This window comes from Lycorma delicatula, chromosome 4, assembly GCF_047948215.1.
Source record: "Lycorma delicatula isolate Av1 chromosome 4, ASM4794821v1, whole genome shotgun sequence".
NCBI lineage: Eukaryota > Metazoa > Arthropoda > Insecta > Hemiptera > Fulgoridae > Lycorma > Lycorma delicatula.
The window spans coordinates 156,871,691-156,991,207 of record NC_134458.1 but is presented as its reverse complement, the minus strand read 5'-3'; the positions used below and the strand labels follow the sequence as shown (position 1 = coordinate 156,991,207).

Below are 119,517 nucleotides of genomic sequence, written 5' to 3'. Positions count from 1 at the left end.
AAACATTGGGCTTTGAAATGTTATGTTACAAGAGGTTATTGAAAATTAGTTGGGTTGATAAAATACAGAATTAAGATAGACCAGTAGAAGAAGATAGGTTTGTGGCAAAATTATTTAGAAACAAACTAGTTTTTTATCACATATTACAACATCACATTTAAGTAATTTGTTGATAAGAGATCTCCAAGAGAGAGATTTCCTTCACAAAAATTGTGAAGGAAATCAAAGATTAGAATTTGAAAAATCGGTATCAGAGAGAATATAGGATGTGGTAATTATGTTCAAGTTAAAAGGTTAGTATAGAACAAAACAAAGTGAAGAATAGCTGTATACCAGTCAGATGACTGATGATTTAAAAAAAGAATCATACAATACTATAGAAACATTTAGCTGTAGTTATACATATTATCTTTGTGAGTGTGAATATTATTTAGAAAACTTTATTACAAACTGTTGATAGTAGATTATGAATTTGATGTATCTAGTGTTACAAATATTTTTATCAACAGAGAATTTAATATGTATTTTTTCTTTTTATGCTGCCATTGCTGCTGGTGTATGCAAATATAGAGGAAAATCGTAAGCTTTATCTATTCTCTATCTATTACTTGTACATTATTATGTGCTTCTTTAATTTTCTGTAGTAATCTTCATTTATTTATGTACTTATTTTAAAATTATTTTATGTTTTTTTTTTTAAAACCTCTGTAGTTGGACACCTAAATCCATCCAATCTTAGTTAAAAATTTTAGGAAGTTATATTATTTCTTGAAAAGGAATTTTACAAAAAAAAAAGAAAATATATATATATATATATATATAAATATTCATAAGAATAAAAAAAACGCTAATAGAGTGTTATCAAATCATGAGATTTTTATTGTGTAGTTTTCTCATGATCTTTGTTGATTTACAGTATAGTTTTCTCTCTGATTTCATGATGTATTTTTCAAAAATAATTTTACTTTTGAGTTTACTGTGTATTCATATTTATCATTATCAATTGTTTTATTTTAAATTAAATATGCTATAATTTACATTCCATTTGTTATCTCTTGAATACTGTGTACACCATAAAATATCTTAGCCTGTTAGAGTAAACAAGGTCAGTGAAATGTTACTCAGAGGAAGATAATGGTGAATTAAATTATAAAATAGCATAATATAATATACCAGAAGTCAAAAAAATTTGTTATTTTTCACAGTAAAGTTACAAAAGACATCCAGTAATATTTAAAGCAGATCATCTCAATAAAGGAGAGCCTTCATGCAAAAACATTTATACTAGTAAATGAGTTTAAAAAGTTAAAAATAAATTTTATTTATTTATTACTAAATTCCTTTAAGCATTTACATATACAAAAAGGACCTACAGGGGGCATAAATACTTGTACATCAGTGGTCCTATAATTAATATATATATATATTTTTTTTTTTTTTTTTTTGAAAATTCAAATAATTCATTAACATATTGACCACTGTGTTAATAAAATTTATTATTGTATGAAATATAAACCACCAAAACACAGTAATTAGATAGTTAAACTTACCATACTAATTTACAAGAATCGATTTTTGCAAGATCCCACATCTTTAATTTTTAATGAATACTATAATTACATTATACATAATTCTTTTAAAAGTTTGTTAAGTATTAATTTTAAAGTTAATGTTAATTATAATAATATTAATATAATATTAATTATGTTAACATTAATTTTAAAGTTTGTTAATTAATTTGTTCTCTGTTTTAAAAATTTTGAATATTATGGACACATGCAAATTTTGCTGTCCAGTACTGGAATGATGTAATCTATAAAACGAATTTTCCTTCATTCTGTTGTCAGTTATTAAAATAAAATTTAATAAATCAAGTTTTGAATACAAAATAATACCTAAATAAATGATTATAAATATAAAAAGCTCTAAAAATTATACACCTATAAGAAAAACAAAATAATTATGCGAAAAATTCAGAATAAAACAAGAAATTGAACAAGCCTATTAAAAGATAGGTAATTATTAATAATAAATTATATATATATAAATATATATATATATATATATATTACATTTAGAAATACATAAAGAATTAGGATTTAAAGTTTACATGTATATAAGAGATTTAATTGATAATGAAAAAGATCAAAGACAAAGAAAAATTAAATAAAACTTTTTATTTGTGAATGAATTGAGGAATTATAATAACAATATGTGCAATGATAAACACAGTTTATATGATAAGAATTTTAACAAATCTAGTTCTCGTTACAATAATTATAAAAAACAAAAAACCAGAATCAAATAACAATTTTAAAAGTTTTCTTAATATATCTTTTGATAACAAAGAAAAATTAATTATTACAAATTCTTTCAAATTTAATTTAAATGGTGATAAGTACAATATAATCAAGGACATTACAATTGATACCGAATGTAATATTAATTAACTATATAATTTAGAAAAGAATCAAATAAATATAATTAGTCATAATATAAAAAAAACTTTGTTAATATACTAAAATATGTACTAAATAATTTTTTAATATACATAATAAACAAATGATTACAAAGTATTAGGTTATCAAATTAAAAAATAAATTTCATGACAATGATCTATTATTATTAAAATCAGACAAAACTAATTCACTGTTATTACACATTATTACATAGTCAAATACAAACAGTTTATGAATAACATTGAAGGAAATAATTTAATAAAAAAAAACAACTAACAAACAAATATCTGAGCATTGTAAAAAAATTAATATCTAAATAAAAACCAATATTTAAATTATGATAAATTAACTACCGTTCAAGATTATATGCCTATATACAATCACCCCCCAAAACTCACTGGCATACCAAAATTACATAAAATAAATAATCCTATAAGACCTTTAGTAAATTTTAAAATAGCATCTTCATATTTAATAGCAAAATAACAGCTAAAATACCTAGAATAAAAATGAATCTTACCCATAAACATAACATGAAAAATGGTAAATTTTGATATCAATATGTACCCCAATATACAAATTGACAAGACAATAGAAATAATAAAAAATAGATAAAATGAAACCCCAGAATACACCAATGCATTAATCACTATTATAAGAAATATTTATCTTAAAAATTACTATGAGTATAAAAATAATTGTTATTTACAAACAGAAGGCTTACCAACATACCTATATCTATTAGCTATATATATATATATTTTACCTATATCTGCTATTAGGTCTGAAATATTTATACATGAATTTGAAATAATATAGTTCATTGCATATTAAATACACACCAAATATTATTGTGGATAAGATGTGTAGATAATATTTTAGTCATATATTATCCAACTATAAATGATGAACATTAAATCATTTGATATAAACTTAATAATTACAATTAGAATTTAAAATTGTTCATACTGTTACTTTCAACAGTAAAATACCTTGTTTAGATATTGAAATTTAAATAAACATAAACAATATAATAGAAACATCACTTTATAGAAAATCTACAACAAATAATATTACGATGTAAATTCTAACCAGCCATAGTCACAAAAGATTAATGCATATAAAACATGATATTTAGAGCTATTCATTATACAAAAAACAATAAAAATAAACTCAAAAAAGAAATATTCAAAATAAAACAAACAGCAATATTTAATGGTTTTAATGATGAAATTGTATAAAAAATAGAATAAAAAAATAACAAGGTAATTATACTAAAATACAACAAAAAAATAACACAACGATTAATAATAATTTATACCTAAAATAAACAATTATACAGATAAAATAATAGGAAAAATTATTAACATATATGATAAAAATAACTATAAAAAAGCATATAAACCAAATAATCAGATTACAGAATATTTGAAAAAATAACAATAAAAATAATTGAGAGGAATATATAAAATTAAGTGCAACAAATATAAAATATTTTTATTGATAAAACCAGTAGATGGTTTAAAAAAATTTTACATTAACACAGCTTACAAGAACAAAAGATTTCTAAAGATTTTTAAAAACTTTGCTTTATACTTTTTTGGTCATTCATTAATAAAATTATTATCATACATTGCATGAGTTTAATTAGTAGGTTAATTTGGATTTAAAACCCTGCATAACCATTTTGAAGATTTTGCAATTTTTTACACCCACAACCTTAATTTACTCCCGTACAGGGGGATGTTTGCAAAAGTAATAGTAGAATATTGTATTGTCACCCGACCTTAGTAACTGCAAAATTTCATCAATAGGCAGTGTCAGCGAGTTTTTAAATTATCACACCTGCACCCTTAATTTACACCCATACGGGGATGTTCGCATAAGTAATGCTTGAATATTGTATTGTCACCCGACCTTAGTAACTGTGCAAAATTTCATCAATTGGCAATGTCAGGAAGTATGTTAAATTAAGGATGCAAGATTTGAGGACAAACATGAAAAAAATTGAAAATTGAAAAAAAATTGTGAGTTAAAATAAAGCAAATAAAAAAATAGGTATATCTAATGTAGCTGACCATTTTCTAGAATACAAACGTAGTATTAATGATTGCAAAAATGATTTTGATAATTTAGAAGTATGTAATAATGATAAAAAAATGAATATACCCAAAAAATATTACATTTATAAATATAATCAAAAATATAAAATGATGAACCACCAGATCACATACGAATGGTGATTACTTAAAAACATAATAATATTACAATTTAATAGTTTGGAATAATGACAACAGATCAAAGGAAAATACTATATTTTAAAGATTAAATCATTCCAGTATTGGACAGCAAAATTTGCATATGCGTTCATAATACTATTCAAAATTTTTAAACTAAGAACAATCTAAATAATTAATTTTTGAAAGAATTATTTATAATGTAATTATAGAATTCAATACCAACTGAAGATATGTGTTCTCGTGAAAATTGATTCTTGGAAATTAATATGGTAAGTTTAACTTATCCAATGTTTCAGTGGTGTGTCTAATGTATCTATGGTAATGTAATGTATCTATCTAAGGTATCTAATGTTTTGTGTTTTGGTGGTTTGTATGCCATGTAATATATATAATTAAAATATATATTTATATATTATAGCTGGTAAAATTGATTCTTGGAAATTAATATGGTAAGTTTAACTTATCCAATGTTTCAGTGGTGTGTCTAATGTATCTATGGTAATGTAATGTATCTATCTAAGGTATCTAATGTTTTGTGTTTTGGTGGTTTGTATGCCATGTAATATATATAATTAAAATATATATTTATATATTATAGCTGGTAATTTGGTAATATTATTATTTTTAAACTGTTCCAGCGGAAACTATCCCAAAACCGAACACAAATCAACTATTTGGTGGTAAGTTTTTATTGCTTTTATTTATACATTAATATCATTTATAAAATTTTAATAAATATACTTATATGATTATATTCTGGGTAGTACAAATTTCTCAGTTAACTGCATCTTGTTATGACATGGTTGTTTTGCAACACCTATAATGGTCAAGAAGCTGCTTACTGCCTTGAAAATAAAATATATAAATTTTATATAAAACGGAGTTTCCATTTGGTTGAATGTATGTTGTTCTTTACATCATATTTTATACTCAGCAGTCATTAGTTTTAAGAAATGTTTAATTTGACACTGGCAAATATTCTCTGCTGTAAAAAACAATCTAGAACTTACATACTTAATGCAGTATACTATAGTGAAAAAAAAGAAAGACCTAGCCAAGTATCAAACCCTGAACATTTTACTACATTATTTCAAAGAATTCATCACTACATAATGGTAATGAATAATATTAATATAGCATAACAACCAATCTGTTTGGTTTGGACACAGGTGACCAGGGTTGGTATATTTACCTGATGATGCACATTGACTACCTTCCTATCATGTAAAAAATGTAGCACAGTATTATCCTGTTAATCCACACTAGATAGTACCCAATGAATGTGTGTCTGCTTGTTGAAATCGCTGCATGTGTGAAGTATAAAGTGCAAAAACTTATCAGAAATTGTTTTTAATTGTATTAATAAATTCAGACCGTACTTACAATAAGACAAATAGGCCTCCAAATTAGGGAATGAGCCCTGCCATTATATCACTCGCTGATGTATTTAAAATACCTTGATCCTGATTCAGTTCAGATAATACAAATGTTTAGATAAATGGGATGTAAATAAATGAGGTTTTACTTTTTTTACCCCTATGCCGAGGCATAATTGAGCTTTTGTGTAGGAGGAGGGGAATCTTACATAAGACATCCAGCAGCTCGTACTGTTGAATGTGCTACCTCTCCTTGACCACAACCCACTGGAACTACCTTTAGGCGTTACTTCAAGGGGATGCAGGCATCCTGACACCCTTTCACTCACCACTTCATTCTTCTTCTAATTTAACAGTCAAGTTCAACTACACAGCAACCCCACATATACATAAGAATACCATTTTTTTTTACACAAAAGCACTTATTCAGCCATTCTTCTTCTCATCCACACTTACTATCTTACTGCCATCTCCAGTCAGTGAAACTATATATTTCTATTCAGAGTCCTGCTTGCCTCATCAGTCATGGATGACCCACCAGGACCTCCATGCCTCAGTATGCAGGCTGTTCTGGCTCCCTATTGACCATCGCATTTCCTTTTCTTCTCAGCCGATCCATTACAGTCTTCACAAATCCCAAGTCAAAAGTCCAGTTTGCCTTGGACACCAGGATACACTTGCCAACACTTTCAGGAATGAGTCGCTTATTACTGTGATGATTCCTAAGCGTGGCCCTTTCTTCCTGATATTTGGGACAGAAGAAGAAAACGTGAAAAGCATCCTCTACATCCTGACACCTGGGATACCATGGGGAATAATCGTTTCTATATTTATGTAAGTACGCTTTAAATCCCCCATACCCCGTCAAAAAATGCCTAAATTAATAGTCCACCTCACCATACACGCGACTAAGCCACGGCTTCAGTTTCAGAATTTATTTATATTCACCTTCCATCTGAAGCCCAACACACGTTCCATACAACACTAGACCTTTTTGCTTCTGCCGCAGGATTCTGTCTGAAATCATATTTTTTGCTCAGCTCCCTTGCCAGAAGATCGATTGGAAGGAGCCCAGCCACAAAAAACGCTACCAAACATGACATCGTCCTGTAAGCACAAGCAACGTGAATGGCTTATCTCCTGAGCACTGACATCATCCGATTGTTCCTGGACTTGACATTAAGGAACTGTGCCCAACCTGGTGCTCCATACAACAGGACAAATCGAACAACTACAGCATAAAGCGTTTTTCTGGCTGCTCTAGGGCCACTTACATTTGGCATAAGCCTGGCCAATGCCGTACCCAGGACAGTTCCGCAATCATATGTCCTCTCAACATAATGCTCAAAAGCGCATCTTGCTGAAGCCGTACTGGTTATCTGAAAGACCACACCACTGTCAACAGCTGCACGTAATCTCCCGAGAAGCAGCTTCTCATAGAGCTTACCTGCCAGCAGAAAGTAGGTCTATTAGTGTCCGGACGACTTCAGTCCATCGCAGGATTCAGAATAAGGTCAAGCCTCTGCCGCTTCCATCTTGCAGGGAATACGCCTTGCCTAAGGCACGTATTATACAATTCCAAGAACACCTCAGCGTCGTTCATGACCAACTTCTTATTATATCTGGCACATTATAGCCATGGGCTTTAAAATTAGACAGGCTGCCAACTACATCCACCAACTCCTTGGCCGTGAACCCCAGACAGTCGTGAACACGATTGTGAACATTGCCAGGACTACCAACAGCAAAGAGCTCATTCACATTCGACAACATTGGCAGAGAAACTACCACATGGCTTGCAAAGTCATTTGAATATCATTCTGTATAAACAACTAAGGATCGCCTTCCACCTCCTCAGGTATCTTCTGCCAGCATCTGCCCTTGCTATTTTTGAAGGCATTCTTGAACTGACCTCTGGCCACCTTGTACCGAATCTCGTAGGTAAGCCTAGAGTTCATAGAATCACTCCACTGCTCCTCTAAGATGCTTAGGATCTTAACCTTTAAAGATGTTTGTCGTTCCACCAGTACACCGGGGTGGTATGAGGACATGAAAAACGCTTGTGCATGGCGGTCTCAACTACTCGAGCCAAGACCCGCCGTACCTTTTTGTCCGACATCTCATCGACTCGAGCATTCCCAATAGTCCATCTGGACTAGCAACCCTGGATTCAGCGTTTTTTTCATTGCTATTTTTGAGCTGAAGGTCGAGTGTGTACCTTCCCCAGTTTCACAATCTTGTTGTCTGAGAACTGTTAGAACGGTTTTGCGCCCTTATTGTTAGGCGATTCATAATCCTTTTCACGGGATTCAGAGATTTTAACGGCAGGATTTGTTCGAGCACCCGCCTCATCGCGGCGAAAAGAGTGGCAACGACTCCTGGTCGCAAATCCCTGTTACGAGTAAAGGGACCTTTACCCTTAGTCCTGCCGCGCTCTTTTAGAGTGGGGGACTGTAATCTGTAACTGTTTGTTGATCTTTGATGTCACACATTTGATCCAGTAGCGGTGAAGAGGTGCAAAGAGTGACAGGAGAATACAGAAGGTGTCCAGCTGCCCGTGGCTCGCTGCGGGTAGTCGTCACGCTTGTGGGCTTATGCCCAATATCTGTGATAGAAGGAATACAGCGAGCATTCTATTCGTATACTGTTAGGTCAGGGCATCTCCGACCATGACAGATGTTAGTGAGGTAGATAGGAAGCCTAGCCGAAGGAGGGGACAGGGGCTTTTTTCTTCAACCTCCTCGAACACTGGTTCCGACAACGATAGTTCGAAAGTAGATAAAGAGATGACCTCCCTGGAGGGCATGAACCCACTTATTGAAGAAGTTTTACAAGCCGGGGTCAGGCCTGGCAGTTCTGCTCCATTGGCCCGTGATATTTTGGCGGAACTGGGTGGCTTGTCTTCCTACGTATTTAGTTAACCCCAAATGTACTAGTGCAGCTACCATGGAGAGATTATTGCCTCGGCTCGAATTCTTCCGAGTGGCTTTCACAGCTATCGTCGAGGACTTCGAAAAGCTTGCCCCGAAGCCTAAAGAAATAACCGTAGCTCAGAAACTGGCCCCGGCCCCGATGCAATCGCGTAGGTATGCTGAGGTTGCATTTGTTAATAGGGCGGAGGGCTCAACTGTGTCCAGCAGCCAGCTGAAAAAAGACCTCCAGGTTGCCCTTCGGGGAGACCGGAAAGGCCTTAAAATCAGGAACATTAGAGAGACCGGCAAGGGATTAGTTGTGGTAGCAGATGACACAGAGACCTTTCAGGCAATTAGTGATTCCACGGCGGTTAAGCGATTGAATGTGAAAATAGACCCGAAGAGAACGCGTAGGCCCCGTATTATAGTCTATGATATTGATCGTGACCTGACCACATTAGGGTAGAACACTGATTTGGATGAAGCCGCCTTCCGGTGGGACTGCAGGTTGGTCTTTAAAACGGATAGGCGTGATACCCAGAAATGTCACGGAGTCTTTGAGGTAGGTTCTGGTCTCTTTCAAAAATGTACGTCCGCAAGCAGACTATTGATTTAGGGTCCTGCCGACTAAAAGAGTATGTGGATGTCCAAAGATGTTTCAAGTGCTGCAGATATGGTCAAAGGGCTAAATTTTGTAAGTTTGCCTTGGTGTGTGCCCATTGTGGCGAGGAGGGCCACAAACATGATGATTGTTCGCATAGGTCCGAGGCTCCGGCCTGTGCTAACTGTAAGAGGTTGCACAAGAATCATGAGCACCCAGTTGTTAGTAAGTAGTATGGCCGTTGCGCTGTACTTTAATTCCTTAGATGGTTAGGTTCGGTCAACTAAATGCCCAGGGTGCTTATGTAGTCCATGTTGAATTAGGTGATATTGTAGAGAGACGGAGCCTCGATGTTGTCCTTCTGCATTACCCATATGTAATTAAGGGTGATCTGCCAGGCTATCACAGTTGGAAAAGTTTTGTGTAGGGCATACCTGTATGTCTGCTATTCTGTGCAGGAAGTCGCTTGATAGTTTCTTTATACGGCAGGTTTCTGACGTGCATCATGTTGTGGTCAGACTTGTCATTCACGGACAGAACCTTACAGTTGTTAGTTCATATTTCCAATACAGGGATCTCACTGAGCGAAATGGGATAGGATCCTTCGTATTGTGGGTAATGGTCCGATGTTAATGCGAAGTCGCTTTTCTGGCACAGTGGGATCACTGATCATGGCAGTGGCCTAATTGACAGTTTCATCGCGCAGCACAATTTTAAAGTCTTTAATGTTGCAGACCAGTTGGCCACTTACGTCGGTACAGTTAACGGACGACAGGCCTTTTCAGGTACAAATATTGACATCACCATTGGTAGGGCATCCCTGGCAGGGTCCTTGACTGGTCTGTGGTCGACGATTGTTCTAGCGATCATCGGTTGATACTATTCGAAATAGTGGATGAGCTGCGCGATGGCCATGAGGGTGTCCCCTCATGGACACAGGAACAGGAAAGTGTCTTTCCTGTTCACCGGGTGCGCTTCCTGCATAGGAAGGCGGACTGGCCGAAATTCTCCTCTTTGTTGGAGTCCAGACTGGAGATTTCTTCTCGACACCTTGACAGCCTGTCATTAGATGTCCTGGCAGAAAATTTCACTTTTTGGTGGTGGCACTGGCTGAAGCCATCATTTCTCATTCCTAGAGGCACTGGCCGAGAACATATCTAGTGGTGGTCTCGGAATCTGACAGCAGTGAAGCTGTCTGTGAACCGACTCAGAAGGGCTGCGCAACGAGAGGGTGATCCCGATCGGCGTGCGGCCCTAACTGCAGATTACCGCAGAGTGACTAAATACTTTCATAGGATTAGGTCCTCCAAGCGTAATTCCTGGCGCTCCTTCGTTCAGGAGCAAGGGAATAGAGACCCTTGACGCATTGTGTATAGAGCCCTTGGACATAAGCGCAGGAAAGATGTCCTCCTGTTAGCTTTGTCAACCCGTGAGGGTGTGGTAATTGATAAGGATCAATTATCCTTAATATTTTGCTGAATGATATGTTCCCAGATGACACATGGTGGGTGAGGTTTCATACCTCACCCACACGGGAACCCATCAGGTTGGTCTAGTGGTGAACGCATCTTCCCAAATCAGCTAATTTGGAAGTCGAGTGTTCCAGCGTTCAAGTCTAATAAAGTCAGTTATTTTTACACGGATTTGAATACTAGATCGTGGATACCGGTGTTCTTTGGTGGTTGGATTTTAATTAACCACACATCTCAGGAATAGTCAAACTGAGACTGTACAAGACTACACTTCATTTACACTCATACATATCATCCTCATTTATCCTCTGAAATATTATCTGAAAGGTAATTACCAGAGGCTAAACAGGAAAAGAAAGGCGTGTCTGGCGGGAAGTCGCCTGATTTTCGAGACCGATATTCTGAGATCACTGAGGCGGAGTTGCGCCAGGTTATCTGTATCATGGCATGGCACAAGGACCCCGAATATGATTGTATCATAGTGGAGCTGCTCGTCCGAGCACTTCCAGTGGTACTTAGTCCTCTAACTAGAATATATAATAGGTTGCTCTTCGCCGGCGTGTTGGAAGCGTGGAAACTTGGTGTTGTTCAAAGGTGACGACAAAGATCCCACTGTTAGTTCTTCTTACCATCCACTAATGCTTTTGCCCGTGATTGGCAACGTTTTTTTAGAAAGTCTTATATTTGCATATTGTTAGTGTTATATTTGCATATATTTCCTAATGTTAGATTGGCCACTGATCATTTGCTAATGGACAACCAGTATGGTTTCCGACCGGGCAAGAGCACTGAGGATGCACTGAAGGTGATGGATATAGCTTCCTCCAGGTCATGTAACTATGTATTAGAGATTTTTCTGGACATATCCGGTGCTTTTAACAACTTATGGTGGCCCTCTGCCCTGTTTCAGATGCAGAAGCATAAGTGTATATGAACTAGACGTGCTCTCATGTTATTTCAGCCATGGGACCGTTTCCCTGCGTGATGGCGGCTCGGAGGTTCGTAGGACCTAACTAAAGGATGCCCTCAGGACAGTGTTCTGAGTTCCTTTCTTTGGATCATAGAATTCTATTCATTGTTGCGTATAAGGTTGCCATGTGGTTGTCGTGTCATTGCTTATGCTGATGACGCGTTGCTACTGATTGAAGGGGATTCGCTTAACGAGGTAGAATTCCGAGCTGCTCATGCTTGTGAGACACTCCGGCTGTGGAGTCTCCAAAATAAGATGATTTTCAGTCCAGAGAAAATCACAATCATGTTGCTTAAGGGCCGTTTGGCTGCTTCCAGACGAATCCGGTTTCAGATGGCTGGTCTCCCCATTCAAAAATACCTGGATGTTATCCTTGATGAGAATTTTCGGTTCAAGGAACATCTACAGTATGTAGCAAAAAAGGCCGCTGGTGCTTTTTATGGAATCCGTAGAGTCATTCATCCCGCATGGGGGTTGAATTACCATACCATGCGTATCCTTTACAAAGGTATCAGCGAAGCTATTATGCTGTATGCTGCGCCTGTCTGGGCTCACCGCATGGCTTTTAGGTATTGCGCGAACATTTTGCTGTGGGTCCAGTGACTCCTCTTGCTGGCTGTTATAGGTGGTTACAGAACATGTTATAGCCAGAGTCAAACCAATAGATATCTTGGCTAATGAGCGTAAGGAATGCTACATTTCCAGGGTAAATAACCTATTGATGTCAGAACGAAAGCAGGAGATTGAAGACAGGGACCTTGATGGAACCGGGTGGGGGTGCGGGGTTTGTCCCCGGCTCCTGCGCAGACCGGAATGAGGGTACGTTCCCCTTGTTAGGTAACCTAAACTGGTCTACTTATTTGGGTGCAGGTCTGAATTTCTATGTTGTGTAAAACACAATTTTGATTGGTATGGGTGTAGCACTGATTTAACTTTAAACTCATTCATTTTCTGAGGCATTCACAGTCACGAACGGTGTTGTGAAATCTGTACTAGGCGCGGGGTCCGCGGTTTCGATTAGTTAGTTTGAGGGAATCATGTTAGGATGTGAAGATTTCCGTTTGAGGCCTACGTGAAGGCGAAATTTGTTATGTATTTACTGATGCAAATGTCTGCCGAGGCATTTACATCAGTGGCATCTTGACTGGGGCCTAGCTGATGACTGTGAGATGTAATCAGTTAGAGGGTCTAAAGACGACCTCCGGTAAAGCCCTTCAGGGCTTGGCACGGAGGGGGTGGTGTGGTGACCAGTAATGTCACAAGGTGGGTGTCTTTCCCCTATGGGGTTGGGACCAACCCTGTGCTGGCATAATCCTATTCATCGAAGATATTAGAAGAGGGATGGCCCGCAACACAGCCTGATGATCACTGTGCATGAACCATCCCACACATACACACACACACACACACACCAGTCAAATCTCTACCGTACCACTGAATTGTTCACAAACATGAGATTGACAATCGAGCTGCCACTGCCCCTCCTAAATGTAAACTCAGAACCTTGGTTCAGAAGTACTAGTCCCAGCACAGCCTTCACATCTTGCATGATACTGCTCCTGTCATGGGTAATTGGAGAACCCCAATCCACAGACCAGGCGTTGAAATATTCCGCCACCACTGAAGGATGCTGAGTCACAGTATCAGGATTTTAAAACTGAAGTCATGACCAAATAGCTGCTTTCCCCATCTGATCAGAAACCCACTTCGAAGAGCGTAGGTCATAATGGAACTCCAATAAAACAGCGACATCACAGGCTAGCTCACCTGCATTCTGGACTAACAGGTCCTGGACCGGGGCATTGTGGTTCAGATTGAGCTGTGTAACCTTCATGCTGATGTCATACCTGCCCCTCCAGTAATACCTCCCTTCTTCCTCAAGCATTGGCCCTCCTCGTGGCTTTCCAAACACTTGCTAGACACACTTTCAAGTGATGTGACTTGTGTCCAACATCTATAGCACCTGAGCTCCAAGCACTGGTCATCCACCCCGCAAGCCACCCAGCTGAGTTTAATTTATACAGCCTTATTCAGCACACATGCACGTGCCTCAGAAATGAGATTATACTGTACTTCGGAAAAATGCACTTGTTACCATTTAAAATCTGAATTCAAGAATCTTTTATGTAATTGTACTAAAGAATGTTAACTAAATTATTATAAGTATGTTCACATAATATTATATTAAAATATAATGTGAATATATCTCCAAAAAGAAATTTTCAACTTATATCTTGATAAAAACTATATTTTAAATATCTTTTAAAAGTACAGATTGACTTATTACATTACATTGAAAATGAAATTTGATAGGATTTTAAAAGTATACATTTATTGATTATAACAAAAATATTTTCCATATTAACATATGGGTCGATCATTTTTTAAATGTCAAATTTTTAATACTTACCACTCCAAGCACTCTACGATTTTGAAAATTCATAGATACACTAACAAAGCTCTATCAATTCTCCCTATCTTGAGCCAACCCAACCCAGTCATAGCCCCTGAAACTGACTCCACCAGATGAAACCTAATATTATTTTTACTATGACATCTGGTTCTAATCAAGGTCTCATTCCATCGGGTTTCCTAACTAAAAACATTGCAGCTATGCTTTCATTTCCCATTCATGTGACTTGCCCCAACCAAAAATTTTAATTCTAACTACATCCAGATTTAGCTACATAGATTAATATAAAATATACAGCTCAAAGTTGTAACACTTCCAACTGTGTTTTATTGACTACTATGTCAGTTGCAGGACCGAATATTTTATTCTCAAAAACTCTATATTTCCTTTCATCCACTAAACAACCACATCTCACAAACATACAAGACGTCTGATAAAAGTATGCTTTATCTATCCTGATTTTTATCAATTTTGATAGTAATTGAGAGCTCAATAACTTAATAGCGAAATAAAACATGTTTCCTGAATGTAGTCTTTTTTGAGTTTCCTTAGCAATTTCATTACAGTTTATTAAAATCATTGCTGGATATTTAAGTTTATCAACTCTTGAAAAACCTCCCATGCATGTAAAGACTAACCCATTATTTGAGCATGTGTCAAATTATTTGCCAAGAAAAATTAAATCATTTATTTTTTATGTATGTGGCTTACAATGTAGATAAACCAGTGCATTATATTAATCATAATTATACTAAAATTTTTATTATAGTGATATATTTATTTTGTATGTAATTTTTAAAAGTCACATACAAGGTATCACTGGAAAGTTTTAAGACAGGTGCCACCACAGGTCAATAGGAGGGGGTGGGTAGGTTTGCTTGCGGGTGTGGAATGGGATGCTTGTTTTTCCTTGAAACCTCCAGAAATGATCATCGCAATATCTTTGTTCAGTAAAAATCTTACTGAACGTAAAATGATTTTAAACCATTTTACGTGATTTTCGTTCATAAATACGTGAAGACGTATTTTCAGTTCTCAGTGGATCACTGATTTCATAAAATGGCTGCTAAAACAGAATGAGTTTATATCAACTTTTGTTTGAAAATCGGGAAATCAGCTTTAGAGATCTATGAACTCATAAAAACAACTGAACCGGTCAAATGTTATCTGGTTCAACAGATTCAAAGATGGCTGCGAATCAGTCAAAGATGATCACCACTCTGGCCAGCTTTTTGCTTCATATACCAATGAAAACATTATGAAGGTTCATGATTTAGCACGGTCTAACTGTAAACTTACAATTAGGAAAATGGCTGAACTGAATTTAAGTTTCTACACAGTTCAGTCAATTTTAACTGAAGAGATGAACATGTGTCAAGTGTCTGCGAGATTCATTACGGAAATTATTGTCAGACAGTAGAAACCACAATAACTTGAAAGGTCTCAAGAACTGATTAATTGGGCCGAAACTTGCTCAGATTTGTTAAATAGTGTAATCACATTCAACGAATCATGGGCTTATGAGTAAACAAAGGCACAATCATCACAGTGGAAGGGTCCAAATTAACAACGACAGAAAAAAGTGCAACTAACTTGGTCGAATGTGAAGATAATGTTGGTGGTTTTCATTGATTCTACAGGTATCGTGCATCGCTCATCGCAAATTTGCTCCTACGCAGCAAAGTCACCCAGGAATATTATAAAAGTGTCTTCAACGTTTGTGCAAAATGTGTAGAAGAAAAGGTCTGCAATGTAGTGAGACAAGAATTGGGTCCTTCACCACGATAACGCACCGGCTCATTGTGTGCATTCTCAATCGTGAGATTTTGGTTAAATTCCAAATTCCTGTGCTTCTGTAACCACCATATTGCTCTGATTTAGCCCTTGCTGACTGCTACCTGTTTCCTAGATAGAAATTTTCACAGAAAGGGAACCAATTTGACTCAATTGAAGACATCCAGGCAAAGAGTGTTCTTACCTCCCTTAAGAAAGAAATTTTCCAGGAATGCTTCCAAAAGTGGAAATACCATCAGAGTCAGTGTGTTCAATTGGAAGGGGACAACTAGAAGGGGATCTATCACAGTAGCCTCTAAGTTCTCTCTTCTTCTTTTTCCTGTTTTAGCCTCTGGTATCTACCGTTCAGATAATACTTATGAGGATGATATGTATGACTGTAAATGAAGTGTAGTCTTGTACAGTCTCAGTTTGACCATTCCTGAGATGTGTGGTTAATTGAAACCCAACCACCAAAGAACACTGGTATCCACGATCTAGTATTCAAATCCGTGTAAAAATAACTGACTTTATTAGGACTTGAATGCTGGAACACTCGACTTCCAAATTAGCTGATTTGGGAAGATGCGTTCACCACTAGACCAACCCGATGGGTTCCCGTGTGGGTGAGGTATGAAACCTCACCCACCATGTGTCATCCGGGAGCATATCATTCAGCAAAATATTAAGGATAATTGATCCTTATTAAAAAATGATCTTTCTAAAGTATACAGACAGCACTTTTTTCTTTTGTTAATGTATGTATGAATATTATTTTTTTAACTGAAGATGTATAATCATTATCATACACTTATGAAACATATCAAAATTGCCTGTATTTCAGTTCAATTAGTGACTCATTAGTTTTAACATCTATCTGGTGTTACTGCACGAGTGTAATTTATAAAGTAATGATCTATATTGTTGAATTGTCCTCCTACTGTATGTAAACTGTGAATTTTAAATTGCTATATGTAAATCATTGTGGTATGAATGGCTCTAATCAGGGTTGCTTTCCCTTGGAGTAATAATTTTCATTGTACTAGCTAGTCTTTGTAGTGAACAGAGAATGTCATTTGAATGGCATCTGCATTTCAGTGGGTTTGTCATGTTGATATACAGCAATATGTTTGACTTAGTGAAGAAAACACCACCACTTTATTTATCACCTCCTTACAGCAATTTGTAAGCCTAGCATCCTGTGCCAGGCTTGCAAATTGGTATTCATGGAATTAGGTTTGCCATTTATAGCAGTGACCATCTCATGTCAATCACCTACTACCATTACAGTTTTGACACTGCCAGTAAAATTACTTCCAGTGTAGTTCAGTGAATGTTTTATATTATAATTCAGTTTGATACAAACCCTACATATCATATTATATTCATTACAATTAAACAGATGCATTGGCATATCAATTTAATATTTTAAATGTTTGTTTAGTTTTGTAAAATATTTCTATTTGAAGCTTGTGTAATAACATCCACATAAATTCGTATATTACATATTTATATGTATTATCACAAGAATTTTAATTTGATAAATATTTTTTATGTAGTTTTATCATATTTATGAAATACTTAATATTTTCTTATGCATTTATTTATATTTATCCACATATGATTTTGTTTAATTTAACAATTGGCCCTGGCTTGGAAAACAAATAATTGAATTGTATTTATTACAGTTATATTTAAATGCTGTGTTATTTTACTTGCAGTAACTGTTAGTTTGATAATTATGAGTTCAATGTATTATTGTTATTGTTAACTTTTCATTCATTCTGTATCTTCCCATTTTGTTTATTTCTTGTCCCTTGTTAAAATACATTTATAGATGCATGTCCAAGTTCATAAAATAAAATAATTACAGTTCTAAGGATCATCAAGGGTATTCTTCTGAAAGCCTTGAACCTGGTGTTGGATGGTTTTTGATTTTTGGAGGAAACATATTTCTAAAATATTAAAAAATTAACTATATTATGTTTTTTAAACAGGAAAAGTTGTAAAAAATCTCAATTTTGATCTTGTTATTTCTCAATGTTAAGCGTCTTTTCTAGCAAAATATGCTTAACGTGGAAGCTAGCTTAGACAAAGGTAGAATCCTTTACAACTTAACCTGTTTAAAAAGAGTTCTGTAATCAGTTTTTAAAAGTTAACAATTTTTAATATATTGTACCACAGGATATTAGAATTCAAAAGTACTATAAAAATTGAAGAACATTTTATGGAATATATCTTTAAGCTTGTCATTACTAATTTAAGCTATAATGTGCTGTTCCTATCCTTTGCAGAGACATCCTGATCTAATGAGGAATTTTAAACAGATAGAGCATTTGGAAGCTATCCATTGGTAGAGGTGTTTTTGCTCTCTGTAGTTCCACTGCATTATTCTTTCTCACTGTACCTCCATTTTCTTATCCTTGTTTATTTCTTTCCAATTTGTGATACTGCAGGTGTATTGTAGAGCTGGGTGGTCAGATCATTGATGGAAGATATTGAGATCTATGGAACAGGTTTATCCTTCTCCCGTGTTTTGGTAACTGTGACGTGGTACTGTATAGGGAACAGTTTCCATTTTAGTATTTATTATGGCTGAAGTTACTATCGGTTCAAAATCCACCTCTTCTTATAGAAATAGACCTGATCCTAATCAATTACAACACAATATATAAAAATTGAAGACTGCTTCTTATTAATACTGATTTATTTATAATTTTTATTTTATTCTAACAATATTATGTTTATAGCTAGTTATTTTATGATTACTTTTTAAGTATTTAATATGCTTGTATTTTTCAGTTGCAATTCACAATGCTTCGCCATTTATTGGATTTGGTTTTCTTGATAATTTCTTCATGATTATTTGTGTAAGTAATAAATTAGTGTAAAAGTATGATAAATTACATTATTAATCTTTATTAATTTATTTAATTTGTGCTCGTAAACCAGTAAATATTTTCATAATAAAAAAATTGTTTAGAATCAATTCAAAAAAGAATATTTAATGCTTTGAATGTTTAATGTTTTTGTTTATTGCATTCTGGAGAGGGAAATTAAAAAAAATCATTTCCTACCCCAAGTTGTTTAAAATTGTAAGTGCTTTCATTTTTATTCCGTTAATCTGTTTCTTTTTTATAAAAAAAATCACTCCAATTTAGAAAATTCCAAGACATCTTTTCATAAGTTTGGGAACTCTCTTTGCTGCTGACATTGTATGTTAAAACACATACCTTCAAGAAGGTTGAAAGTATTAAACATTTGTTTCTTATTTCCATGTATTTTATAAAAAAAAAAAGTTTAGATACCATTAAATGTAAATATAAGTAGGCTAATATAAAAAAGAGGTCTATGTAATACTCTAATGAACACATAAAAATGAACACTCTAAAGAACACATAAAATTATTTATTATAGAATATTATAAAATATTTTTTTAAATAAAAATTTTTCAATTAGGTATGGAATTTCAGAGGTTGTTTGGATTCAAAAATTTTCAAGTTGCCATGAGTTCATTTAATTAACTAATTTTAAAAAAAGGGTTTTTTTTTATTAAACTTCAGTGTAATTATCTTTTTCTGCCAAAACTTAATTCCATAACTAAATGCACCAATTTTTTATATTCTTTTTCATTTTGTAAAAAAAGTTTCCTTTGATCATTCTGTGAAAAAAGTCTCTTCATATAACTTAACTAGATTTATTTTTTAACAAAAAATTTGCATGGTCATGTAAACAATTTGAAGGTAATTTTATTTTTTTGCCTTAATCTTAAAGAAGTATTGGATTGTGATAATATAATAATATATAGTCCAAAATCACTAGTATTCCTAAAATTGAAGATTCCCCAAGGCCTGCAGTGATTTAACTTTGACTTCCCCTATGGTATAAAAACACTTCCCATTGTTTTTTTTTTCTTTCACGAAACTAAGAAAATGTCACATAGAGAAAGAACAGGTAATTAGGGCATATGAGGATCAATAGTCATCTTAGTTTATGATAACTGTTCTATGCAGATAGCAGAATAGACAAGGTGTTACCATTATGTAGAAACCAATCACCATTCCCACATTACTTTGTGTTTTCATCTCGAACAATCTTCTCAACACATACAGGTGGAAATGCCAATTTACTCTCTGTCCAAGAAGAACAAATTCTGTAACAATCCCATTCACATCAAAAAAGCAAAACAACATTGTTTTTATATTTGATTGAGTTTGCCATAGTTTTTTTGGTCTCTGTAGATTTGATAATTTCCAAATTGTTGTTTCTTTTCTGAGTCATAATCTTATTACAAACTCTCATCAGCTGTCACAACTTCAGAAAGGGAATGCAAACAATTTTAAAATTTGCCCTTCAAATCATGAGACACATTAACACGACTGATTTTATGATCTATCAGTAGCCGAGGTACAAATTTTGCAGCAAAGCATTTTATGTTCAAATCATCTATTAAAATCTATTACCAAGAACTCAGACACAAGTCAATTCAGAAATTTCTTCAGTAGTCCAACGTCTTCATAAATTGCATTGCAAATTTTTTCAAAATGTTTGTCATTCCCCTCATTTGATAAATGAAAACCACTCATAGATGTGTTTTATTTAATGCTTCTTTAAAAGCATTCTGCTGTGTCACTATTGATACAGCAGCCATCTTCCATAAGAGGAAACAAAATATATTACAGACTCTCTACTCTTTACATCTATCACAGAACATATTTAAAAAGCACCAAGAAAAACTGACATGGAATGCCTTACAAACAGTACAGATCAATGCCAAACTCAGAATACTCTAAGCTTGATACACCTTACAGTAGAATTCACAACTATGTCTATACTGCATGCCACATACAGATGCCAGTTATTTTTTGGTACTCCCTCATATAAGGTAAAAATTAATACATATTCTCAGTCTTGACATCCTCAGTTCTCACTTTGTGATAGCCAAGATAAACCATTATTTGTTTTTTTTTTATATCAGATCAATGTAAAAAGTACAATGTAATATTATTTTACTTTTTAATGTATTTTTTAAAGTTGATTCTAAAAAGATATATTTTATTGTTGTTAACAATGCAAATCAATAGCAATTGTAACTTGTCAAAAGGTGTAAAATACTTTAGCCTCTGGAGCAAAATATTCAAAGTATAAATAATAATAAATAATTTTTATTTGGAATAGATTACAAATATTTTGGAAAAAATGAAATGACAATAATATGAAAAAGTATTGTATTAAAATTCAATCACACAGTTTCCTAGATCAAGGATCATCATTTGTTATTAGCTATTAAACAGTCGGTTACTATGGATTAATGGACTTAGTCTGCAATAGTACAGTTTGGATCTCTTAGAATTTATTACATCTTTCCTGGAAAATCTCTTGGAAAATTAGAAGCTGTAAAGTTAGGGCAAAGTACCAAAATAGTGAGTTACTATAAATAAATCAATTTTAGGAGGAAAACAACATAAATATTTTTGAAGATAAATCTCCACACACACATACACTGGATAGTGCATATGGCTCTTGCAGAATTTTCTCATGAAGTGCATATAAGACACTCCTCCTTGTGAAAATCTTTGGAAAGAGATCAGTATGGATTGTGTTATAAGTTGAAGAGCTTATTTTTTATTTTTTTGTAAAATGTATAGTAATTTATTACTTCTAACAATTTTAAACATCTCATTTTTGTTTATTAAAAAACTTTTAATATTTAAAAACAATACTTTTTTATTTCATTTGTATCAAATTAAAATTCACTTACACCACCATAATTTTTTATTTGGAGAGATTTGTTTAATGCTCTTCAATTTCATTTGTAGTTTTAGTTATACAAAAAATTTCAGTCCATAAATTTTTTCTAATATTTCATAAAATTTTGTTTTAGTGAACAAGTGATGTTCCAGTTAATGGAAAATCAATAAAAGTATTTTAAATTATCCATAATGTTTTAATATAACATTATGGATGTAACATGTTTTAATATATATACCAAATAACGAGTTTCGGTGAATACTGACGCATGATGTATAAGATTTTGCTTCCCCTTTATTGTATGTTGATTCAACCTTTTTTGTTATTGCATAGTACAGGAAGTGAATCATGCTTGTTTCATATTTCTGAAATGAAAATAAGACTAAAACTTGGGTTTTTTTATTTTATTTCTTGTAATAAACTAATGAAATTTTTACTTCGACTTATAGGATTTTTCGAGTTAAACAAATTATATTTCTGTGTAACGTTATACAATACGGTCGGTCGGAAATTAGAACAAATTTTGAATTGTAGAAATTTTCGAGTTATAGGTAATCGAGTTACGGTAGTGTGACTATATATATATATATATATATATATTGTTGCCGAATGTTTCCGACAGGACATGCCACTTTAAAACCTTGTGGTAGCCGTGGAAAGGGCTGTTGAAGGTTTTTGGAGTGATGGGCCCTGAAAAGGACCGTTTGTGCGTTTTGTGAGGTTATTTCTTAATCATAAAATCAGTTGTTTATTAGAGGCATTTTATAAATAAATGAACTTATTTTTCACTCACGAAAATCATATTTAATTTATCATATAATTCTCCCTGTGTATTCTGTCAGTTGCTGGCAGCATGCTGCAGGTACAAGGCTATCCCAGAATTATCTTTCGATCAGTTGGTAAGAAAAGTTGTGTTCTATCATTTTTAATCTATCAAATATTCATCTTGATGAAAGGTAGTCTTTAGGGATGTAGGGGTTTAGTTGAAAATCTAGAACTATTCAAGTGAAGCCTTTGCTATGAGGTTAAGCATTGTCATGTAAAAAACAGTACTCTTCAACCATCAGTTGTTTTGAATTGATCATCAATCGCGTCTTCACCATTCCACAATAATCTGATATTATACTGGCTTCAAATTCCAAAATTTTGTCAGGGAAATTCACTTCTTCCAAAGCATTATGGCCTACACTTTCTGGTTTAATAATACCTGCTTGAGTTGCCTTCATCAGTCTTTCCAATCGCTGCATTCTTTCACTTGAAAAAAAATTAATTATGTCATACACCTTTATTAATTTGGAGCAACAGTAACAATTTTCATATTTAATTGACTGCTGCTTTATCAATGTTTGGCCATTTATTCTGCAGCAGTGTTTTGCTGCAGAATGAATAGTGATGGGTGTGCAATATTGATGGTAAATGTAAACATGTGCTGTGTTGGTTGCTTCAGCATAGGTTTATTTTCAGCAGCCAGTTAGTTTCAGAATAGCCTTCCCACTGTATATTCTGATTTAATCTGGTAAATGTGCAAAATAAGCTTTAATATTGTAATCAAAATTATCATAAACAGGTGAGCAGTCACAAAGTCTTGTCTAAAAGTTGAATCCATGTGAGCCGATATAACAAAAGGTTGTCTTAAAATTTATGAAATATGAATGAATTAATTTTGTTCAGCTCTGTGGAAGAAATCCAATTATCAATTTCTAGTAATTAATTACACACTCATAGAATTTAATTTTGTTCTTCCCAAAGGTATCCAAATTATCTAAAATGATATAAAATGTTTATGACTGTTTTAAAACTAATATATATATATATATATATTGATAATTATAAATATATTTTATTTTATTTATTTTAATAGGGTGATTATATAGAATTGTATGTTGGATCTGTTATCACCATATCTACAATGGCTGCAGCTGCACTTGGTAACACATTATCTGATATTCTTGGTATTGGATCTGCATTTTATGTTGAGCGTGCAGTCTCAAAAATTGGTTTTAGACCACCAAACTTATCACCGATACAACTCGATATGCCTTCTTCAAGAAGGGCAGCTAATTTGGTATGTGTTTTTAAATAATTAGAAAGAAAATATTTTTATTATTTTGTCATAAGATTTTCGTGTAAGTTGTTCACTGGTAGCCTGATTGAAGAATAAACAGAATATAAATTAGTAAAAATAAATTAAAATAACAATCAAGCAAAATGCACAGTGATGAAACAATACAAGAATGTTTAGTTTATCTATATTTATAAAGTAAAAGAACATTTGAATACACAATAAATTGTTTGACCTCAATAAGTATGAAGTAAAATATTTATTTAAAATATGGATGTGAATCAAAGAAGATGAAGTGGACAGTCACGTACAGAGTTTAGTTGGTATACTGTACTGTTAAAACTAACCTTTTGATTTCTGCTTTGGACTGATCTTAGCAAGACAGTATTAAATTTTGAGTTTTATTTTTTTATTTTATAAATTTAGTTCAAAAAGTTTTTTATATTGGTTTGTTACTTTTCTGTTATTTATTAATTTAATTTTTGGTTTTGCGTTTTATGTTTATTTTTACTATTTCATTTTAACACTTGATGGTGATTGTTTAGTAACCAAAATGTGCAAGTAATGTTGCTGTTTATTTAATTACAATTAGTTCCTGAGTAAATTCTCTTAGTTATCTTGCTCTTAAATTAATAAATATTTATATATATTTAAGGTTTATATTTATCTAGCCCAAATTACCAGATCTTAAACAAGTTAATTTACACCACTGACTGGAACCCAGTGTATGCAACTAGTGTATCATTGGTATTCCATAATTTAGAAAAATTGTAAGTGAGCATATCTAAATCATATAAACCAATTAATAATTGGGGAAATAAATGAAAGAAGCTTAAACCCCGTACAAATAATGTGCTTCTTGATAGTATTAATAAGAAAAATACTTTATATAAAAAACATTTTAAAAAATGTGTTAAGAATCAAAACGATATGGCACTGAAACAATCGTAGAGAGTATAAAAATGAACTGCAAAATAAAATTGATGATGCAAAAAATAAGCATTAAAAATTTGTATGGGAAAGTAAAATTTGTTGGCAAAGTGTAACCTGAAAAGTCAATGGAATCTTGTTAATGAAGTTCTGGGAAAGACTCAAAATGGAATGAGAAAATTTTTCTGAAAGATGAGAACAGTACTTTGTGGCTTGTCAAAAAGATGTTTCCAATATAGTTAATACTTATTTCTATAACATAGTTAATAACCTTAGGAATCAAAAAAGAACTAATGATAGAGCTGTATTTAATTCTTCTGATAGGCATGATGATGTTTTAAGAGACATTTATATCCAGAACTCACTTTTTTTACACCCAGTAACAAAACTTGAAATTAAATCCATTATACTTGCATTGCAAAGTCACAAAGCACCAGGCTATGTTAATTTTGTTCCTGTACTAATTAAGAACATATATGAAAGTATTTTAGCCTATAGTATTGGTTAATTTTAGCCTATCTTCTGGTGAATTTCCTGTTGATTTAAAGAAAGCAATTGTTCCACTTTTTAAAAAGGAAGGTAGACATAATCCTTTTAATTATCAACCTGTTTAAATTGCCTTGCTATCAATGTTTTCTGAAATAATTGAAAAATTAGTCTGAAAATCGGTTTGGTTTCTGTGAAAATATAAACACAGAAGCATTACTTAGTTTTACAGAGCAAATATATGATGGAATCAACAAAGAGAGTATTTTGCTGGACTATTCATTGACATGATGAAAGCCTTTGACACTGTAAACCACACAGTCCTACTATATAGACTGTATAACACAGGAGTAAGAGACATTGCACAATGGCTTATCTCTTTTCTGTCAGGCTACACCCAATGCACTAGAGTGAGTGAAGAAATTAGTGAAGAAGCTGTATTATGTGGCATCCCAGAGGGCTCTGTTCTGTCAGGCTCATTGTTTCTAGTATATACAAACAATCTATGCAATGGCAAATTTAAGGACAATGTTACATTTGCAGATGACATTGCCTTAAGTTACAAGGTAAGAATGATCAAAGAATTAACAAATAATATGCAAACTGATATTAAATTTCTGAAAATCTGATTTACTAATAATTTCATGATAATGAGCCTAATGATAATTTAAACAAAATATATACTTTTTAATGCTGATCATATGTCTTTACCATCTCCCCTGAAATACTTTAGTATAGCATGTCAAAATTTGAACTGTGATTGTCCTTCATTAGAATTGGTAAAAGAAATAAAATACCTCAGTATTCTAATTAATGCTATACCATCTCCCCTGAAATACTTTAGTATAGCATGTCAAAATTTGAACTGTGATTGTCCTTCATTAGAATTGGTAAAAGAAATAAAATATCTCAGTATTCTAATTAATGCTAATTTAAGTTGGAAAAGTCAAATCAGTTACATCAAGTTAAAAATGCTTGGTTACCTAAACATTTTTTATATGCTCAGAATTCTTATGCGATATTGATCTATTAAGAACTCTCTATTTTGAATGTATTAGTTCAGAATTTGAATATGGACTAGTTATTTGGGGAGGTACTTATTCAAGTTTAAAGGCTTTAATTACTCTACGAAAATCATTTATTCGAATTATAATGATTAAGCTTAGAATTGAGCACACAAGATCCTTATTTAGAATCCTTAGGATAGCACCATTTAGGAACATGTATATCTACAAAAGTATTTACAGGTGTTTTTTGACAGAAGTAGTAAAGAACACAGAAATGAAAGAGAAGAAACTCAGATATTAAGGAATGTGTTGGATAAATTTGTACCTAGACATAGATTAATAATTTATAAGAAATTTTACTCATATTTAGCTTCAAAATTTCTTAATCTTCTGCCTTAAAGTATTAAAAAAATGTCAATAGGACCAAGTTTTTGAAAATGGTCAGGGAATTCATATTTCACCAGGATGATGTTTCTTTTTTTCTTTCTGTGATACTATAGAGAGAGTCTAAGAACATAATTTTAAGATTGTGAAAATGGGTTTAACCTGTTGACCAGCTTCCAGCTCTTAACAACCTATTGGAAAATTCCCAAACAGGTTTAGACCTTGGGATGTCTTCTTATTAATTCTTAGAAAATATGTAACAAATAGTTTTCATTTTGAAATATACAATGGTTTTATATTATAATATTTAGTTGTGACTTAAAGTTGTCACATGAACGGAAAGAACTATTGGTTAATCCAATCTTTTGGAAGCAGTATCGAAAGTCTGTTGCCTTAGGGTATGGATTCTCATTAAAAAAAGATCAAATTTTTGTAATAGCTCTCCAACCTTTTGTAATGCTGGACCAATTTGTTGGAGTGTGTTGCAACAGGTGGTATTGTTTAACAGCAAGCTATGAAAACTCAACCCTGTTTGTTGTTGCATCATGGTGCAATTTTTAGGCAACAAACTACTACAGCTGGAGTAAGCATGTACAGTAACTTCTTATAAAATTGTTACAAAGTGAAGATAAGAAATCTTGAAGAGAACAACATGAGTGCATTGCTTGATTTGAACTTAGTAAAAATTTTACAGGAACATTTCAGTTGCTTAAGCAAGCATACAGGAAAGATTATATGAGCTGAATGCGTAGCAATGAATGGTTCACTTGTTTTAAAGAGACCAGAAAATATCCATGTTTCATGTTAACAAACGGTGGTTACATCAAAGCAGTTCAACCATGATTCATGAAGATTATCATTTAACTGTTTGAGAAATTGCTGAGAAGATCCATGCAAAATCAATCAAGAACTGCTTGACTCTACCAGTGTTGATAAAAATTTTCTGATAAACATAGTAACAGGTAATTACCCGTAGGTCTATGGCTATGATGTTGAATCCAAGTTGCAGACATTGCACGTTGCTGATGAAAACTGCATGAATTGTTAATATCTAATATCAGGGTGATGAGTTAATTTCTTTATCATTCCACATAGTCAAACTGTTACCAAGGAGATCTGTCTAGAAATTTTAAGACATTTGAGGAATGCTGCTATACCTAGGAAGAGGTTTGAGTTGTGGGAAAACCAGTTTGATGTTGCACAATGACAGCCAGCTTTTGCATCAATAATGTGAAAAAAAGAATTATTTGGAAAAACAACAGTTGATGACCGCTCAACCCTTCAACAATCAAACAAGCCTAACAACAGTCAATTGCTTACCACCCTACTTTTTACTTAAAAAGGAACAACATTAGTAGATCTATGAGGTAAATAATAAAATTTTATTAAAAAAATTGGTCTTTTTTTCAAAAACTTTCATGTAGTTTCCAGACCCACAGTTGATTACACATCATTCCTAGAAAAACTTTATGTGTTTATTCCTTCATATCTTCTCTTGTTTTATCTTTAATTATGAAAAAAAAAACATATTTTAACTTCCATGCAGAATGAGCTTTTCAAATGTGTGAGAGGTAAAAAGAAAATAAAAAATTTTATCAGTTAATCTTGATGAAAAATAAATGCAAAACCGATTTGTTCCATGTATTCAGTGCAAATGTCAACTGACATAAATCTTTTATCCCTACAATACCAGTATTTCTTCTTCTCATCCAAAAATTGCTAATGAATATGTTTAACAGTTTTAAAAACTACATCCTTTTCAAATATATTTGAATCAAAGTGAAAAGTAAATTGTAAAGAGTTGCAATATTCTGAAAAGTAATAATTTTATTCTTCATTGTAGCTGCAAGTGCAATAAACTTGTAGTACTCTAAATGCAGTTTTGCTAAATATTTTTTTTCAATTTAATTTGAAATTTTACTACATAATTTTATTTGATAAATAACATTTACTTATCTTGGGATGATTATCAAAGTGTGTACATGTATAAAATTATTGTCTTAAAACCAGTATTAAACAAAAACTTCTTTCCTTTCTGTAGTAGTTGATAAAACACTGAACACTTAATTTTAACAGCAATTTAAATTTTATTTATAATAATAGTAACTTACTTTGCTTATTACTAATAAATTCAATATCTGAATAATTTTTATGTGCAGTCTTTATTTATATATTTTTTTTTTATAATCTCTTACTTTGTATTAACATTCTTATTTACTCTTTTTCAAAATCATTGTGCAGAATGAATAAATAAGAACTAAAATAATATTCCTAAAATAAAAAATAGTATCCCATAAGAAAAAAAAACATCCGAAGCATGGCAACATGTAGGGCCAGGTAGGCAGCCTCCTTTCTAGGACATCCTGGCTTGCCTGCATGCAAGAGCAGGGAGGGAGTTTGGGTGCTTCTGATGATGGCATGGGGGACCCTTGCGGTATGAGAGGACGCGAGTAAGAGAAAGGGCATGCGCAATGTGTGCCTGGATCCTGGCAGGGGATAGGAATGGGGACATAGTCCTCCTGAGGAGGGACATCTTGGCTGTCCAGAACAGGGAGTCAGGGCGTCCTTGTAATCCAGGGTGACCTCGGTGGGTGGCCTCTGGTTTGGGCCAAGCTAGACGGGCCAGGATCTGCCACAACACCCCAAGGCAACCGAGTTATGTCTGACCGGCAGGGACCAGTTCCCTTGGGGATGTTTAAAAAGAGAAAAAAATATATATTATCCCTAACATTTTGAATTCTACTGAAAGCAAGCAAACATATTTCATTTAAAATTCATTTTTAAATTTCAAAGTTAATTAAATAAAATTTCCAAATATGCTTTTGTAGCAAAAATCTTTTTATTTAGAACTGTTTAAAAATTAACAATCAGTCTCACTTTAAAAAAGATAAAAATATGAATTAAGTTAACATTTTGAAACTTAATTTTTTAAACAACATAGAAAACAACAAAAACTAAGATATAATTTTGAATAAGTACAGATACTTACAGTACTTATTAAAGATATGATCCAGAGTAGATGGTTAACTATACTGCTCAGAGGCAGTCTTTCAGGTTGATCTCATTTCCTTATCTTTTATTCCTTCTTTCTTGTATAAGAACAATAGTATTGGGTCATCAGTTACTATGGTTTCATGTTCGGTTTTACATTGAGATCATCTGGTAGCCTATTTGTGCTGCCTCAATTGGCACTTATTCAGATTGCAGTCCTGTTTGCCTATGGGACTGTCCAAGGGCTTTGTTTGCTAGCTGGGGATTGCAAAAAAAGCAAAAGTAGTTACTGAGATGCCAACCAAGTTAAACCAGGCTTCTATTCCTATCCCTTATCTATTTAAAAATGTATAAGTATATGTAACTTTTTATCATTTTTTAATCGATGGTGGCCAAATATCAAACAGTGGAAAGTAAGTAATGTTGAAACAAGGAATAGATAATGTACAATGTAGTGAGAATTGATTTGTAATTGTTTAGACTGCCCATATTATAAGACTTAAAATTACAATTATTCTGTAAAATCAATTAAACATATTTATTTTTTTTAATTTTGTGAGAATTTTACTTGCAGATCCCTAAAATAAATAAATGCAAGATTTCTTTTTAATTTATGAATGATTTAATTTATTATTCTCCAGTGATTTTATAAAAATTAATGACAATTCCTGAAATATGTACAGAAATATAATGGTCAGCATAAAAATAGACTGATTAAAATTGTATTAAATGGTTTATTTGTAAAATGCAGCTTTAAAATTTTACAATTTTAATCATGAAGTGGAAGGTAATATCTCAAATGGAAACGAATTGTTTTTGTTTATAAGTATGCCACGAGCAATGGCTTGTGGATCCTTTGAGGTAATAAAAAATAGATTTTCTTGACAAAAAAACTAATATTAGTTGAGCTGTACCTTTTTTGGGTATTATAAAAGAATTCCATTTGTAGAATTTATCTACTTATGAATGTGTGAAATAATTCTTTTCTATTGCTCTTTATAATTTTCTTTAATAGATTTTTATAATTAGAACTGATCATTGTATCAATGTTTAGCCTGTTCATCCAGACATTCTGGTTATAGAATACTTGAAAAAAGGCAGGCCCATCGGGAAAATTTTATATGGTTTTTATTTCATTACACATGATTTTTTTAAAATGTTTTTGCCAGTTGTAACTAAGTAAAGTTCATGAATTTAGTGTACTAACAACAAGAATGTTTACAACAAAAGCTTCAAAATTGTGAACATTAAATTATGTACGTTAGCTGATTTATATCTTATGTTTATCATTTTTTTTACTTATTTGAGTAATTATATGTATATATTCCATTTTCATTCCTGTTTCATGGATAAAAGAAATCTGTTGGTTAAAAAAAATTTCAAAAATTTTGGTTAAAACTTAAAAACAATTTGATAACATTTGTTATATATTTATATTTTCTTTTTTATTCAGGGCCGTGTAATTGGAGTAACAATTGGGTGTTTATTAGGCATGTTCCCACTTCTATTTAAAAAAGAAAAGGAAGAAGAATCAGCAGCTAAAGCAGCAGCTGCAGTGGCAGCGATTGCAGAAGATGGATTGGCTAAAGAAATTTCCTCTGGTCAACAAGGAACTTCAATCAGTGTCATATAAAGGATTATGCCATGCCGAATGTCATTTTGGTAACTGATCATTTTATATCCAGTTGAAACCCTTTAGTTCCAGATTTTATTCTTGGAATGGATTTTTGCTAACATTTTGAGGTATTTAATCTTTTTAATAAGATTTTTTTTTGATGTCCTTTTTGGTTATCAAAGTCATAAGTAAACAATAAAGAATAAATTATTGAATAACTATTGTTTTATTATAAAATAACTTTTTGAAGAAGTAGTCTAGCAATAATCTCTTATACTGACATTAATAAATATTTTTAAGTTAATATGTTTTTATTTTTAAAACAGAAGCCATAAAATATTATTCAAAAGTAGCAAGAAAAATTACTGATATGGATTTCTTTCTTATTGTTAGTCTTCGTATATCATTATGAGAAAAAAAGAAACCCACAATGGTAAATATTTTTGATTTTTCTAAGGTGTACCAGACGATTCAAAAAGGATTTCACAACTTTAAAAACATATAAAAATGTATTGAGATAACTTACAGTTACTCTTATCATTATAGTACTTTCAGTTGAGGTCTCATTTTATAGAAAAACATATCAAGTTTGTCACCCAACATTCACTTTGGTTAGATATGATTTCTTAATGCGACATACATCCCACCTGAAGTTGATTTCATTCCAGACTGTAGTCAGCAAGTCGGCCATTATCTTTGAAGCTGCAACATTAATTCAAAGTCTTAGCTCAACAAGATCAGCAGGCAAAGGTGGTACATAAAGTCGGTATTTAATAAAACCCCACAAGAAAAAAATCTAGCAGGGTTAAATCTGGGGAGCGACGTGGCCATGCAAATACAGTTGGGCCTTTACGACCAATCCACTGACCTGGGAATCAAGTATCAAGAAAATCTCAAACTTCTAGGCAGTAGTGAGGTAGTATCCCATCTTCGTGATAGAAAAGGCATCCATTTTGATCGTCATCATTTAACTGAGGAATTAGAACATTTTGAAGCAAGTCCAGATACTATTTGCAGTTGCCTCCTGGAAGAACAATGGGCCATACAGTCTTTGTTTGCTTAGGGCACAAAAAACATTGATCTTAGAGCTATCATGCACTTACTTGTTTCATGAGGGTTTTCGCTACTGCATATTTGACAGTTAGGGGTTTTCACCCTACCATTGATGTGAATTGTTGACTTATCACTAAAAGTTACATTGTTTAAAAATGTATCATTATCATCAATTCTATCCATCATTTCCACACAAAACTGCAGCCGAGCAGCTTTTTCATCATCTGTAATGTATTAAACCACTGCTAGTTTCTATAGTTTCAAATGCAATTGTTTACTTAATACGCACCAAACAGTCGTTTGTGGAATGCTAGTCTCACGTGACATACATAGAGTTGATTTCTTCAGACTACATGCAAAGCTTTCTCTGAGTTGTTCCACAGCAGCTTTGTGGTCGTGTGGGCATCCTGGTGAGTTTGTATGTTTAACAGAACAACCTGCCTTAATGAAAGTGTTGTGCCAAGAGTAAATTGTATGCCTACTAGGAGCCTCCTTACTGTACCGTCTACGAAAATTACATTGAACTGAAGTTGCTGAGTGCAAATCATGAAGCCAAAATACACAGCGAGCATGTTCTACACCAGTAAATGTATCCATTTTTAACAACACTGGTGACAGCCCTGGTAGTCAAATTCAGTACAAATGAATATGCGAGTCAAAACTTGAAATGAAATGAGATCTCAGCCGAATCCATAAGTTGTCTAAATACATTTTTATACACTTTTAAAGTTGTGAAGTCCTTTTTGAATTGCCCGTTTATTTTTTATTTTTTGACAAATGAAAAATAAATAAATAGTTTTTTGTTAACTATTTTTATAAGAGTTTTTCTATTTGTAATGGCCCATTTAAAAAAAAAACCTTTTTTCCAGAGTGAAATATTTAACTTAATGTGCGTGCAGTCTTGCATTTTGCACTAGGCACTTAGCATTCGCATATTGGCTGATGGCTTTTAATCCCCTATGGGACATTATAATTAAGGAACCCCCTGTAACTGTATCTTATTCATTGTTGACATAGGGAAAAAAGTTTTTCTGATATTATCAATCCATTTGAATTTCTTTTATTCCTCCCTTGTTATACATTAAGAAATTTCTAAGTAGACCTGTAGAAGAATAACTGCTGCAGTTTTTGTGTGTACAATTGTACAGTATGCACAATTTTGATTATTTCTATATAACAACTGCAGTAACCCATTGACCAGAACCATTTTTAAAAAAATTTTTTAAACAAAATTGATTAATTTTCTTCAGAGATGTTTCTTAAGTGTAAAAATATCTTAAATTTTCTGGTGCAAGCCTCAAAATGAAAAAAAAAGATAAACTTAATTAGATTTATATGAGAATCACAAAATTTTCCTTCCTGCATGTCTTGTTTTGCATCTGATCATTTTATCATTCAATCCCAATGTAATACTCCAGAAATTTTAAAATTATATTTACAGAATACAAACATTCCATTATTAAATGGTCTTTCTATAAGTATAGCCAAATACTGTTGTATTTATTGTTAACAATTTTTAGCATCTTTGCTTCAATTTATTTAAACTATCTATAAAAATCTATTTGAACTACATTTATTTTTTTGTTTTTCATTTGTATTTTAAACAAATTATTATAGTTGTCACAAAAACAACCTGAGTATCACAAAATGAACAGTATAAAAAAGTCCATATGACATTGACAGTTATTGTTCCCCATATGGAAATTATTGTTTTTTCTATATGTATACATTTATTTATTTATTGCCACAAAATACACAGATTTTCAATTTAGAAATAAAAGACAATGTTGTTTTCTTAATTTTATAAAATTATTAAATATTATATAGAATAGGCCCTGCTAGAAAAGAAAAAAGCTTAAGCTTTAGCATGGAGTTGAAATATATATTTTTAGTTTAATTTAACATATTAAATAACTTAAAAATAACAAAGTTAAGTAACACAAAGATTCCATTATTAATTATTTTATAATCATGGGAACTATTAAATCTTATTGAATATTATGTAGTATGATAAATACTACCCAGTATGTTAGGATTAACTCAAAAATTATAATTTGAAATAAAATTTGTTTTTCACCCAGGTCAAAATTTGTGTGTTTTGGTTTTTTGTTGTTAATAAAGTTTTGTGGAATTTCATTTATTAAGAGATGGCATTGGTATATAAACTGACATTTACAAGAAGTTAGCTTTGTAAGTAACATTGATATTGTATGCATTCAAGACTGATGAACATAATTATATCATAAGGAGTGTTGCGCATAGCAAAGATGTATTTCTGTTTAAGTCAGTGATTCCTAAACTATGTGCCACCGCACCCCAGGAAGCCGTGGCCTCTTCACAGCGGTGCCATAAAATATTGTAAAAGCTTCATAATTAATTGAACCAAGACATTTATAATTATTAATTTAATATTAATAAAGTAAAAAAAAATAATGAAAAGTTTATATTTATTTTATTTCTTACTTATACGAGTAATCATACTTTTACTTAGGGTAGGGCATCATGGAAAAATTTTAATTGAAAAAGGGCGCCATGACTCAGAAAAGTTTGGGAATCACTGGTTTAACTACAGAATTGTGTTTATTCCATAAGTTTTTTTGTAGGGTTAGTAAATTTAATAATTATATTTGATCAAAAAGATAAAAAATTATTTTGTAGTGTTATGTACTAGAATATCATTTTTAAAAACTAAATTTAAAAAAGCTAAGTTTTTTTGGAACGCATGGACGTTATCCATCTAATTTTTCATTAAAAGTGAATAGATAAATATATATCAGAATTATAAATTCATTAATTTGCAGAAGTAAAAAAATCACATCATCTTAATGAAACACAAAAATATTAACTAACTTCTTTTTTTTTTAAATTAAGAGTGTAATTTTTTTTCTCTTTCCCTTCTAAATTTTGCATTCATGAACTAAATATGTATTTAAATTATTATATTTAGATAAAGTGAAAAATATGTCTTTGGCGTATCAAAGTGTTTTATAAAATATTATTATTGTAAATTTACATTTTAATATTTAAAATGTTATGTTTGTAAATCTCTTATAAAATATACATTTTTTATTTAGTTTTACTACTTTTATATGGGCCATTATAACAATTTTTGTTTTTTTACTTAAATTTATATACTGTTATGAATAAAATTTTACTTTTAATCATTATATATGGAATGTGTGTGTGTGTGTGTGTGTGTGTGTGTGTGTGTGTGTGTGTGTGTGTGTGTGTGTGTGTATGTGTGTGTGTGTGTGTGTGTGTGTGTGTGTGTGTGTGTGTGTGTGTGTGTGTGTGTGTGTGTGTGTGTGTGTGTGTGTGTGTGTGTGTGTGTGTGTGTGTGTGTGTGTGTGTGTGTGTGTGTGTGTGTGTGTGTGTGTGTGTGTGTGTGTGTGTGTGTGTGTGTGGTGGGTGTGGGTGTGGGTGTGGGTGTGTGTGTGTGTGTGTGTGTGTGTGTGTGTGTGTGTGTGTGTGTGTGTGTCTTAGGCAACACATATCTGAGTATGTGTATATGTATGGAAATATTTAGTTTTATTTAAGATTTTTGTTTTTCCTGATACTTAAGTTGTATGATTGTTTTCATAATTCCTAATGTGTTACCAAATTGCTCTATAAGATTAATCATTTTCAAGACTTCTGGTTATGATTGTATGTATATGTATTTTCATAGTGGTTATTATTTTTTGTTTTTAATACTGCTAAAAATTAAGTGTTGCACAAAGAAGTAAGTTTTTCCTAATAATAATCTCTTTTTGTTGTGCTGTATAACTTTTCTTATATTAACTAGTAATTTCCACTATTATTATTTTAAACATTGAGTTGTATTTTAATTATATGAAAATATATATAATTATTGTATTATTAATATTTAGTCATTTATTTTAATCTTTGGTTACAATTTACGTTATTGATAAATTAATTAAAATTTGTATGTTTATTATTAATTATTTATTATATTTGTAAATAATATTATTATTAATAGTAAATATTATTATAATGTATATTTAACATTAATAGTCAATAATGTACACTAATCATATAAATACTTTTTTCTTGTCTATTTAATAGTCATATTGTATATTGTTATTATTTATAATTTTTAGAAGGGTTTGTAATTCAACTTTGTTCAAGATGTAAAAGTGCCATTTAAAAAATGTTTCGTTACTTGAATCTTGTTATTAATATTTGAAAAATAAAAGATTTTTTGTGATTTGATAATTATTAACTTTAAAATTGTAACATATATTATTACATTAAATTTAGTAATTGTAATAAATGTATTATGTGCACTTGTATTATTCATATTCAAATTTATTAAAAAATTTTATACTGATGAATTTTAGAATAGTCATTTTTTTGTACATTTTATAATTTATATAAATAAATATATATTTTAGAAAAAAAAACACAATTTTCATAAATTTAGGCATTCCTCAATTTACATGGTTGATCCATTTTCAAAAATTCTAGTATTTATCAAATGTCAGTCAGTCAGTTTCCCTAACAACTTAACTGGATTGATAAAAGTCAATTTAAAGATTAGTAAGTGATTAGTAATTGTGTAATTTTCATGCCTCATTGAAAACCAATTACAACCTTTAAAACTGTAAACAGTGTTCACAGCAATGGTGATGTTGCCAAGATGATTCATCCTATTAAGAAGTTTATGAAGGACATGTTGCCTTCCTCGTAGTGTTAATTGCCTCTTATATCATGAAATATTTTTTTTTTATTTGTGTTAAAATTTATTTACAATTGTAAGTAAATAAAATACAGGAAGTGAATACACATCCCATCCCTGTTCCAGTATGGTGGATCTGGATGTTGGCAAAGCCTTACCAGTGCGCTCTGTCCATCTACAATCACTCCCTCTCTACTTCATCCGGATTACTACCTCTCTCCTTACATCATTTCTCAATCTTCCATGCCATCTTCCTCTTGGATATTTTCCTGTATCTTGCATCTCTTTTATTTGTCTTCAGTCATTCTCCTGAGGTACCTAAACCACTGTACTTGACTCCATCGCTCTCTCTTATGTTTTTCACTTCCAATTCCTACTTTAACTCTGCATTCCTTAATCTTTCTCTTCTTTTTATTCACATTATACCTCTAAAAATCTCATTCCCCCTGCCTGTAAACGCTGTAATCCTTTTCTGTCATTGTCTTAGTTTCAGTCTGCATATGTAATTATAGGGACATATATAATTTATACATTATTAACTTTTTCTTCCATGGTTCATTTTGATACCAAACCAAATATTTAGTAGCTTAGTAGAAGTTTCCTCTACTCTGCAATTGGCTGGTTATCTCACTTTTTATCCTCCTATCTTCTGTCCGACTAGAACCCAAATACTTAAATTTGTCAGTGACATTCAGCAGTGTTCCCTCCAGCATAATAGTTCTCTCTAGTTCTTTTTTCCTTGCCACTAACAGAATCTCACTTTTCTCTTTACCAACTTTTAGCCCATACATTTTTAACTTTCTGTCCATTCTTCCAAATATTTCTCATCTTTTGTTTGCCGATTCCCTATATCATCCACGAAAATTATTGTTCTAATGTTTTCATCCAATATCTTTTGAGCTCTTCTCATGATTCTTTCCATTACAGTATTAAACAGTGCAGGAGACAATACACTTCCTTGTTTTAATCCATTTTAATATCATACCAGAAGTATTCCTCTGAAGTTCTTACTCTACATTTGTGTAGTAGTACATTAAATCAATCATATTTTTATTTATGAGGTTTTAAAATGTTCACTGTAGACAGTGTTATGTCGCAAAACTATTCCAAATAAATCTGTTTTTATTTCTTATTCTCTTTATTTAAATCAGGTGATTTAAAAGACTGTTCAGTAATACCTATCCCCATTTTGTTTTTTGTTAATCACTTATGCAGTCTTTTTTCTTTTTGAATTACTTTTGTGTAGATTACTAGTAAAACACTTTTTAATTCTTTGAATCCTGAAACCATACGTAGTCTATAATATTGAACACCATATTTTATCGTTCATAAAAATTCATACATATTAGTATCACTTTAGAATTATTGGGCATGGTTTTGTGCCCCGTAAAAAAAAAGCACTATTCTAGTAAAGAACCCAGAAATTAATGATTGTTGTAATTATTGCAAAACTATGTTTACTATATTATATTGCAGTCATTTTCTTGTACTTAATCTCTTTCTTGTGTTATAAACAAAGAATGTTTTTTTATAAATAAATTTTGTATACTTTATGACTAGATAAGTGTTCAAATTTTTTTTTTTAATTATATTGATAAAATATTTTTTACAAGGCAGTTCAATAAGTTTGTAAGGTTAGTTGGATTGTATTTCATTACGAGCATAAAGAGCAGTAATTGCTTTTAATAATTTACTGTATTAGTTCACAAAGATTAAAATGGTTACATTGGTAAATTTTAGTTTCTGGAGGGTTGAATTACCATGAGCAATTTGGAGAAAAAATGGGAGGAATCAAAATTTGAAATTTAACGTAAATAATCGTGGAAATATAATTCAAAATGTTGTTTGAAAAGCAATTCTGTAAATAAAATTATTTACTTTTTTATTACTAAAATCATTAATTATGTTATTGAAAAGTAGTAAGCTCAAAGCGGGCTAAGACCTTCAAGAAAGGATGAATTTTTTCTTCTTGACATAGTGTATTTAACTAACTTAATGTAATTTTTTCTGGATATATTGAATTTAATAATATCACATTAACTATTCTATTAGTTTTAGTAAAAAAATATATTTAATTTATCAGATTTTGTGGATTTTAATTGATGGTTTTGATGTATTTTAACCTTGCAGTGTTTACGTTTTTGATACATGATGATATTCTAGGTTTCTCAGATGTCAATCTTTTTCCCAGTATTATTAAATGTCATTGTCATTTTGAGGATGATGACAAACTGAGTTGAACAGCACATTAAATTTTGCATAAAGTTTTGTGATATTCAACCTCAGTTTATATTTAAAACTCAACAAAAGTTTACCATCAGAGATTACACTAACAAAAAATTATACTATTTAAAAATAATGCCCAATTTTATGTTGAAAATGATCAATGCTAATTTTTCATTTTTCCAAGTTTGAAATTTAATCACATGATTAAGTTAAACAACTAACAAATTCTGATAATGAGATATTATATTACTGTATGATGCTGTTCACTGCGAAAGATATGTGTGGAAAACATGCTACTAGATATTTCATGCCAATCTATCATTCCTCATGTATAATCCTGAACTTATTAATTAATCATATGATTATCCATGTTTGCCTAGCCATATATTCTTCAAATATGTATTCCCAAAGTTGTTAATATCACTGAAAGGATCATAGTTTGAGAAGCAAGAGGACATTATACAGATTAATGCTGTTCTGAAAAAAGCTTCCAAAAATATTTTGAGCGATTACAAAAGAACAGCTAATTATCCTCAAATTACAAAGATCGTAGTTTAGATTAAATAAAAACTAAAACAGATTACATACAATATTATTGTTTATTTATTTAAAGACATTTTATAAAGGGATTATTGACTAAAATAAAAATGTTTTACTTTTTAAACAACCTTGTACAGCAATAACATATTTTATTCATTTAAATTTCACAGTCCAAGTATAGATGTAAACATAGTAAAATTTAGTGATAACTTTTTTATAGTGGTTTTTTACTGCTGCCTTTGTCACTTCTGCTATTGCATTCATATTTCGGTACAAGTGAATAATTAATTTTACTTAACTTTACATGCAGTGTAAAGTTTTAATTTTGTTGAGGTTGTGAATTTAATATTGTTACTGAATTGTGAATGATCACATAATTTTTAATGTTTTCTTTTTATCTATAACTAGAAATAGGCGGGCCTACAGGCCACCGTGAATGTGTTACGTGGTTTATGTTTCATTACACATGATTTTGTTTTTACCAGTTGTAAGTAAATAATGTTCATGGATGTAGTGTACTAACAACAAAAGCTTCAAAATCCTGAACATTTTTAGCTGTTTCTTGAGTGGTGATTTTTAACACAGCTCTAACCCCAATGTTTTATTTTATCCCCAAAACACAAGTATAATTCTAGATAAATTGTTCCTATCAAGAAGCATAAATAATTTGAATGAATAAATCATTTGTGCACTGCGTGCAGCCGCCCAGCACACCACCATTGGTCCACTCTGCGCCAATAGCAGCTAAAATAAAATTGTGAGCACATACAACAAATAAACCCACACACCATCCTTTTTTATAGAGTGTGATATCATCTCTCTAATATCATGTTTACATTATAATGTATTTATTTATAGGATTGGTGCTAGTTTTGCCGATTACTTAGACACTGATTAGTGGTTAGATCAGTGTTAATTAAAGTACATCTTTAATTCATATGTCCTATTTTACCTTATCCTGTTTTGAAATTTCAAGTGAATCATCTTATTTTTTATATTATAATATATATTAATACTTTATAAAAGTAATTTTTATTATTTGCATAAAGATCAGAGAATTCTCTTCTAAACCTTCAGAAGTTGTACTGTCTAATTTTATTTTAACTGTTTTTTTTGTATATTCTAACACTGCCATTTTAGCCTTTTTGGATTCTCTTTATCATTTTATATCTTAGGAACTTTAATGTTGATACTTGTGTCCATTCCAATCTCTTTCAGAGTTTTACATCTATTTACATCTCACTAAGTTTCCCAACAATGTACTGCATCATACAGAATCAAGCTAGTGCATTAGCTAACAGTGTTTGGTATTCTCACTTCACACTTTGTAAACTCTGATTAGCCATAATAATGTAAATTTGTAAAAGTTCACTGATTCCTTCATTCCAAATATACTTCTGCAATAGTTTTGGTCTTGCAAGATCTTTAATCGTTGGTTTTATGTCTGATATACTTCAGAAGGAACACTGTATTTACGTACCTATTTAAAACCTTCAGTGGCTTCTGATCTTTTGTCCCCGACAACTTTCAGGAAGTTGGAGGACATAAACAATGATATGGTTACTCTTTAGTAATAGATGTTTAGTAATAAATTAAAAATTTGCTATACTAATTAGGTTAAAACCTGTTGATTGTGTAAATCCTTTCAAAGATAAATAAAACCTATTGATTGTATACATCCTTTCAAAGAGAAATAAAAGGAGGTTTAAAAAACAAATACTTCTTTTATGCCCTTTTAATGGTAACATTTGCTAATTTCCATTTGATGTTTGTAATGATTTATGTAGATATATATTGTTAATGTAATTATACTATACCATACTTTAATAAGAATCTTAGCAGTTATAAAGCTGCTTTTATAAATTTATTGCTTTGTCATCAGTTCTTTATATCTGTATGTAATTGTTAAATATATATATTATTTATACGTAAATGCAAATTTTATTTTAAACTGTATATTAATAATTGGAGTCAAGTTAAATACGTAGCCTGATAACTGCATTTTTATACCAGCACTACATTTATCAAAATACCAGTAATCATAAAAAAATATTTTGATTAACTATAATTAGATATTTATTTTGAAACAGTTAATTAAGAAAAATAATCACTTTTTTTATAAATATTTGTAATTATTTTTTCTTCTAAGTAACTTGAATTGTGGTGTTTTTATAAATTCAATGAAATTTGGAGCTCCATATTTATCATAAACATTTTGTAATGTGTGCCGTCCCATAGTTAATTATTTAACTATTAGAAAACTATTGATAGCTGATAAAATACAACTTTGACTGTAAAATTATGTATAATAATTAAAACATGTTATTACACTATTTTATATAAAATGGATATTTAACACTGATTATTTCCAAACTTTTACATGTATTATTTAATTTATTAACCATATAAATAAAATTGTATTTCATTATTATTTTTATAATTATTTAGTTATCTATTAATATTTATTATTAATAAATAATCTTGTATAATAATAATGTTGAATTATTTTCATACATTGTAACGTTAAATTAAGAAGTTTGATAAAACTTGTTAAACTTTCAATATTTCAAATTATCTGGCAAATAATTAATAAGTGTGCAAAATCATGGATAAAAAAATATATAACTACCCTATCATTTCCCTATCAAAGAGACCATGCTAAAATTTTGATCAGAGTATACCACAAAATTGAAAGATTTTATTTTATATATATATATATATATATATATATATGTGTATGTAAATTTGTTCAACAATTATATATATTCCATATACAACCAATTTATTCAACCATCTATTTATATTATGGTTGAAGCACATATTAATACATAGAAATAATAAATACATGAAATCAGTACAGAAAATTACAATTTAGAAACATTAATGTACATTATTTGACCTCATTATTTATATACAATAAAAAAAGTAGAATATTAGTGGTTTTTTGTAGTGTTATTTACAAACTCATCAACAGAATGAAAATTGCTTAATTTTATTTGAAATATTTTTCTAAAATGATGTTTTAAATACATTAACAGTGGCTACAGAAGCATAATAAGGCTTTCTTTGACATTTAAAAGTATTAAGAGAGTTACAAAACTGCTTAGTTGTCTGGATATTCTATTATTTAAAAATAAATGATATTATTTTAAAGACTGCATAAATGTAAATACATGGATATGTTAAAATTTTTAATTTATTAAATATCAGTCTACATGATTCATATTTATAGACACCAAACAATGATCTGCATTCCAATTTTATATCTTGAAAACTCTTTTAAGGAGCCCCAAGAGGTGATATTATTTCAGGTTAGGATGTACATATACATAATAAATATTTAATAATGATGACAAGTTTAGAGTTTTATTAAGACACTTTAAATTAATACAGACAGTATTGTTTGATTTTGTTGCTGTGAATGTCATCTCAGTCCTACAAGGAAAGAAATTTATTATCCAAGTAGAAATCTTTGTAAGTGTTCACAGTATTTTTCTTTTAACTTAATCATACTGCATTTAATTTAAATTAATTTCTAATTAACTGAAATCTTATGGGTAGATTTTTAAATATATCAGTAATTTGTTGGAAATGGCAGCAGAACCATATTAAGGTTTGTTTTTCTCATGTGTTATTGAAGTATTTTGCTTTATCAAAAATAGTTTTTTTGAATATAGTTTGATAGAAATCAATGTTGTTTTAGGAATAAATTACTTTTTTTATGCAAAGGTTACAAGAATTTTTAATTTATTAGTTATTTGTCTACGGGATTCATATTTATGATTGGCAACTACAATTTATGGAATTCAACTGCCTATTTTTATATCTTGAAAACTCATTCTGACTTTTAAGACTGAAAATATATCATTTTATTTCAAAGTTTAGCATTTTAGTAAGATATATCAAAGCAAAATAGTATGGCTGGACATGCTGTTGCAAACTGAAAATGTTTTGATCATATTAGGTGTCAATAAAAACTGGACTACTGGATCAAATTTGAGCCTTGTAATTGAAAATAATCATCAACTCTCTACATATGATCAATACTGACCCAGAATTTAATATGTGGTGTAAAAAACTAAGGTTTCAATTTATTGTTTAATTTATTGCATAACAATAATCAACATTATTAAAGCAATGATGCTAATTAAACTGAAAAAGGAAGAGATTGTTGTATGGTTTAGTTGTTTATTTAAGGGATATGTATTTATGATTACTGAAAGTTTACTTTATAATTTCCTGTAAGCTTTATTACAAAATACAGTTTTTCTAGAGTTATCTGAAATATTATGTGTTTTGGCTTGTTCTAATCTATTGACAAACCAGATATTTATGTGATTCTGAGAAGAGTCTGCAGTATAATTTAAATATTATGAACCATTATTTACTCTTTAATTATATATATATTGTGTTTTAATCATGTAAAAATTATATATATATATATATATATATATATATATATATATATATCTTGACCTCTGCATTTATTACAATTACCTAAATTCATTAATACACCAACTTCTGATTGGTAGTTACTGAATATAGAACTATGTAACAGTTTACTAATAATAGAGCTATAATAAAGACATTAGTTTGTAGTTATATAAAATGTACAAGTGCTAAAATGTTTATATTTTTTGTACTTTAAAATTGTTTTTAAAACAAAACAATCGACCACTCGTTGACAGTTTTTGTATGATTGTGTTTCTTTTATTGCACTATAATTATTAGAATCCCTTTTGTTTTAAAAGAACAGTTATTTTGTTAAAATAATTTTGACTTGTAAATAACTTCTCATATACAATTTTATTTTGAAATTGAACTTGTAATGGTTAATATTCTTCATATTACACTGTTAATTATTAATGACAAACAGTCAGATTTACTCCAAACTAGTGTTTTTATGCTATAATGTTTTTAAAAATTGTTCTTAAAAATTACAAAGAACTGAAAAAGAATAAAATACAACCACATCAAAAGGATGCAACTACAACCCATATTAATTCATTCACACATAAAAAGTAATATGACAAAAATGACATTTCATTAATGTGCATAAACTAAGACTCAGAAAAAATTTCTTATATTTAAACAAATTGAATGATTCAGTACATTCATTAAAGTCATTCTTACATTTATATCATTTCATGATATTAAAGAATATCATTTTTAAAATAAGACATTTGGCACATTATTTATATCCCAGATATTTGTATTACTGAATAAAAATAACCACCAGTAATAACATCAACTCATAGTACAGTGAAAAATACTAGATACAATATCATAATGGTTGACATAAGACAAAATCCCTTGAAAAGTTTAAAAATAATTAGTTTGAAGTAAATTTGATTCACATTGTCAATTTTATCATTAAAAATTGTTTCTTATAATTTTCATCGCCGATTATGATGGACAATAACATCGCAAACCTTTCAATCATAAAATTTTGTTTTAATTAGTATTAATGCAGCATTAACATTTCTGCTGCTATTTAAGATGTTTCAGGAGAAAACATTGATTTTTTAATAGATTGCACCAAATATAATGAAATTTGAATTATTTAAACAAATATTATAATGTTTACTATTTTTAAAGTAACTTCACTTAGATGTACTTAGTTTTAATCACAATAGATAGAAATTAGCTAAAAACCTCTTATTGAAGAATTAAACAATATCAATATTGCCTTAAAAACATTGCTTTCATCTTAAAAAAATAATAATATTCTAATTTGCTAAGAAAAATACAAAATTAAATTATCGTTATATAGAATATTGAAAAATATATTATAATAAATTGCTAATATAGTATAAATAGTGTTGAACATTTAGCAAAGAAAGTCAGTAATATTGATTCTAATTAATCATATTAAGTAAAGTAAAAAAATATTTAATAAGTATACTCATAGATGCAGAATAAGAGTTGTTAGCACACAGCTATTAGAGAATTTTATGTACTGACATTTTAAGAGAATGTATTTAAAATTAATTTGATGTTCATAAAATATAAAAATGCAAGGGTCATTCATCATCAAATATAATATTGTAGGATACAATTATGAGCATTTTTTCCTTTGTCACTTGTTATTGATTTCATTGATGTTCCAAAGAGTTACGCTTCTAAAAAAGGCTATTAATTAAATTTTCATTTAAATATTCAAAAACATATTAATGTTGTTTTCTCTTATAGTAATGATATAGATTATAAAAAACAAGTACCTTCTTTGGTAAAGAGAATCAATCTATCAATGGTGGGACTTTTACTATTCTTTTTGCCTTGCTGACTCTCAGACAGTAAATTTGAATCTATAAAACAGCCAACAATAGACTGGAAAACACTTCACTTCTCACTTTACTTAATATACTTGTATGGAACTTATTATTATTGACCCTTATATTGGCTGTAATATTTTCTTGTTTGTCAGGTCATTTACAACCGTTTAATTTAAACCAGAAATGTATTTAAAATTGATTTTTACAGATTTTTTAAATTAATTATTTTAAGCTGTTTTCTTTAATAAATGTAAAAAAGCACAAGATTAATGTCAATTTTTTCCCAAATATAAATTTAGCTTAAAATCATTTAAAATTTCCAATTCTGATTATCTAACTAAATTTATTATTTTTATTTGGTTATTCAGCTGTTTAGTGCAACTCTTTAGTTTATGCCATTTTTTTTATTGTTTTTGCTTTATTCCTTTCCATTTTTACAAAAAATAATATTGATGGCCATTGCATTTTAGCTTGTAGTAATGATTATGAATTTCAAATAACTGGAAATTGCTATTAACTTTTTTTAAGTATATATAAATAAATACTATTCTTTTACATGTAGTCTAAGTAGACTTGAATAGAAATAAAAGAAATTATTACTGCACTAATTGTTATGCTGGTGTACACATTATATGTATGTTTAGTGAAAATAGAAAACTAATAATATACAATATATAAAATAAATCAATATAAAATATACCATTTAACTTATGTATTTTATATATGACATTTAGATTAGTTTAGTTATTCAGTTTATAGAGTATATACATAAGGATATATGTATTCTTTCCTATGCATTAAAATGAGCAAATAGAAATAGTTTTTCAGTTAATATGATCTTTTATTATATTTTTTTTATTTAAAAAAATGTATGATATTGAATTTACAGCTATTAAATATAAATGATTTATTAATCTGTTTTATATATATATATATATATATATATATATATATATATATATAATACTATGTTAAAATATTAAATTTATACTTGATAATATTTATGTTAATTATTTTGTATAAGTCATATACCATGTTTTGGAGTGGATATACATAGTTATTATTTTATTTCCTCTTTATATTACCTCATACATAAAGACTAAGTTTCATTTAAATGTGTAAAAAATCAAATCGTTAATTTTTATTATGGATAATCTCTTTATAATCTTACACTTGTACCTAGATAAAATGATAAAATAGTAACTTTTGAAAAATGCCACACATTAGTTTGGGACCATCAGTATACCAGTTAGTTTACTCTAAAAATTGCAAGTGAATAGCAGTGTTTTTGATGTAACAAAAGAATTTATGAATTTCTTATTGTATTTCACAAGAAATAATGGCAGTATTTAAAACCTGTGAGAATCTGTTGTAGTAAAAGAATCCATGGAAAAATGTATACATTGACATTTGAGGATAACTCTCGGCCATATTTGTATAACCTATTCCAGCCTAAGCTGTCTTGAGACTGTGACCACCACCCTTCTGCAACTGAAAAGATGAGTTACCAACGTAAGTTCTTAGAAAATTTAAATTAGTAAGGTTTAATTTATTATGATATTTAAGTTAACTAAAATATTTATAATTATTATTTAGTCTAAACCAAACACTCAGTATATACACCATTGTTATTGGTATGATATTAATTGAAAGAATTGCTGGTCATGGACTTTTGTTACCATGTGGGAAAAGTGAATTTGTTTCACATGCAATTTCTCTAGAATATATTAGTAAAGTTACTTTCCGTTAAAAATATTAATATAAAAAAATACTGAGAGCCATCTATAATAATTATTTATGATTTGAGTGGAAATTGTTTTCTCTGTAATCATGTAATATTACTTTATAACAACTGAACTTACAATTTATAATTATCTCAGTTTTGAAATTCTATATTGGAACTCCTCTAACAAGAATCTTTTTTACATATAATTAAATATTTTTACGTATTTTGTAGTTATATGTATATATTACTAAGTGTTAATTGGCCTACTGGTGACCTCACAAAAATTCTTTTTCATATTTTCTTCTTTTCTAAGGCTGTTCTGCCTTCTGCCATTTTTGCCATATGTTTGGATGTTAGTTTTTTTTCTTAGCTCCCTGGAATTCCTTCAATTCAGTTATTAATTTTTCCTGTACTTGCTTATATCTAGTACATTCGTTTCTGAGAGTCCCAAGTTCAGTTAAGTCTTCCTTGATTTCTTCTCTCCAGAGGTAGGGAAATGTTCTGTGGCATATAATTTTAAAGATTTTTTTGGTTAGTCTACTGTCGTCCATTCTTATAAAGTGTCCAAAAACATTAGCCTTCTTTTTCTAATTTCTATTTTTATTGATGTAATACATTGATAGATGTTTTCAATACTGATTTTTAAACCATTTTTCACCACATTTCTTGTTTCCCCCTAGAATCTTTCTTAGATTCTTTCTTTCTTTTCAAGTTCCTTGTTTTTGAAGTAAAGTGTTTCTGCTCCATTTTATACTTCTATTCTTGTCACTTTATTTTAGTGTCGTAGTTTTGTGTTTCTAGAGATGTACGTTTTGTTGTACAGTTTCTGTGCTAAGATTTGTACCCTTTTTAATTTACCTATTCAAAGTTTAATTGCTTCCTTCTCTATTCCATTGTCCATTATTGTACTTCCTAGGTAGAAGGCAATGGCAAACCATCCATAAAACCTGCCAGGAATATTCCAAGGAATTAGAGTCGCCAAGGGTTGAACACAACTGGCAAAATTAATTTTTTTATTTAAAATATTTTATTCTTTCTATATTTCCTGTGTTTATGTACAGTGTGTTACTTTCTTTATGTTGGTTGGGCATGAATTTAGTTTCCTCTTTAACATCTGTAGACCGAATTTAACTGCATGTTTTGCTAGGATTTCTATTTGTTTAATCCCATCTTTAATGTTTGTGGGTAGAAGAGCAATATCATCTGCAAAAGCTAATGCATATATTGTTAGTCCTTTAACTGAGCCACCAAAAGTAATTCCCTTGATTTTGTTTTGTTTGCATTCTCCCAATGTCTCTCATTATCTTTTTTAGAGTTATGGTAAAGAGAATCAGGGAGATTCTGTCACCTTGTCTCAAGCCTGTACGGATTTCAAACAGTTAGGAGAGCTCGTCTCAAAATTTTGCTCTAGATTTACTGTCTGCAAGTGTTTGTTTTAGGATTTTTCTAGTTTTCCTGTTAATTTCAAATTCTTCCAGAGTTTTGATTAAGCATGCTCTATCTTTTGAGTTATATACTTTTTTAAAGTCAGTAAATGTTACATGTGGTTGGGCATTTCATGTTCTGATTATATTTTAAGGTTAATAATTTGCTCTGAACAGCTTCTTCACTTCCTAAATCCTTGATATTTGCCTTATTTGAGTGTCAAGAATTGATTCTATCCTGTTTAGTAATATCTTGCACAAGACTTTGTACAGGACTGATAGTAAGGAAATTCCTCTGTAGTTATTCATATTTGATATGTCCCTTTTCTTATGAAAGGTGGTGTATTAGGGCCCTCTTCTAGTCTTTTGGGATGCTTTGTGTATTCCTAATTTCTTTCATAATTGCAAGGAGGTGTTTTGTTACTTTTTCTCACCTAATTTTAGAAGTTTAGATGTAATCCCGTCATCTCCAAATTTGTTGTTCTTGAGGATTTTAATGGCCTGTCGGACTTCTGTTGTTAGAGGATCTGACTCTGGTGGAATTATTTCTAAGTGTTTAATTTTGATTTTTGAAGGGTTTTTCTCAGTTAAGAAGTTCTTTGAAGTATTATGCTAAAATTGTGAAGTTCATCTAGTCATTCATGCCTAATTTTTCTGATTTGTTTCAGAAATTTAGACTTGAGGGTTCATATCCTGTAAATATGTCTTTTGAAAATTTGGTAATAATCGCTTGAGTTGTTTTTAATAAAATTCTCTTATATTTGCTGAAGGGATTGTTTTTCATATTGTCTCTTTTTGTTTTTGATTATGCTGAAAGATACTTTCCCCTCTTGTTGGAATTTCTGTAAGCTAGTTTGTGTTGGATTTGATTTGAACTTTGTTAGAGTATGTTTATTTTTCATTGCATTTGGCACTCCACCAGGTATTCGTATTTCTGATTTTTAGTTGGAAGAGATTCCTCTGTTGCTTTGATTATTCCAATAACAAAGACAATGCTGGCCTCCATGGCGTAAGTGGTAGCATCTCGGCCTTTCATTCAGGGGTCCCGGGTTTGAATCCTGGTCAGGCATGGCATTTTCACACGCTACAAAATATTCATCTTATCCTCTGAAGCAGTACCTAAGGGTGGTCCTGGAGGTTAAAAAAAAATCACAAAGACAAGTTTTATTATATATATATATATATATATATTAATAATTTTTTTTTTCTTAAAAAAAATGTAGTTTACAGTTTGATTGATGTTATTTCTCCACAATTTTCTGTTCTGTGCTAAACTTTTAACATCAGATTTACTACATCCTGCAACGCTCTATCCTCTACAAAATTAATTAAACCTTTATGTCTTAATAAATGACTGATTAACCAAATCATTTCTTTTCAAAATTTTGTCACAGATTTCTCTATCTACTATTTATCTCAAGAACTTTTCATTTCCAATTTTTTTGACAATCTTCTGTAATATCTCATTTGAAAAAACCTCTATTTTTTCCTTTTGCTCTTTCAATCAGTAATATGCAACACTCCATGCAGATATCTTTAAGATTTTCTTTCTAACACTTATATTTCATGCTTGCAGACTTCTTTTTTCCATTAAAGCTTATCTTGCTTGGGCCTTTCTGCATTTCATCTCTATCTTATTTTATCTATCCTTTTTAATTTTACTTCCCAAATAGCAAAGGTTCTGTAATTTCTAGTGTATTATGTTCACTTATCTTATTATTTACTTACCTCATTATCCTTTCTGTCATACTTTGTATTACTTATTTTAAAATTAAATTTCTTCCAAGTAATAACTCCATGTCATTTAATATTTCTTTCAGTTCTAGTATTACTTCATCTGTAGAAGAAGCTTATACAATTAAACACTATATACAGCTTAAATAAATACATGTACAATTTTAAAAAACAATGAATATATACTACATCTTTGTCTCACTCCTTTCTAAATTGATGTTTAACTTTCTTTATTTTTTATTATAATTTTTTCATGATTCTTTCCTTGCATTTTATATATATATATATATATATAAAAGAGATCTTTGTACCTAGGATCACAATTTACATTTCAACTTTTAAAATAACTATTTTATGAAATGAATATTTAGATGTCTCACCCCCCCCCCCCCCTCAACTATTCCATGCACTATGATATTTTAGGAAAGCTAGGATATATTAAGGATTTTACAAAAAAAAAAGTATTTTCTCTATTTATGACATTTGATCAGTAATACAAGACCATAGTATACCATTGATCACACCCTTGTGCACCTTGGATCACTTCGTGCACCTGGAATAATGAGAAAGAACATTGAAAAACAAATAATAAATTAAGTTATTTTGAAATACAAAATGTTTATTTATTATTTTATTCATTTTTTTACAAAATTCATAGGAAATATAACCCTGATTTCTTGTAGGATAAATGGACAAGTTAAAATTTGAATTTGTAATATTTTAAACAAACTTAATTAAAAATATTTTTAACTTAATTATAAATTAATTCTAAAAGGTAAGCTAAAATTATAATTACAAATGTATTTTAAAGTAATGAAGAATTAAACTTAAATCATTAAAGATTTCTTTTAACTTTTTTTATTTCACATTGAAGTTTGAGAAGTCAACTTGGATACAACTGCCCTTGAGGTCTTGTTGAACCACTCAACTGAACTGGTTTTGGTAGCTTAACCATACTGTCTTCTCCTATGACATCAAACTCTTCTGGTTCTTCTATAAACTTACTGATATTTCCAGTCCGTTTGTAGAATTGAAGCTGATATTCTACATCATATTGATCTTTAGAAATTATTCTTCCAATATAATGCTCTGGTAGCTTATTCTTTTTGCTAAATACTATCAAAACATGATCAACGTTTTCATAATTTTTCATTTCAATTCATCTCCTCTTGAACTTCTGATGCTTCTTGGTTTATTATGTTCATAAATTTTGTGACAGCATCTTCATTTTCAGTAGACAGACTCATTTCTTCACCCTCAGATTCACTATCAAAATTCAGTCTCTTAATGAGCTTACATCTTTTCTTATTATTTCTGTTGTGTTTTTTGTACACATCAGCACATTTTTGTGTTTTTTTCTTTTTCTTTCCAGATTTCATCTTTTTCAGGAGTGTCCATAGCAATTTTTGACCATCCTGCTTTTCTTCCTGTTTGTACATTCTTTCAGGCTGTAGCCTTAAGATAAGAATGAATTTCTTCTGGAGTGACTAGAAGTCTAATATTTAAATTAACTGACTCCAAATTTTCATTTTGTGAAAATGAAAATCCTGCTGATGTTGAGCCCCCCTGTGACAGTTTCCTCAAAAAAGCTAGGCCTATTTTCGTTCCTCTTTGAAGATGTTTCAACTGGAGATGAACTTTTATCAGTGTGGCATAAAACTTCCCTTAAAGAAAAGCAATCAGTCACATAAGATGGCAAAACGTCATCATCACTCAGCACTCATCTGTCGAGTGGGTATATTGCTGACTTTCTGAAGCGGCTGGTTTTGTTACTTGTGGTAAATGCTCAAGGAAGAGCCTGCCCAACAGTTTCTCCAATACTGTAAATATCAACTGTATTTCCAGGGTCGTTGATTAGCCAAGCTTCAACTCCCAGATTATAGTTTGCTTTGAAGGAGAAATAGAAAGATCAAGGGGTTAAAGCTTATGTGAGCAGTAGGGCAGAAAAGTCAAAATCACTACCTCTGCTTTAGATGCTAAATCCAAAGTTTCAAATGCAAGGTGAGACTCATGGTTGTCAGTTATTAACAACACAGGTTTGTCTTTTGTAGGTTTAGTATGTTTTATAAAGTGTTCCATAATCTTAAAATATCTCCTCATTTGACCAACCTGAAGAGTTAGCTCCACCAGTTGTACCTGAAGGAAACCCCTTCTACATGAGATCTTTGAGATTGACTATTGGAAATATTAACATTGGGGGGTATGTGATTCCCTATAGCATTGATGCTTGTGAATTATGTTACCAGCTGTGCCATGCTCCCAACCTGTTTTGCACCCTTACGTGCAAAGTTTTTTTATGGGTTTTAGACTTGATATTCCAGTTTCATCTTGATTCCATATACTTTCTGGAGAGAATGAACCAAAACGTTTATGGACATCTTCTAAATTGTCAAAAAATTTCCCTACATTGGTTTTATTGAAACTAGTAGAGCGAGACACAATAGTTTTTTCGGGGTTTTTTATTGCTAGGGCTTCAGAATGTCGTTTTCAGAGATTAACTCATCCACTCTTCACCAGAAAGCTTATGTTCATTTCAGTTAAACGAATTATTTTTTCTTGTTTGCAACAGAAAACTTAAAAGCTAATTCACGTACCTGTTGTTTTGTCTTACCATCTTGCATTTTAGCAATATTCGTAATATATTCCTCTAATTTAATTTCTTCTTTTCCAGTAAATACTTTCCTAACATTGTACTTTGTATTGTATGTGAAGTTTTCTTCATCAGATGTTTTGAAAGCATTGAGATTTCGTACAAGAGTAGCAAATTTTACATTAAACACTTTGCAGGCCTGTCTTATTGAAATCCGTTTGTCAGGGAATGCAGTCACAGCTTCAACGGCTTTTTTCATCGACTCTGGATCAGTGGGAATTCTTTTATTCCCTGATTTACTTTGCAGCATTGCAAAAAAAAACAAAATAAAACATCATGTATCTATGATCAGTGATCATAGGTCAACATCATGGTACATGATATTTTAATCCAAAGTACTTGATGGTGCATTTTTACAAACAAAATAACCTGTGCTTTCTAAGTTAGGTACAATGATGAAATATAGTATATCATATTACTCACCAACAAACAATGTTTCAGATGAACTATGATTAAAACACTCCATACATTAATATACTAGTTAGAAAATATTTTATAAAACTAAAATGTGTTACTTTTCAAAGTCAAAAACTTATTTTGCAACTCTCTTGAAAATATAAACAACAAATTGATTCTCAACAGGCTTGCACTGTATAAAGATGATCAAACATTCAATTAGTGTCACTTTTGTTACATAGGTAGCACCACCTGTTGAGAAACCTAAGGTTGATCCAAGGTACAACAATCTCCCCCTATATAATAAAATCATTCAAAAGTTTATATTATTGTTCATTTATATGAATTAAATATAAGTAATGCATATTTAGGATCCCTGCGACAATTGCCCAGTTGTTGTCAATTAGGTAGTTAATTTTATTGTTTGTCTGAAAAAAAATGATTACGCACTAAAAAAATTGTAGTGGAACATGGATAACATACTGTGAACAGTTTTTATTCTGGATTCTATAACTATTTTATAAATATTAACTACACTGGAAACCCAGAAATTTACAAATTAAGTAACATATTCTTTCTGGATCGACAGAAGTCCAAATTAACCAGAAGTTACAATATTTTATTTTGTAACTCCTGTTTTCTTTTTAATGGACTATTTAAAAAGATATACTTGAGAGTTCTTTTGCAAAATGAACATAGAATCGGTAGAAATTATCCTGGAATAGTTTACATAGATCTGACCTGAAAAAATTGTTATCTTCAAATCCATAAATGGGTTCTTAAAAGACTACCCCTGTGCCTTGTTAATGATCATTTCAAAACGTAACTTCTCTAGAATCAAGGAGCATCTGTACTAAAAGTAAATGAAAGACATAAGAAAGCTGTGAAATTTTTGTGTTTACACAACCCACACTGGTTTGATGGGATCAAGTTCCATATTGGTAAGATAGATGCCTTTTCCTGGAAGAAGAAACACATCTAACCATCAGGTTGACCAAATCATATGTCATTATCTTCTTCAAAAAAAAGTTATTTAAATTTGTTGCTGTATCTTTTGGTGTTAAAAGATGGGTACACCATTAAGTTGGTTCTAGGCAGGATGATAAACTGCTCACCCCTTTTCCTTATCCTACTGACCCCTCTTCCTTATTATTTTGTAAGTGTAGAGCTGATCCTGCTGGGTTCTCCATGCTGAGGAAGTGCCTATCAGGAGGCTGCTTATGAAATGATTCAGGGACTCCTTTTCATGTACAATATCTGCATGGTACTCCTAATGGCTGAAGTACCAATCAGATAAAGCCAGGAAACACTATTCATACTGCTAAAATTCTTTTTTAGAAATAATTAATTAAAAATTATCCTTCATGTTACTTCTTAGATGCATTCCCATAGTAATTGAAGAAAAGAATACCTTGATTTTTTTTTTTTGTCAAACGTGAAAGGCTTCAGGAAGATATTGAATTCATTAGCAGAGACATCATACAGCATGAGACAGAAGTAAATATGTATCTTGAACTGTAGACAGCAGAAGATCCTCATTCCCTCCTTGAGATTGCTACTTTTCCATCCATTCAGAATTGAGCTGTTTTGAAGCTAAAATATATCGTAGATCTTTTTTCTGTTCCTTATAAATAAAATTTTTGCTCCTTGCTATTGATATTGAAATGGATGAATAGGTTTTATTTATCAATGATTAGTTACCACTTATTAATTGTTCTTTGAAGCATACAAGCAGAATGCTAACTAATTTTCAAGCTGCAAACTAAATAAAAGTACATAAAACTTAAATTATGTTTAATTGTACTATTAACTAATTAAAACAGTTCTAAACATAGAAATTTCATTTTGAAGGATTTCACTTTATATATATATATATATATATATATATATATCCCCCACAGTCTTTTTATAATTTGGTTTTAAGTTTTAAAAATATTCATAAGTCACTACAACTGATAATTTTAGCTACCTTTTAACCTTTATTAGCATTTTTTTTTTAGCTCCATTGGATAGTATAATTTGGTCTTCTTATTTTCACTTCTGATAAGCATTCCTTAGATAAACTTCATGTAATATATTGTTTACTCTCCATTGGAAATCTGGCTGAAATTTTGTAGTTAAGTTTCATTTTATAATTCAGTTGGTTACTTCAACTTGTCACTCAAATCTTAGGATGATCAAAGATTTCCTTTCAGAGCTTACTTACACCTTAAAAACAGAATCTTGAGCCTGTTATTGGATTGGTCTCTAGTTTTTGGTAGAAAATAAATATGTGTAGCATATATTTTAGATGACCATTACAGTATTGTTGATTGATATTATGGACTATATCTGTCACAGATACTTCAGTCTCACAAAGCATTGTGGATAGAATTGACACCTGAATGAATGGATTTGTTTGTCTCATCTCATAGTCCCTCTGTTGGTAATTCATTGCTTTCACTATCTACTACTTCTTATCCTTGTTCCTTTCTTCTCTGGAATGTTATGTGAATTTTGCCTAGATATTTTTTAGATCTGTAATAAGGACATAAGAACCCCAAAAAATACATCCTGGGATTGAGGTCCTTATCAAGTAAAGTTACTTTCAACTAAAATATGTATATTGTTAATAAATTTTTTTGTGATATTTTTATAATTCAAATTTATTTAAATAGATTCTTATATTACCTTGCTGAATAATGTAAAAATGTACCAATTAAAAAGATATCTGTTAAAAGTTACATGATAAATATTCTGATTAAACTTTTTTAATTTAAATAACCAAGACTTTTTATTATAAAATACCCTAAAGTAAACTACAAGTTTCAGTTTTTGGAATTAGGTTTTTTTTTTTCAAAAAGGTCAACATAATTTACCATTGCTAATTTATTTTTGTTTAAAATAAATCTATCACCAAATATGTTTTATGCTGATTTATATTTGTTGATGGAAAAGAGAATGTTTTAATAATTCACTACTTAAATGGCTGATTTGAGATTGTTATGATTTTTTTATCTTTTTTTAAGTAATCTAACGATTTAATTTGGCGGCTGATTCTTGATATTTTTTAATAATTTCATTAAATTGTTTTTTTTATTTGGTATATGAAAAATCTATGTATAATTAAAAAAAGACTTAACCTGTAATTCATTTATTTTCAATCTAAATTACAATAATCTAACCACTATGGTACAGTGCCTCAAAAAATAATTATGTTTAGCTAGTAAGAGTCAGAAAAAATTAGTCAGTTGTGACTTGACTAATTAATTAACTGCATAATTTTATACAAATATTTCCAAAATTATTCCTGAACTACAATAGGCTTATTGATAAAAGCATCACAAGCCTGTTTCATCTCAATTAGCATAACAAATTATATGAAATTTTTAAATATCAAATCATTTATATGTATACATATATAAATGGACATGTGTTCATTTGTATATATATATTTATATTTTCAGTGTGGACAAATTTTCATGTATTGGGAACAAAATTAAAGTCAGCTAATAATCTTTATTGCCGTTTTATACTTAAACGAATTTGTCAAGTTAGGATTTAACTTAAAAAATTTATTTAAATTAGCTTACTTATTTGTCTGTATTACATTGATTACATGTTTATTATTGTAACAGTTAGTGGCTTTTTTACTTAATATTTTATAACTGTCAGTTATTATATAATAAATAGATTTCATTGTGTTTTATTTGTAAATTAAGGAAATATAGATTTATGTTTTATTAATAATATAATTTAATTTTAAACAATAATAATTTTAATATGTGTGAAGTTATTATTAACTGTTGTAAATTAAACTTAACTAATTTGGAATTTTTCACTTTGAATCTGGTTAAAAATATATCAGAATTAAAGTGATGTTCAATAAACTTGGAAAGTGTATAAATGAAGAGATATAGAAATGTGTGCTGTTTAGCCATAAAATGCATTTGTTGATAATTTTAAAGCATGAATTACTGAAAGTTAAACAATCTACTTACATGCTTCCACATGTTATATACTAACTATGGATATGGACAAGCATTTCCCCAAGTAAACCCCGCTAGTATTCTTATATAGTAGCTTTTGAGCATCTCAAAGAAAAATCATTTGTTACAGTTACAGTATATACTTGAGTCGGTCAGTACAAAATTGTTTATCAATAATACGCTACTTCCATCCAGGGTAAAGATACCTTGATCTTGAGATGTTATTGGCCATATAGAGATTGTGACTACTTAGAGGGACTGTATCTTTGATCCTTTCTCTTACCTTTCACCCCTTCCTCTCCTATGATGCTCTGTTGGTTTTTGGCTTTTAAATCTATTTATTTTTTTATATATAAACAGAAAAAATCCATTAGCATTGTATTTATTTAAGCCTAGATAAAGTTTTAACAAAATCACAGTAGAGTAATTGCACAAACTAACCTAGTAATTCTGGCAGTTAAAACAAAATAAGAGTACAAGAATTGCATAATTAATAATTAATTTTACATAAAATTATACATTATAATAGTTGTACTCAATTTTACTTTAATAATTTTTGTACAGCCAACATATAATTGCAGTCTTATAGCAACATTATCACTAATAGTATATGTACTATCAAAACCAAAGTAAAAAAATAATAGAATTGCAAGAACAGTAACAATATAACAGAAACAGTTATACAGTACTGTCACTGAACATACTAATAATTACAACAGATGTCATTATTACATAAAGCTCTTATAAAACAAGATCATTATCACCACACTAACATAAATATATTATACTCATAATTGTCATCATAGCATAATAATAACAAAATGAATTCATATAAATAACAAAATTTATAATTTAAATACTATGATAATTCAGTGTTAAAGCCTTTTTTAAAAAAAAGAAGAGAAAAAATAATTGGAGAAAACAAAATAAAAGAACTCAGTTTAGTTCAATTTAATAAGTAAAAATCATTAATCGTTTTTATAAAGATATTGTTTCCTTATATTAAAAATATTAATTTTTTTTTTTATATTAATATTGATATATTTATGAATAAATTTAATATTGGGTAGACAATTCTTTTTTCTTATAAATTAATTTTTAAAATTCCTTTTCTAGTATATGATGCAATAAATTAAAAGAGTAAAATTCATATTTCCTATAATTAATAAATTCTAAAAATGTTATTTGAACTTCAATTTTTACAAATAACAGAGTTTGGTAGAAAATTCCAGACTACAGAATTAAATTTCATATGGAATGTAACATGAAAAGTACAGCTGTATAAAAGTGATATTAATAAAATTAAATTCCTTTATGAATAATGACACCTCAATTTTTATAAGCTTTGTACACTACTGTACTGAATAAATATTAAACTTTAAATTACTTAGATGAAACAAAATGCTAAACTCCTTAACTCAATTCTAATTACAAAGGAACCTGTTTTGAGTTACTATCTCCAAATACTTTAATTGGTTTGGTGAGAGCTACTCTGTTAAGCTCCTATTTTAAATCTATTTTCTATAGACGTAACTAATATTAAACTGAAGCCCAATATTGAACTGAAGTAAAACCAGTCCTCATAATTGCCCTCCCCTTCCCCCTCAAAAGTAAAAAAATATATAATAAATATGTAAAAAATAGTATTAAAAAAAATATTATTTATTTTTATAAACATGTTTTAATGGAACTTTTTTCAACAAACTAAACCAAATTTAATGATTTTATTAAAATTAACAGTTACGTCATATTGCTTTCAGAAGCTCTCATATCCATCTTCGAGCCACTATAGTATTATAACATGAGTTTTAAAAATTTATTAGGTAGTATAATTTAAAATAAACTTTTACTGAAGCTAGTAATATCATTAAACATCATTTCATCATAAATAGACCAAGATTCATGATTACATGAAATTAGCAAAGTCCAGATTAGGAAAGTTTAAAAATAATAATTATTATTGTAAATGTTATAAGTGTATTGTTGATTGTTAGCTGTTATTTTTGTGAATAATTTATTTATCATATATTCTGTTGCATGTGTTTGTACTTTTATTATTATTGTTAATAATAAATTTTCTGTTATCAGTAATGTTTTAATCTCAATCATTGATTGAAATCTGTGATCTAAAAAATACCTGCATGAATCATACTTTTAATAGTGACATAAATATGTTATTCAAGGACAGTGACATCATATCCATCGGATATAATAACCTTCACAAATATTTATGTGAAATAAAAATTGAATGCAGCAATTTTGTTTGATTAAGTGTGTTAGTATTTTTAATTTGTAATTGGAAGATCATTATCATTTTTTTAAAATTCCTTGTTTTCCACACATTTTACAAATCAGATTTTAAAAAAATGCTATAAAATTCAAATCAAATAAGTAATGAGAATAAATGAGTAGAAGGGGCAATTTTGTTTAATAACCTAGTATGCGTGAATGAAAAATAAAATAAATTTACCTGATTGTCATCAAATAATATTCAATCTGCTGGTGTTTGTTATATCAGCTAACTCATTAAGACAATATATTCTACTTCAACATTATAAGGTAACAAAGGGAAAACTCAACAGTAACCGAAATTTAATATTGTTGTATAACTTTAATTCCTTCCTATTCAACAAACTTTGTTGATTCAAGGTTTGTCATGTACAAATGTACAAATTCTTTGTGCACAAATCCAGTAATCTAAGAAAGGAAAAACCAAATAGTTTTAAAATTGAATCAAACCTGTTAGACTATCTTGAGTTTGGGGAATTCACCGTTTTCCTTGACTTTGTATTTGTTTTATTTTTGGGTCATAACTATAGCACCAATTCTTATCTCCCCAGTCAGAACTTTAAAAAGAAATGAAGAGTCATTTTGATCTCGTTCTCTCAAACCATTACAGACATCTAAACAATTTTTTTTCCTAATTTTCTGTTAATAAATGATGAATAAATTTTATAGAAAAAATGTATTATTTTTCAATTTGTCAATTTTATACTAATTTATGTAAACTCTGAAACAAACCAGTCATTTCAGTAATCTTATCATTGGTTTAACATGATTTTCTATATTGACTGCTTTGGTTGGTTTTAAAAATCAATCCCATACCTTCGATTGATTTACAAGTGTTATTTCATCATGTTTGAAATATAAATATCACCTGTATCTTACATAAAACTTCTTTCTTGCAAGATTGTATGGAGTTAAAACAGTTTCAGTACCTATCTTCCTAAAAAAAAAACTTTACATACATACACACACTTTATTCTTTATCAGCTATTGTAAAGCCACCAAACTTCCTTACAGGAACTTGGAAAAAACCATGATAACAGTACCAATCAATTTAAACATTTTAAAGACACCTGCTTGAAAATTTTAATGACTAATAACATCTAGCAGTGCTTCACACAATCCAACTATATGTAATTCATGTTGTACATTAAACTCGTTATTGTGTGTATGGTTTTATGTTGAAATGGGATGTAACAAGTTTCTGTTGACACTATCTGTCCCAGTGTTTTTAGTGGCCATAATGCATGTAAATTGCCCAATGAAACTTGTTTTCTTTGAAATTTAAAATGTTTAGTACATCTGAAACACAATTATTGTCTTGAACATAACACAAGTATAGTTCCTTTTTAGTGTTACAAAATCATTAGTCATTTATCATACATTATTATTCACATAAATAAATAGTGATTCTTTGAAATAAAGTAGTTGCTATAAACACACATGCCATACTTTTTTAAATTAAAAAATCTCTTCAGTAAAAATATAATTTTTTCCACCAAGAAAGGTAGTACGCATAAGTACACTTTTCAGAAAAGATAGTACATTAATTTGTTGCTTTTTAATATATATCCCTGTCGTTATTACTTATTTGATTTTTATTGTTGCATAACAACTTAGAGTAGAGGACGGTAGGCAAAATGTTGTAAGTGTATACAAAATTTAATACATAAAATAACACAAACAAGAGAATTAAAAAAAAGCATTCAAAATACAGTCGTTTACATAGATAAAAATGATGAAACACCAAGTGCCTCATCAGTAAGTCACAGTACAGAATATCAAACCCTATAAGCCTTTCTACTGGTAATTAGCTTAAAAGTATAACTAGGTATATTTTATATATATATATATATATATATATATATATATATATATATATATATTAAGACCAACAACCACAATTACTGTTTTCAGTCAAAAATTCACTTATTGTGTAATAAATTTTTTCCTGAGAAAATTTCAACTGATGCTTTTTGAAATTGTTGATGGAATCAGTTTTTCTGACTCTTACACAAAGTTCATTATAATGTTTAACACCTGCATAATGAAGAAGTTTTTCAAAAGTAGTAGTTCTGGAAATTAAAATTCATCCTTTATATTCAAATAAATATATAAATTTAGATAAATTGGGTTTACAAAATATGTAAATGAATAACAAGAAATGTTAGTATTTGTAAATATATAAAGCTGGGATTGCATAAATGCCATAGATGGACACAATTAATATATGAACAATCTTTTATTATGGCTGTGACATAGAGACACCAATTGCAGCTGTTCTCTTTGAGTGCACAACCAAATCATGAGGTGACCAGAAAGAAAGTGTCACTAGTATGGAACAAATATCTCCTTCAATTTAATTGGCTTAATATGTTTGTGTGCAACTGTAATTAATTCAGTAGAAGAAACTACTTTACTACTTATTTTCTTTTGTCTGCCTGTTATGGTATGCTTGTTAAATGATATCTAATTTTTTTCAGAAGTGATTGGCATCTCATATCAGGCTGTCAAATCATTGTGATTGATAAACAATGTTTTCTTATAAATCAAATTAAAGTAAAAAGAGTATATGAAAAATATTTTTTTTTAGATTCTAAAAAAAATTTAATGTCGCAGATATTGCAGGAACCTTTCATTATTTATAGAATGAAAGCCTAATGACTTAAAGCTCTAAAGGGACTTTTTTTTATTTAAACAAATGATACATTACTTTACACATGTTTAAAAAAAAATTTTATTACATACCTGCTTTCTTTTTCCTGTTTAGCCTCCGGTAACTACCGTTTAGATAATACTTCAGAGGATGATATGTATGAGTGTGAATGAAGTGTAGTCTTGTACATTCTCAGGTCGACCATACCCGAGATGTGTGGTTAATTGAAACCCAACCACCAAAGAACACCGGTATCCACGATCTAGTATTCAAGTCCGTGTAAAAATTTACTAGGACTTGAACGCTGGAACTCTCGACTTCCAAATCAGCTGATTTGGGAAGACGCGTTCACCACTAGACCAACCCGGTGGGTTATTACATACCTCATGTTTTTTATCTTGTTCATACAGATGTTGGGTTCAAAAACTGTTGAACCTTCCACCAGATTTGGCTAACTAATTGTATTGCTCTTATAAAGATAAAGAGTTTTCCTTTGAGAAGCCAGTGTCATTTTCATTATTTGTGTAGGTATCTTGGGGAATTACAATTTGTTGCAATGTATATTTCTAGCAGTCAGAATGAAATCGTATTTCAATAAAGTGCTGCTCCATACCTGGGTTAAGATATTTTGATCACGTGAGGAATTGTAGACGAGATGAATGCCCAGTTACTTTGAGAGGGTCTAAGCACTTTTAGGCATTTTTTTCCAATTTTCAATGCATAGACTATTCTTTTTTTTATTATCCATTCATTTTCATTAACTTTGATCCTTCCACCCTAGTGATATCCATGGGTTTTGGCTAGATGCCCAAGTGTAAATGCTAGATACGGTTTATCTGTTTCAATTAATGTTCTCTTGAAATCAGTCCAATATAGAGAGAACAACTTTATTTATGAACCAATTTTTTTTTTTTACTCGATTTTACAAACTGTATTTATACAAAAATTTCAACATTGGACTGTGGTTATCCTTTCTAACAACCTGACACGTAAACCAGCTGTTTTATATTTTGATAAAACTGCAATAATTATTATTTATAGTACTGTTATACAATAACCTTATTCTAAGAGTAGTATCAGTTTGGGGAATTCATTTAATGCTACGTCTTGAAAGTGGATCGACATAAATTTTCATCGTACCGCTCTCGTATGTCTTATTCATCGTTGCATGGTTGGAAATATGTGTCGCAATTTCCTCTTTGCAGAAATAAAAGTTATTGGGAAATTAAATTTAAAATTGACTAATATCATAATTTTTTTCTTAGATACAATATTTCAGAATACAAGCACATCATTGTGCTTAGTGCCGAAGCTAGTTCGCTTACAATCGCGCGGGAAGAAGTGAAATTCTTGGAATGTGAACACTTCTAAATTGTATGATTCATCGAACGTGACCATGATGTGTGCATACGTAGTCCTATTTAATGTTAATCACAAAAATTGACATCATAAAAATGACGAAATTAATTAAATGTATTACAAATTTAACGTAATAGATGGTAACATCTTATTACCGGTTTATGACGTTGGTAAAATGAATCATTTACAATAAACTGTAATCTCCCCACTTTCCGACTACATCCAAAAATAGTTTTAACAATTATATTTTACCTTTCAGAAGCCTCACACCGGAAAGTAGTTCGAGAAAGTTTAGAACAGTACGTCAAATCACGGGGAAAATAAATTACATATCTTTCCCTGTTCTGATTAATCACCTGTATTATAACATGCTAGAGCATATAAACCACATAAAACCGATGGTGAGGAAAAAGGTTTTTTTTTTAACTGTAATTGAAATTATCTAACAAAGCTTCATTACAACATATGAACTAGTTTCTTTTGTTTTTTAATTATTTATGAAAATAATGATTACAATCTGTTTATCTACGGTCACAAAATACAGTTAATTAATTTAAATTGGCATAACTGTATAAATTAATGCATGTTACAATGTGTGTGGCTTTTTTGCTCTAAATAATTATTTTATGAGTCTTCAAATAAAATACTCAAAGCAGATGATATAGAACTTGTCGGTTATTGTTAAAAAAAAATATCAATCTCTACCAAACCAGAAAACACAATTGTTTTCGTGCAACTAAACATAAAAGGCTGTTATTATGATTCCTTTTTTGTTTTTAATATATTACTGAACCATTTAAATAATATTTCCACTAATCTAATTTAAATAAAATTAAAGGATTTTTGTTTCACAGAAACTATATTATTGTGTTGAGTTTTTAAATGATATTAATATTTTTTTAAAAACTTGAATTTTCTTGCATTATTTTTTACGTGTACATAATTAAGTGTTTAAATAAATTCCATTAACGTTTTCTGAATCGTTATTTATTTAGTATTTTTACATATTTCATTTAGTGCTACTTCATGTATTTATATTTTAAAGTATTATTATGGATTTTAACCAGTTATTAGTATTAATTTTTATTTTAGAATTAATTATAAAATTTTAACGCTATTCTGACAAGGGTTTACCTCTGTTTCCCTTGATTCGGCAAATGATGAGGTAGTTCCTACTTTATCCAAGGAATAACACATCTACCCATAACCAGCTTGATGTGTATAATGTAATATATGCCGATCATGGTTTTATTATGGTTAAGTCGAAAATTCTTATCTGAACATTATTATTTTTAATTAAATTTTTTTTTCATTGTTCTTTCATGGTATGCATACATAACCTAATGATTGACTCGATCAGTGCTCGTGCTCTGTCGAGGAATTTTTTTTATCTGTAATTCCATATTGGTTATAGAAAAAGAGGTGTAGGCACAATTGTGAATTGCATACCACATGAGGAATTGAGGAATTCAGCAGCTTTAACCATAGTAGAGTGGTAGCATCCCTGATACTTTTCATCTGGAAGGTTACGACTTAGTACACCGGGCAGGTACAGCATTCTTTGTTCACTGAAAAATTTCCTTCCAATATTCCCACGCCCAAGGTTTAATAAATTTATGTTAGAGCCATTTCAAAACGAATTAAAGCAATCGAAACAGGCTACATCCAAAGTTGCAAGCTGTGAAAAAAGAAAAACGAAAAGTATGCAATGAGAATGTTATTTATTTATCCATGTGACTTATATTATCAGAAATTCTTTTTTTAATTAGGTATATTTTTAGTAAAATTGAATCTCATTTAATTATACCTTAATGAAGGAGATAAACTGTGCGCTTCGTTACGATACGTAAGTATAAATGCTAGAAAACTTGAGCGCTTCCTCCACGTAAGCGTTCAGTTAAATTAATAAATCTTTCATTTTAATGGGCTTAAGATAATGCATAAATAATTACATAAATAATATCAAGAATAGGCAGATTTACTTCTCCACGAATAAAAAGAAATACCTCAGTATTTGCCTGAATGGATCAAGGGAAACTAGGATATCACTTTGATCAGAGGAGGCACACATTACACAGTTCATTAAAAATATAAAACAGATGTGACGAAGGTCCATATTAATTATTTAAAATATAAACACATGAAGATACTAAATACAAAAATAGCTGCAAAATAGTCCACAATTTAGAAGGCGTCAATGAAACATTTTTGAACTCGTATGTACACATAGAATACAGAAAATTCAGGGTTTTTTAAAATTTGTTAATTTGCATTACTTTTAACAAATTCATCGACATAGTGATATTGTTTCTGCAAAAGAAACTTTTTTAATCATTTTTTTAAAGTAAATTGGTAGGAATATTCTTAAAATGGTTCGGAAGTTTGTCAGAAATGACATTGAGAAGCATAAGGCCCTTTTTTATAAGCCGAAGTATTATGTTGAGTTACACGAAAATAGTTATGTTATTATCTACCGGGTTGGTCTAGTGGTGAACGCGTCTTCGCAAATCAGCTGATTTCGAAGTCGAGAGTTCCAACGTTCAAATCCTGGTAAAGGCAGTTAGTTACTTTTATACGAATTTGAATACTAGATTGCGAATACCGGTCTTCTTTGGTGGTTGGGTTTCAATTAACCACTCATCTCAGAAATGGTCGACCTGAGACTGTACAAGACTACACTTCACTTAACTCATACATATCATCCTCATTTATCCTCTGAAGTAATACCTGATGGTGATTTCCGGAGTCTAAACAGGAAAAAAAGTTCTGTTGATATTAGAGACGGATATTGTCCTTTTTGTAAAAATAAATGAGTAATCTTTTTAGCGAAGATTGCACATTCAAATGCCAAATCTTTTTTAATGCCTGAAATAAATATATCCTAGTAATACCTATACCAATCACCCAGAAAAATAGTTCAGATAACTTTGAGTGTATAGATGACACTTTAATAGATTCAACCAATTCCCCAACTAACGAACCGTTTTGGGGTTTACTTATTTTATATGAATATACCCAGATTTAACAATTCGTCACGTTTTTAATCGAAAGTAATGCAGATTTCTTGTCTATTAGTTATTTATTACTTGGATTTTGACCTTGAAAAATACTTTTGTTACTTTTTTTATCGATATTTCAACAGTTAAAAATTAACACGAAGAAATTACACGCAAAGTATCATTTACTATAAATAATTGACAACATTTCTCTTTTTTTCTGTTATGACATTGAACACAAACATTTTCACTTTTTAATAACAAACGTGAGACAATTGAAATTAATAAAAATATTACATTCACACCACACCTGGAATTAAACTCAGAATCAACTGATTTGGAAAGCAACTGTGAATGATCAATTTCTGTTAAAAATTGTGTCTCAAGAATTGTTTAAGAACAAATGTTTAAAGCTGTTAGTACACTATAAAATTAACTTATTATACCTACACAATACCATAATGTGTGTGTAATATACAACATAATTTACGCGTCAAACTACATTAAAATTTATTTTTATTGAGTAAACATTTAAGTTCGGTTCTCAGAAGAGAAGTATTGAAAATAAAGGTGTAAGCAATTTTCACTGTACGAAATAAACCCTGATTAAAAACAAAATTGTTCATTTTTTGTAACGGTTAGAAAAGGTTTTAACATGAAAATTATGTAAAGAATATGCTTTGTAATTAATCAATTTATTTATTTATAAATAGGAAAACAACAGGCTGACGCTCCCCACAACAGTTATGATGGATGATACTGAATTTTATAGCGTGTAAAAAATGCCACGCCTGACCGGGACACGAATCTATGTTGTCATTAGTGATTAAATTCGACCGATCTCCTCTTTTAATATTTGTTGTAATATAGTAATATAACACGAAAACAATTAATGGATTTAATAAAATAAAAACCCACTCAAAAGAATTGTCGTAAAATAATTTTTTTTCAATTCTTTAAATTTATTGACATGCTGAAGTTAGCACTAAATTTAAAAATCTACCAAATTATTCCATAAGTTATATTTTGGGGCGATTTTTTTAAGCTGGTTTTATTTTTATATTTCTTACTTTTATTTAACATATGGATAGACCTAGATAAAAAAAAATATTCGTCTGGAAACAAGCCTTTCGGTCAGGTGGGTATCTATTGCTCGCGGTTGCGGGCGAAACAAGTTCGAAAGGTTAGCCACAGTCAGTGGAGATGTGGCTGGCACGGTAGAACGAACTCTGCTGCGGGGTGAACCACTTGTCGGTTTTTAGGGCAGCGGCAAAGGGAATTCAGTTCGAACAAAGTAGTGTCAGTGTGGACAATTGTGTGTTTCTCTTGTTCGACGCGCGGCAGGATAAAGAAAAGTGCAACATGTTGATTTAATTCTACAGCTCGAAAAAGTTGTTATGGAAACTCAAAATTATCTATTTATCACAACAGATCGCTACGTGGAGACGCCTACGCTAATGGAAAGGTGAAAGCTTGTGTAGCTGTCTCTGGAGGGCAAGAATTTTAATGTTTAGCTAATCTTTCTTGTGTTGAAATGGCGTCTTGAAAATTTTTATCAATTTTCTTTACTTCGGTTTCAATCGATGAATATAATGTAGCAAAAACGTCTCTCATCATTTGGCAAAATTGTATTTTCGATTAGTTCAAATGTCACGTCTTTTAATAGACTATTACCACAGTGAAATTGATTCTGATACAACTGTTTGAACTAGGATCAGTGCTCTCATTAGTTTTTCTTAATTAGATTATGAATTAAAATAAATGAAGTTGCTTGATCTCTCCATTATGACTGATCAAAGAACTGGATCGCTAGCCGCGGTCTCCCAAACGTGTGCATCGTGTGTGCTGCGCGAGGCAGATAGATTTGTTTGCCTCGTGCGGTAACCGCGGGCGATGGACAACCCACCTTATGAAATATAGAGGTCCAGGTTTCTGTTTTAATAAAAATAAGAAAAGGAATGCAGAGAAACGATGTTGATAATACTGAGTTAAGTTTAAACTATGCGGAATTCATATTATCTTCTCGTTAAGTTTTATAAATATTTTTTTCGTCAAAATAATACAGTTATTAAAATTAGATCAAGCTATATATGCGTCATTACGCTGTAATCTTGTAGTAAACAGTTATGATTACAAAAAACAAATAAAAATATGTTTAAATTGTTTACGAAGGAAATGTAATTTTACCTTTTAAAATTTCCATTTAAGTTATTTGAAAAAAAAAAGAAGTTATCTGGTGGGATCACCAGAAGGACTTTCTCTACAGAAAAACCCCATCCAGATCAGTCTGATGAATAAACATATAATTCAAAATATAAACATAACATTACGTGTGCATAGACAAAACAAAAAATATTTATGCATGTAGTCTTGAATACACGTACAAAAATAATAAAAGTTTACACAAATTGAATGGAGAGCCTCTTCCTTTTTTTGAAGTTAGTAAAAAAAATATTCATCTCGCTTATATTTCAGTAGTATTAGAGAAAATTTAGTTAGGATATATTACTACAGATAGAGAATAATCATTCGTTTACAATATATGTCTCGCACAGCACACACGATGCACACGTTTAACAGACCGCGGCTAGCGATCCAGTTCTTTCATCAGTCAAAATGGGAGATCAATTAAAGAAAATTATTTTTTCTTTTTTGCGAAATCAAAATCTACCACCTAATTATATTTTCATTAGCAATAATGTAAAATTTACTGAAACACCAAAAAAAAATTTTAACGTCACGGTGGACTGTTCACGTATTTTCAATTTTAATAAAATTTCTTTTAATGTTTTCAAATGGAAAGTACATTAATGTTTTACTATATGAAATTAAATGAATATTACATTTTCTTGAATATTACATTAATTTATTAATGTAAATAACAATTTGTACTTGTTTTCATTGAATATCATAGTTATAGAGGCATTTAAGGATTTTAGTAGTAATTTATTATTTCGTGGTATAATATATTTTACAGCAGTTTCAAGAACCGTGACTCGTGAATAATAAATTTTTTTAAGACTGAAAGACCACAAAGCAGATTGTAAGTCTTTGATACAGTCCAGTAATTTGTGAATAATAATGCATAAAGAAACGTCAAATTAAGTTTTATATTTACTGGCTACAGACATCAAGGTCAGTTCCTCGAATTTTTTCAGTTATAATCTTTTTTATAATACAAGGATGCAGCTGGACAAAAGTTATAAAAATTTGCTCTATTAAAATACCTGCTTCCATATTGTACAAATAAAAGAAAAGAGAATTTAGTGGTTATTCTTTAAAAAGTATGATATCGTAAAAGCTTTTCTATTTATTTTACATTAATGTTTTAATTTGTTAAGTTTTGATGGCCCTACTTAAATAATATGAAGGCATATGCCCGTAATGCATTTATAGTCATATGATTGAAGGGAATTTTAACTGTTGGTAGGATTGTACTTTTATGTATTACGCGAACAGTGCTGCCAAGTGGAGTACTGCAGTTGTGGTGTGTGGCAAGTAACGAGTTTTGTCTTGTGCGAAGTCGATATTGTGCGTTTACATCTATTACTGTTGTTGCAGTATAATTTTTCCTTGAGGTATTATTGATTACTTTATTTCTTTTTTGTTTGATTTATAAATTTGATGTATCTTTGGTGTTTAATTATTGAAAGAACTTATATTTATATTTTTAAGGCGTGGCATTTGATTTTTAGAACATATTTGTAAGCCTTCGAAAATGTGATAAAACAGTTAGGAGCAATTGGGTAGATATACCTGTTGCGCATTCTGATTTATTATTAATACTTTTTTCTGCTACTGTTGAATTATAATTTATTTATTTTTCATTATTGTTGTCATTTAAATACTAATTTTATAGTACGTGAATTTTATGCTTAGACGTATTTCATTGATAATTTTGACGAATTGTTTAATTATTGTATCACGAATAAACATTGCTTTTTAAAAATGGTATTCTTGAAGTTTATAGTAGTATATAATTATGTAGATAATGCAACTTCCTGCAAGCTGTTGTCATGTCTTTTTTTCTCTAAAGTATAATTATGTTTTGTTGAACCTCAACGAATCCTGTAATGTAAGATTTTTAAGTCTGTCACCGAATAATTGTAATCGCAATTTAACAACTTTATTTTTTGTATTTTCAGTTGTTTTATTCAGAATTATCTGCTTAGGAATATTGGTTTCCAACAGTTAGTTATTTTCTATTTTCCTTATAAATTAATAAATATTTTATTTTTAAATTTAAATAATAATTCACATTTCAAAAAATATCATTATTATTAGATTATTTTCAAGTTTACTGGAAAATTTATTAATTAAGATTAGTTTGGAAATAATGGTTTGTAGCTAATTATTTCATCCTTCATTTAAACTATCCCCTCATTTGTGTTAGACAAAACTTGATTTGTTTGTTACAGCAACATATTATTCTGTTATTTTCAGTTTAGTGTAGTTCCAGCCCTGGAGTACTTATACAACTGATTATAAGTAAGATGTTTTGATTTTAACATTTTTCATAATGTGTTGTTTGTAAGATGGGGATTTTTTGGCTCTTAAATTATTATTTTCTTCATAGATATAAATAATAAAAATGTGTAACATTCAAATTCATTCTTGATTACCACTTTTGTTTTCTGATTTTAATGTTTTCCACCATTTCATATTGCTGTGGCTGAATATAAGTCTTAATACAATATATTTCTTATTGATCTTAAGTTGTATTTTATCTCATATTTAATTTAACCAACTGCTAGAAATTATGCTTTTAGAGAAAATTTGATGTAATATATGAGGTAACATTTTTAAGTGTTGAACTAACATTTTAATTTACATCCTATATTAAATTGTACATTTTAATATATTTTATCTTGCTCATGTAAAATTAAATATTTTGTTGAAATAATAAATTAAATAAATGACATTTATGTACAATTTTCTTGAGAAGTTAAATTTAAGCCATATGTATATTTAATTTTCTATTTTACCATTTAGGCTAATATTTTTAATTGTCATGATTGATTTTTTTTGTTTTCTTAAGAAGAGAATTGGAGTTTGTGTGTGTTAATAATTTAGATACTGAAAATATTCAACAATTTTTTAGCAGTCTGAATAAAACTTATAAGATTATTGTGCAAAATAGTACTAAAACATTGATGTACTTTATCATTGTTTTATAATAGGATTATGAAAGAATGTAATTTAGAAGTTGGAGGTATTATATTAATCAAAAATTACCATAGTTTAAGTTAGAAATAAATTATAATTTGTTTTTTTAGACATAAATCTTGTAAGGGTTGAAAAGCGATTTTCCTTTCTCCTTATTGAACAATATGAGTTTTTTCTGAGATTGTTATCCCAGCAACAAAAAAAAAACACATGCACTGGGGAGCCTTTTACAAGCATTTTAAATTTAATTATAAATCTGCTTATTTCAAGAAACCAGGCAAATATTTTGTTGCACTAGCAACCATATCATAAGTACACAGATCTATCTGAAAAAAAATTGCTACTGATATACATAAATGAACTTTGGCTTCTATAAGTTACTATATTTATTTAATTTATAATTCAAATTAGTTATATTTTTTTAGCTTAAAAAATAGTTTTTTGAAGTAAAAACTTGCAACAATTTTGTATGTTATTCTAAATTTTAATAAATTAAGTCTGTGCACTTTATGTAAAAGAAATACAATATCTTTTGTAATAGAAGGAAGATTGTTAATCAACTGCTTTTTTAACTATCATTTACTTTATTTATTTTAGACCATTTAGACCAAAGAATCTCCTACACTAAATCCACTTGAAAAGTATATTTTACATTGGTTTGTGGATGCAACAAAGCATTAAAGGCAACCTTTAATTATAAGTTTGAATTGTTTAACAGATGAGAGATTATTTAACTCTGGTGTGAGTGAATAAAATGAGTGGTCGTATATAAATTTTGAAAGACTTAAAATTAGTACGTATTGGTCTGTGTAACGTAATAGTTCTGCATGTAATGTCATGATTTGATCTGAGCATCATTTCATCTGATTAAAATAAAGGATTAGCATATTTGACATTGTAATCAGTACTATTAAAAAAATTGAGAGTGTGTATGCTTAATGCTGTATGAAATCAAACAAAACAAATGTTGTATTCTAATAGAAGACCAAATATTACCTGATGACACCAATTGGCACATTGTATCAAACTTTATAGTTATTGAAATAATCAAGGAGGGTATCTAAGCCTGGATAGGAGGGTTCACGAGAACCAACCTTCTTCTTTTTTTTGTTTAGCCTCTGGTAATTACCTTTCAGATAATAGAGGATGATATGTATGAGTGTAAATGAAGTGTAGTCTTGTACAGTCTCAGTTCAACTATTCCTGAAATGTATGGTTAATTGAAACCCAACCAACAAAGAACACTAGTATCCACGATCTAATATTCAAATTTGTGTAAAAGTAACTGACTTCACTAAGACTTGAACACTGGAACTCTCGACTTCCAAATCAGCTGATTTGGGAAGACACGTTCACCACTGAACCAACCTGGTGGGTTGTGAGAACCAACCTACCAGCTGCTTTAAAATTTTCAGGATACACTCATGTTAACTCAGGAAATGTTTTAAGCCATAGAGCAAGGCTTTATTTAGCTCTCTTTGGGGATATGAGGGGGGTATCAAGAACGAGGGAAACATTGGAGGAAAGAGAGCTTTTCAGGCCTTGATTATTATTTTACAATATCCTCACAACCATGAGGGTAATAAACACTGCGGGGGCCAGGGAACAGAGCCCCCTGGGTAGATGGGAAAGCGGTCCGATCTTTGATTTTGTCTTTTTTTAATAGTGATTGGTCAGTATTAAAATAAAAGAAATATGTGGATACATTATTTTCTTGTTGTTTGAAGTTATATGGGAACAGTATGTGTGGCATTCTGTTAATCTGTAAGTTACAATAATTAAAATTATAATTTATTTAACCCAGTGACATCACTTTAAAATGATCATTAAACGACTTTCAAATTAATTAAGATTTTTTTTTCGAAGGTCTTTAAGAGCTAATCTAATCTCTTTGTTTCTTCCTTAGTAGAATGTCCCAGGGATATTTCAATTAATTATAACTTGAAATTATATTGATTCTGATTAACCTGCTGAGTTGAAGCAATGTATATAACACACTGTCATAACAGAAGGGGGTAGATTGACACTATTAGTTACTCCTTATGCATCTTAAATTCTTTAGATGCAAGAGGAACAGTCTCGATTATTGTCTCTTGAGACTATAATATCCATTACTTGGTCTGTTTTTTTGGTGAACAAAGTGAAAATGTTACTTGTTGGGCTGAATATTACCAGCATTTCAATGGCCGTGAAATACAGTTATGGCGACCGCATATTTGGCTCAATAAAAAAAAGAGTGGAAAATAGTTTTGTACATCTCTTTCCCTTGTAACAATACATGGGATCCTATTACTCTTGAAAATAGCAGTTTTTTTTTTCAGGAGTGATATTTCATATTGATTTGCTTAACAATCGTTAAAATTGTATATTTATTTAATAGATCTGATGGAATTTTTTTGTGTTGAATTTCATATTTGGGCAAAATGATGTCCATTGTTTTTCCCTCCATTTAGATGTGTTCTCAATCTAACTTGCAGGATTTGAGGATTCCATTTTGATATCTGATTTTCTAAAATCATTGGTAGTTAGTGTTTTTTGCTTTTCAGTTCTTTTGAATTTTTCTCTGTGAAAAACCAATTGAAACCATATTTACAGTTATCAATTATTTTTAATTTTTTAACAGGAATATATGCAGCTCAATGATGAAAAATAATTTTGAAATTTTTGGTTTTTGATTTGGTCTGTCGCTTAGAAATATTTATTTATGCATCAAATTTAGGCTGATGTCCAATTACGATTATTGATGGATGTCAATTTTTTACATATTACAATTTTGTAACATGAAAAGTGCCGTGGCTAATTTGTACTTAAAGCTGAAACGTTTGCAAAAAGGCAGAGATCCTACTACCTTGCTGTGAGGATTGGTGGAATGGTAATTATTACAATAAAGAAATAATAATGTCTTTTGAGTTACTGAAATAAGAAAGGAAAATATAATAAGCCATCAAGAATTGCCAGTAATATAATAATACAGTACTAAATTACATTAATGTGAATAATATTGAAGTGTATAAAGATGGGAAAAATGACCTTGCACTGTTGCCATACAGTATAATTTAGTGCTTGTGAGATATTACAGATTATAAAAATGTATTATGGTGGAAGAGGAACTAATTAATAGTGTAGATTTAAAAATTATACAATGTAAAGTAATTCTGAAAGTATTGGGTTATCCAGATTTTTTAATTTAATAATTGATATAAGAATTTAAAAAAAAAAATCCATTTTTGGTATAAAAAAGGGCCCTAACATGTGCTTTATGATACGCATTAAATGTTGAACATTTAGTTTTGTTTTTACAGTTCCTTAAATTTGGGAAGTAAAAGAGTTAATAATTTCAATAAAAAAAGAAATTATAAAGTTTATCATATTTACCAATTTATATAAAAAAAAGTTTCCTAGACTACAGAATAGATTTTTTCAAAATAAGATAAGTTTAAAAATAAACTTCAAATTATTGAAATCTGAATTAAAGTTTTTTTGATAATTTTATTTTTAGATGACTTGTCATAAATTTTCCAAATCCTGATTGGGTATTGGACCCAAAATCTTTGGTGTAGCAGAAAATTATGCTATCTGCTTGTGCTACCAAGAAACAAAAATAAGTTTTCAATAATAAAATTAATTCATTTTAGTATTTTGGGTTATGTTTACATAGAGTGTGATGTTTGATAAGTGTATAAAAATAAGAAAATTTTTCAGGAAAAATCCGTTGTGTTTTTCAACATAGTCTCCTTTCAAATCTATAAACTTAGTCCTATGGTGATCAAGTTACACTTCATTATGATTTATTTCCTACACTTCATTATGATTTATTTAAGTTTTCAAAATAAGCAGATGTTTCAGCAATAACTTCATCATTTAGCATTAATTTCTTTACAGCAAGGCATTTCTTCATGTCTGGAAACAGCAAACGGTCTTAACGATACAAGTTTGACTGGTACGATTGATATGGAAGAATTTTGTAGCATAATATGAATAATTTTGTTGCTGCAGAAGAGTGAGTTGGCACATTGTTTGATGTAAAAGAATCTTCTGTTTTTCTCAAAGTCGTTTTTTATTTGTTTTTTCATTTAGGAAATCCAGGAATGGTGTATAATATTGCCCGATAGTTTTACCCTTCTCCAGAAATTTTATGAAGATTATGCCTACACCATTCCAAAAGACAGTGGGAATTACCTTCTCTATTAATGAAACAGTTTTTGTCCTCTTTGTAACAAGTTCCTAATTGCAATCCTCTATTTTGACCTACTGGATTCGGGTTGGTAATGTTCCTGAATTTCATTAATTGTTATGAAACTATGCAAAACTTCTTGATTATTTTGAAACTACCCTAAATTGCATTCACTTAGCATTGTTTCTCATTTGACCACTCTGAAAATAGTCAAACAAGTTGTAAGTGTTCTAATCAATGGAGCTGACTTACTTTAATATTTATCCAGGTTGGTTTTAGTTTCCTGTGCAGTTTTACCTCTCCAAACATTTGATGATCACTAGAGATTTTTTTTGGGCATTTTTCTTGATGCACAATACTTGATTGACTCAAATGACTGCTAACAACAGAATTATAAGTTGTATCTGTGGGAAAATTTTTGTATGCTACTAATGGAGATGAGGAAAACTAAGAGTGATTTCAACAATGGGCTGTGACTGCTATCTTTTAACTGTGTGGATTTATCCAACAGCCCTAGTGCTGAAATTTTCTAACTTGGATTTTTAAAAAGTATTTTACTTTTAAACATAAAATGAACTGCTTGAATTAAAATTGTTACTGCTATAAAAAAACAAAAAAAAAACTTTTCAACAAATGAAGTTTGAAAAGAAAATTTTGAATATTACTGATTTTTAAGAAATATTAAATATTTTTCACCCTTTTACCATCCAGTGTTGCTCAAGGTTCCAGATTTTATTTATTCTCTGGAAGAGGACCTCAGTTTATGTTAAAATTAATTTTAATAACTTTTTGAAATTTATTTTTTTCCTTAAAGGAATGTTTTACAAAAATTCATAATTTGTAAATCACAAAAAAGTGTCAATAAAATTATGGATAGTAACCTGAGTTGACATTTTCAAAAAGGTTTCTGTGAAATTTGTAATGTAGTATTAATTGCTTGATTTTTTGTTAAAATGCATCTTGACCATGTAAATGAACAATGGAACTGGCTGAAATTTCTGTCTTATCACTTTTCCCCTTGAACAGATATTACATTAAAAAAATTAATGTTTCATCTAGAGGAACACCTACTGTTAAATATTTCAAATGAAAAAATAACAAACATTTACAAGCCTTCAGTTGTGTAAATTACTGTAGTTAGTTCATTCTTCAAGTTTAATTAAAATAGGTTTTATCATTTGTGCATAAGTGAAGAAATTAAGATAACATGCACAAATTGATATAAACAATGTCATTGAACCTAGTTCTTTTTCTTAAGTTATAAATTAAATGCAAAGATAGCACGAAAATAAAATGTGTTTCTTTTTAAATAATTAGTAATACTAAAGACGTAATTTAAATTAGATAAGTATGTATAATTTTAATTAAATTTGTTATACAAGTAGTAGTTCTCAAAAAGTTTACTTCAGTTGCCTACTTGGAAAAATGATCGTGTAAATAGAATTTTCTGTTAAAGTAGTTAATATCATGGAAATATTTTTCAGTGCTGATAAATGAAATACTATTTTTTTTATTTTGTGTATGAAAGCGATTAAAGTACTTCTTATAGAACATGTCAGCTACTCAATATGTTAATCCATGAAAAATGATCCTGTAAAATACAATACACTAGCTGTTCAAGTATTAATATTATCATAATGATGCCATTATCAATAAATTTAGACTTAAAATCATTCTTACAGTTTCAAAATTACACAATAAAAGAAAGTTAAGATCAGCCAGTGGTTGTTGAATTTTAAGCAAACATTGATTTAAATAGATGTACAGACTACATATGAGTATTTTGATTTATATATAGATTTCAGTAAAAGTATTTTTATTTTGCCATGTATATAGTTTTTCTGCATAGCTATACAGTATATTGCATAAGGGAATTTATGCAAATCAGGTTCAAATTTTCCATATCATTGTTTCATCATGATCCCCTCTGACCAAAAAACAATTACAGCAGTGAAAAATTTCAGAGTGTTTGTTGGCTTGCTTTTTGCTTTATATCACCAGACTGGATGGATTAATTTAGATAAGATTTGATACAATGATTTCTTTATATAGCTCATTGATGCAATTTATTAATTTCATTCACAATCGATCAAGGTGCAGGGTGATATGGATTTCATGAGTCCCATATTTTAAAATTTTACTCAAAAGGTAGGTAGGTAGGTTTGTTCATATAATTCAATGCTGTTAAGATGCCTTCTGATAATGTTTGATCTTATTCAAACCTCCTTAAAGAGATGGTGGCAAAAAACCTTTCTTTATAGTTTCTCAATTCAAGTCACATTCTGGTGTTAATTAGATGATTCCATTACATTAGTATGTCGCTTTTGTTATGTAATTAGGGGATTTCATTCTGGAGTGGGGAATAGTAACTATTTTTTTTACAATTTATCATTTTGCTTAATGTTTTTAGACTAGATTGACCAATTTTTATTAAATGTACAAGTATAATGATTTCTGATGTGGGTTACTGTTGTCATTTAATTTTATTTACTATTTGTCAAGGGAGTCATGGTCCTTTACCTCAAAATTTTACTCAGAGTAGAATAATATTTAACAAATCTCTTAGGAGTCTTATGTTCTTTTGATTTGTGTTATACCACATCCAACTCAAAATCAAAAGGATGAAAGTAACATTTTTTTTTAATATATTGTAAAACTTTCCTTATTTATTGGCTAAAATAACTCATATTATTTAAAAAGCAACATATTTTTATTTTGAATTCAATCGATTAAGGGGGGTACAGTGGTCTATATTTAGGATTAATTAAATATGTCGTAACTGCTTGTCAGTTTTAAAATTTCACACAGTGAATTGGGTATCAAAAGTGTAGCCACTGGAAAATTTTATAAATCAAACTAGGGGTTGAGGTATTTATATAAAGGACTAATTATATTTCTCAATTATGGTTAATACCCGGAAAAGATGTAGCTCATCAGTGACTTTTTTTTTGAAGGAGTGACGAAGGTTACATGAGAAAATGTTATAAAAATGTTTTTGGATAAAATTGTTTAATAGTAATAATAGAAGTTTATAATAATATATAAAATAAGAGAACATGTTGCATGTAATTCAAACGTCTCATTTTTTATATATGCTTTTTCATAGGAATGTTATTTTACCCCCTCTTCACCTATTATAGTAATTAAATTATAATGTATCATTTATTTCAACAAGTACAGTTCTGTGCTCTATTATAAACTTGTATAAGTTTGTTGTATTCTTGAATTCTTACATGTAAGAAAATTCAAACTCATAAATCAAAGTCTGAATTTTGTTAACAATTAAGTATGTTAAAAAAATATAGAACGGTTTTTAAATCAATTAAAATACCTTTGCCTTAAATAAAGTTAATGAAGTCAATTAAAAACTATTATATGACTAATTCACTTTGGATATTAGCCTTTTCAAGGAAGGTTATAGAATTTTAAAAAATAAATTTGTGTAGTTTGAAAAATTAAATGTTTGACAGAATTTATTAACTTGTTTTTACATAAAATTAATAAAAAAATAATAACTTTAAAACTTGAAAAAAAATTTTCTTATATGAATCAGATATAAGGTTATTGTAAATTTCTGCATGTCATACATGCATCTAAAAGTTTAAGTATTTTATTAAAGCCTACATTAACCTTCCAAATTTTGAAGAAGTCTCTTTCTTCATTACACTTACGACTCATGAATTTCTCATGACATGGGACTGTCTGCTAGATTACTGCCATGTAATGGTTCATCACATTCCATGATTATGTGTGATATTTGTGGTGAAAATTTAAACTGGTATGTAAAATTTGTAGTATTGTGGATGAGGATGAGACTGAAATAGTTAAGTTTTAATTTTTATTGCTTTCTGAATTTTAGTTTTTTCTTTTTAAATCTAAGCTAGAGCCTTTTACATTTTCACTTTGATTTATATATATATTTATAAATTAATTAATTATTATTCTCTCTTTTAGTTTTACCTTTTTAATTATTAAAATTTAGATAGGAACAGATTCATTTATACTTGACATCTAAGAAATGTATTTTACAGATTTACCTTAAGTTGTTTTTTTTATTCACTGGAACAGTTCATTATTGTTATTTTCTTTCTCTTATATGCTACTTTGAGTTTTTGATTTACTGTATTTTACTTTTTTTTTTTATTAAATACTTGGTTTTTTTAGTTGCCGATGCTGTAACAGTTAAATTTATTTTGGTACATTGACAAATTTCTTTATTGTTTACATATAGGTAAGAAAAAAATTGTACTAGTAATAGAGATTTTTGTACACAAAAGTAAGGAGTACAAAAATCATACCTTGCATTACAGAAGGCTAGAGTATGCTTATGTAGTCTCGCTGAAATAAAATGAACCTTATAAGCAGCAGTATATTGTGATATACTGTTAAAATGTTATTGAATTTTGATTTATTTCAAATATTTTCTTTTTTCAGGGATATTGTCAAAGAAAAAGAAATTAAATATGAGTTATCCTCCATACAATCCATATGTAAGTTAATAAATTACATGTATTTATCTTTCTAATTTGTAATTGTTATTTGTAAATATGCTTAATTATTTATGTTACTTTTTAATTCTAAAGTGTCTGCTTTGATGTGATAATAACATTTTTTCACACCACCTGAACAATTACTCAAATAGTTACATACCTATAGTTTTCAACATGAAAGAAAAAACCCCAGGAAGGTGAGTGAGTGTACCGATGAGAGATTACCTGAATTAAATACTCATTGCTTAAATATGCCTTAATGTGGATTCTATGTAAATAAATTCTTTGTATGTATAAATAAGACTTAAAGCAGTATAATTCAGTGGGTGAAGTTTCATTTAAAATAAATTAGATACAAACTTAAAATACATGGTGACTGTCATAAAGTATTAATGTACCTAGATTTCAGATTAATTTTTTGAGTCTGAAATTGTCATCAGTTATAATTATGTTACTAAATCTTAAATATGAAAATCATGAAAGGTTTTGCCTGCAGATGTTTTTTCAACTTTATATAGTTGTTTAGTCTGGTCCAAGAGAGTTTGGTTCTATATTTCAGTTTTGAAGGACTTTATTAAAAAGTTGGTTAAAAAGGAGTTAAAAATTGGTTTGAGATCTGTAATAACATTTTTATGATGCAAATAGTGTGTAAATAGATCTTAATGCAATAGCCAGATCTGCATCAATGTTTCTCATTGATTTTCCCCTCTTGAAATTCTTTATTCAGTATCTCACAATTTGCATCTGTGTTTAATTTGTTTTTTTGAACCAGTAAATTATCTAGATGTTGAGTTTTTTTTATGTTTAAGTTCAATTTTTGTTTTGTTGGCGATGAATCTGTGCAGCACCATTCTATTAATTAATTATACAAAAAAATTAATTAATTATTTATCTTCAGGTTTACTGTGATATACACAAGTTTCATTTCCTATTACCCAGCAATTTGTCACTTTGTACTCATAATGTTTTGACTTTAAACTTTTCTTGGAGATATTAGTGATAATTTTCACTGCCTAGTTTCTAATAGCCTAATCTTTCTGTAACTGTTTTATAAATAATCATTCTTGGTATTTTTTCCATTCTCACTTTCTGTCCTCTTTAAAATTACAATCCGTCATTATTACATTTTGCATATTATAATTTCCTTTTTAAAAACAAGTTGATAATAGAATGTAGGTGTTAGTAGCAGTTCCTTCTTCTGTACAAAAGAACTGATTGACTGATTCAGTAAGATGAATGACTTATGTTTTCTAGTAAGATATTCATTTTGGAGTGTCTATGTTTTCTGGTATAGATGTTTAATATTTAAATTCATACTACTATTTTAAACATTATTGCTGTAATTGAAGCCTGATAAACCACAGGTGTTGTGTAGTAGTTTACAGAATCCTGTCAGATACACTAGTATTGTGAATGAAAAATCATTCCATTTTAGATGGATACCTTTATATTATGAATTTTCCGTGTATTTTTATATATACTATATTATATTATAAATAATGACATGGTTATTGTTCATCTGTATTGGATAATATTTCTGTTTATATTATAAAAATAGTAGGGCTGGTTGTACCTAATAGTCACCTCAGCTATTTATTGGGTCATTAAATGCAATTTCAGTACAGGAAAAGGCTTCACCAGACAGTCCTGCAGGTTAGACTATCATTATGGTAAGCTCTCTAAGGAGCAATTAATTCACAGATGTGAATTAATTGGCTGATCTGAGCCATTCAAATCAGACAGTTTATAATCTTGTTGCCTAATATCTAAAGCTACAAGATTCAACATTGTGACAGAAAATGAAATTTTACTTTTGGAAAAGGAGTTTTACTATAGGATATGTCACTAAGTTTATAGCACAAAAAAAAATTGTAATTTTATATAAATAATGGATATGCACTGTTTTGCATGGGTTTGTAGCATGTTATTTTTAAATAAAATTTAATGCGTGATTAATAATACATAAAAACCATTGAAACTTTGACACATCCGTACAAGAAAAAAGTGAATAAAGCTATTTATTTGTTAGCTTTTGTCATTAAATGTGCCTTTGCTTATCCATGTATTAGTAGAAAAAGTATTGGTATTTTGATTTTACAGTGGCAGTCTGGTATTTTTGTGGTGCTACATTTAATTGTGAATTCTTTTATCTCTAGATTCTGTTATATTCTAATTGTTAGATCATTGTGTGTGTGCACGCACGTGCACACGTGCTCATAATTAACAATGTATTGTTAGTAAATGTGAATTCTTTACCTATTATAGCATTTTAGTATTTCCTGACTTCATTATCTCTTACATTAATACAAACAAACAAAAAAATTGTTTATTTTTTTTAATGAGAAAGAAGTTATGAGTAGACAGTTAGAAGATATTTTATATATATATTTTATATATATATATTGAAGATATTTTTCTTTTGTCATTATCATTACTTAGTATGGATGGCATGTAATAATTATACATTCACACTGGTTTGCATGAAGTTTTTAGGAAGACTTCAGGTAAAATAATACATATTCCTGCATTCCATAGTCTTAGCTTATGTTTCATAGTGTTCTCTTCAGAGAAGACAGTAATTTTACTGCATTACTTTTTTTAAATTGAAGTGTTTTGCTTTTGTATTTCTTTTAAATGACTTTTTGGAAACATGCAGGATTTTACTGACCTATCTGCATTTTAAATAAAAATAAATTAAACAGATATATCTAAAATGACTAAAAACTGCACTACAAATTTGAAAGTAATATTAAAATTATTCTTTAAAATTTGATTTTTTGAAGTCTGTACCAAATTAATGTTAGTAAGTTGTTTCTAAGTTGATACAAGCTTTTTAAAAACAGTGTCACTATATAATTTTTAGTCATTTTTAAAGATGTGTTTTATTTATTACCTGTTTTTTTAAGTTTGTTTTGTTAGAATTTGTGAAACTTTTATTTCTTCCTTATTTTTTTTTCTTTGTGTGTCTTAACATCTCGGAACCATTTAATGTAAAACATTTTGATTTACAAAGTTCCTTCAGTTTGAGTATAATTTACTCATACCCAAGCTATCAGTTGAAGCTATCATTTCTCAGTCGTTGATTCCCCTCTTCCTTATTCCATTTTCTTTCTAGTTCTCTTGTCAGTATGCTTATTCATTTCAATGTTAACTTACAAAAGTGCTTGTAACCTTTTTATTCTTTAAATGAATCTTTCTTCTAATTTATATTTCTTCTTAACCAGTGTAGTTATTAAGTGTGTTCAGCAGTATTTGTATTAATCTTATACATCAGTTTTTCCCCTAAATTAATAATTAAAAATTCATTTTGTTATGTATACCCTGTTGTCAATCTTCCACTTATTCAGACTTATGCTGCACATAGTTAGTATTTTGGAAAAAATATGAACTAAAATAAACTTATTATCGTACTTCAAATTAAAATCTTTTAAAAATTGATCACTAAAGCAGTCTATATTGATTGATAATGAAGTATATTCTGACTAAGAATTTCTTTTCTAACAAATTGATTAGAAATATATTTTAATGATAAGGTTTGCACAAGATTTGCATGATAGTTTTATGTTTCTTGAATCTTTCTATGCTGTTTTAAAATTTCTAGAAGTTAGTTAAGTTTTAATTTTAATTAAGTTTTTATCTTAGTGGCAGGGGAAACCACTAGCTTGCAAAGGCTGCATGCCTTTAAAAATAGGTGCTGTTTTGCTAGTTTAATGTTATTTTACAAAGATTCCATTTGTGTCTCTTTCATTTCCTCCTCACTCCTATCACTCTCTCTCTTTCTCTCACTCTCTCATTCTTGAGTATTTTTTACAAAAAAAAAGGGTTGTAAAGATTTTTATATAATTAATACATTTATTGTTATCTAGAATACTGTTAACAATACTTTTGTATACATTAGCAATTGCAAGCATTTTTTACATTATTATTGAAGGATAGTTATCTCTTTTGTATTTAAATTATTTTGAAACTAATTTGTTTAGAGATTGTTTTATTTTAAAAATGAATTTCTCAAAAATTTTCATTTGATTTTGATATTTAAATTTTAATGTATTATTATGTGAGATGCTAAATTATTTATAATATTTTGTTCTGTATTACCATTTTCATTGTTATTCAAAAATTAAATCAGTTTTTTTAGTTTAAAGCGCTTCACTCTTTTGGCTGATATTTTAGTTTGATTACCTAAAAATACGTGAATGTCAAAACTCAATAAAAAATCCTGACTGTATGTAGAATTGTTCTAAATTATATTCCTCAAACATAAAATGATTATAAATAAATATTGATTGATGAATAAATGAATAAATTTTTTATAAATAAAATTAATAGAAAAAAAAAAGGAATAAGTTTATTTTTTTTGTTAACAATCTAAATATGAAAAAGTCATTTTTTTTACTAATTACCCTTTTGATACATTTTCTCAAACTTATAGGTAGAAAGCATCATTAAATATAGCTTTAATATATTTAAGAATAGGGTCCACAGTGATTTGAGAAGAATTTTAGAAATATTTGTTGAGAAATTTCAGATTAGTGGATTGTTGTGATTTTACTATAATATTTGTTTTGTAAAGAAAATTTATGAAAATTGCTTGATGACTTTGTACTTGCGTACAGCAAAGCAGTGGAAAGATTACAGTAACTTGAGAGATTTTTATCACTTGAAAGAAGCTTTTTCCTTTTAAGAAGAGATATTATAATAAAATAAAGAGAAATTTAGCTTTACACTTTTATTTTTAAAACTACATAATCACCCAGTTCAATGAACTGCCATACTGCATTATTTTTTGAAATCTATCTTTAAAAAAATCATTAGTTATCAAAACCATTTCTTTTTATTGCTGGTGAAATTCTCTTAAAATTATCCTTTAGTTTGGGACATTGGAAATCACTAGGAGTGTGTAATGGATGCAGTAGCCATTGACATTGAATTGTATTTTTTGCTGTTGCACTTATGTTAGGCCTGGAATCTTCATATTGAAAAAGAGTGTTTTTTATTTTAACTTGATTCTTTTTTTTTAATATAGTAAGAGTTAATATAACAATAAAAATTCATTGTTACCACATTATTAGAAAAATGGAAGAATTCAAAAATGCGATTAACATGATCCTTGCAGCATTATTCCATGTACTGCAGTTTATTCTTGGAATATAATGGTAGACTCAAGTATCATCACATGTAGAGTGGTCTTTAAGAAGCCTTCATCTTTCTAATGTTTTTAGTGGAGTTCCTTAAAACAATAACTTTTTCAGCTTTTATTTCATCATTAATGTTTCGAGCACCCATCTTGGCATAAACTTTGTATAACCTAAGAACACCAATAATGTACCCATCTCTAATTTTAAGAAAATCTTTAAGTAATAGCAATTTTTTACACCATATTTTTGTGATAATTTCATCATCAATTCATGTCTTAATTGAAATCACATTTACAATCATAGGCTTCCACTGATTTGTTAACTCAAATCTGTTTGACCTTTGAACCTTATGTTGGGTTTTATAATTGATCAACATACCTAGCACACTGAACAGCTTTCTTTTGCTTATGAATTTCTTCATGGCAAACTTTTACGTGTTTAAAAATTTAATAATGGTGTTTAAATAAAGTATTTGAACAATTTTTTTTCTCCATTTAAATTTGAACTTAACAAGAACTGCAAATACCTGTAATTCATGACATAGAGTGATAGAGGGAAGTGCATTTTCATTGCACAGAACTGATTTTAACCAGATCTGTCTACTATAACTAAACATATTACAATGGAGGCAGCATCTTTCTTCTTCCCTCAAAAAATTAAATTGCAAAATTAAAATATCAGCATTTTATTTTTATCATTGTACTATTTGGATACAGTTTTAACTGATGAATTTTGTTTTGCCTGCTACTTCCATTGCATAAGAAAAATATCTTTTCATGCATGTAAAACATCATGTTATTTATTTATCTAAATTTTACAATTACTGTAAAAACACAGAGCTGTTTTATATTGTTATTTTAGTAGTGAAGAATTATATAATAATCCAATCAATGTAATGAATCAAACATGTTTAATTTTACTTCATTGAATTGTTTAAACCCCTTATATATTTATTTATTTATAATACAATAGTTAAATTTAAAACTGGTTAACCCATGTATTTAGTATGATGTACAACTAAAAGTTTTATCAAAATAATAAATACAATGAATTTCTCATGAAATTACCTAATTTATTATTATTAAAAAAGTCTCAGTACTATTGATTTAAATTGTTTTTTTTTATCCAACCTTCCAGAGAGCAGTAGTAGTGCTTTGTTTATTTTACCATGAATCAGGACATCTTTGATTTTTTTGTGAATACGATCAAAGATTTGTATATAATTTTCTCTTAACTCCAAAAATATTTTTTTTAAAATTTCATCAGCAGAATATCAAAAGAGTGTGAAATGTATCTTAAGAAATATTTTAGGGTTTCACCATTAAAAATAATTATTGAAATATTAACAAAATTAATGATAAATTAATTTAATCAATCTATATAGTATTATGAAAGTTTAATACAAAATTTAAAATAAGTTTAAATAAAATCTTAGGAAAATAGTTAGAAATAGACACCAAATAAAAACAGGTTAATTTTGTCATAAATTAGATTAATGATTAGATTAATCATTGAATATGATTCCACTGATTTAAAATATTTTTAATTTTAACTCAAACTTCATCTGAGACCTATTAATAACACTGGATATATAGTCATATTTTAATACAGTATTTTGAAGTTTGGTAACTAGTTATCTAAGAGATTTTGAGGTCAGTTTTTTTACCATTGTTTTTTTTATATTTTGGATTTTGTAAATAGATTAGTGAGGTAGAGTATTTACACTATGTATAAAGTGAATTTTTTTTATAGAGAATTGGTCTTTAGTATAAGTTTATCGAAACAATTGTTTCAATAAAAACTTTGGTGACTTAGGTAGAAGACCAGTTCAGACCCTCAAAAGGTATTCCTCAAAAGAAAGTGGAATAATACAAGTTTTGTTATGTGATTTGAAGGGAATAAGAGGTCATTGAAGGCTTTTCACTCTTCTAAGAACCATTGAATGTTTAAAACTGCCAACAAAATTCAATTCATTTGACAAAAAGACACTAAAACAACTTAAATCTATGTAATCCTTCATTTAAATCTTTATTTTCATGTGTAAATGATTTATCATGATAAATCGAATATCATTGACATTTTTGGTTTAAAAAATGCTGAAGGATTGTAATAGACATATTTTTTTATGTCCAGTAGGCTAATTTTCATATTCAGGGTTTGTTAATTAGCAGAATTTTTCTTTATAGTTAAACAATAATGAAAGAAATCTTGAAGAATAACCAATGCAATCAGAGAAAGTTATTGTTTGTGTTTAAAGAAGATAGCATCATGAGCTTTTTTCTTTTGTTCATTACATTATTGTTACAACTGAGGGAGGGGTATATTGAGAAATTAAGAATTTCTTTCAGTCTTAATTAGAACAGCCTGACCTTGATAATATCGGGTTCCAACAAGATAATGCTACAGTTTATTCTGCAATATAATAGCATGACAGTTCTATTCGAAATGATTGAAGGTCATTTGTTCTCTCGGTTTAGTGATGTGTACTGACATGCAAGAGTTGTGATTTATAATAATATGCTGCAGACTTTTTCTTTTTTGGTATTTCTAAAAGAAAGTGTGCTCTCAACATTTCACAATGGCTAAAGAGCTGAAAGTTAGAATTTGAGGGGAAATAAGTGAAAAAATATTTTATTCTGTTCAGTGCACAATATTAATAATAAGGATAATACATTATAGTAAATGATACCAGAAGTGGGAAGATGTGTTAGTCCTGTATAAAAAAAAGAAAGAATTTTCCATAAATTTGCCCTGACAAAATCAAGGAAATTGTAATAAAACATTTATCAAAGCTGTTTCATAAAATGTACAACTAATTATAGAATTGAGAAAATGTATATTTGAAAATGATAAATATTACAGAATAATAACAATTTGGAAAATGTAGTGAATATTATTTGAAATTTGAGGTACTATACAAGAAATGTAATGAACAGCTTTGTTCAGTGACATACAGAATGTTCAAGTATGGTAATCTAAATAACCTTTCAGCAGTTGAAGTTAGAAAAATGAAATTTATCAAATACTTTTACCTGGAAATGATCTATTTTTTTGTTGAGATTATCACACCCCAAGCATCTAAGAATATTATTAGTATGATCTTTTAGATACTCTTTTAGAGTATCTAAATCTAAATCTAATCAATAATTAAATAAAAGAAGTAAGATTATGATATGTTAGTTTTAAAGTAATTGAAAAACAAAAATTTTGATGTAAAAAACATCAAACTACAATCTAACAAAAATCATGCCATGGAAATCTTTCACAGATAATTAAAAGGCAGTTACAGTACTTAAATTAAATAAAAAAATATAGCAAATGTTAATATCTGAAAACTAGCTACTTTTTGGTATGAGACTGCTACTTAGATTGCATTGTTGGCCACTGTTGAAACTAGCTGTGAAAAATATTAAATAGTCACAATTTTTTAGCCTAGTTTTTTTGCCTTTTACGTCAAAATATTTTCAGTATCTTTAATTAATGTATCATAACCCTACTCTTTTCATTTAAACTTTTGAATTGCCCTCATTAAGGGCCTTTGGAAAGTGTTGTTATGTTTAATAATTGAAAGGTTTTAAGTTATGACATACATTATAAATATTGTACATAATAAAACAGAGGATGATACCTTGAGGATTTTTTCAAAATAAATTGAATATTCATTTTCATAGTGGAAGACAAAATTCTTTTTAATAAGCTTTATTAATGTTTTTTTCTTCTTCAATCTGTGTTTAATATTTGTTACATCTCTAAAGCCATTTCTGTGTGAGAAATGCTATAATTGGAAATTATTTTATTTTATTATTTCCTTTCTTCAAAATAAAATGACTTTATTTATAATCTTTTTGATTATGTAAATAAATAATTTAGTATAATTTTGGTTGTAATGTGAGGTTTTTTGTTCCCATTTGGGTTTTTGTTATCTTATCTTGTTACTTGCTGTCTTATTTTTTTTAAGTTAATCTTATCAGAAATCAGTTTGTGTCTTTTGACAGGAAGTATATTTTAATATTTGCATTTAATTTGCTTACTGTGTATGTTTACTTGTTCCTTTGAATGTTTTTTTCTGTATTAAATGTTTTATTTTTTGTGTATTTTGTAGATGTATATTTTGTTCAATTAACCTAAACAAAAAATGTTTATAGTATGTTTTTGTTGTAATTAAGCACAGAATGTATAGTTTGCGTAATTAATTGTATAGAGTATTTTTCCTTCTTATACAATTATTTTTACTTAAAGTAATTCAATTTATTGTCAAGCTTTACTCAATAAATTACATTAAGAATGCTTTCTTCTGCAACGCATAATTAACTTACAATGTACTCCTCGAGTCAAAACTATTTTTATCGTCATTTTGGTAACCTATTCCTTAATCATTTTCTATAATCCTTATGTAAATACTATCCCAATTATAGTTCCTGCTGAATCCCTTCCGGTTTTATTTTATGGAGCTTTATTGGTATCTGCTTAATCTCGTTATAAAACAGTAAAACTGAAAAAATTTTCATATCATGTTTATTTATTTTCATTACATAATATTTGATTTGATTGGTAAACATCATATATTTCAGATTAATTTTTTATCTGTAATTTACACTATCATATAAGTGTAAAAATATAGTAAGATCCATTTTCATAGGCCGAAATTTTTGAAAATAGCAGAAAACTACTTTTAATAGTAGGTAAAACTGTTCAGAATTATGTTTAAACATTTATTTCTTATATGATCTGTTAATGAAGTTATTGAATGTTGAATTTCCATTATGGGAAAACAGGTAATACTTTTATACATAAATTAATATAATTTTTGCTAGTCCTCTTCAAGTATGTTGCAACTTACAACAATAACATTAACTCAGTTTTTTCTGTTAATTTCATCAGAAGTTGTAACTCTTAAAAGATAAGCATTATGTTTCTGATGCAGTTACTTTTTTTTTTTTAATAAGAAAATTACTTTATGATTAAATATGAAATAAAATATGGCTGCCTCAGTTTCTGATATAAATGTTGTTAATCCTGTGAAGGAACTTCTGCGTCACGTTTTCATATAATTGTGGCGATATTGTGCGATAACAACTTGTATATTCTCTATAAGCACTTAAACTGTGGATTATTAGCATAGACGTATTCCTTCACAAATCCCAAGAAGAAAATGTCAAGAGGTGTTAGATAGGCAACTAATTGATATCTTTATTTCTCAAGATAATCTGTCCTGGGAATTTCTCATTGTCATAATGCTATCTTTTAGTAGCTCATGTGATTTATAGTGGCATCCTGCTAGAAATATGCATTCCCCATGTCCATTCATTCATTGTAGGCTACAAGAAATGAGTCACCATCATTCAGTCGTGCTCCATGTTGACTAACCATAGCACTTTCTTTGTTTTTGATAAAATGTGGCCCGATCACATCACCAGCCTAAAAACCACATCAAGCAGTTCACTCATGATTTATTATTAAATAATATGCAATCATTCTAGGTTTTTTTTGGAGTTCCATACTCAATAGTTTTGTTTATTATAAACCCATTCAGTTGGAAATGAGATAAGGCCATAATTGATTGGCCTCATCACTAAGGATAATTCATTAAAAAAATTAGGGTTACTGACTGCATTTCAGATACATGTTTGATTAATGCGTGGCATTGAGCAATGTTTTGTGGATGCATTAGCTGCAATTTGTAAGCATTTAGTCCAATATCTTTATGTGAAATGTGAAGTAGACTACTGTTTGAGTTGACTGTTGTGAAATTCTTGGACTTGACAAACTTTGACTTTCAGCAACAGCAGTAATGTTTTCAGTTGACCTGGTACTACATTAACAGACTTGAGTCTTCAGAACAGTAATTTGGCTAGTCGTCTCAAATTTATCGACTACTTTTACAATTGCTGAATGAGGTGGTGCTTCATTACAAACTTTACAAACTATCTGTGAAATATTCACTATATTTAAAATTAATTTTCATAATTACTTTGCATTTTTTGAGAGCATATTCTGTTTTCACTTCAAACTGGTTTTAAACTAAATTGTACTGTTTTTATTTAATAGCTGTTAAGAAATAACATCTGTATGTGTGATCTGAAAAATACTGTGGAATTTAAAATTATATATCTTTATGGACAACCCTACAGATCAGAATATATTGCCAAAAACCCTAATTTGTAATGGGGAATATTTTTTTTTTTTTTCAGTATGTTGGAAGACCTGCCCATCACTTTCTTCTTCTAACAAATTTGTTTCTTGGAGGTTGAATTAATCCTGTTAATTTAATTTAAATTTATTTGAATGTTCTAAAATTATATTAGTCTGTTCTCTTAGATAAAGATAGATATGATTTGTCAGTCAACTTGGTTATCTTAAGTTATATTATGTGATGAAATTAACAATTTTGTAGAGTGACAAAAATTTGTCTTATTTTTTTAAAATTAGTCAGTCCCCATTCAATTCCTGTTAAATGTATTTTTTCTTATACAAAATCATCCCATTGTTGAATTTGCCGAGTTGTATTTAGGTGGGTGCTTATTTTGGTGCTGTATAATGTATAATAACATAACTATAAAAAAACTCTCAGAGATAAACAGTAAAATATTAGAAAAATTCAAGCAACTGCTTTTTTTAATTTGGAAGTTTTGGTATCTCCTTATCTTTGTGGTAAAGGTTGAAAAATGTCACCCTAATAACTTTTTAAATTAAAAAAAGTTTCAAGTTAGTTAATTGACTTAGTCAAATTATAAAAATGTATAAAGCTTTGGTTTTTAGGGGCGATACAAAATATCTCTGTTATAATTTCTAATCATATTTCTGGTGCTACTATATTTTTTTGTTCTATTTATTTTTTATGGGCTATAAAATAATGGCGACTAAAGTTTTCAGTTCAATCCAGAAAAAAATCACTTGCTCTATATGATGTAAGCTACATTAATTTTGTGTTGTGGGTTAACCATTCCTGTGATATAAAACAGAAGTACTAATTCTCAAACAGAATTTTGCAACCTTTAGATTTTGAAACATTAAGAAATTAAAAATTTCATAGAAGGAGGATACACAATTACAATGTGTACCCATGGAAGGATACATTAAGAACAAAAAGACAGGGCGAATGCATAAGCCAGAGTTTAAAGATATTGCTTAAACTCCTTTTTTTGGTTGTGTGCTCTGCCCGGGGCATTGCTGCATTAGACTTAAATGCATTGTGCATCTATTAAGCATTTAAAAAATACAAAGGCCATTAAAAAACAAATTCTGATGATAAAAATCTGTAAGGAAACCCAGAAGTAACTAGGTTATCATACGGATGAATGTCATTGAAACAGCAGCAGCATTATAAAAAATGGAATTTCTGTGATAAAATTGTTACTTTAGTTTGATTGATTCCTGATGTGGATTTTATGAGGAATTCTGTTATTTTATTCATTATGAATTTTATTTTGTTAATTCTCTTTCGAAGTTTATGTTTATTTAAAAGACTGTGCTAAAGAAACAAACTTATTAACATGTTAATATTAAGGTAACAAAGTTACCTTAACATATATTTAATATTTTAGCATAACTATGTGTAGCGTGGGTAGATAAACTGCCCTTTTTTGTTGACATCATGCGGGGTAACTTATCTGCTGCAATCATTTTTAGGATAATTTAAACTGAATGTACAGGATTCTCCAGCAAAGATCTTCCAAACTTTTTTCTAAATTTTATGTTACTTAAATAACTGAATTTTAATAAATTGTATAATTTAATTCTGATTAAATTTTTTTACAGTTAAATTTAGTATTAACAGAGATTATTTTTTATTTTTGGGGTTTAATTTTTTTTTATAAAGAATATAAGAAACCTTGTGCATCAGAGAGTTTCTAAATAAAATAAAACAAATTAATCTGTTAATTTACTTTTTGACATAAATTAAAAAAAAAATTAAATTAATTTTTTTCTCTTTAGGATTCAGGGATGTATCAACCACCCCAGCATACTACAGCACCATTAAGTTATCCAATATATCCGGGTTCTGCGGCTCCACCTCCACCTTCAGCTTACCCACAATCAATGCCAATGCCATCATGTAATCCATATCCATCAAATCAGCCATCTTATCCACCGAATCCATCATCTTATCCATCTCAGCCTACTCCATATTCCTCAAACCCTTCACCTTATCCAGGACATGCATCTCCTTATCCATCACAAGGAGTACCATCTCCTTATCCATCACAGTCTTCTTATCCGTCACAAGGAACACCATCTCCTTATCCATCACAAGGAACTCAATCTCCTTATCCATCACAAGGAACTCAATCTCCTTATCCATCACAAGGAACTCCATCTCCTTATCAGTCAAATCTGACGCAACATACATCCTACCCATCTCAGCAATCACTGTATCCTGGTAACCCTCCTCCTTCACAACATGGACAAAGTGGAAGTAATTTTGGAAGTAATGTACATGGGGGCGGTCAACCGTTCTCTTATACCGCTGGTAAAACACAACAGCCTATTAAAAAGGTGAGCCTATTGATAAAAAGAAAGCCCTGGTTTTAGTATGTGTATTTTTATTCCATTAAAAAAAATAAAGTTTATTCTATTGTCAATTAATCTTTTTTACACTTTACTATGCATAATTTTGGCTGCACAAAGCATATTTATTCCAATTCTGTATCTTCATTTAATTAAATTATTTAGATTTGTTATTTATAGTCAACAGATTCCTTGAGTTATTATACAATAAAATCAGTTTAATTAATTTTTATTGCATGAGTAGCCTATTTTTATTTTAGTGGCTTGATTGTGTAACCATTGGCCTTATTTGTTGTGCTGTTTTGAAAATATGTAACAACTAGAATGAAACTGCAAGGAAAACCTAGACTAGACAATAAGTTTATGTCTATATGTATTTAAATATTAAATGAACCACAATAAATGGTGTATGTGATAAGTTTAAAGAAAGAAACATATTGTAAAAAAACTTTAATTTAAGAAACACATACAGTATTGTTGAAAGATCTATAATGCTACATATAATCACTATTAAAAGTAACTGCAGGAAAAGAAACAGCAGATTCTTAGATTTTTATTGCCAAATAAATTTCTGCACTATAGGTTAATCGTTCATATCACAAAGCATGTAAAGTAACTTATAACGTACATTTCTTATTGAAAAGGAAAACATTGTCAATTTAAAAGATATAAATTCTTAATATCAGTAATATTTTTATTCCTATAAAGTATAAAGATAATTTAATCAGTTAATTAAAAATAATTATTATATATATATATATAGTCATATATTTATTGGAAAAGGGATTATACATTTTGGTGACAAAAATTAAAAGTAACGGGGAAAAATTTATAATAAATCATGCTAAAACCCTCAACTATTTGTATCAATATTTACTACATATTGGTGATAATTATTACTTTTATACATAACTATAATTTCAATAAAAATGGGTAACTATTCATTTACAGCTATATCGGATAATATAAATCTTGTAGGTGATATGTCTTTTGAAATCAGTCATCATAAATATAACATGCTTTGTTGCCAAGAATAACAACTTCCATACCAAGTTTACTAGAGAAAATGAGAACTGAAGTGGTTTACCAATTGCTTTCTGCATTAAGCCAAGTATAGAATTGCATATCAGCATGCCATGCTCACTGGAGCAGTGATAATATTTAGCCCTTTACATTTAAAAGCTTCAACCTTCATTGGGAATTAAACTCTGACTAGTGCCACTTATACTTCATTCGTTTTACATAGCCATAGTTGTGATAAGCATTTATTGCAAACAAAGACTGAGACAGGTGGTTAAGAGCAAGAAATTAATCTACTCCTACCCTTGTTTTATCTTTTATAAAACTGTGAATTTATAATTTGTGATAGATCAGATTGAATTAGGTTAGATTAAATTTTTTAGGAAATCAGTATTGTACTAAGCTTTAAATTTGATTTATAATATTACATATGTGTTTAAGATCTATTGACTGTCTAACATTAAAAAATTCACATGAAAAATGTATTGGTCTTGGAATATTTAAAATATATCATCAACTGGTGTGTTCTGCCTGGCAGCAGATTCCTTACACAACTGCTGTCTCCATCCACTTGTTCCAAGCCTTCTCCTGCATCCTCTTGTAGTTTCTAATCCTCACCTTATCTATTAACATCATCCTTTAACTTCCTTTCTCCTACAGACTGTTCCAATGCAGTTGTCAAGATTCCATTTCATGTTCTCACACGTCCTAACCAGTTTCATTTTCTTTCGTCTACTTTCCACATAAATGTTCTTTCTTCTTTAATTCTGTTCATTACATTTCTATTCCTCACTTATCTGTTCATTTTACTTTCTCATCCTTCTTCATACTCACACCTCAAGCTGCAAATCAGTCTGTCTCACTCTTCCTTTTCAGCCATGCTTCATTTCCATACAAGATGTTCCATAATAACATTTGCCTAACCTTTTCCATAACATAAGTCCAGACTTTACTACATAGTAATCTCCTCTTCTTACATTCTTCTTTTCCGATTGGTATCCTTCCTTTTACTTTCATTGTGCTCTTCCATACCTCTGTCACCCATAGCCACTAAATATCAATAAATTTTTACTTTTCTATTCTGCTTTCATTTGTGCTATATAACTATTTTTTACTTAATAAATGTCTAATGACTAATGTGTGTTTTTTTTATAAATGTCTATTAAGTAATTTTTTATGTAAAAATATTTGCATATGAATGTATATATAGATAGATATTTTATTTTTTATTTGTATGGGGTTAAGGACAAAGTGGCAAAATATGTGAACTTTCAAGATAGCAAAAAAAGTTTTTTGAAATGTGGTATTAGAGGAAATGTTAAAAATTGATTAACTCACTATTAAACAGTATTAAAGTAAATTAACCATAATTTAGCTTCTGTCTTTCAAAGATTGCCGGTTCAAACTCCAATTAAGCTTGAATTTTTCGCTCCCACAAAAAAAAATAATTTTTCATCCCCAAAAAAAAAAGAAGAAAAGGTACTATAATTAGTTATAAATATTGTCACACTATGAATAAATCAGTTATTAATATTTATAGAATCGTAACAAAATTATAATTACTTTGTTTATTTCAGTCTTAGTTGTACAAAAATAGTTTAATCATTTAAAACCTGTTTTAAATATTGTTTACTTTCTAGTTGTAAAATAAAGTGATTAAAATTAAACCGAGTGCTTAATTAAACTAAACATGCAGAGTCAACTTTATGCTCTTATGTTAGTATTTGAATTATTCATGTTTACACAGTATTGATTAAAATAGTATAATTGACACCTTTTAACTAACTGATGAATATAACAAAAAATCTTATTGTGTTTAAGAAATTTTTTTTTAGTTATTAGTGATTTAACTTGTTTGATATTAATTTCCCTTTCCTTTGTGTTCTGTAATATTTTTTATTTTAATTTCAACATAGTTACTTCACCTAAAGTCATCAGTTGTCTGTTTTAAAATTATAATCTTTGTTTCCTGTATAGTTTTTATCCTCTATATATTTCTCTGTTGCCAAAATAACTAAACTTGATTGTTTTAATATGTGACTCAGCAATCTAGTTAATTTATTTACATGATTCTGCCTCAAACGTTTTTGCCTCTCCTATTTGTCTTGAGACCTCTTCTTTTGTATTTTATCATAATCCTTAAGTGCTGCACTCTATGTAGTATTTTTAGAAAAAACTGTCTAATTTGTAGATCTATATTATTTTACTTCTTTCTTGCATAAAAGCTGTTCTTGCATTTGCCACTCTGGTTTCTGATCCACACCTTACTTCATCTATCATTTGTAATTTTACTGTGTAAACAGCAAAACTCTAAATCCTCCTTTGTTTGTCTTTGCGTATTCTTAATATTTTATTCTCACGTTAGAAAATAGTTTACATAATAATTTTCTAGAAATTGCAATAATTGGATTTTAATGTCATCAACCACCTGGATTGTTAGTATTGAAAGTTATAGTTTGTCATTTCCAATATTTATCCAATATCCTGTATATATATATATATATATATATATATATATATATATATATATATATTTGGAAGTTTTATTCTTTCAGTCATTCTTCATTGGTGTAATTAATGGCACCTATTAGGAAGTTTTTGAAACTAATTAAGTTACAGATTGATTTTTTCCAGAACTTGTCTATGTAGGGCAATAGTACTATCAGTTATAATCTATATTTGCATGTCCTACAATTATCTGTGTTTACTGTAAATGTGCTCAATTGAGTTGACTATAACTAATACACTTTTATATTCAACATACACTGTTCTTTATGTTGAATATAAAAGTGTTTATATTCAACTTTTATATTCACTGTTCATCACACCTAAATAATATGAAGTTTAAAAACACATTAAAATGTATAGAAACAAATTATTTGATGGACAACCCTGTGCAGATCAGAACTATTTGATTTTTAATAAAAAAAAGTGGGTTCCTCATCACTCCAAAGTGTATACTACTTTAAAAGAGATGAAAAAGATGTGAAAGTGAAAGCATCTGTGAAAAATGTAAAAAAAATGTATTTATTATTCTTTTTTAAGTATCTACTGCCATTTACGATAATCTAAAAACTCATTGTGTTGCTGTATCGTGGCCATTATCTTAATTTGAACTTTGCATTTTATGAGTACATTTCCATTACACATGGATATTTTGCTTGTCAACTCTTCCCCCACGGGCGTGCTAGCTACATATTAATAAGAAACAATCATTTTTTTGATTGATTTTACAATCTAGTAGTTTTTTCAGAATTAAACGAGTCAAAAAATAAACTAAATCTTATAAATATCATTGTGTGTGTTGCAGTTAGGCTGCATTGTATTGCTATTAATTCATGGTTAAACAATAATGCAGTATTGTTGAAAAGTTTCTGTAAATGTAATTATTCACTCTTCCCATTATTTGTTAGAAAATTTTTCTCAGTAAAAGTATTCATGTAGGTATTAAACCTTATTACATTCTGTAACATTGGTAACATTTTACCAAATGTTTTATATTACTTGTTCTAACAAATTAATCTTATCTTAATAGTGTGATAAATTTATTTTTTATCAATATCATCTATGTTGTCCTACCTAAATTAACCATTTTTAAATTGTTATACCTTGTTGTTTTGGTGTTCATGTACTCATATACTTTAACAAAGAAAATTATGTGGTTAGAATGAATGGTGAAAATGATGTCAGATCCCAGACCAGTTGATCCAGTAGCACTTTTATAAAATCATGTCCCTAACAGCATTGAGAACTCAGAAACTCCCTTTTTTTAGGTCTGTAGTAGTGTTTTTGTCCTGGTTTTCAGAAATTTGATGTTGATGGAGGTTGTTAATTAATATACAAAATAAATTAGAGAAAACCTTTCTGGTTTTGAAAATTGAGGGGAAATTATAACAAAGAATTTTATAAATTTCACTATTTAATCTGACTGTTATTGAATACTACAATAAGGGCTGCCCTTAACTACTTGTGGAGTTGTATTTGTTTACATAGGCTATCTAGTTTAATTTTCTAGATAAGGATATCTGATTTCAATTATTAAATTTTGGGGTTACTATTACATTAGAAAGAGTTACTGTATGAATATATTCACACATCAAGAGTATTCCTAGGTTTTTGCCTTAGTTCCAAAATTTTTATTTAGTCTCAGGTGATATTAAAGTGATTGGCGGTTGTATCAACATTCAAATATATTGCAGTGTTGCCTACTTTTAAAATGGCAGTTGTAATTTTCTCCGCACCTTCTTAATGAACATGTTAAAAATAGTTTAAATATGCTGATTGCCTTTGACTAAGTCAAGTGTCTTCAATTGAAGTGCATTTGCTACGAGTTCCAGTATAGCAGAATATTCAGCAATGAATCCTGCTGACACAATAAGTGAAGATCTGCATGCATTTGATAAGCATTTTCCTCTTAAGCTAAGGTGTCGTAATGCAGTAACAATATCACTGAAGTGATCCTTAAAAACAGAGATGTTCTTGTATTTCTCTGACCACCTAGTCTCGAAAAATTTAGGAATGCTAGCAGTAAGCTTGCATTATAAAACAGGCTTGTGAAAAAATGTGATGATCTTGATAGTTCCAACGCAGTTTCAAATTTCTGGGGTAATGTTAAGTTGTTCAAGACAAGGTTAAGCTTGTGAGAAGTGCAATGGAAGTAGAAGGTTGTTTTGAACTTTTGTCTCAAGATGCACACCTCCTCCTTTCCCAGACTTGATGAAACATCCATCAAAGCCTAACCCTCACACACTTTCAGGGTCTAGGTTTAAATTTGTCGCAAAATCTTTAGTCCTTACAAGCTGTTTAAAACCTAAAAATTCTTCTATTTAGTTGGCTTTTTCAACAAACACCAATTGACAAACCAAGTGAACATTAAGAACTGGATCTCACCAATGATTGGTATCTTTCAGTAAATCATTTTTAGTTTTAATTTTTTGTTTAAGTATAATTAGTTTTTTAGTGTAAAAACTTTTATGATCCAGTTTTTCTTAACGAAGATTGATGTACAATATAACATATGTAGCAGTTTGAATTTTCTTCTATTATTATTATTATATCAACTTAATTAAATTGACTTGTTTATAAGTTGTTGTGAGTAATTGTCAGTTAGTTTACTGATTATGTTGGTGCTATGTAAGAGCAAATTGGAACTGAGTGTACTGAATATCAATATCATTTTGTAAAAATTTTACATTCAAAAGTTAAATCAGACACTGAAGTTTATTCATATTTTTACTGTAATAATACTCGTAATAATAATAATACATAGATTATAATAAAAATTCAAGCCTGAATGATCTAAGGATTGAAAAACTGCTCTCTGTTGACAAGTTGTGTTCAGTTTTTTATTTGGTGGTTTTTTATTTATTAACTTTTTTTGTTTTAGGGCACTCCTACTCTGAGACCAGCAGAACCATTTAATCCTAGAGAAGATGCTGAAATATTACGTAAAGCAATGAAAGGATTTGGAACAGATGAAAAATCTATTATTAATGTTCTTGCATATCGAACAAATGTTCAGAGGCAGGAAATTGCTGTACAGTTTAAAACTCTTTATGGAAAGGTAATGTTGACATTAATAGGTTTTCACTTAATCTTAGATCTTTTGTGTTAAAGGTTCAATAACCAAACTTTTGTATAAAAATGTATTATCTGATGGTTGAATATTAAATGGTTCCAAGTAAATGATGTAAGATTTCAGTAAGTTATATAACCATTCTTGAAAGTTATATAACCATGCTTATGAATAACAATCCCATGTTAGGCGTATTTGAAGAAATGAACTGTGAATAGATTTTCCTACTTCAGTTATGCCTGCTTTACCAAACTGTTTGTACTGTTTCATATGCTGCCCTTAATTCCACTGTTATTAGCATTATAAGTGACACATTAACTTGTTTACTGAAGTGACTGCCTGCAGAGTGTGAACATAATTGCTATTGAAAAAAGCAATTGTTAGTAGTCCCACTTGACCCTCATACACTATATACATGATAACAATCAGAAAGTCTGGAATAGCAGTGAAAGGCTATAAATTAATCCAATTTTTCTTTCTAGAAACAAACTGGAGAATATTACACTTTTTTCTGAGTTTGTGAATTTAAAGGTTAAATGCAAGGTTGTTCCATTCAGAGCGTTGAAAGGTGGTGGGGATGATAACCTGTAACATCATTAAGATCTAAGTTGTTACCAAATTAATTGTATAACTATTTTTCTAGACCATTCTAATTGTTTCCATTACTTTATAAATCTTGCACTATTTATTTTATTGACATCTACAATTTTCCTTAAACATAATATTAAGCTAACCTGTATAGAAAGTAAATATGAGAACATGTTTATTTTTTACATGGTCTGATATATAATATTCATATAAACGTAAGTTATGTATCCTTTACTCAAATTATATTTTTGAGCCTCCTCTATGAATCATGAGACCTTGCCGTTGGTGAGGGGGCTTGAGTGCTCAGGGATACAGAGTAGCTGGACCGAAGGTGCAACCATATCGGAGAGGTATCTGTTGAGAGCCAGACTAAGGAATGATTCCTGAAAGAGGGCAGCAGCTTCAGTAGTTGTTAGGGGCGTGAGTCAGAATTATTTAAACGGCCATATCAACATCACTCAGTCCTCTGAGTACTGCGCAGCTGAAAGCAATGGAAAACTACAGCTGCTTTTTTTCCAAGAAAATGTGGCTCTCTGCATTTTCATATAGCAATGATGAAGGCGCCTTCCTTGGTAAAATATTCCGGAGGTAAACTAGTCCCCCGTTAGGATCTCCGGGTGGGGACTGCTAAGGAAGGGGTCACCAGAAAATTAAAAAATAACATTCTATGAGTCGGAGCGTGGAATGTTAGAAGTTTAAAAAAGGTTGGTAGGCTAGAAAATTTAAAAAGGGAAATGGATAGGATAAATGTGGATATAGTAGGAATTAGTGAGGTTCGGTGGGAAGAGGAAGGCGACTTTTGGTCAGGTGATTTTAGAATAATTAACTCAGCTTCAAATAATGGGCAGGCAGGAGTAGGTTTCATAATGAACAAGAAGATAGGGAAGAGAGTAGAGTATTTCAAAACGCATAGGGATAGAATCATTGTAATAAGGATAAAATCAAAACCTAAACCGACAACGATTGTTAACGTCTATATGCCTGCAAGCGCCCATGATGATGATGATGATGAGGATGAGGTAGAGTGTGTATACGAAGAGATTGATGAAGCAATTAAACACATAAAAGGATATGAAAATTTAATAATAGTTGGAGATTGGAATGCAAGCATTGGAAAAGGCAAGGAAGGAAATGTAGTGGGTGAATACGAGCTGGGCAAAAGGAATGAAAGAGGGGACCGACTTATAAAGTTTTGCACGAAGTATAATTTAGTAATTGCCAACACCCAATTTAAAAATCATAATAGAAGAATATACACTTGGAAAAAGCCAGGCGATACTGCAAGGTATCAGATAGATTATATCATGGTTAAGCAAAGATTTAGGAATCAACTCGTTGACTGCGAGACATTGATCTCACATTGACATTGATCAAGACATTGATAGCGACCATAATTTGGTGATAATGAAATGTAGATTGGGGTTTAAAAACCTGAAGAAAAGGTGTCAGATGAATCGGTGGAATTTAGAGAAGCTTGAGGAAGAGGAGGTAAAGAAGACTTTTGAGGAGGACAAGAGGTCTGAGTAAAAAAGATAAGGTAGAAAATGTAGAAGTAGAATAGGAGAATGTTAAAAAGGAAATTCTTAAATCAGCAGAAGCGAACTTAGGCGGAATAAAGAGAACTGGTAGAAAACCTTGGGTTTCAGACGATATATTGCAGCTGATGGATGAACGTAGAAAATATAAGAATGCTAGTGATGAAGAAAGTAAAAGGAACTATCGGCAATTAAGAAATGCTATAAACAGGAAGTGCAAACTGGCGAAAGAAGAGTGGATTAAAGAAAAGTGTTCAGAAGTGGAAAGAGAAATGAACATTGGTAAAATAGACGGAGCATACAGGAAAGTTAAGGAAAATTTTGGGGTACATAAATTAAAAACTAATAATGTGTTAAACAAAGATGGTACACCAATATATAATACGAAAGGTAAAGTCGATAGATGGGTGGAATATATTGAAGAGTTATACGGAGGAAATGAATTAGAAAATGGTGTTATAGAGGAAGAAGATGAAGTTGAGGAGGATGAAATGGGAAAAACAATACTGAGATCTGAATTTAAGAGAGCATTAAAAGATTTAAATGGCAGAAAGGCTCCTGGAATAGACGGAATACCTGCAGAATTACTGCGCAGTGCAGGTGAGGAAGCGATTGATAGATTATACAAACTGGTATGTAATATTTATGAAAAAGGGGAATATCCATCAGACTTCAAAAAAAGTGTTATAGTCATGATACCAAAGAAAGCAGGGGCAGATAAATGTGAAGAATACAGAACAATTAGTTTAACTAGTCATGCATCAAAAATCTTAACTAGAATTCTGTACAGAAGAATTGAGAGGAGAGTGGAAAAAGTGTTAGGAGAAGACCAATTTGGTTTCAGGAAAAGTATAGGGACAAAGGAAGCAATTTTAGGCCTCAGATTAATAGTAGAAGGAAGATTGAAGAAAAACAAACCAACATACTTGGCGTTTATAGACCTAGAAAAGGCATTCGATAACGTAGACTGGAATAAAATGTTCAGCATTCTAAAAAAATTAGGGTTCAAATACAGAGATAGAAGAACAATTGCTAACATGTACAGGAACCAAACAGCAACAGTAACAATTGAAGAACATAAGAAAGGGAGTCCGACAAGGATGTTCCCTATCTCCGTTACTTTTTAATCTTGACATGGAACTAGCAGTTAATGATGTTAAAGAACAATTTAGATTCGGAGTAACAGTACAAGGTGAAAAGATAAAGATGCTACGATTTGCTGATGATATAGTAATTCTAGCCGAGAATAAAAAGGATTTAGAAGAAACAATGAATGGCATAGATGAAGTCCTACGCAAGAACTATCGCATGAAAATAAACAAGAACAAAACAAAAGTAATGAAATGTAGTAGAAATAACAAAGATGGACCACTGAATGTGAAAATAGGAGGAGAAAAGATTATGGAGGTAGAAGAATTTTGTTATTTAGGAAGTAGAATTGTAGTATTGGTAAATGGTCATAGTTTGTCTCCTTCCATCTCATTTAAGTTACTGTCAGTTTCTGCTCAGACTATGTAGATAAATCAAACCTTGTTTTATATGTGTGTTTAAATCTGCAGGACTTCTGGCTCTCTGGCTCTTCATCCGTATTATTGTCTAGTTTGTCTTTTTCTATATTTAAAATCGATGTTTTGAACATACAAGCAGTTAGGTACTTTTGCTTTAATTATTGTCTTCAGAAATTTGATCCTAGTGGTAGTGACAAATGCAATGCTAGAAAAAGGAGCAAGCTCTAATCTCCAATTAAACTCTGGGTTGAAGATGCATTTATTGACTATTAGTATCTCATATTCATGAAAAGTGCTTTCTACAATGTTTTGGTTCAAGTCTCTTGTTAAAACTTATCTGAATTCTTTTTTTATCCTCATTCGTAAAATTAATATACAGTTTTTTAAGTAAATTAATGGAAATTAACAGGCTGTTTTTGAAAGCAAAAAACATTTTTCTTATCTATTTTAATTTCCTGCTTAATTTTTTCATCACAGTTTAAATTTTTTAACTGTTTAGTCAAGGGAATTTTAAATCCATATGTGCAATTTTTGTTTAAACATAAAAAGAACAATAAAACATAAATTTATTAGTGGGTTCAAAAAGTCTTATTTTAATGCTTTCTGGGAACTGCATTTTCAAACTGGTAGTATGATGTGAAAACGGTTTGTATGCTACTGCAATCACTATTCTGTTGTAAACTCCCTATAAATTTAAAAGTACTCTTTCTGATTTTTGAGATAACTTCAGTTTTTTTATAGTTTGTTTATCCGTGAAAATATTTTGTGGTAAAAATAGGCCTTATAAGTGATTTTCTTGAAGTTTAATCATTTGCACTACGTCAGCAGACACCCAGATTTTTTTAAGATTGCCGGAAACATTGAAACATTTTTATTATTGAAATTGTTAAGAATCTCCTCAGGCTCTGCGGATAACCAACCATAACACTGGCAGTTGCAACAACATAGAATCTGAATTCAGTTAATTTAGAAATATTTTTATGAAGAATACTTGTCAATTTGTGATCAAAATCAAGAATCTAGCCTACTTCCAATTTGATTACACTTTAATCTTTCGTTGATTACAGGATTTACTATCCACTATGATTTCATTGAAAGAAAGTATGGTTTATTTTTCTCTAAAGTGTCTGTCACTCTTCTATCTTTTATTTGTTGACAAGATGTATTCTTGGAAACCAAGTGAGCAGATAAAATTAATTATCAACTGACACAGCATCGAAATGCCCAGAAGATGGAAGTTTACTCTATGAAAGTTGTACATTCTGCAAGATTGTGAATATAAAGCTAATTCTGCATAATGTTTTCATATTCCCCAACTAGGTTTCATTGTATTTTTTTAATAACATCTTTATTTGATCAGGAGGAAATACGTCCAAGAATATCTCTTTAATTTAATTTCTATAGCTTTTATCTTTAAAGTAACTGAATTTTTTTGTTACCTTATCCTATTTTTTGATCAATGTCTTTTCTAAAAAAATCACTTTAAGGTAATTTTTTTGACCTTTCATTTCCGACAGCAGTGAATTTGTAAGCTCGAGATAGCCTCTTATTTTATTGATTTTCTTTCGAATTTCTCATATAATTCTAACTCTGGGTATCTTTGTAAATTTTTGGTAAAAAATGTTTGGAGCAGATGCTATAATTGTCAGGATTGAATAGATCAGTTCGTCTATAATAGTTAGCTTATTTTTTTTAATCAACTTTGTTGGAAAACTTGTGAAAGGGAATAAATGTTTCCAGATTTTTTATAAGTTATTATTTAACTAAATTATGATAAATTACATGTAGTAGATCTTAACATAAAATCTAAAAAAAACTAAAAGTAAATTGCCAAACTAACTACAATGATTTAAAGAAAAGTTTACTCTCTTTGTTACCTCATTATAACTCATTTTAATAACAAACGTGCAGATGTTTTTTTTTATTTCAAATTTATTGTATCTCCTTGTTATAGGCTGTATGCAAATTATATTTTGTAATGGAATTTTTTTCTCAGGTTATCGTTTTATGACTTTATTCCACTATGTCTTTACTATCTAAGAGAGTTTCTTAAAGTCACCACATAAACTGGGGGTTTTTTTTTATACCATCTCATGTCATAAGTATATCAGTTTGTGAAATTTGATTGATGTAGTAGTGCACTGTGTTTCTAGAAAGGCATCAAATATGTATGATTGTGTTTATTAATAAATAATTACTAATTGCTGTCCAGTCTATAAATGCTATTTTAATCCTTTCCTAATAAAATAATCTGTAAGATTGATTTTTATTTCATTTGTTAACAAGAAATTTACTCTGACCTGAATAAACTTTTCTTATCTATTTTTTTTTTTTTTTTCATTTATATATTTCTTATTTAATACTTAATAAATGCAGGATTTTAACCACTCATTTTTTGGTTTAATATAGCTATACTTCAAGAAAATTTCTTTTAATTTATAAGTATTACTGACATATTTATTAATCCTCAAAGTTTAGAAGATATACACTCACAAATGCATAGTAATTTTACGTGATGTGTCAGAAGTAATGTTAGTATTGCAATAATTCAGCATAGAGGACAAGTGTATCACAACAAGGCATTCCAGACAGCAAGAAGCCAGTCACTAGTCCATCCCCACCCATTGTGTCATCTGATCTTTCTAAACTTTCATAATTAATACATGCTGATATTGAAATTGATAAAGCAGTAAAATATATATATATATATATATATTTATATACATACATACAACTTCTTTCTTATACAAAACATTTTTTTTTACTGTACCAATGAAACTAGCTTATGTATATTTTAACTTTGCAGTGCAAATTTCTTCATCAGGTTTCACTTAAAATGATACATTTTCTAGTGTGGATCCAGGACTTTTAAGGCTTGTCAGACCAACCTGACTTCCACCCATAATCAGATTAAAGAACTCCTGATCTTAATGTTATTAAGACCTGTATGATGATTTTTTACCCCTGTATATTTGTAAAATCTTCAGGAAGTTTTTAAGCATAACCGTCTATTATTGGGTGAGCTATAAGGGTAAAATCAAGAGCAAACTTTCTTTTTTACACTTCACATTTCAGTTAAAATTCCTGGCAAAATTTCTAGGTGTAAAAGATAGCTCTTCAGTTGTTAGAATACCAGTTTCAAAATTAGGTTAATTAAGTTAACTTTTCTTGGGATATCAGAAAAATTTTAGTTTTTTGAATTTTTATAAGGTGACAATTTTTTGCAGTGGGTGCTATACATAAAGTGTATGTAATTAAAATTCTTTGTGTATTTTGCTGAAGTTGCATTTTATTTTTATGGTTTTTTATGTTTCTTACAAAACTAAATCAAAAATTAATTATTTTAATTTGTGTTTATTATCTTGTTAACCCAATTCTTTGATATCTTTATGTAAGCATGTAATTAAACAACCATAAAAAAATAAAATACGAAAAAAAAAATTAAAACGTTTTTTTCATTTTATCTATACATTCACAGAATTTATAATAATTTTTATTTCAAAATTAAAATTTGTTAAAACTTGTTAAATTTTTTTTTTAGTGAAGAGAATTTATCTTTCTTTTGATAAATTTCATGTAGGAAAAATAGTAATATTAAATTCAGATTTTGATTCTATTAATCATTTTGTGTGTTATTTTTTAGGATTTGATAAAGAATTTAAAAAGTGAATTGAGTGGAAACTTTGAAGATTTGATTGTTGCTATGATGATGCCTATACCATATTTCTTGGCCAAAGAAGTCCATGATGCTATAAGTGGTGTTGGTACTGATGAAGAAACCTTAATAGAAATATTATGTACTTCAACTAATAATGATATTCACATACTTTGTAATGAGTATGAAAGAAGTAAGTCAAAACTTTTTTTATTTTCATACAATTGGCATATAGAAATTGATTATTTTGAATCATTCATTGGAAAAGCATACTTTGGGTTGATATGACTATAAGGCTTGTTACACACTAGGCAGTCAGTTGCTGATGACCAAGTTGGCAGGAGACCAGACCAGCAACTAAGAATTTGTCAGGACTGCATAAACCAGTCAGCAGAGTAGACATCGAGGAAGTAGCTGTAGATATTAACAAATGTTTTAAAACAAAAAAAAAATTCTAGGAGCATTCTTTATTGGAAAAACGTCAAAAAAAAGAATGTTTACAGTATTTTATACAAGTAAGACAAAAGATAATTTTTTATTTCTGTAAGAATGTCTATAAAATCCTTTTATGATCTGTTAATTATATCAAGATCATCAATAAGTGGCAGGGATGTGAATTTTAGATCTTGCATTTCTGCTGAAGAAAAATAAGCAATGCAACCAGCTGACTGCTCTATACATCACTTATATATCTTAGTTGTCGGAAACTTGTTGGTTGCTGTGATCCATGTGTGCATACACTCATATTAACCTTTGAATTCAATGATGGCTGACAAATTTAATCATGTTTGAAAATCAGATCCCCAAGGTAGGACGCCAAATTTAATAGAGAGTACTCCAGTGTGTCAAAGTTAGCTATTTGTGTTTTATTTCCTTTTACAATGACATTTATAGAAGGAGGTTTTTTAATATTATGCTGTAACTGATTCTAAGTACAGGAACATAGTTGTTGCTAAACCATTTATGAGAATTCAACTTTCTAATGTTGTAAGTCTATATCAAAAATATGTATAAATCAAAATTCCAAGATTATTGAAGATGTTAACAAAATTGTAATATATATGTATTGCTAGTTTATTTTTTGATTTGTTTTTTTTTTAGCAATTACAATTTGAGGATAAATGTTAAGTTAACACTTTGACTTACTCATTATTTTATTTATTATTGCAACTACCTCTCCTACAAAATAAGCAAGATATTCCATTAAAATTCTAGGAATTGTTTAATGTTCTGTCATAGAAAAAGTTTGTGAAACGGTGTTCTTCACTATAAAATGATGTGTTATTATCTCGTTACACTTTCACCAAAATGTTGACCCTACGTTAAAACTTTGATTAGCATTTTAAAATATTTAAATAATTGATATTTTGAATACATTAAGTTTATTTGTGTGGTGTTTTTTTTAAATTAACTTTTAAACAATTACATTATTATATAGTTTGCTAGGAAAAAATTATCCTGTAATAAAAAATATGACATATTACAAAAAGATTAATAAATAACTATTTCTTGGATTTTCGTAGAAAGTGATCAAAGACATATGCATATACATACATATTAGAATTTGTAAAAAGTAAAAACCATCCTAAAACAAATGCAAAAGCTACTGTGATTGAATTACAGGATTTAATTAATTCATTTACAGTTAATTAAATTATATCTCTGTTTTCTAAAATTTCAATAGAAAATTTCTGATAAATATCACAAATTTTTTATTTCATTAATAATGTGAAGATGTTGAGAGAGTTTTGGCTTTCCAAAAATCCCTATTTAATCAAAATAGAAAGAAATCATAAAAGTGAGATTTATCAGGCATCCAAAAGTTTTTCAGAAATTTACTTTTACCTACTTTCCCAAAAATCTGTTCAGGAAAAATAACTGCCATTAAAAGTAACATGTTTTCAATTCCTTTTTCACCTGATTCCTATACGGTTGTACAAAATGTTATGAGATCCTATTTCATCTTTATCCAAAGGTAACCTATGTGTTTATATTTACTAATATGCAAACATAGGAAAGAAGCTAATCTATTCCTAAAAATAACAAATCCACTTCCATCAAACCAGACCTTAGAACTATTTTTTACACAACATAATATTTTAGCTTTTAAGAAAAGTCTTATTTTCATTTTGTTACCATATGTAATAAATTTTTATGTGCATTTTTTATGTTTTTCTTTTAGCATTTGGTTGTTCAATGGAAGAAGCTCTGGCTAGTGATACCTCAGGATGTTTTAGAAGACTTCTTGTCTCCATTTGTCAGGTATTGTTTGAATTTCATAAATTTTCTTATTGTTATTTATAAAATAACTGAAATAATTTTTTAAAAAAGTTAGTATATTTTATGTTTATAAATATAATTTTACTCGAAAGTGCAGAGCCCATTCGCATTATTAAAAAAAATTACAGGTAGACTTGTTGTCTTATAGATTTCAACACTAATACTCATTGATTAATTGTCTGGCCTGGTAATCTATATTTGTGATGCTTGATTTTTGATTTCCTTATTATTCATAGAAAAGTTTATATATATTGTCTTGGGTCTGGGAAAGAATATGATGTTGAACTATTAAGACTGAACCTTAGTTTCTAGATCGTGTCCATACACACCATTTATCTCCAGTTATGTTAATTTATAGAATTGATTGCATTAAATGAATTTTTTATGCACTCAAGTTGGTCATGAGCAGCTGAAATAATCTTTTTGGTCAATGATGATAAATTTAGGTAAAGTTACATTGAGATTCATCTCTTATCCTGCCTCTTCATGAGAATGTCTTCAAATAGTTTTCTGGAATAGTGATTTGGTAATTTTTCATTACAATTGGATACACATTAACATCTATTTTTTGCTTTTGCTGTTTTGAGATTTTGAGACTGTTCATTTCCACAAAAACTGTCATAACATTTTTTGAAACATTAAGAAGTTGCTCTGAACTTGAACATCTTTTGTAGAAGCTGTGTAGATGTCTGTTATTTAAAAATGAATGTTCATAATTGTTAAGTTTTTGCAAAATGTAATGTGAATTTGATTACTCATTTTTTTTTTCTGATAATGATAAGGACAAGTATAGAAATCTGAGAATTAAACCCCCCCAAAAAAATAAAATAGACAAGCAACACAGAAAACTTGTGGCTCATATTAAGAAGAAATTAAATTTGTATGAATTTTGTTTTATATGCTGTTATAATTTACATAACATACATCTGCATGCATATGCACAGTAATTTACAGAGTTATTTGTTGACTCTGCCTCTAGCTGTTTTGTTTGTGATTTTTACCACTGGTTCTGTTACTTTTTTTTACTATAAGTATTTATATATATATATATATATATATGTATTCAACTGTTGAAACAAGCGAGATAAATTTGTTTACAGACTGCATTTTTCTTCCAAGATTGTTTGAATAGAACTAAGTAACCTGAATATTCTTAGAGAAATAGAAATTGGCTAATAATTAAACTAAGAATTTTATTTTTTGTGTTTATTTCAGTGATATACTTTTAATTTTACTTATTCTGACAATTCAAAATGAATTGTCTTTAATTCAAAATGAAAAGTAAAGTAAACGAAAAAAAACTGAATGATATCTCATTTTTACAGGAACTAATATAGCTCTGACATATTTTGATTCTGTTTGCTCCTCAATATGTTGTTACATAAAAAAATTATGCTCTTAAAATATAAACACTCTTCTCTTGTTTAGAAGTGTAGCATTTGATTCATAATGAAATTTTATTGACTATTTCCAAATGTTTCTCAAAGAAATGTAATACCACTTTCTATTGAATGTAGAAATTGAATAGTGTTACTACATTAAAAAAATTACATCTTCTAGTGAAATTAAATGGTTAAAATCTATATTTCCTTTAGTTTATTAACAACATTTACAACTCTTTCTTTTCTATGAATAGTATAAAATAATGATTTTTTTTTGTTATATTATTGATATCTTTAGAACACGTTGCTTCTAATGTGTTTCAATGTTCTAAGTTTTACTCAGAATTTTATAACTATCCCGTAACAAAACATAAGTTTATTGATCTATAATATTCAAAATTATACATGAATAATATATCATGTTTTCAGTTCAAATCATACTTTAACTACTCATTATACAGTAATTTCCATAAATTAATTTCAAAACCTTTCTCATTGATATGTTATATAACGCTAAAAGAATTCTTCACAATGGACAATCAGTTTTAATTGGTTAAATATATATATATTTTGGTTGACATCAAAGTAATCTCACTATGATTGTTTGTGTATATAAATATATAAAAGTCAATTTTTGTTACAAGTAATAGAACTAATAGAGAGAAGTAAAATGTGACAGAAAAAAGTAATATTACGTAAATATCAAATTATACATAAAATAAATTTATTTGAACATGGTTGTATAAGATTTTTTTTTAAGTTGTGAAAAATTTTAAAGTATTTTCTGTTGATGTAATTTAATGATTAGGATTATTTAAATATACATCAAATAAATCTGTGCAACAGAAAATATTGACAGGTTTATTTGTGGTTTGTGTTGTTTTATTGTAGGGTAACAGAAGTGAAAACTATTATGTTGATCAAGCAGCTGCCCAAAGTGATGCACAGGCTCTTCTTCGTGCAGGTTTGATTTTTATATTTTATCGTTAATATGTATTTTTAATTGATACCTCAAAGAATTTTAAGCATGATCAAAGTAAAATAAAAAAAAAAATCATCTTATGTAGTGCGCCAATACACATAAAAATAATGTCAGTTTTTGAAACATATTATTTTAATACTGCACCGTTTGAACAGAAATTTTGCTTTATTTTCAAGATATAAATTTTATGGTATTGAAATTTATGTGATTATCTTTAGTTTATTGAAACAATAACAGATGTGAATTGTAATATATTCAACTGTGGTAGATATTATAAAATTAATAAAGAGAATGCAAAGTTTGAATTACTTAGATTTAAAAAAAATTTAAGTTAAACATTAACCTTTTCAGGAGCACTCCTGCATATGTTGTTAATTTGTGCTGATTGACTTGCAGGGATCATCTTGCATATATTTGTTTTTTTTAGCTAGTGTTCAAGCAGGACTAGTATTATTTATTTTCAGCTTAGCCTAATATTTATGCAGTAAAAGGGGTGTTTCATAAATATGGAAAAATAAAAAGATAATTTTTTGAGAAAAAATCTTTTATTTTTATTATCTCGTCTAATATATACTTAGTTCAGTTCTTAAGTTTTTTGATCCCATCGTTATGTATGATTTACCAAAGTCTTTAAAATAGACAGTGTTTTGGGCCTACCTTCATCATGCCTAAATCTCTTTCCAGCAAGCCTCGTTTTCATATTTGGAAACATATAATGGACAGAAGTCTGGCAAGTAGGGAAGTTGCAGAAGAATTTTGTAATGTTCAAAAAATTATACTGTCTTGAAAAAAGATTTTTTTTTGTCAAATATGGTCGTTTTTCTCCATTCTCTCATTTAGATGATCCAGGAAAGATGCATAATTAATTTATTTATTAGGTTTTATTTCAATTATATTTAGTATTATTACTGAAAAAGAAAATAATAACATCTGACATAATTGTGTACTTAAAATTCTATGGGAAGGGAAAATGAGTTATGTTAAGAAATTTGTAAATCCTGGCTTTAAAATAAGTTAAATTTGTTTACTCTATGAAGGTTCTATTAAGGATTACAGTGAATGTATGTGTTTTATTGGAAATGATGCAGACTATTTAATAAAATATTCTAGCGTAGAAGTTATTTGATTTGTTTCTATATATCTATGAAAGTGTAACTTTTTACAGGTGAATTACAACTTGGCACCGATGAATCTACATTCAATGCTATTTTATGCTCTAGAAGTTATCCACAATTGAGGCAGATATTTGAAGAATATCAGCGTGTGACAGGACATGATTTTACAACAGCTATTGAAAATGAATTTTCTGGTGACATTCAAGCAGGGTTACTTGCTATCGGTTAGTAATGTACCTATCAATCTGATATTTAGACCAAAAATGATTTATGTTTATTAATAAATGGGCCATTAAATTGTATTTACTCTTTGCTAATGGAAATATGAATAGAAATTGTTCCCCAGCAATATCAAATTATCATGTTCTTTGACATATCGTGTTTTATCATTAATGACACGTGTTGGTATTGTCATTATTTAAAGTTGATAATTAAATTAAATAAAATTGTAAGTTTTTTTTTAGTTTCATTTTATTGTAAAAAGAAAATTAAAGAATTTTTTATTTTTAAATTTCTTGTAAAAATGCCAGTTTTAAGAAATGCAAATTTAAAAATAAGTGTTTGTAAATTACCCTTAACAATTAATTATCCAGTCTGTGTAATTAATATATTTTAAATTAAAAAAATAATAGAAAATTTATTAGTAGAAAATTTCTTCCCTTTCAACTAAAAAATAACTTCTCATAGGCATTTGTAAGAAAACTTACTGTATACTGTATACTGTATACTGTTACTGTATACTTAACAAAAATCATGAGTGCACCGTGAGTTAAGAGTTAACCCATAAAAGATTTATGTGAAACTGTTGTTGGAAATTTCATTATGTTCTATATAAAAAAATTCCTTTCGGTACACCGGACGGCAGAGGTAGAGTTCACTGGTGCTAAGTAGGGGATAAAAAATATTTCCACCTTAGAGTTAAGAAAAACTTCAAATTTACTCAATACGACAGTGGTTGCATGTGAAAAACGTTTCACATGTTTAGCATACGACAACCTCCATCTTACAATTCCAGCAACATTTTGTTTATCCCTTACTGTAAGGGTTGGTCATTTAAAAAATTGTTTCAGACTAAAGTTTTAGATAATGTTTAGAGGACTAATGACCATCTTAAACAGATTCGATACTGTGCCTATTAAGGGAAGTATGATTTTTTTTGTCTTTGAAACCCCATTTTTTCCATCCCCTGGGCCAATGGTTGGTGATATCAAAAAATTTACTTAGATAAGTTTTAGACCCTTATCCAAAGAATAGTAGGAACTTGAAACAAATTTTATATTTTACTTAATAAAAAAAGTTATAGCGATATTTCATTTTATGGCAGTTAACTTATCCACAAGAAAGTGAAATTTGTATATTTATAAACTTTTGAACTGACGATGGTTTTGTGGTCTGGGAGATGTGAAATGTGAAGATATATCAAAATTTTACAGAAGTCAAATCATGGTACTTATTACAATAGGTAGCTTTTTTATGAAATCTACCTAAAAAGAATATGAATTTCAGTTTTAATACAGCATTTTTAATTATTTTTTTTTTATTTATGTCAAAACTGTTCCATAACTTCAGGATTTGTTTAAATGTTATTGTATTGTAATACATTAGGATGTTTAACTATTTTTGATAATTAACAATAATTATTAAACAAAATTAAAATAAAAAAAAACCTCAAAGAAATTGTTAGTCTCAGAGATGCAGTCTGTTATCCATTTTATTTATCATCTCAACCCAACAGTCATATATCTATCTACCTTGTCTGTACCTCTACATATGTGATATATAAGTGTATTCCTTGAAGTTATCTAAATTAACTTTTTTTCATTTGTTAGTGTGTTAGGTAGGTTTAGTGATTATATTTATTACTTGGAAAGGAGTTTTTTCTCTTAGCAGTGTATACTGGTTTAAAAATAAATATATTTTTATTTTAATGAACTGATAAAAATGAAAATAATCTAAAATATTTAAAGATTAAGAGACTTTTTTAACAAAATTATTTACCGTAGGTTTTAGAGTTTGTTGAAATGTTTTGTTGCTATATTCTCAAATCATTTTATTAACCCTTGTGTGAAACATAATGAATTAAAATATATTTCTTATATGATTGAAATTGAATTTAAAAAACAATTCCAGTAGATGATTGGGTTATTAAAACAATTCATACTATGGCTGAGAATATTTAATCACTATTCCATGATACTATTGCTCATTTGCGGCAATAAAAATGCATAACCATTCTTAAATAGTTTTTTTATTATATTAAAATTCAATAATATTGAATATACCATGGGTAGTCAGAAAAATTACCATTTTTAATAATCTCAAGGAATGGCCAGCCAGTAACAAAGTAGAAAATTTGTTTACATTAATTACAAAGATCGGCAGTGGCGTATGATTTACATAATTTTAAAGTGCATTAAACCATTTAAACAGATTTGCAATTTCCCTCACATCATTTGTCAATTTCATTCTGGAAATTAATAAGTGTACATTCTATAATTTTATAAATGTATTGGACATTTTACTTTGAATGTCTGTTTACCATTTCTGTTAAATCTAAATATATTTTATGTTCCAGTTAACTCTGTTCGAGATAGACCTGGTTATTTTGCAGAGAGATTATATAACTGTATGAAAGGTTTTGGTACAAAGGATCGTACTTTACAAAGAATTGTTGCTGTACGATGTGAAATTGACATGGTTGAAATAAAAAATAGTTTTCTTGCTAAATATGGAAAATCTCTTCAAGAATTTATAGCTGTAAGTTGTTTTCGTATTTGTATTTTTTCTACTAAATTACATTACAGTAAGAATTAGAATGTTGTTCCTCATCTAACTTCTATATATTTACTTAGTTATTGTGTGGAAATGCTTTCTGTATTAATAATTTTTTTTTTAAATTGGTGTAATGAAATTCCCTTTACAGATTGCAAATTCCATTGAATTACTTTTGTTTAAATTGATATCCTGTTTGTTTATAACCAAAATCCATATAAGAAGTATACGTCAAATGTACTTATTACTCATTCTTTTCCTTTACTATTTAGATATTCAGATCACCTTGATGTGTTCTGCTCTGTCCCTTCTTTATTTTCTCACACCTTGTTTAGAACCTGTATTTTTTCCTGATGTGCTTCATAACAATCTAATATCATTTAGCAGTATTTTATATACATATATGTCTAATCAGTTTTTTACAGATGGCTCCTCTCTTTATAACAGTATAGGTATAAAATAATTCTTGTATACAGCTTCTTTATTCGGTATTTCAGTGTTCAATATCTAATTCTTCATATCCTTATATAATTGTTCAGTTATATTTTTCCTACTAGTTACGTACCTTTTTCCTACTAGTATATATAATACCTGTTTTTCCATCTGATATTTCATTACGTAAATATCCATAATTAAATGAGTTTTTTATACTCTTTTCAGATTAATTTTTTAAAATATATGTGTGTGTAGCAGTTGTAATCATCTGACAATGCATGAATAATGTTAGTAAAAATAGGCAAATATGGAATAAGATCCACAGTTTATTTGAGCTTGACAAAGTATAAAGTTTAATATAAAGTATAAGTTTAACATACAGTATAAATTTAACAGTTTAACACTCATTTACACACATTTGTGCGGAGCTGCTGTCGCTAGTCGACTTAGTATATGAGTCGCTGACACAATGAGAGGGAGAGACTCCCCACCACTTAATACATGTTACTAATAACTAACCTATATTATTTACATTCCATTAAATTACATTTTATTTTCTTAATTACATAACATTCAAAACGTTAACAAATAAGGTATTTGAAAGCGTGATGTTGCCTTGAAAATGTAACACCTCTACAGGAGTGAGTGTGTTTTAAGAGTTATGTTGTAGCCAGTTGTCTGAATTAAAAATAACAACTCAGAATAAGTGTTATAACTGAATAGCTTTTTGTATGCATATTACATATTTATTTTTATCTTATCTTGTAATATTATATAATAATATAAAAGTTTTTAATTATTTAATACAATTATAATTTATTTTTTTCAGGATGATTGTTCTGGTGATTACAAGAAAACATTGCTTGCTCTTGTCAATTAAAAATTATTGTTAAAAAAATGATCAAATTTGGAAAATTGAAACAAATTTTTATTATCTTTTAATCTGAGTGATAAATGTTTTATTTGTGTTCCTGTTTTATTCAAAAAACAAAAATTTAAGATAAATTAATGATTTTTTTATGCATGTGTATTTGTCAATTAATTATTAAAATGCAAAAGTAAAGGTTTTTATCATATAGTACTTATGTTCACTTAAAATTATTTGTGGTGCTATTTTTATTCATAATTAGTTATGGGCTGTAATTCTATTTTATATTGTTGTTTTATTATAAATATTGTATTTTAAAAATTGTTGATTAAAGTATTATTATGGTATTTTATTAACTAGTTGGAGTTTATATTCTCTTAGTTAAATGATTAGTATTTAATGTATTGCTGTTGATCTGTACTATTTTATACTTATAAACAATTCTTGAAGAAATTTTCTACTTAAAAAAGTATAAGATAAGTAGATAAAAAATAAAATATGTAAAATTTTTCTCATTTTATTTTTATTTTAATAAATATTTTTGTTAAATTTTATTTTTTGTTTTATTTCTAAGTTTAAATTGTACCCCTTAAACTGATAAATTAAATAGGTTAACGGACAAACATAAATAGGTTTTGAAGTGACATTTTTGTAATAAAGTATGTCTTTTGCATTACACGTCAGATTATTTAAATTGGATACAAATTGGAGTAAACAACTGTAAAATTTTATATTGCTACAACATTATTTTCTTTCAACAGTTTTATTTAAAAATATTTTTCCATGAAACTGAAACCTTAAAAAATAATATGAAAAATTGTTTTACTTGTGTTAAAAACATATACATATTGAGAAAATTTGTTCTAAATTAATTTAAAAATGTTTATTTTTATTGATATTTTATGCTAAATTAAGAA

The 119,517-nt window shown here is 29.2% G+C and overlaps 2 protein-coding genes across 3 annotated transcripts in view; both read left to right on the top strand.

The window, feature by feature from the left end:
* The window catches only part of LOC142324008 (uncharacterized), a 54,706-nt gene extending 18,969 nt beyond the window's left edge, over positions 1-35,737 (top strand). The window contains exons 3-6 of the mRNA XM_075364553.1: positions 5,338-5,379; positions 19,019-19,086; positions 23,829-24,032; positions 31,281-35,737. Coding sequence (XP_075220668.1) covers positions 5,338-5,379; positions 19,019-19,086; positions 23,829-24,032; positions 31,281-31,460 — 494 coding nt within the window. The 3' untranslated portion in view covers positions 31,461-35,737. The remainder of the gene's footprint in view (positions 1-5,337; positions 5,380-19,018; positions 19,087-23,828; positions 24,033-31,280) is intronic.
* A 35,091-nt stretch (positions 35,738-70,828) lies between these two features.
* Positions 70,829-119,154, top strand: LOC142324006 (annexin B9-like). 2 transcript variants are annotated; one of them, XM_075364549.1, is made up of 10 exons: positions 70,829-70,987; positions 81,184-81,239; positions 94,313-94,873; positions 101,292-101,468; positions 108,755-108,959; positions 110,949-111,028; positions 113,320-113,392; positions 114,576-114,749; positions 117,101-117,282; positions 118,562-119,154. In XM_075364549.1, the coding sequence occupies exons 2-10, from the start codon at positions 81,213-81,215 to the stop codon at positions 118,610-118,612; spliced, it is 1,530 nt and encodes a 509-aa protein (XP_075220664.1). In that variant the 5' UTR covers positions 70,829-70,987; positions 81,184-81,212; the 3' UTR covers positions 118,613-119,154. The 2 variants fall into 2 exon arrangements, with proteins under 2 accessions (XP_075220664.1, XP_075220665.1); XM_075364550.1 differs by lacking the exon at positions 94,313-94,873 and having other exon boundaries at positions 70,830-70,987.
* The last annotated feature ends 363 nt before the right edge of the window (positions 119,155-119,517 follow it).

What these genes read in the sequence shown, in the direction of transcription:
- LOC142324006 (XM_075364549.1), top strand. Translation starts at nt 81,213, where the DNA reads ATGAGTTATCCTCCATACAATCCATAT. An exon ending in CACAACAGCCTATTAAAAAG is followed by an intron (nt 94,874 to 101,291) that starts GTGAGCCTATTG and finishes TTTTTGTTTTAG; the next exon opens with GGCACTCCTACTCTGAGACC. An exon ending in TTCTTGTCTCCATTTGTCAG is followed by an intron (nt 111,029 to 113,319) that starts GTATTGTTTGAA and finishes GTTTTATTGTAG; the next exon opens with GGTAACAGAAGTGAAAACTA.